The sequence below is a fragment of the Triticum urartu genome, chromosome 6 (genome assembly GCF_003073215.2).
Source record: "Triticum urartu cultivar G1812 chromosome 6, Tu2.1, whole genome shotgun sequence".
Taxonomy (NCBI): domain Eukaryota; kingdom Viridiplantae; phylum Streptophyta; class Magnoliopsida; order Poales; family Poaceae; genus Triticum; species Triticum urartu.
This window is the reverse complement of record NC_053027.1, coordinates 221,977,471-222,121,649: the sequence shown is the minus strand read 5'-3', so window position 1 is coordinate 222,121,649 and position 144,179 is coordinate 221,977,471. Positions and strand designations below refer to the sequence as shown.

General features: G+C 44.6%; 1 protein-coding gene across 1 annotated transcript; it reads right to left on the bottom strand.

Moving 5' to 3' along the window:
- Window positions 1-46,390: 46,390 nt before the first annotated feature.
- Window positions 46,391-127,611, bottom strand: LOC125512571. The gene is made up of 65 exons (XM_048677665.1): window positions 127,338-127,611; window positions 126,148-126,229; window positions 123,148-123,251; window positions 121,670-121,765; window positions 121,521-121,568; window positions 120,154-120,207; window positions 113,951-114,054; window positions 113,745-113,862; window positions 112,799-112,900; window positions 112,531-112,719; window positions 112,288-112,445; window positions 111,685-111,843; window positions 111,501-111,593; window positions 110,065-110,413; window positions 109,413-109,526; window positions 105,386-105,481; window positions 105,193-105,260; window positions 104,101-104,203; window positions 103,813-104,025; window positions 102,639-102,866; window positions 102,430-102,539; window positions 101,410-101,506; window positions 99,053-99,151; window positions 98,822-98,962; window positions 98,115-98,180; window positions 95,982-96,458; window positions 95,081-95,401; window positions 94,721-94,852; window positions 90,076-90,189; window positions 89,814-89,998; window positions 85,105-85,213; window positions 84,881-85,024; window positions 84,178-84,453; window positions 83,369-83,986; window positions 83,013-83,231; window positions 80,741-80,844; window positions 80,338-80,633; window positions 80,134-80,218; window positions 62,328-62,636; window positions 61,791-62,177; window positions 61,388-61,706; window positions 61,148-61,306; window positions 60,893-61,056; window positions 60,603-60,783; window positions 60,244-60,513; window positions 59,963-60,163; window positions 57,980-58,034; window positions 57,551-57,681; window positions 56,888-57,397; window positions 55,918-56,730; window positions 55,586-55,662; window positions 54,092-54,572; window positions 53,923-54,009; window positions 51,129-51,284; window positions 50,843-51,027; window positions 50,238-50,771; window positions 49,953-50,130; window positions 49,578-49,720; window positions 49,373-49,499; window positions 48,999-49,220; window positions 48,544-48,900; window positions 48,279-48,437; window positions 47,922-48,203; window positions 47,556-47,734; window positions 46,391-46,845 (listed from the first exon to the last, which is right to left on the bottom strand). Exons 1-64 carry the CDS (start codon window positions 127,350-127,352, stop codon window positions 47,651-47,653), a joined length of 12,657 nt encoding a protein of 4,218 aa, XP_048533622.1. The 5' UTR covers window positions 127,353-127,611; the 3' UTR covers window positions 46,391-46,845; window positions 47,556-47,650.
- Window positions 127,612-144,179: the final 16,568 nt, after the last annotated feature.

Genomic DNA, 144,179 nt, shown 5'->3' with positions numbered 1-144,179 from the left:
TGATATTATATGTAGATGACATATTGTTGATTGGAAATGATATAGAATTTTTGGAAAGCATAAAAGGATACTTGAATAAGAGTTTTTCAATGAAAGACCTCAGTGAAGCTGCTTATATATTGGGCATCAAGATCTATAGAGATAGATAAGACGCTTAATAGGACTTTCACAAAGCACATACCTTGACAAAGTTTTGAAGAAGTTCAAAATGGATCAGTCAAAGAAAGGGTTCTTGCCTGTGTTACAAGGTGTGAAGTTGAGTAAGACTCAAATCCCGACCACGGCAAAAGATAGAGAGAGAATGAAAAGTCATTCCCTATGCCTCGGCCATAGGTTCTATAAAGTATGCCATGTTGTGTACCAAACCTATTGTGTACATTGTCGTGAATTAGACAAGGAGGTACAATAGTGATCCAGGAGTAGATCACTGGACAGCGGTCAAAATTATCCTTAGTTACCTAAAGAGGACTAAGGAAATATTTCTTGATTATGGAGGTAATAAAGAGTTCATCGTAAAGGGTTATGTCGATGCAAGATTTGACACTGATTCAGATAACTCTGAGTCTCAATCTGAATACATATTTAAAGTGGGAACAATTAGCTAGAGTAGCTTCATGTAGAGCATTGTAGACATAGAAATTTGCAAAATACATACGGATCAGAATGTGGCAGACCCATTGACTAAACTTCTCTCACAAGCAAAACATGATCACACCTTAGTACTCTTTGGATGATAATCACATGGTGATGTGAACTATATTATTGACTCTAGTAAACCCTTTGGGTGTTGGTCACATGACGATGTGAACTATGGGTGTTAATCACATAGTGATGTGAACTATTAGTGTTAATCACATGGCGATGTGAACTAGATTATTGACTCTAGTGCAAGTGGGAGACTAAAGGAAGTATGCCCTAGAGGCAATAATAAATTTGTTATTTCATATTTCCTTATTCATGATAATGGTTTATTATTCATGCTAGAATTGTATCGATCAGAAACTTAAATACATGCGTGAATACATAAACAAACACTGTGTCCTTAGTGAGCCTCTACTTGACTAGCTCGTTGATCAAAGATGGTTAAGGTTTCCTAACCATTGACATGAGTTGTCATGACAAGACCCATCTGTTAGCTTAGCATTATGATCGTTCAGTTTTATTGCTATTGTTTTCTTCATGTCAAATACATATTCCTTCGACTATGAGATTATACAACTCCCGGATACCGAAGGAATGCCTTATGTGCTATCAAACGTCACAATGTAACTGGGTGATTATAAAGATGCTCTACAGGTATCTATGAAGGTGTTTGTTGAGTTGGCATAGATCGAGATTAGGATTTGTCACTCCGAGTATCGGAGAGGTATCTCTGGGCCCTCTCAGTAATACACATCATTAGCTTGCAAGTAAACGACTAGAGAGTTAGTCACGAGGTGATGTATTATGGAACGAGTAAAGATAATTTCCGGTAACGTGATTGAACTAGGTATGAAGATACCGACGATCGAATCTCGGGCAAGTAACATACCGATGGACAAAGGGAATTACGTATGTTGTCATAACGGTTTGACAGATAAAGATCTTCATAGAATATGTAGGAGCCAATATGGGCATCCAGGTTCCGCTATTGCTTATTAACTGGAGAGGTGTCTCGGTCATGTCTACATAGTTCTCGAACCCGTAGGGTCCGCGTGCTTAACATTCGATGATGATATAGTATTCTATGAGTTATGTGATTTGCTGACCGAATGTTGTTTGGAGTCCTAGATGAGACCACATACATGATGAGGAGTCTCTAAGTGGTCGAGACGTAAAGATTGATATATAGGACGATAGTATTCGGACACCGGAAGTGTTTCGGGTGGTACCGGGTACTTATCGGGTCACCGGAAGGGGTTCCAGACACCCCCAGCAAAAGATATGGGCCTTATGGGCCAAGAGAGGAAACACACCAGACACAAGGGGCTGGTGCGCCCCCCATATGGGCCGGCCTAAGCAGGAGAAGAAAAGGGGATAAGGGAAAGGTAAGAGTGGATTAGGATTCCCACTTCCTTCCCTCTCCCCCCTCTTTCCTTCCCCCTCCGACAAACATGGCAGGGGAGGGCGTGGCCTGTTGAGGAATGCAGTATTCAAAAAAAATCTATGATCACACAAGATCTATCTAGGAGATGGATAGAAACAAGAGGGGAGAGTGTGTCTATGTACCCTCGTAGACCAAAAGCGGAAGCCTTTAGTAATGCGGTTGATGTAGTCGAACGTCTTCGCGATCCAAGTACCGAACGTACGACACCTCCGCGTTCAGCACACGTTCAGCTCGATGACATCCCTCGGGCTCTTGATCCAGTTGAGCCCGAAGGAGAGCTCCGCCAGCACGACGGCGTGGCGACGGTGATGATGAAGTTACCGGCGCAGGGCTTCGCCTAAGCACTACGACGATATGACCAAGGTGTGTAACTGTGGAAGGGGGCACCGCACACGGCTAAGACAAATCTTGGAGTGCCTTTGGGGTGCCCCCTGCCCACGTATATAAAGGAGGGAGGAGGAGGAGGCCGGCCTAGGAGGGGCGTGCCTATAGGGGGAGTCCAACTAGGAACCCATTCCTAGTTGGAGTCCCCTTCCTTTTTCCAAGATGGGAGAGAGGGAAGGAGTAGGAGAGGTAGAAGGAAAGAGAGGGGGGCGCCGCCCACTCCCTAGTCCAATTCGGACATGCCACGGGGGGCGCGCGGCCAACCCTTGAGGCCCTTCTCTCCTTTCCTGTATGGCCCATTAAGGCCCACTACTTCCCCCGCCGAATTCTCGTAACTCTTATACTCCAAAAAATACCCGAATCACTTGGAACCTTTACGATGTCCGAATGTAGCCTTCCAATATATTGATCTTTACGTCTCGACCATTTCAAGACTCCTTGTCATGTCTGTGATCTCATCCGGGGCTCCGAACAACCTTCTGTACATCAAATCACATAACTCATAATACAAATCGTCATCGAACGTTAAGCGTGCGGACCCTACGGGTCGAGAACTATGTATATATGACTGAGACACATCTCCGGTCATATTGGCTCCTACATATTCTACGAAGATCTTTATCGGTCAAACCGCATAACAACATACGTTGTTCCCTTTGTCATCGGTATGTTACTTGCCCGAGATTCGATCGTCGGTATCATCATACCTTGTTCAATCTCGTTACCAACAAGTCTCTTTACTCGTTCCGTAATGCAACATCCCGCAACTAACTCATTAGTCACATTGCTTGCAAGGCTTATAGTGATGTGCATTACCGAGAGGGCCCAGAGATACCTCTCCGACAATCAGAGTGACAAATCCTAATCTCGATCTATGCCAACTCAACAAACACCATCGGAGACACCTGCAGAGCATCTTTATACTCACCCAGTTACGTTGTGACGTTTGATAGCACACAAGGTGTTCCTCCGGTATTCGGGAGTTGCCTAATCTCATAGTCAGAGGAACATGTATAAGTCATGATGAAAGCAATAGCAATAAAACTAAACGATCATTTATGCTAAGCTAACGGATGGGTCTTGTCCATCACATCATTCTCTAATGATGTGATCCCGTTCATCAGATGACAACACATGTCTATGGTCAAGAAACTTAACCATCTTTGATTAACGAGCTAGTCAAGTAGAGGCATACTAGGGACACTCTGTTTTGTCTATGTATTCACACATGTACTAAGTTTCCGGTTAATACAGTTCTAGCATGAATAATAAACATTTATCATGATATAAGGAAATATAAATAACAACTTTATTATTGCCTCTAGGGCATATTTCCTTCAGTCTCCCACTTGCACTAGAGTCAATAATCTAGTTCACATCGCCATGTGATTTAACACCAATAGTTCACATCTTTATGTGATTAGTTCACATCTCCATGTTACTAATACCCAAAGGGTTTACTAGAGTCAATAATCTAGTTCACATCGCTATGTGATTAACACCCAAAGAGTGATCATGTTTTTCTTGTGAGAGAAGTTTAGTCAACAGGTCTACCACATTCAGAGCCGTATGTATTTTGCAAACTTTCTATGTCTACAATGCTCTGCACATAGCTACTGTAGCTAATCGCTCCCACTTTCAATATGTATCTATATCGAGACTTAGAGTCATCCAGATCGGTGTCAAAGCTTGCATCGACGTAACTCCTTACGACGAACTCTTTGTCACCTCCATAACCGAGAAACATTTCCTTATTCCACTAAGGATAATTTTGACCGTTGTTCGGTGAACCACTCTTGGATCACTATTATACCCTCTTGCCAAACTCATGGTGAGGTACACAATAGGTCTTGTACGCAGCATAGCATACTTTATAGAACCTATGACTGAGGCAAAGGGAATGACTTTTCATTCTCTTTCTATTTTCTGTCATGGTCGGGTTTTGAGTCTTTACTCAACTTCACACCTTGCAACACAGGCAAGAACTCCTTCTTTGACTATTCCATTTTGAACTACTTCAAAAACTTGTCAAGGTATGTACTCATTGAATTTTTTTATCAAGCGTCTTTTTCTATCTCTATAGATCTTGATGCTCAATATGTAAGCAGCTTCACCAAGGTCTTTCTTTGAAAAACTCCTTTCAAACACTCCTTTATGCTTTCTAGAAAATTTTACATAATTTCCGATCAACAATATGTCATTCACATATATTTATCAGAAATGTTGTAGTGCTCCCACTCACTTTCTTGTAAATACAGGATTCACCGCAAGTCCGTATAAAACTATATGCTTTGATCTACTCATCAAAGCGTATATTCCAACTCCGAGATGTTTGCACCAGTCCATAGATGGATCGCTGGAGCTTGCACACTTTGTTAGCACCTTTAGGATTGACAAAACTTTCTTGTTGTATCATATACAACTCTTCTTTAAGAAATCCATTAAGGAATGTAGTTTTGACATCCATTTGCCAGATTACATAAAATGTGGCAATTGCTAACATGATTTGGATAGATTTAAGCATCGCTACGAGTGAGAAAATCTCATCGTAGTCAACACCTTGAACTTGTTGAAAACTTTTTTTGACAATTCGAGCTTTATAGATAGTAACACTACTACCATGTTCGTCTTCCTCTTGGAGATCCATTTATTCTCAATGTCTTGCCGATCAACGGGCAAGTCCACCAAAGTCCACACTTTGTTTTCATACATGGATTCTATCTCAGATTTCATGGCCTCAAGCCATTTTGCGGAATCTGGGCTCATCATCGCTTCCTCATAGTTCGTAGGTTCGTCATGGTCAAGTAACATGACCTCCAAAACAGGATTACTGTACCACTCTGGTGCGGATCTTACTCTGGTTGACCTACGATGTTCGGTAATAACTTGATCAGAAGTTTTCATGATCATCGTCATTAGCTTCCTCACTAATTGGTGTAGAGATCACTGGAACTGGTTTCTGTGATGAACTACTTTCCAATAAGTGAGCAGGTACAATTACCTCATCAAGTTCTTCTTTCCTGCCACTCACTTCTTTTGAGAGAAACTCCTTCTCTAGAAAGGATCCACTCTTAGCAACAAAGATCTTGCCTTCAGATCTATGATAGAAGGTGTACCCAACAGTTTCTTTTGGGTATCCTATGAAGACGCATTTCTTCGATTTAGGTTTGAGCTTATCAGGTTGAAACTTTTTCACATAAGCATCGCAACCCCAAACTTTAAGAAACAACAACTCAGGATTCTTGCTAAACCACAGTTCATACAGTGTTGTCTCAACGGATTTTTAGATGGTGCCCTATTTAACGTGAATGCAGATGTCTCTAATGCATAACCCCAAAACGATAGTGGTAATTCGGTAAGAGACATCATAGATTGCACCATATCTAATAAAGTACGATTATGATGTTCGAACACACCATTACATTGTGGTGTTCCAGGTGGCGTGAGTTGCGAAACTATTCCACATTGTTTCAAATGAAGACCAAACTCGTAACTCAAATATTTGTTTCCATGATCAGATTGTAGAAATTTTATTTTCTTGTTACGATGATTTTCCACTTCACTCTGAAATTCTTTGAACTTTTCAAATGTTTCAGACTTATGTTTCATCAAGTAGATATACCCATATCTGCTCAAATCATCTGTGAAGGGCAGAAAATAGCGATACCTATCGCGAGCCTCAACACTCATTGGACTGCACACATTAGTATGTATTGTTTCCAACAAGTCTGTCGCTCTCTCCATTGTTCCAGAACGGAGTCTTAGTCATCTTGCCCATGAGGCATGGTTCGCAAGCATGAAGTGATTCCTAATCAAGTGATTCCAAAAGTCCATCGACATGGAGTTTCTTCATGCGCTCTACACCAATATGACCTAAACGGCAGTGCCACATATAAGTTGCACTATCATTATTAACTGCATCTTTTGGCTTCAATATTATGAATATGTGTATCACTACGATCAAGATTCAATAAACCATTTATATTGAATGTATGACCATAGAAGGTTTTATTCATGTAAATAGAACAACAATTATTCCTTGACTTAAATGAATAACAGTACTGCAATAAACATGATCCAATCATATTTATGCTCAACGCAAACACCAAATAACATTTATGTTAGGTTCAACACTAATCCCAAAGGTAGGGAGTGTGCGATGGTGATCGTATCAACCTTGGAATCACTTCCAACTCACATCATCACCTCACCCTTAACTAGTCTCTGTTTATTTTGCAACTCTCGTTTCGAGTTACTACTCTTAGCAACTGAACCAGTATCAAATACTGAGGGGTTTCTATAAACACTAGTAAAGCACACATCAATAACATGTATATCAAATATACGTTTGTTCACTTTGCCATCCTTCTTATCCGCCAAGTATCTGGGGCAGTTCCACTTCCAGTGACCATTTCCTTTGCAGTAGAAGCACTCAGTTTCAGGCTTGGGTCTACCTTTGGGCTTCTTCATGGGAGTGGCAACTTGCTTGCCATTCTTCTTGAAGTTCCCTTTCTTTCCCTTGCCCTTTTACTTGAACTAGTTCTCTTGTCAACCATCAACACTTGATGCTTTTCTTTATTTCTACCTTCGCTAATTTCAGCATCGTGAAGAGCTCGGGAATCGTTTTCCTCATCCCTTACATATTATAGTTCATCACGAAGTTCCAGTAACTTGGCGATAGTGACTAGAGAACTCTGTCAATCACTATCTTATATGGAAGATTAACTCCCACTTGATTCAAGCGATTGTACTACTCAGACATTCTGAGCACATGCTCACTGGTTGAGCTATTCTCCTCCATCTTGTAGGCAAAGTACTTGTCAGAAGTCTCATACCTCTCGACTCGGGCATGAGTCTGAAATACCAATTTCAGTTCTTGGAACATCTGATATGCTTCGTGGCGTTCAAAACGTTTTTGAATTCCCGGTTCTAAGCCGTAAAGCATGGCGCACTAAACTATCAAGTAGTCATCATACCGAGCTTGCCAAAAGTTCATAACATTTGTATCTGCTACTGCAATAGGTTCGTCACCTAGCGGTACATCAAGGACATAATTCTTCTGTGCAGTAATGAGGATAATCCTTAGATCACGGAGCTAGTCCACATCATTGCTACTAACATCTTTCAACATAGTTTTCTCTAGGAACATATCATAAATAAAACGGGGAAGCTATACGCGAGCAATTGATTTACAACATAGATATGAAAATACTATCAAGACTAAGTTCATGATACATTTAAGTTCAATTAATCATATTACTTAAGAACTCCCACTTAGATAGACATCCCTCTAATGATCTAAGTGATCACGTGATCCATGTCAACTAAACCGTGTCCGATCATCACGTGAGATGGAGTAGCTTCCAATGGTGAACATCACTATGTTGATCATATCTACTATATGATTCACGCTCGACCTTTCGGTCTCAGTGTTCCAAGGCCATATCTGCATATGCTAGGCTCGTCAAGTTTAACCCGAGTATTCTTCATGTGCAAAATTGGCTTGCACCCGTTGTATGTGAACGTAGAGCTTATCACACTCGATCATCACGTGGTGTCTCGGCACGACGAATTGTCGCAACGGTGAATACTCAGGGAGAACACTTATACCTTGAAATTTTAGTAAGGGGTCATCTCATAATGCTACCGTCGTACTAAGCAAAATAGGATGCATAAAAGATAAACATCACATGCAATCAAAATATGTGACATGATATGGCCATCATCATCTTGTGCCTTTGATCTCCATCTCCAAAGTACCGTCATGATCTCCATCGTCACCGGCATGACACCATGATCTCCATCATCTTGATCTTATTAACGTGTCGTCACATGGTCGTCTCGCCAACTATTGCATTTGCAACTATTGCTATCCCATAGTGATAAAGTAAATCAATTATATGGCGCTTGCATCTTATGCAATAAAGAGACAACCATAAGGCTCCTGCCAGTTGCTGATAACTTTAACAAAACATGATCATCTTATACAATAATTTATATCTCATCACGTCTTGACCATATCACATCACAACATGCCCTGCAAAAACAAGTTAGACGTCCTCTACTTTGTTGTTGCAAGTTTTACGTGGCTGCTACGGGCTTAGCAAGAACCGTTCTTACCTACGGCATAAAAACCATAATGTGGTATAGTGATTGATTTTTGATCTTCAGAAAGAACCCTGTTCATTGAATCCGATTCAACTAAAGTTGGAGAAACTGACACCCGCCAGCCACCTGTGTGCAAAGCACGTCAGTAGAACCAGTCTCATGAATGCAGTCATGTAATGTCGGTCTAGGTCACTTCATCCAACAATACCGCCGAATCAAGAAACAACTAGCGACAGGAAGCAATATGTATATACCCACGCCCACAACTCCTTTGTGTTCTACTCGTGCATATAACATCTATGCATAGACCTGGCTCGGATGCCACTGTTGGGGAATGCAGTATTTCAAAAAAATTCCTACGATCATGCAAGATCTATCCAGGAGATGCATAGCAACGAGAGGGAAGAGTGTGTCTACGTACCCTCGTAGACCGAAAGTGGAAGCGTTCAGTCACGCGGTTGATGTAGTTGAACCTCTTCGCGATCCAACCGATCCAAGTACCGAACGTACGGCACCTCCGCGTTCAGCACACGTTCAGCTCGATGACGTCCCTCGGGCTCTTGATCCAGTTGAGGCCGAAGGAGATTTCCGTCAGCACGATGGCGTGGCGACGGTGATGATGAAGTTACCGGTGCAGGGCTTCGCCTAAGCACTACGGCAATATGACCGAGGTGTGTAACTGTGGAGGGGGGCACCGCACATGGCTAAGACAAATCTTAGAGTACCTTTGGGGTGCCCCTGCCCACGTATATAAAAGAGGGAGTAGGAGGAGGCCGGCCTAGGAGGGGCGCGCCTATAAGGGGAGTCCAACTAGGATTCCCAATCCTAGTTGGATTCCCCTTCCTTTTTCAAGAGGGGACAGAGGGAAGGAGTACCAGAGGGAGAAGGAAAGAGAGGGGGGCGCCGCCCCCTCCCTAGTCCAGTTCGGACATGCCATGGGGTGGGGGTGCGGCCAACCCTTGAGGCCCTTATCTCCTTTCCCGTATGGCCCATTAAGGCCCACTACTTCCCCCGGCGAATTCCCGTAACTCTCCGGTACTCCGAAAAACACCCGAATCACTCGGAACCTTTCCGATGTCCGAATATAGCCTTCCAATATATCAATCTTTACGTCTCGACCGTTTCGAGACTCCTTGTCATGTTTGTGATCTCATCCGGGACCCTGAACAACCTTCGGTACATCAAACCACATAACTCATTATACAAATCATCATCGAACGTTAAGCATGCGGACCCTACGTGTTCGAGAACTATCTAGAGATGACCGAGACACATCTCCGCTCAATAACCAATAGCGGAACTTGGATGCTCATATTGGCTCCTACATATTCTACGAAGATCTTTATCGGTCAAACCGCATAACAACATACGTTGTTCCCTTTGTCATCGGTATGTTACTTGCCCGAGATTCGATCGTCGGTATCATCATACCTAGTTCGATCTCGTTACCAGCAAGTCTCTTTACTCCTTCCGTAATGCAACATCCCGCAACTAACTCATTAGTCACATTGCTTGCAAGGCTCATAATGATGTGCATTACCGAGAGGGGCCAGAGATACCTCTCTGACAATCGGAGTGACAAATACTAATCTCGATCTATGCCAACTCAACAAACACAATCGGAGACACCTGTAGAGCATATTTATAATCATCCAATTACGTTGTGAAGTTTGATAACACACAAGGTGTTCCTTTGGTATTCGGGAGTTGCGTAATCTCATAGTCAGAGGAACATGTATAAGTCATGATGAAAGCAATAGCAATAAAACTAAACGATCATTTGTGCTAAGCTAACAGATGGGTCTTGTCCATCACATCATTCTCTAATGATGTGATCCCATTCATCAAATGATAGCACATGTCTATGGTCAGGAAACTTAACCATCTTTGATTAACGTGCTAGTCAAGTAGAGGCATACTAGGGACACTATGTTTTGTCTATGTATTCACACATGTACTAAGTTTCCGGTTAATACAATTCTAGCATGAATAATAAACATTTATCATGATATAAGGAAATATAAATAACAACTTTATTATTGCCTCTAGGGCATATTTCCTTCACGGCCAAGGGCAGGAGCCCAAGTAGGATTCAGACCTACTTGGGGTGCCCCTTGGCCTCTCCCCTCTCCCTCCCACCTATATATATGAGGAGGGGGCGCCTAGCACACCCCAGACAATTGCTAGCCGTGTGCGGCGCCCCCCCTCCACCGTTTACACCCTCGGTCATATTTTCGTAGTGCTTAGGCGAAGCCCTGCGAGGATCACTTCACCATCACCATCACCACGCCGTCATGCTGACAGAACTCATCTACTACATCGACATCTTGCTGGATCAAGAAGGCGAGGGACGTCACCGAGCTGAATGTGTCCAGAACGTGGAGGTGACGTGCGTTCGGTACTTGATCAGTTGAAGCGCTAAGAAGTTCGACTACATCAACCGCGTTGAGAAATGCTTCCGCTTATGGTCTACAAGGTACATAGACACACTCTCCCCCTCGTTGCTATGCATCTCCATGGATTGATCATTGCGTGTGCGTAGAATTTTTTTTGTTTTCCACGCAATGATTCCCAACATATTTCACACTTCGCTGAATCCGCTTCGCCATCATCTCCTTCAAGAAAACCATGTATTGCTTCTGCCATTGTTCTGCCTCAAGAGGGATGCGCATCGCCTTGGTACATCATGACACGCCGGACCGCATGACAGGGCATGCTCCCCCGCCCATCGCTCGGTAAAATCATGTAACACCCTCGATGCGGCTATATCTCCCACATGTCGGAGCACGACTTAGAGGCATAACCGCATTGAAGGCAATGTCGCAAGAGGGGTAACTTTACACATCCCATGTACTGAATAAGGAAAAGAGGTACATAGTTGGCTTACAATCGCCACGACACACAATAGCATGAATATATATCATTAAAATCATCCAGATACAATCAAGGTCCGACTACGAAACCAAAATAAGACAACCCCAAATGCATAATGTCCCCGATCGCCCCAATTGGGCTCCACTACTGATCGTCTGGAAAAGAAACGTAGTAACGTCGTGAGTCCTCATCGAACTCCCACTTAAGCTCAGTCGCATCTTCTAGAATGGTATCATCGGTCCCTGCATCTGGTTTTGAAGTAATCTGTGAGTCACAGGGACTCAGCAATCTCACACCCTCGCGATCAAGACTATTTAAGCTTATGGGTCGGGTAAAAGGTATGAGGTGGAGCTGCAGCAAGCACTAGCATATATGGTGGCTAACATACGCAAATGAGAGCGAGAAGAGAAGGCAAAGCACGTTCGAGAATATATGATCAAGAAGTGATCCTAGAACAACCTACGTTCAAGCATAACCCGAGACCGTGTTCTCTTCCCAGACTCCGTCAAAAAGAGACCATCATGGCTACACACGCTGTTGATCCATTTTAGTTAAGTTAAGTTTCAGGTTTTCTACAACCGGACATTAACAAATTCCCATCTGCCCATAACCGCGGGCACGGCTTTCGAAAGTTCAAATCCCTGCAGGGGAGTCCCAACTTAGCCTATCACAAGCTCTCACGGTCAACGAAGGATATTCCTTCTCCCAAGACAACCCGATCAGACTCGGAATCCCGGTTACAAGACATCTCGACAATGGTAAAACAAGTCCAGCAAGACCACCCGTTGTGCCGACAAATCCCAATAGGAGCTGCACATATCTCATTCTCAAGGCACACCGGATGAACACTACGTACAACTAAAACCAACCCTCAAGTTTCCCTGGGGTGGCGCTGCAAGTGGCTCTGTTTTGGACCAACACTCAGAGGAGCACTGGCCCGGGGGTTTAAAATAAAGATGACCCTTGAGTCCGCAGAACCCAAGGGAAAAAGAGGATAGGTGGCGAATTGTAAAACCAAGGTTGGGCCTTGCTGGAGGAGTTTTATTCAAGGCGAAATGTCAAGGGGTTCCCATTATAACCCAACCGTGTAAGGAACGCAAAATCAAGGAACATAACACCGGTATGACGGAAACTAGGACGGCAAGAGTGGAACAAAACACCAGGCATAAGACCGAGCCTTCCACCCTTTACCAAGTATATAGATACATTAAAATAGACAAGATATAATAGTGATATCCCAACCATAAACATGTTCCAATAAGGAACAAACTCCAATATTCACCTGCAACTAACAACGCTATAAGAGGGGCTGAGCAAAGCGGTAACATAGCCAAACAACAGTTTGCTAGGACAATGTGGGTTAGAGGTTTGACATGGAAATATGGGAGGCATGATAAAGTATGTGGTAGGTATCGTAGCATAGGCATAGCAAAAGAGCGAGCATCTAGCAAGCAAAGATAGAAGTGATTTCGAGGGTATGGTCATCTTGCCTGCAAAGTTCTCCGAGTTGACGTAAGCTTGATCCTCGTAAGTGTACTCAACGGGTTCCTCGTTCACGTACTCGTCTCCTGGCTCTACCCAAGCAAGAACACAAGCAAAGGGAGACACAATCAACCACGGTGCAATGCGCAAGCAACATGATGCAAAACATGGCATGATATGCGGGATGTGATATGCGATGCATATGCATGTTTCGGAAAGGAAAGATTGAACTTGGACTCAACTTAGAAAACCAAGAGTGCCGCTGGAAAGATGAGTTGATTTCGATCGAAATCGATATAAAGATCACCGGAATCGGATGCACGGTTTGCAAATGGCAAGCAAAACAAATATGGCACCGATCTCCGATTAACAGCACGAGGCCATCTAAATGCATCAAGAAAAGCAAGCTACTGCACTCTAACATAGCAACAAAACACATGGCAGTGATCCACTCAAGATGCTTGACAAAAGATGACCACTGAGCTACGGCTAATTCACACAATAGCAGGTTCAAACAAGCATGGCAAAAGTGCAAAAGATAACAGGTTACAGACTTAGTGAAAATATCAACATGGCAGGATTTAACATCAGGAAGCAATGTTTAGAGCAAGATATAAACATGCTACAGGAACATATCATGGCAAAGCAAGGCATGGCATGAAGCTACACAAAGCATATAACAAAAGTCCCTTACTGACCATAAGCCAAAAGGGATCAGAAAATACAATGGCAACCATGTGAACATAGCAAGTTTCGTTAACAGATTCAGACTTAGCAGAAAACTGGAACATGGCAAAACAGATCTACATAGGCATGTTTGCGAGCTCGATGCACTCACCACAAGGCATTGCATGACAAACTAAGCATACACCCAGCAAGAAGACATGGCATAGAAGCTAAACATGGCAAAAATCACCTCATAGAATGCATGGATAAACTACAACAACCTCGGCAAAGTTGCTTAACACGTAAACAATCTGCCAGGAACATTTTATAGCAAAAGTAGAGCTCGATTGAGTCATGCTAGGGTGCTCCATAATTGCAAACAAAGACATGGATGGATAGAGCACAACAATATCTCAAAATCATCCTTACTGAACATGCTCAAAAGAGGCATGGATCACTCTGTAGCAACATGATTACATGGTCTAAACATATTATCAGGGAAAAGATGAACTCAAATGAACATGGTGCAATGAGATGAAATGAAGTACTCATCGAGACAAACAATTTGACGTGCTACACGCCCAAAACGGAGCCACGGATGCAAAGTTATGACATGATGAAGAATGCAAATAAAATACTGGGACTTAGGGAAAAAGTCAACCGGCTAGGGTTTCATCCAGATCTGGATCGGGATCGGCACGGAAACCGGAGTTCGCCGGGGCTCGTCACCGGACTTGACGGGGAAGAAGAAGACAGCGGCCGGAGTGTGAGGGAGAGGGTGCCGGAGCTCGAGGAGGCGCAGGCGGCGGAGGAACTCGGTGACGCCGGCGTGCGGCGGAGCCAGCAAGGTGGCGGCGGTCAGTGCCGGCGGAGGGCGGCGGCCGGTGCCGGCGGAGGGCGGCGGTCGGTGCGGGCGATGGGCGGCGGGGCGCGGCCCGAGTCGGGGCGCGGAGAGGGCCAGCCACGGGCCAGGCGGGCCGGCGCGATGGATGGCTGGGCGGCGACACGTGGCGCCCCGTGGTTGGACACGAGCGGCGGCGCGGCGTGTCCGGCGGCGGACGGACACGTCCGGCGCGGAGAGGGGAAGGAGACTAGGGTTAGGGGTGGAATGATCCGGGATTTTCGGGGGAGATGCCTTTTTATACATAGGAGGAGCTAGGAGGATCCAAATTGAGCACGGTGTTCGGCCACGCGATCGTGATCGAACGACCGAGGTGATGGAGGGGGTTTAGCTGGGCTTTGGGCCACTTTGGAGAGGTGTTGGGCTACAACACAGACGAGGCCTTTATGGTTCCTCGGTTAACCGTTGGAGTATCAACGAAGTCCAAATGGCACGAAACTTGACAGGCGGTCTACCGGTAGTAAACCAAGGCCGCTTGGCAAGTCTCGGTCCAATCCGAGAACGTTTAAAACCCGCACACGAAAAAGAGACAAAAGGGGGCACCGGAGGACATAGGAGCGCCGGAATGTAAAACGGACACGGGGAAAATGCTCGGATGCATGAAACAAACACGTATGCAAATGCGATGCACATGATGGCATGATATGAGATGCATGACAAAGACAAAAGCAACACGGAGACAAAAACCCGACAACGAGGAAATATCATAACTTAGTGCCGGAAATGGCAAGAGTTGGAATACAAATATGGCAGGTTACATACGGGGCGTTACAAATCACCTCATTTTTACTACTTCCTCTGTCTCGGTTTACAGGGCATGCATGTCGTTCTAGGTTGAGAATTTAACTAGCTATATATGTATTATATGTGATGAACAATATGTGTTTAGAAACTACATCCGCTTAAGAATCCAATGATATACTTTTTGTGGCATAGTAACTCATATTTAGTTAGTCAATGGATGACCTAGAGCTACGTGCATGCCCTATAAACCGAGACAGAGGGAGTAGTATCTTTTTAGATCAATATAGTCGGGATTCACCAAGGAGCAAAAACAAGTGGTAGGCTGCTCCTATCGTGTTGGCGTAGCAACTCAAGCAGGGTCAGTCCGCACATGAAATGGCGACACACTTAATAGGACCCCTTTGGCCGACATGTGGCCCATCCACTGTCTTGTTCCACATGTGATGCACCAAATTACAGTTCAGAGTAGCGGTTGGACTTGGAGGCATCCCGGTCGTAGCATCGTGGTAGTAGTAAATGAGTGATGAGGGGTCAAATCATAAAGCCCCACCTTTCCCACATTAAGCTGGATAGACGAAGCAACCGTCATTTCACTCTAGGGCGGAAGAGCATAAAGAAAAGAGAAAACCAATGATGCGTGCGGCAGCTACCTATGGAACCCTAGGGTAGGAGCCTCCACTACAAATCTGCTTCTCCCTCGTCCTCTTGAAGAAAACTGATGATGCGTGCGGCGGGTGGGGTTTGTAGGAGTACTACAGCGTGTGGGGCCATGGTGTAGTAAACGGGAGAGGGATTGAGTTTGAGTCGACGCCTTAATACGGATGGGTCGCTTGGTTTTACGGGAATGAGGCAGCATTTTTAGTTCGGGGACTAGTGGAGATATACGTACAAAAAATTGTGTACGTAGGTTCGACCGAAAGGCAATGACGCATGGGCCCCGCATTTTGATATACCTGCGGCTGCGTGAAATTTGAAACTCAAAATAATGCATAAAAGTTCCTCCAAAAACATCTATAACTAATGGGAATTGAATGCATGCTTAAAATGAAAATGTAATACAAAGAGAAAAAATGAATTGCAGTTAAAAGAATGACATTTCTAACAAAAATGTGAATGTGAACTACATATGTGTGCACGTGACCAACACATACATTGTCAATACAAAATCTAATGCAAGAAATAACTTATGAGTAACATGCACGAATTGATGATGTGGTGCTTGCATGCATAGAGTGCAAAAACAATGTGATTTATGACTTGCATGCATGACGTGTTCATGTGCCATAGTTGCATGTCCAGGAAAAAAGCTACTAGTCGGTTGTACTAGCTATTAAGAATAGAAGATGTATATATGGAAGTTGTAGGGAAATATATGACATGTATCTCAATTCCTATAAGTAGGGATTGGAAAAGAGATGTCATTTGGTTCACATCATCGGAACCTTTCTATTGAATCTAGAGATGACATGCATCTCAATTCCTATGAGGGGGGCTTAGAAAAGAGATGTCATTTGGTTCACATCATATGAACTTTTTTATTGAATCTAGAGATGACATGTATCTCAATTCCTATGAGGAGGGATTAAAAAAGAGATGTAATTTGGTTCACATCATAGGAACTTTTCTATTGAATATACGCTAATGTTTATTTTCCTTTGAAATTGTGGGAGTATAGGAATCCATTCATATGAACCAAATGGCTCTAAAGCTATAAAAATGATATCATGTTTATTTTCCTTTGAAATGTGGAGTATATGAATACATTCCTATAAACCAATTGGCTCTAAAGGAAAAATCCTATAAAAATCATATCATATAGAGTTCCTATGATATTCCTCCACACCAAAGGATGGTTGAAATTGCTGCAGGTGATACGACGGTCTTTCTTTGTACACTCCTCCCCCATCTTTATAGTTACCTCTCGAAGATGAATGAAATGATATATACTATATGTGCGTTTTGGTATATGAAAACTCGATAAAAGTTTGCGAGGTTTGAATTTTCAATAAAGCTATATGCACTACATTTTGGAACAGAGGGAGGAGCATACGGCAGTTGCTAACACTCACGTGGAAGACTAATGTGTCGGGGGAGTGGCTGTTCAGTTAAATGCCATGGCAAAACTGACACAGTCGGATGCCGACCTAACGGTTCTTACGGGTTCGTCAGGAAATGGCTTGTGGTGAATGTTTGTCAGATATGATTTACGGACACATGCATTGCATTGATACGTGCCCCCTCTCTCTCACGCACACACGCAACCTCATGATTCACGACTCTCTCGAGTCCTCTCGCACCCACCGTCTATCTGTAGGTAGACGTCACACACATATGTGCTCTTCACACCCTGCCCTCAGAACTTCTAAAAAATAAAAGACGTCGCGCACCTTTTAGTTTAACTCAGACATCACACACTTATACTATTACACTTGTGGTGAACGTTCTTTGGGCGTAGTATATTGTACTCTCACGAAGAGAAGCGATGCACGCACACACTAGTTATCTCACACCCACTTGTGGGTACACTTAGGAGCACTTTTTTTGAAGCTAGGAACGCATTTGTTTACAAAGAGGCATCCCAATTGATATTTTGACTAGTCTAGTTTTCAACTTGATGGAGGGTCGGGGACCGCACGTGAATGATACAGTATAGTGCGTACTGGATGCGGTGGCACATTATTGATCGAATTTTATTTTTACTTGAACTTTAAATGAAAATAGTGGTTCACGCATATGCAATTTAATAACGTCTGGTACAACAAAATCACTCCACTATATACATAAGCAGGAGCCTCGGCGCTTGCTTTACTAAGGTTCCCCTCTTTCACTCTCTCGTGCTCTCCAGATCTAAGCAAGACATAGGTGGCCACTCTCTCTCTCTCTCTCTCTCACGGCTGGTCACAAATCCGGCCGGACCACCTCGACTAGGGCAGGAGTGTAGGTGCATCATTCACGCGGTCGTCGGCAGCGAGGAGACCAACAGCTGCCCGCGCGTCCTGATCGGCGGTCGTGCCATTCTCTCTGAGACAGCGCCGGCTCGGGAGGGCCTCCGACCCCTTCTTCCTCCCCACGGTATTGTGGCAAGATGCGGCCTCCCGACGCCGTCTTTGCCACATGCCGACGACCCTCAGGTATATATTCCTTCGAAACCCGCCTTGCTCTACTGCCCCAGATCCCCACGTGGCTACGTGTGGATCTTTTTCTACTTCTGTCGGGTGTTCCAAAGCCACCTAGACTTTTACTATTATTAGAGGTAAAGCTAGTTTATGCAGTAGAATCTAAGAGTTGGTTCAAACAAGGAAGTAAGTGGGAAAGCTGTAGCATGAATCTAGGACTTGGTTCTAATAGGAAACGGGGGAAATGGTAGATGCTGGCTACCCGACCGGTCTCTTGGTTGAAAAGGCAAAGAAAGCATGGTGGATGGTGAAGGGTGGGGGGTAGTGGACCTGTCTCTTGGTCGAAAAAGGAAAGAAAGTGAGGGGTGTTGGGGGACAACACAAATGAGAACGAGCAGGTCTAGATTTCCTATGCTCACATAGGAAAATGTCGCCAAGGAGATAAAAATGGGACAAATGCGGACATGCTGCCTGAGTGTTTGCCGCTCTCGGCAACCACATCTGCCTCACCACTTTATGCCCATGTTGTTCCTACACCCATATCGCTACCGTTAATGTAAAATCACATGAAGCATTAAGCAATGCCACCTAATGTCACTATTAAGTAATGGTCTAGTGTCGTCGATAATTGAAGCAATGCCACCTAATGTCACTATTAAGTAATGGTCTAGTGTCATCGATAAATTGAAGTAATGCCACCACCATTTTATGAAGTGCTTCTGTCTTGCTTTATTTCCCATGAATTGTGTTTTTGCAGTTACACTTAACTCTCACACCGCTAACATTGCTTCATCCCAGTGGAAATGCACAAATTTGATTGCGCATTTACTGGCCATGTGTTACTCTCATGAAAGTAATACTAATGCTATTGTTCTACATGTTATACTAATGCTATTGTTCTGCATGTTAATCTAGTGGCAGTGTTGATGTGATGTGATGCTACTTCTTACTTAAGGGCACTTTCATACTGTCAATGTAGTGCCAATTATAACACAATAGATGTTGTTAATCATATGCCACTGCAAATAACGGTCACTGTTTAAATAACCGTATTTCATATTTGCGCAAATAGGGATGTCTGTCTCCATATCGTTTCTATCTGCGCAATCAAAAGTACACACTTCAGTTTTAGTAGAACTGCACAAAATGAGATGGCTATTCCTAGCTGTCGTCGTCTAACCACCCATCTTCCAGGTATTCCTACATTGGTAGTAACTAGGTAGAATGACCAACACAATCTGAAAGAAGCTGATTTGTATGATTTACTTCCTGATTGCAGTGCAGGGACGAGCGAAAACAACTGCATCCTAGTCGAGAATGCACGTTCTCCCAGTTCATCCATGGACCGAGGACAAGCTGGCACGACTGCACAGAGGATTTTGGGACAGGTGCGCGGACAAGAGGCATTGCGGTCTGCTTATTTATGCAAATAGTGGTGCTTAAATTTAGTGGAACTGCACGAGAAGTTTAGATGGTCAGTACACTACATGGTTCAGTTCAGCATTCCAACTGAGAACACAATTATAATTGGTTATTTTGGAATGAGAGAACCTAACCCTGGATGGTGGCAACAAGAAAAACCAGAGTGAACTCCAGGAATTAAAGCCTGCCTAGGGAGGCCCTTTGCTCAGAGAAGCCTTGCTTGATTTTTCCTGATTTCTAAACCTTCTCACAACTTTGTCTTTTGCTGTGAACTAGTATATGTTTGTTATGTTCTATGAATCACTGAGATGTATAAATTTTCTTAACTTGTGCTTTTCAGGTATTTTATGAAGCCGATTTTAATGTGAATGTTCCACATGCATGCTGGACTGGCGTGTGAACGTTTGGAATTTACATTATGGCCTCAGTTAACTACATGAACCACTATAACAAGATACATATTTGCTTATATGTCAGACAACAGATTATTGATTGTTAGCTGGTCGATAGCCGACTTTTCTAGTGTTGAAGTGAGCTGAGCCAATGTGTCATGTCTTGCACAACTGCTTACAAGTGGGGTAGCACCAATAGTGTTTACAAGTACTTAACCAGCCTTACGTACCCTATGTATATGTCGGCGCACAGTTCTCGAACGAGTACTCTATTTCATCAAACACACACTGCTCGTATGATAAAGCGTGACAACTTATGTCTTACCATGCCATATTACATGAAAAAACTAGTGAGGACACATCTGTTTCGGCAACAATTAGGATGGTTCTCACATGATTCACGGGCACACAAAAGTAGCAGCAGTTCCCATAGACAGATTCAAACAGAGTACTAGTCCTAGAGGGCCCTATAATAGGCAAGATTTGGATAATTAGACACAATCCAAACTACTATTAAACACTAGCTAGGGCAACTATTTCATGCCTCGATCTAATTTGGGATGGACACAAGACGGACCTTGTTATGAACATCATCAAGGAGGTCCGGCAGCAGCTCAATCATGTGAACCTTCCTGAAGATAACCTTGTGGCCTTGCCACTCATAAACTTGTTTGTGAAGGCATGCTACGTCATCTTCCTGCGTAAGCTTGACAAGAATAGTATGCCTCACAAACGAAGGAATATCTTTGAACTTCTTGTGCTTCAGTACACCCTGGACAACATGCCTGACAACAGTGATGCTGGAATACATCTCGACATTGGTATAAGTGCAAATGGCTTCCAAGATCCAACAGCCTAAGAACTCTGTTTTCCCAGTGCGTATATTCAGGTCATCCGCCTCATAGCGAGTGACATGTACAACCACACAATTCATGTCTGCATCAGGACTCTAATTGAAACAGAAACAAATTTTGAATTACTTTCCAATATAAGAAACACAAGTTATAACCACTATGTAGAGTCAAAAGTATGCATGACAAGGAAGGTAGCATGGGATCGAAGCTAATAAAATTTTGCATTGTTTATCACCACATACTTAGATGGAAAACCACAATCGAGATCGGCAAAGAAGAAAATCACCTTGGGCAGCTCAGTGGGGGGGGCACATCCTCGAAGGGGGGAAAACTGCTCCTGCAGGGCCACAGGGGTTGTAACCTCAAACGGGGCGTTGACCATCTCAGTAGTGGTCGTGAGCGTATCTTGGGTTGGCTCAGTGGCTGCATCCATCTTCTTAGAGCTCTCTGTCTCATGGGGATCAGCCTCCCACGTCTACTCCAACATCGGCAGATCTTTTCCTGGTTCTCCTTGGTCCATCATGAAACTGACGAATACTAGGAGACAACTAAAAGGAAAACACAATCGCAATGACAATGAAACAAAAAATAGAGTGAGGATAGGTTACTGCTTTGCAAAAGTTCTTTTTTTTCTGGACGAAAATATACCAACATCATGGATCCACTTACCTTCCCTTCATTGGGAGAGAAGAACAATGGCAGATGCGAGTGTTGGCTTTCTTGAAGATGGTGAGGGAGAAGGGATCCAACGAAGAGTGAAATGATGGTTGCTTCGTCCGTCAAACTTAGACTGCGGGGAGGTGGGGTTTTGTGATATGACGGCTCGTTACTGCCGCGCTACGACCGGGGTGACTCTCCGCTTGCATACTGCCTTCTTATTTGGTGGATGGCATTTGGGCTCGCGTGCTGCATGGCCCGCATGTCGGTGAACCAAAGTAAAACGGCATTCAGTAGAGGGAGACATTTCGATGACCTCGAAGGAGCCAGAAGCGGTAGTGTATCCACTGTACTAGTAGTAATTGTTCTTCTGGGTAGCTGTAGAGTGTCTCCACTGTACTAGTAGTAATTGTTTCTCTGGGCCGAAGATAAAACAGCCCATCCACCCTAGAAAATCAATTCAAAAGCCCATATATTTACTTAATGAGAGGCGCTACCCACACCCAGCACACCGCCCCCCAAAAAACTTGGGTGCTCTTCTTCCTCCTCACTCCACCCACCTCACGTCAGCTCGCTTCACTCGTACCCCCAAATTCCTAACCTCACTCCTATAGAAAACCCCAGCTCCCCTTCTTCCTCACTACTAAAGAAAAACCCCAGCTCCCTTTCTTCTTCACTCGCACTACAATTAGGCTCGTCATTCGTTACTCTGCTCAAATTCGTGAGCTCGATGCGACGCCCTCGAGGAAAATGGAGTCTGCTGACCCCAGCGCCAAGAAGATGAGGCTCCCACTAGCGGTGACGCCTGTTGTAGATCCAGCACTCGGCGGCGCGGGAAGAAGCGCGAGCCCGCCCCCACCGGATCCCAGGAACCCATAGAATCTCGGGTGGACCGCATCAGCGATCTCCCGGACGCCATCCTTGGGGAGATAATCTCGCTTCTTCCCACCAAGGATTGCTGCCACACCCAATTCCTCTCAATTCGGTGGCGCCCTCTATGTCACGCCGTGCCCCTTAATATCGACTGTCGTCAGCTATCTCTCTTTAATGATTTTGGACTCCCTAGAGCCATCATCTCCTCCCACCAGGGCTCTGTTCAAAGTCTCTGCATCCCGTCATGCTACCTGAGCAAGCATACCATGCCTTGCACGGTGGACGCCTGGCTGAAATCCCTTGAATTCATAGAACTACAGCTACTTGAGTTCTACTATTCCCAGGAAAACACCTACCAGATACCGAACACCATGTACTTGTGCCCTGAGCACCGATGTCCATCTCGTGGTTTTCCTCCTCTCTCCACATCCCCACCTTTGCGTTGTGCTACCTACCAGACAATCTTGTACTAAACCTTCGACTCCCATTTCTCAAAAAACTTTCACTTGTGCGGGTTCGTATATTAGAGGCATCATTGCACAGCATCATCCACTCCAGTTGCCCTGCCCTGGAATGCTTGGTGCTTGTTTTCACAGTTTGAATCGGTTGTCTCCAAATAAAGTCGTCTAACCTTGTAAGAATTGGAATTTCTTTTGACGGAAGGTAGCTCATCATCCAAGATGCCCCTTCACTTCTAAGGTTGATCCTTGATTCTAGTTATTCACCGTCGCAAATAATCATCGTCTGTGAGCCTAAACTGGAGACCTTGGGTGTAATACACGATCTCTGTGCTCATTTCAAGATGGTGTTTGGCCCCATAGTTCTTCACGTACTGTATATTATCATCTACACTTGTAACCATAAGCTGCATTTTAAATTTCTGCGCATAAGTTATATATCATCTTGGAGTACACATTTTGTACTAATATTATGTTCTATGCTCAATGAAGAGTTTCTCCATGGATAGCCTATAAATGGTGCTGGATTCTATCAAGATCTTATATATACAAATGAATAGTTTTGATCTGAACAAGATTATTGGCTTTCTACAATGCTTTCCATATCTGGAGAAGTTGTATATAAAGGTATAATTTCACGCACATTGGAAGCCCGCATATAGTGTACTAGAATTAACCGTTCAGTTGTTGCTCTTTCGACACTCTTTTTTTAGACCTTAACTGTGTTCAATCTTCATGTCTATTTAGGCAACAAGACGGGGTAAGAAACATATAACCAATCAGTGGATTCGTAAGCACTAGGATTTTCTCACTTCTCATGACATTCGATTGAAGACAATAACGCTGGAACGATATGTAGTCAACCATGAAAACACTAGAATTGTCATATTCTTCCTGCTGAATGTGAGGTTACTATTGTCCATATGGTTCTAGCTCCAGTGACCGTACGATGTCCATCCAACGGCCGTAGTGCTTCTTCAACCTGTGGTCTTCTTGCTCCAGCCGCCCAAACCAGCACCAGTCGTGCTGCCTGCTCCAGCCTCCCGTGGCCGGCTCTCTTGTCGCGCAGGCCTCACCGCCCACCCTACTCCAACCTCTGGCCAGGCCATCCCTCTACTTACCCACAATCCCTATTATTCTGCGGCGATGACAGCCTCACACCATAGCCGAACCAGTCAACCCTCGTACTCCTCTCCACGGGGGCGTCCACCGCTGCGTCTTCCCCGTCTCCGTGTCGTCCCCTTCCTAGGCCTCGGCGTCGTCCACGGCCTTGGTGCTCTCGGTGCGGCGTGGTCAATGTGGTCAAGAAACGACTTCCATCAGAAGAGGACTGTACGTGGAGAGGCTGACAGCTGGGTCCACGGCCGCAACAAGGAAGTGCCTCCTTATTACGCGCAAAATAATGGTTCCTCCACCTGACAGCAGGGACCCACCGGACAGGCCATTGTATTTCGCGAAAAAAATGTTTCCCCCCTGACTGCTGGGATCGACCAGCTACATCTTCGCACGCAAGGAAGTGCGTCCATATTACGGGCAAAAAATAAGATTCTCCCCCTGACAGCTGGGACCAACCAGCTATATCTCCGCATGCAAGGAAGTGCCTCCTTACCACCCTGACAGCTGGGACCCACCCGGTCAAACCGTACGTAGGTTTGTCTGTCTGGTCGCGAACGTGTACGTACATACTTGTTGATCGGTCTGCCTGCAGGCTGCAGCGATGAACCATGGCCAAGTAAGGAAGCGCACGTGTTGTAGTAGAGGCGCGGACGTAGCATGTCACGTAGTCCCGTCTATATCGTGTACACGTACATACAACAGGGTGCAAGAAAGTAAATACGGCCACGTAAGTACATACGGGCGGGGTCTCGAACGCCTACTCATGCATATGTATGGCCAGGGCTCGTGTACATGGAGAGGCAGCGGAGGGCAGCAACGACGTCATATTCATAGGCAGCCAACCGGCTGGGTCGAAACAGAGAAAATGTGTCGTGTTCATCGGGAGGGAACAGAATGCATCTTGTTCATCGGGAACCAACCAGCTTGGACGGAACAGCCGAAACGAGGCCTAGCGTACCCCGGAACGAAGGAAATGGCCTTTTGTTCGATCGCCTACGGTCGAAATAGGATCCTGTTCATCGGGAGGGGTCTGGCATACCACAAAACGGAGGAAACGGACTTCTCTTTGACCTCCTACGGTCGAAACAGGGTCCTTTTCATTGGGAGGGGTGTGGCGTATCGCAAAACGGAGGAAACGAACTTCTCTTCGACCTACGGTCGAAACGGGGTCCTATTCATCGGGAGGGGTGTGGCGTACCACAAAATGGGACTCCACGAGCTACTGTTCATCCACCGTCTACTGCCTCGCTCCAGCCTCCACGGGCTATTGTTCATCCACCGTCGACATCCTCCAGCCTCCACCTATGACTGTTCATCCACAGCGTCTCCCTCCTGCCTCCACCAGCTACTGTTCATCCACAGGCTCATGTTCATCCAGCCTCCACTAGCTACTGTTCAACCAGCCCTCCACGGGGTCCTGTTCATCCAGCCTCCACCGGCTACTGTTCAACCAGCCCTCCACGGGGTCCTGTTCATCCACCCCAACCGGCTCGATCGGGGTCCTGTTCATCCAGCAGCAACCGCCTCTACTATCACGGGGCCATGTTCATCCAACCCCCACCGGGAACTATCCATCCAACCCACAACAATGCTTACTATTCATCAAGAGGCAGTAGGTTCGATCGGCTTCAGTTAGTAGTAGTAGAGAAGGAATCGCTCGATCGGGTTCAGTTAACAGCCAGGGATCGATCGATCGCTCGGGTTCAGTAACGTGTAGCCAGTGTAATCGCTCGGGTTCAGTAAGCGAATGCCTCGCTCCGGTTCAGTTAGAGCCCAACGCCTCGCACACATGCACATACTTGTACGAGAGAAATGTGCAAACCTCCGTGCATTGCTCGGCCCCGACCACCCACCGCAACCGGGAACTCCCCGATATTTTCCTCGTCCTCGCTTTTACCACGGTTTTTTCCGTCATGGATGGCCCAAAGAATTTCATGCAGCTAAGTCTCTGACCCGCCCAGGAAGAAAATCCCATTTTCTGTCATGATTTTTTGTCATAGAAGTAGGAGCCCACCACATCTATGATGATACCGGGTTTTATCACAATTATCGTCATAGAAGTGTCATAGGCATGATAGAAAAAATTATGTTCGGCCCAAAGTGTCATGGATGTGTCCTTTTTTGTAGTGTGGGCTCCTCGTTACATCGGTCCTTTCTGCATTCTCGCTAAACAAGGAGAGGTTTCCTACCAATTGGAACTACCCCCACATCTTTCCTGAGCCCGTGATGTCTTCCATGTCTCTCAACTCAGGCGTTGCTTCACGGATCCCATCCGCAGAGTGGACCATGAAACGCTTAATCTACAAGATAACCTCACATATCGAGAGTAACCTGTTCATATTCTTGATCAGGCATAACGTATCGCTTGACGTCGGAACATCAAGTTTCTCAAGGTTCGATGGTCTCATCATTCTGAGAGAGAGATTGATGAGGGCATCCCAGTACCTCGTGTTGTTCCATTGAAGGAGGAGGTGAAGCCCAACTTCAGGAGCCCTCCAAGTTAGAGGTATGCCAAAGGGGGTGACGGAACCATGTACTTGGTCGGTTCCAGTTTTATCTATTTTTATTTCCACGTCATGTTATGGGCCACTTAGGATTTTTATTTTGTGTGTTTCGGTGTGGGCCGGTCCAACCGACTAGTTTTCTAGATGCCTATATAAGGAGCCGGTGGCTAGGTTTAGAGGGGGTAAAATTTTTAGATTGAGTTTTGAACATTGTGTCCACCTGGTGAATCATCCCTCCGGGGACGACGTTGGTGTTTATCGAATAATGTGATGATTGTTGTTGTTTATCGAATAATGTGATGATTGCATGAAGGTTCTTGTGTGATCAAGGATTATCGTGCCAAGGTTAGAGGCGTGTTGTTCATCTTCACGTTGCTTGCTGGATTCCTTTCCTCATCTTCAGGTTGTGTGGATTGGTCCCATGATTAGAAGGTTTGCTATCTAATTGTCTTGCAGTGAAAGATCAGAAAAACTGTAGGATCATCACGTTGATCCTTTATCAAGTGGTATTAGATTACTAGGTTTCTCACCGCGAGTTCATCCTGTTGAGATTGCATCGTTGCTGCCATGTTCTACAGAGAGTTCTTGTCGATCACAATGCAAATTGTCGTTTGGCGAGGAGATTAGTGGCGGCAAATTCACGAGGGTCGAGTGCGCTTGGATCTGCGTCTCGGCGGGGAGTTTGTCTTCTAGTCAGATCAAATTGAGGGCGTCGGTGCCATTAATTTTCCTTGCGATCTCGGCGAGGTTTGGTCGCTCGGATAGGAAGGACACTTTGTTTTTGTCTGACTCCGGATTTTTAGGAAGCAGAGCGATTTGGTTGGTATGTTATGGAGTACTAGTTAGTTTTGGAGTTTTGTGATCAGCTTGCCGGATTTTTAAATTCGTTAAATCCTAATTAGTTATGGCAAGAGAGAGAAAGTCCCCTTGTCCGTTTGGAAACCAACTCACGGTAGAGTCAGGCTCGTGGTAACAAAAAGGAAACTGCGATTTTATTTTCTGTTGGCCGGATCGGGAAGATGCCTTCGACATGGTTTTCTCAGCTGGATGAGAAGCCTAAGGAACATGCTCGGACTGAGATAGCTGATATACAAAAGATCATTAAAGAGATGCAGGCGGAATTAAAAAATCCTACTATAGTTTTTCCCGCACATACTATGCAGCATTCCATGAAGGTAATTTCCAAGGACACATGCGTGGTGAAGATAGGTGATGTTAACGATGAAAATGAGGCAACGACAACACATACTGGTTCTAAGAAAGACAAGGCTAATGTTGGCACGATCTCAGTGGATGATATCGTGCCATTGATTGGGCTAAATGTGCAACTCAAGTGGGTACATGGTGATGCCTGCATGACAGTTGATAAAGGCCATCATTGGAATTTATTTCAGACGCAGTGCATGATCAAGGGAAAGGCGTGCAAGTTGATGATTGACGGTGGTAGTTGTACCAATGGCATAAGCAAGACAATGGTGGCATCTTTGCGGTTGTCCACTTGGCGTATTCCTGAACCTAAGCATCTAGAGTGGTTGGATAGTTGTGGTATGCTGAAGGTTACACATAAGGCACGTGTGCCATTTAAACTTGGTGAGTATGCTGATGAGGTGGAATGTGATGTATTGCCATTGGAGGTGTGTGGATTGTTACTTGGGCGTCCATGTTAGTATGATCACAATGTTATCCATGAGAGGTGAATGTGATGTATTGCCATTGGAGGTGTGTGGATTGTTACTTGGGCATCCATGGCAGTATGATCACAATGTTATCCATGCTGGGAGAGAAAATACATATACATTTTCGCAAGATGGCAAACAACGAACGTTGAAAGCCTATGACAGATGATCATATCAAGTCTGATGTGGTGTTGGTGGTGCTCAAGGAGAAAGTGCATAAGGCCAAGCCACAACAAAGGATGGTTCAGCTTCCGAAGGAGGAGCATGATGGGAGGAGTGTCAGTACTGATATGGTTTCAGCCATGCCTGTCAATGACAAGCCAATTGTGCATGTTGGTGACAAGTCGTTGATGCCAAGCCTCTTAGTGGTGAGATGACAAAGATTGCAGCTAGTCCTACACTTCCAATTTGTGTCTGCCAAGGTGTTCAGATAGATGATAGTTGTGCTGCTCGTGTCTCGACGCATATGAAGGGGCGGGTAGTAGACCGCATGTTTGTCGGACCAGTTAGGCGGATATTTGTTGGAGCAGCTATGCGTATGCACATAGGCAAATATGGATGTGTTCGTCAATTGTGTGGCCCAGGCATTGCTCCTATTTTTCAGGGTTGTACAAAGAAGTTCCATGTTCAGCGACAGCGAGCTCTATCGACATGGGAGAAAAAGAAGGTGGTGGTGCCTAAGTCCAAGCTTATGTGGCGACGGAAGGTGGTGCCACCTGCTGTGACAAGTACAGCTAGCCGAGAGGGAGGAGGTGGTGTGGCAGGTCAGCGAGACTTGCAGATGGCAACGAAGCGTGCCATTGTTGCTGATTTGAGGCCACTCATTAGAGAAGACCCTCCAGCGTTCAGAACAACGCATTTTCAAGGGGGCGAGGATGATGAGGGCATCCCAGTACCTCATGTTGTTCCGTTGAAGGAGGAGGTGAAGCCCATATTCAGGACTCCTCCAAGTTAGAGGTGTGCCAAAGGGGGTGACCGAACCATGTACTTGGTCAGTTTCAGTTTTATCTATTTTTATTTCCAGGTCATGTTATGGGCCACTTAGAATTATTTTTTTGTGTGTTTCGGTGTGGTCCGGTCCAACAAACTAGTTTTCTAGATGCCTATATAAGGAGGCCGGTGGCTAGGTTTAGAGGGGGTCAAATTTTTAGATTGAGTTTTGAACATTGTGTCCACCTGGTGAATCATCCCTCCAGGGACGACACTACTGTTTATTGAATAATGTGATGATTGCATGAAGGTTCTTGTGTGATCAATGATTATCGTGCCAAGGTTAGAGGCGTGTTGTTCATCTTCACGTTTCTTGCTGGATTCGTTTCCTCATCTTCAGGTTGCGTGGATCCATCCCGTGATTAGAAGGTTTGCTATCTAATTGTCTTGCGGTGAAAGATCGGGAAAAATTGTAGGATCATCACGTTGATCCTTATCAGAAATACTTGGGAACGAGAGGATCATCTTCGACTGGAGTACCCCACTCTTTTTCCTACGCCTTCTGAATCTCGGCATGAGATTCTTTCTGAGTGGGGGCGAGTTGTCACATCCCTAGTCTAGTATGCACCTAGACTACCTAGTCATGCTTGCATCATGTTTAAATTTCATTTAAATTTGAATTGGGGAATGATCCAAACCATGGCACCAAAAAAATTCAAATAGGTTCAACTTAAAATATTTTTCAATGAACCCAAAATGCCCTTCAAAAATGTTCATTTTTCATGGAAAAGGTGAAAACCCTAACCACAGATGATGCACATTTTTTCATGACATTTATGATCAATGAATTAAATCACAAATGTATTTGAGTTGGACTTTAAAATTTACCATTAAATTTGGTTGCTCCAAATATTCTGGAATTTGTTGTGTGGTTTGAAAATAATTCAAATATTCCCCACAAAAATTAACAAAATTAACCAAAGTGTTTTGGTTTGAAAATGAGGAAATGTGGTTGAAATCATGTATTGTAGTTGATGATTCTTTTGCAAGGATTGTATAGGGTTGCCAATGTTTTGTCGAAACGTTGATTAGTTTCTGTTTCATCAAATTTCTGGCAACCAATATGTCCTATTTTTAGCAAAGGTCATGCCAAAATTTTGTATTTTGTATACGAATTAAGTATATGTCCTATTTGTTTGTAGATGTCCGACGTGGGCTCTTCTTTGACACATATGAACACGAGTGAAGCAACATTTACGGGCACGCAAGGAAATGACGATTATGATGAAGATCTTCAGCAAGAGGAGATAAATTTGGATGACCACTATGTGAGAGGCAGTGGCTACAAAGATATTCCTGGTGAGGATAGTAATCCTGATAAGGGCGCTGGTACTGCTAAAGATGATATGAATGTCGGTGGAAGGTATGGAATTTCTCGGTTGAAGGTCAGAAAGAACGCTATTGTGCAGAGCCATTGCTCTCGGTTCCAGCAACGAGTCTTTTCTCAAAGAATTAAGGAAAACAAACTAACCTTGTTTGTCTATGTTCACCTTGACATGAAAGACTCTTTTCCTAACCTGACTGCTCTACCTGGCTAGTTCACTTCACTTTTCGAGGGATCCTGGATTGGAGTTCACTTTTCTATAAGTGTCCGAACAGCTTCAGATCCTTCCAAGGCACGGGAGTATTGTGTTGAGGATGAGGTGGAGGTGGAGGTGGAGGATGCTCCAAAAACCAAGAAGTAGTGGAAACCTAGAGCCAAAATGTTATTTGCACTGACAAGCTTGTGGTCACTCGAGTTAACTCCACTAGTGAGCCGATTTGTTCGCTGAAGGTTGCATCTCACTACGGCAACACCCTAGGTGTCATCCTTCGAGAAGTCTGCTACATCAATGAGTCCAATATAAGTGATTGAGGCAAACATAATCTGCGAAAACTCCTCATAGGAAGGGTGCATGCTAGATTTAAGTTTCCTGGCAAGTACGACAACCTATCGTACACAAAGAATCAGGTGAACAACCATGCAATCCATAAGTTATCAAATAATTGGAGTTCTTGGAAATTAGCCACAAGAAAAGAGGTTCACGAAGATTACTCCATGATCAAGAAGAAGTGGCCTACCATTAGTGAAGACGACCAGAACATTTTCAAGATGCAAAAATACGGAGAACCCTGTGGTGCAGAGCCAGTCGACATGGGTGAAGGACATGAGATCAAACACATTAAGTAACCACACCCTCGGAAGTCGCGGTTTTGTTGGGAAGAAGCCCGTGTGGGACAAGCAGGATGCTATACTTGCAACAAAGGGCATCCCAAACCACTTCGAGCAATTCAAAGACCCCTCAAATATAACTATGTCAGGGGCCGGTGCCATTATGATTATAAGTCAGTGAATTTTCCGCCGATCACCAAACTAGAAGACTTGAAGAAGAACTAGCAAGGCAGCATGCGGAACCTCAAAGCGCTCAAGGGTCCACAGCCAGGTGGAACACTCCTCTTAACCGGTCGATCAATGTGACCTCAGCAAGGACCCGTTGCATCCACCAGCGGGTGGCCGTGTGAACGGCGCAAGATGTGGAGCCAAATGGGAGCATCATTATGTCGAAGACCGCGAGCAGCAACGGCAAAGAAGGAGAGCCAACAAGTAGACCATCAAACAGAAAATAATTGTGGCCACAGCCGCAGCAACTGCCGGCATTGAAGCACGCATCAACACGCAAAGCCAATCCCATGCCGAAGCCATGTTGCCTTCAATAATCGAGTGCGTCAAGCAATGGATCAAAAATGGCGAACTAGTAAACATTGCCATCGAAGCATCGCCCAAGGATAGTAGCCCTTCTGTCTCTTTCATTAGCAACCCATCGCCATGGCTACTCTTGATGCTCTTACGGAAGACACTTCGTGCAATCTCTTAACCCATGTGAATGGTGAGTTGAGTAAAGTTGCAATCGGCTCGATCATTTGCCTCAAAGATGCAATCATGCACGAAGTGCAGATGTCTGAGGGGGCCTTCAAAGTTGAGTTGTATGTTGTCTTAAATGGTTACAATGATATTGCTCCTCCGATACAACCTTCGGGTGTGGATAGCCAACTTACCTTTGGACAGTGCTTATGTTGGCCAATGATGTGGCTGGAGAATCAAATTCGGCTAGGAAACGTCCAATCCGAACAAGCTCGCAACAGATGAACAATGGCAAGACGTGTCAAGGACCATCTCCTTTGGGTCAGCAGAGTCAACCTGAAGTCCATAACAACAATGTGAATGTCATTTAGGACCAAGTAAATAATGATGAACTACTTGTCAATCGATTCTTCTTGGTTGACGAATACCAGAAGAGATCCCGTCCAAGCATTCTCTGTGCCTCCTACTGTCCAAGCTGATCAACATGTTGTTCTTTTCCATAAGAGTCTGTTCAACGATCAAGGACTTCACGCCACCAAACACACAAGTGCCACCATCCATGGGACCGTTGTTGAGTCCAAACACACTCAATGCGACGCTAGCAAATGCACTCTCAGCGATCTTCCGCAGACAGAATTGAGGGTTCTGCATGACACAATTCTCTGTAGGGAGAAGGCATTTTCTCATGCAGGTGAACATCGCCCTGTTTTCACAGTGATGGTGCCACCTAATATTGGTTTGTGCGACATTTTCCCCGCGGTCAAGTTCTATATGCCATTCGAAGACATCTTCAACCTATTCCACCTATACAAGCTTGGTCCTTCCTTAATACGCCAATGGCAATCAATAGCGCCTACATTGCCAAATGTGAGCTCAACAAGGTTGTCACGGTAAGGGACCCCTACCTCATGCACAAGACCAATGTCAATCTCCCTGGTTGCCGTCAAGCTATGAGGAACTACCTAACAGACCTCATGCTTGCCAACATGGAAAAAGATTGTCTTCTACTTCCCTACTATCCGAAGTAAGTCATTTGATTCTCGGTACACACTATTCTTTCGTACAATCTCGTTCTGCTTCCACATCAAAACATTATATACTCGAGAATAATTGGTTTTTCTCTACTTTTTACGCAAAGAACATTGTGTCCTCATCGTTAGTACCCAAAGTTTACCGAAACTTATTTCTTGGATTCGACAAGGAAAGTGAAGAAAGACTACAGAGGCATCAAGAAGGTTCTCGATGAAGCACTCGTCGATTATACTAGCCGGGGAGGATTGATCAGAGACAGATATCATAAGTTCCACAAATTTAAAGCGGTACGCTTCAACCACAAAATTGACTTTTGTACAAACGAGAGGCTGGATGTGACGTCCGGATAATTAAGCTACAGTAATTCCCTCCTAATGATGCCACATCACCATGATTACTGTTGTTAAACTCACGTTGGTTCGAAACCGGTTCAAAATTCAAATTCAAATCAAAGTCCAAAATTCAAATTGACAAACATGAAAACTAAAATGTTCAAAGTGTGGCAAATAATCCCTGGATATTTGTCATGTTGGAACCAACCTCATTTCAGTTCCCAAAATGCCCCTAGAATTTTATCTTGTGGTCCAACAATAATTAAATTGGCCTTTCTAATTTCTAAAAATGGTTAGCCAACTCCTTCTGACCCCAAACTTTTTTTGCAACTTCACTTTGTTCCTATCTATTTTTGTGCGAAGTGCCACATTTAACAAAAATAATTCAGTAGCTCTTTTAAATAGGAAACGAAGGCAAATCAAAAAAATAAAAGAAAAGAAAAGGCCACCCCCCCTAGTGGGCCTCGTGGCCCAGCTGACCATCCAGCTGGTCGGCTAGGCCGGCCCACTCGAACCACCCACGCCGCCAAGGGGATAGGTCTCCCCCTCGGCCTCGGCCTCGTCATCCCCAGATATCCCCTCCCCCCTCGCTCGGCTCTCTCCCTCTCAGTTCTCTCTGCCGGAGCGCCGTCGGCGCCGTTGCTGCGGCCTCGACCCCTCCCTCACCACGCGGACGCGTCCAGCGGCTCCACCAGCCTCCTCCACGTCGGCTACAAGCCCCGGATGGAGCTCGGAGTTGGCGCATCAAGCGGATCGACGCCTCCCCGACTCGTCTCCCTTCTCGAACGCCGCTGCCCTCGTCGTCGTCTCCGGCCACCTCGACCCTCCGCGAGCCCGCTGCCGACCCCTACAACACCGATGTGAGGCCCCGCTCGTTTTTCCCATCCCCTCACTGTCGAATCCATTGTCGTAGATGTCGTAGCCGCCGCGGTCGACTTCGCACTCGTCACCCACCGACCGCGCGTGAACCTCCGCCGCCAACGACCGCACGGTCCCGCCTCGCCTCGCCGTACGGCATGCTGATGCGCCGACCAATCCCCGCAACCGCCTTGCGTCGTCCTCTCGCACCCGTCGGAGACCGCCCGTCCCCACGCGCCTCCTTCCCCCGTGCTAACTCCCTGCGCCCGTGGCCGCGCCCTCGGCCGCCTCCTGCTGCTTCGCTGCCGCCGCTCGCCTTGCTGCCCCACGCGCGCCCCTATCGCCCTACCCCCGCCGCGGCCTCATCCTGCAGCTCCCCACTCCAGTCGTCGCCGCCTCGGCCTGGCCACGCCCCTCCCCGGACGGTGTCGTGGCCTCGTCGGTGCCCCTGATGCCCCGTGCCCTCGCACGGGCGCTCGCCCGTCGCCCGCTTAACCCCTCCCCCCCCAGGGCCACTGACGTTGGGGCCCACGCCCCAAAATGTTATTAAAAAAGAAAAAATAATAATAATAATAATAATAATTAAAAATAATTAAAATATTAATTAACTTAATTAATCTAGTTTAATTAAACCTAATTAACCTGCTAATAAAACTAACTACTGTTAATTGGTTAACAGCCTATGACGAGTGGGGCCCACATGTCAGATTAACCGGTCAATGGTCAGAGTTGACCGCTTACGTCATGCCGACATCATGCTAACGTCATAATTGTATTTTCTAATTTAATTAATTCTGCTAATCCTAAAAATGATTTAAATCTTTAAAAAATAATATAAAATAATCTGTAACTCGGATGAAAATACTTTGTACATGAAAGTTGCTCGGAACGACGAGACGAATTCGGATACGCAGCCCGTTCGTCCACCACACAACCCTAGCATAGCGAACACGCAACTTTCCCCCTCCGATTCATTTGTCCGAAAACGCGAAACACCGGGGATATTTTGCCGGATGTTTCCCCCCTTCACCGGTATCACCTCATACCGCGTTAGGGCACCCCTAGCACCGCTACTTGTCATGTCATGCATCGCTATGCATCTGTTTGCATTGTATTCATTGTTTCTTCTCCCTCTTCTCTCCGGTAGACTACGAGACTGACGCCGCTGCTGGTGCCCCGATCGACTACGTTGTTGATGACCCTTACTTGCCAAGCAACCAGGCAAGCCCCCCCCTTTGATCACCATATATCGCCTACTCTTCTCTCTACTTCTTGCATTAGAGTAGTGTAGCATGTTACTACTTTCCGTTAATCCTATCCTGATGCATAGCCTGTCCTTGCTACTATGATACCTTTACCTGCAATCCTAATGCTTAGTATAGGATGCTAGTTTATCATCAGTGGCCCTACATTCTTTTCCGTCTGCCATGCTATACTATCGGGCCGTGATCACTCGGGAGGTGATCACAGGTATACACTATATACTTATACATGATACATGTGGTGACTAAAGTCGGGTCGGCTCGTAGAGTACCCGCGAGTGATTCACGGATTGGGGGCTGAAAGGACCTTTGTCCTGACGGCCCTCTGAGTGGATCTTTGTGGCGGAGCGACAGGATAGATTGAGACCATCTAGGAGAGAGGTGGGCCTGGCCCTCGTCGGTGTCCGTGGTTATTTCAACATAACATGCTTAACGAGATCTTGGTATTTGATCTGAGTCTGGCCACTTGCCTATACGCACTAACCAACTACGCGGGAACAGTTATGGGCACTCGACGTCGTGGTATCAGCCGAAGCCTTCATGACGTCAGCGACTGAGCGGCGCGCGCCGGGTTGGAGTGGAACGGTTGTTCTTGCATAAGGGAGGCTAGGTCTGCTCGCCGGCCGCGTACGCAACATGCAGGCGTGCAATGGGCGATGGGCCTAGACCCCTGTGCCATAGGATTTAGACCGGCGTGCTGACCTCTCTGTTGTGCCTAGGTAGGGCTGCGACGTGTTCATCTTCCGAGGCCGGGCATGACCCAAAAAAGTGTGTCCGGACAAAGGGGATCGAGCGTGTTGGGAAATGTGGTGCATCCGTGCAGGGAAGTTTATCTATTCGAATAGCTGTGTCCCTCAGTAAAAGGATGACCCGAAGTTGTACCTTGACCTTATGAAAACTAGAACTGGATACTTAATAAAAACACACCCTTCCAAGTGCCAGATACAACCGATGATCGCTCTCTCATAGGGCGACGAGGGGAGGATCACGGGGTAGGGTTATGCTATGCGATTTTACTTGGTGAACTTACCATCTACTCTCTTCTACATGTTGCAAGATGGAGGCGGCCAGAAGCGTAGTCTTCGACAGGACTAGCTATCCCCCTCTTATTCCGGCATTCTGCAGTTCAGTCCACATATACTACCCCCTTTCATTGATACCAATGCATATGTAGTGCAGTTCCTTGCTTGCGAGTACTTTGGATGAGTACTCACGGTTGCTTTGCTCCCCCCTTTCCCCCTTTCTATACCCGATTGTTGCGACCAAACGACGGAGTCCAGGAGCCAGACGCCACCGTCGACGACGACTCCTACTACACTGGAGGTGCCTACTACTACGTGCAGGCCGCTGGCGACGACCAGGAGTAGTTTAGGAGGATCCCAGGTAGGAGGCATGTGCCTCTTTCGATATGTATCCCAGTTTTTGCTAGCCTTCTTAAGGCAAACTTGTTTAACTTATGTCTGTACTTAGATATTGTTGCTTCCGTTGACTCATCTATAATCGAGCTCTTGTATTCGAGCCCTCGAGGCCCCTGGCTTGTAATATGATGCTTGTATGACTTATTTTATTTGTAGAGTTGTGTTGTGATATCTTCTCGTGAGTCCCAGATCTTCATCGTACATGTTTGCGTGTATGATTAGTGTATGATTTGAATCCGTCACAAGTTGGTATCAGAGCCGACTGCCTCTAGGAATCCCTCTGCCACACTCCTTGGCCGAAGTTGAGTCTAGACATTGCAAAACTTTTACTAACATGGTTGTGTGTCTTATGGGCCCACGTCGCCATTTGGGTGGTATTGGGATCTTTTATTCCTCATCTATACTCTGGGACTCTGATCTCTCTTCTATTCGGGTTAAAAGATTTTGCTAACTCTAACTCTAGGTTCTCGTAATTACTTCCTTCCGGAGAGCCCCTTATTACAGATGATCGCCTACTGCAACAGAAGATTCTGACAATACTCTCAGATGTTCTCCCGTGACTTTGTGCCATCGCTTTTGCAATTCCATTCCATCGATAAACCCTATGGATAACCACGTACACTTTCCATTCATTCAATCATCCCATGTTGATCTTGTTATTACAAGATACCCTGAAATACTTGATGTTGTTCCAAGAATCCTTGTGCCTACTGCCTTGCAGTTTCTTGTCACCTGAATACACCTATAAATTAATTCTCAGACACAGCGAGGATTTTTTTCTCCCAATTGTTCATGTGTTTCACCAAAGTCTTCGAAATACTATTTGATCTTCCGAAAATCCTCAACATCTTATTGCTCTTGAAATTCTTGCTTGCTTGCATTATGGTTAATCCCATAAGTATAGTAATCTTATTGGCATCCCTTGCCACTATCATTTTGATCCCATTGATACAATATGTTGCGAATGCACGGAATCCTCAATCAGATCCTAGAATTCATCCTGCTGGCTCAGACGCATTTTAAACATGAGTTGGATCTCGACCAATCAAATTGCCATCGATTGTATCCCTAAGGCTATTCAACTTATCCATCCTTAATCAGAGTGTTTGCTTCTGATCCCTTGATTTTGAAATCATAATTCCTTTGCATTTGAGCTTTGAGTTAGTCAGTTGTTTCCATAATCTGATCTCCTTGCATTCTTCTTCCTCTAGTTGAGTACCGATGCTCACGTCAGATCCCTTGTCGACCACCAGATCCTTTGTTGGATTTTATCTGATAACATCCTTCATATTCAATAAGCATGTGAGCCTTTCCTCGGATATATAATGCCTTTGGTAAATTGTATCCTCTGCTTTGTCAACCATGCTCTACTTTCGAGCTTGTGTTATTTAATCCTGAAGTTTGTGGTATATGTTTCTACAATGCCCCGATGGGGTTAACCTATGCCTTCCTTAATCTGTGTGAACCCGAAAGATTTCACGGGTCATACTTATCTGGTATTGCACCAGGTAAAACTTTCAACAACTATTGTCATTTCCGAAAAAGCGAGAGGTGAATGGAAGGTTGTACATTGAGGTTGTACACCATCACACTATGGTGTTCCAGGCTGTATTAGTTGTGAAGCAATTTCCACAATGTCTCAATTCTGTGCCAAACTCGTAATTCAGATATTCATCTCTATGATCATATCATAGATATTTTATCCTCTTGTCACGACGATCTTTCAACTTCACCATGAAATTACTTGAACCTTTCAATAATTCAGACTCGTGATTCATCAAGTAAATGTACTCAATATCTACTCAAATCATCTGTGAAGTAAGAACATAACGATATCCACTACATGCCTCAGCACTCATTGGACTGCACACATCAAAATGTATTACTTCCAACAAGTTGCTTTCTAGTTCCATTTTACTAAAAACGAGGCTTTCAGTCATCTTACCCATGTGGTATGATTTGCATGTCTCAAGTGATTCAAAATCAAGTGAGTCCAAACGGTCCATTTGCATGGAGTTTCTTCATGCATATACACCAATAGACATGGTTCGCATGTCTCAAACCTTTCAAAAACGAGTGAGCCCAAAGATCCATCAACATGGAGCTTCTTCATGCGTTTTATACCGATATGACTTACGTGGCAGTGCCACAAGTAGGTGGTACTATCATTACTATCTTTTATCTTTTGGCATGAACATGTGTATCACTACGATCGAGATTCAACAAAACCATTCATTTTAGGTGTAAGACCATTGAAGGTATTATTCAAATAAACAGAGTAACCATTATTTTCCTTAAATGAATAACCGTATTGCGATAGACATAATCCAATCATGTCTATGCTCAACGCAAACACCAATCTCGATGGTAGAGGGAGCGTACGATATTTGATCAACCTTGGAAATACTTCCAACACATATCGTCATCTCACCTTTAGCTGGTCTCCGTTTATTCCGTAGCTTTTATTTTGAGTTACTAATACTTAGCAACCGAACCGGTATCAAATACCCTGGTGCTACTAGGAGTACTAGTAAAGTACACATTAACACAATGTATATCCAATATACTTCTATCGACCTTGCCAGCCTTCTCATCTACCAAGTATCTAGGGTAATTCTGCTCCAGTGGCTGTTCCCCTTATTACAGAAGCACTCAGTCTCGGGTTTGGGTTCAACCTTGGGTTTCTTCACTAGAGCAGCAGCTGAATTGCCGTTTCAAGAAGTATCCCTTTGTTCCCTTGCCCTTCTTGAAACTAGTGGTTTCACCAACCATCAACAATTGATGCTCCTTCTTGATTTCTACTTTCGCGGTGTCAAACATCGCGAATATCTCAAGGATCATCATATATGTCCCTGATATATTATAGTTCATCACGAAGCTCTAGCAGCTTGGTGGTAATGACTTCGGAGAAACATCACTATCTTATTTGGAAGATCAACTCCCACTTGATTCAAATGATTGTTGTACTCAGACAATCTAAGCACAAGCACAACAATTGAGCTTTTCTCCTTAGTTTGCAGGCTAAGAAAATCGTCGGAGGTCTTATACCTCTTGACGTGGGCACGAGCCTGAAATCCCAATTTCAGCCCTCGAAACATCTCATATGTTCCGCGACGTTTCGAAAAACGTCTTTGGTGCCTCAACTCTAAACCGTTTAACTGAACTATCATGTAGTTATCTAAATGTGTATGTCAAATGTTCGCAACATCCACAGACAACGTTCGAGGTTCAGCACACTGAGCGGTGCATTAAGGACATAAGCCTTCTATGAAGCAATGAGGACAATCCTCAGTTTATGGACCTAGTCCGCATAATTGCTACTATCAACTTTTAACTAAATTTTCTCTAGGAACATAACTAAACAGTAGAACTAAAGCGCGAGCTATGACATAATTTGCGAAGACCTTTTGACTATGTTCAGGATAATTAAGTTCATCTTATGAACTCCCACTCAGATAGACATCCCTCTAGTCATCTGAGTGATTACATGATCCGAGTCAACTAGGCCGTGTCCGATCATCACGTGAGACGGACTAGTCAACATCGGTGAACATCTTCATGTTGATCGTATCTTCTATACGACTCATGCTCGACCTTTCGGTCTCTTGTGTTCCGAGGCCATGTCTGTACATGCTAGGCTCGTCAAGTTAACCCTAAGTGTTTTGCATGTGTAAAACTGTCTTACACCCGTTGTATGTGAACGTAAGGATCTATCACACCCGATCATCACGTGGTGCTTTGAAACGACGAACTTTAGCAACGGTGCACATTAGGGGAGAACACTTCTTGAAATTGTTGTAAGGGATCATCTTATTTACTACCGTCGTTCTAAGTAAACAAGATGCATAAACATGATAAACATCACATGCAATCAAATAGTGACATGATATGGCCAATATCATATTGCTCCTTTTGATCTCCATCTTCGGGGCTCCATGATCATCATCGTCACCGGCATGACACCATGATCTCCATCATCATGATCTCCATCATCGTGTCTTCTTGAAGTTGTCTCGTCAACTATTACTTCTACTACTACAGCTAACGGTTAGCAATAAAGTAAAGTAATTACATGACGTTTATGTTGACACGCAGGTCATAAATAAATTACGACAACTCCTATGGCTCCTGCCGGTTGTCATACTCATCGACATGCAAGTCGTGATTCCTATTACAAGAACATGATCAATCTCATACATCACATATATCATTCATCACATCCTTTTGGCCATATCACATCACATAGCATACCCTGCAAAAACAAATTAGACGTCCTCTAATTGTTGTTTGCATGTTTTACGTGGCTGCTATGGGTTTCTAGCAAGAACGTTTCTTACCTACGCAAAGACCACAACGTGATATGCCAATTGCTATTTACCCTTCATAAGGACCCTTTTCATCGAATCCGATCCGACTAAAGTGGGAGAGACAGACACCCGCTAGCCACCTTATGCAACTAGTGCATGTCAGTCGGTGGAACCAGTCTCACGTAAGAGTACGTGTAAGGTCGGTCCGGACCGCTTCATCCCACGATGCCGCCGAATCAAGATAAGACTAGTAACGGCAAGCATATTGAACAAAATCAACGCCCACAACTACTTTGTGTTCTACTCGTGCATAGAAACTACGCATAGACCTAGCTCATGATGCCACTGTTGGGGAACGTAGCATAAATTCAAAATTTTCCTACGTGTCACCAAGATCTATCTATGGAGTCATCTAGCAACGAGGGAGGAGTGGATCTACATACCCTTGTAGATCGCGCGCGGAAGCGTTCAAGAGAACGGGGTTGATGGAGTCGTACTCGCCGTGATCCAAATCACCGATGATCCTAGCGTCGAACGGACGGCACCTCCGCGTTCAACACACGTACGGAGCAGCGACGTCTCCTCCTTCTTGATCCAGCAAGGGGGAAGGAGAGGTTTATGGAGATCCAACAGCACGACGGCGTGGTGGTGGAAGTAGCGGGATTCCAACAGGGCTTCGCTAAGCGCTGCGGGAGGAGGGAGATGTGTCACGGGAGGGAGAGGGAGGCGCCAGGCCTTAGATTGGATTGCCCTCTCTTTCCCCCACTATATATAGGGCCAAGGGAGAGGGGGAGGGCGCAGCCTTGCCCCTTCCTCCAAGGAAGGGTGCGGCCATGGGGGGGAGGAGTCCATCCTCCCCAAGGCACCTCGGAGGTGCCTTCCCCCTTTAGGACTCTCCCCTTTCCCTCTCTCTTGGCGCATGGGCCTCTTGGGGCTGGTGCCCTTGGCCCATATAGGCCAAGGCGCACCCCCTACAGCCCATGTGGCCCCCCGGGGCAGGTGGCCCCACCCGGTGGACCCCCGGGACCCTTCCGGTGGTCCCGGTACAATACCGATGACCCCGAAACTTGTCCCGATGGCCGAAATAGCACTTCCTATATATAATTCTTTACCTCCGGACCATTCCGGAACTCCTCGTGACGTCCGGGATCTCATCCGGGATTCCGAACAACTTTCAGGTTACCGCATACTAATATCTCTATAACCCTAGCGTCACCGAACCTTAAGTGTGTAGACCCTACGGGTTCGGGAGACATGCAGACATGACCGAGATGACTCTCCGGTCAATAACCAACAGCGGGATCTGGATACCCATGTTGGCTCCCACATGTTCCACGATGATCTCATCGGATGAACCACGATGTCAAGGACTTAATCAATCCCGTATACAATTCCCTTTGTCTAGCGGTACGATACTTGCCCGAGATTCGATCGTCGGTATCCCGATACCTTGTTCAATCTCGTTACCGGCAAGTCTCTTTTACTCGTTCTGTAACACATCATCCCGTGATCAACTCCTTGATCACATTGTGCACATTATGATGATGTCCTACCGAGTGGGCCCAGAGATACCTCTCCGTTTACACGGAGTGACAAATCCCAGTCTCGATTCGTGCCAACCCAACAGACACTTTCGGAGATACCTGTAGTGTACCTTTATAGCCACCCAGTTACGTTGTGACGTTTGGCACACCCAAAGCACTCCTACGGTATCCGGGAGTTGCACAATCTCATGGTCTAAGGAAATGATACTTGACATTAGAAAAGCTTTAGCATACGAACTACACGATCTTTGTGCTAGGCTTAGGATTGGGTCTTGTCCATCACATCATTCTCCTAATGATGTGATCCCGTTATCAATGACATCCAATGTCCATGGTCAGGAAACCGTAACCATCTATTGATCAACGAGCTAGTCAACTAGAGGCTTACTAGGGACATGGTGTTGTCTATGTATCCACGCATGTATCTGAGTTTCCTATCAATACAATTCTAGCATGGATAATAAACGATTATCATGAACAAGGAAATATAATAATAATCAATTTATTATTGCCTCTAGGGCATATTTCCAACAGATACAACCGGTGATCACTCTCTCACAGGGCGACGAGGGGAGGATCACCGAGTAGGGTTATGCTATGCGATGTTACTTGGTGAACTTACCATCTACTCTCTTCTACATGCTGCAAGATGGAGGCGGCCATCGTCGACGATGACTCCTACTACACTGGAGGTGCCTACTACTACGTGCAGGCCGTTGGCGACGACCAGGAGTAGTTTAGGAGGATCCCAGGCAGGAGGCATGTGCCTCTTTCGATATGTATCCCAGTTTGTGCTAGCCTTATTAAGGCAAACTTGTTTAACTTATGTCTGTACTCAGATATTGTTGCTTCCGCTGACTCGTCTATGATCGAGCTCTTGTATTTGAGCCCTCGAGGCCCCTGGCTTGTAATATGATGCTTGTATGACTTATTTTATTTGTAGAGTTGTGTTGTGATATCTTTCCGTGAGTCTCTGATCTTCATCGTACACGTTTACGTGTATGATTAGTGTACGGTTGAATCGGGGGCGTCACACTGGACGCCTTAAAAGAACTCTGACGTCATCGCATGGGGAAAGAAAATGGAGGAAATTAGCCCAAGAGATAGTAGAGATGAGTTTAGACGCATCCAGCTCAAGTTTGTTACCATCCTCAACAAGAATGTCATTGACCGTGCCGGCGTTTTCAACGTCGGCGCACCCATCAACTTAAAGGAGATAAAAGCTCGCCTTAATCAGCAGGGGCACGATGCTGACGAAACGGTGTCTTGCGAATCCGACGAAGAAATACATTAAGGATCCTTATTATCGATGGAATAGGATAGTGACGACTTCCCCTCCCTTTCGGCCCCTGCGTCGCCTGCCTGGGCAACTCGCGCGACGGCTAGGGTTCCCGAGCGCTGCCTCCCCCACTCCTCCTCCCCCTCCTCGTCGCCACCTAAGGTGGTCGCCGGGCAAGCCCGCGCGACCGCCAGTGACAGTGGCGGTGAGGCCCTCGTCGCTCCGGCTTTGGAGGATCTGGATCCTAGGGGCGGCGACCCATGCCCGCGCGACGGCGCCGTTCTAGCCCTGAACAGTGCTCGCGGAGGGCTCTGGCCGACATCCTCGACTGCGGGGGCGGTGGGGCGTCGGCGCCTGGTGGCTAAGTGTGGAGGCCTCCTTCCTCGCCAAATCTGGAGGTTTGCCGCCCCCACTTCGCTCCCTCCCCCCTGTGCGCCTGTTATCCTGCAGTTGGGCGCTGGATCCGGTGAAGTTTGGGGCTGGTGGTGCAGATCGGGACCGGGGGAAACCCCTGGCCGCCTGGCTCGGCCCGACAACGACGTCGGCCTTGGGTGACGTTTCCTTCTTGGAGGCGGTGTCGTGGTCTCCTTCTCCCCACCTCCATTTCCTTTCCCGGGTGAAAACACAAAATCCGACCAGATTGGGCAGCGGCGATGTTGTGTGGGTCGTTCCCTCCATGGAGGCGTTGCCTTGTCGTTGCCGGCGACAGTGGGCCCCCTGTGTCTTCTTGCTCGGGTGGTGTTAGCACAGGCCGGTGTCCCGGGCCAGAACATGGCGCTGCGACTGGGCTCCACGGTGGCACGGCGGGCAGCGCTGCCTCCCCGCGATGAACGGCCAGGTGGCATGCGCGCTGGGGTGCCAGAGACAACGACGGCATGGTCCGGCACGGCTAGATCTAGTGCGAGCGGCAATGGGTGGTGGTAGTGCGGGCCGAGGTTGGGGACGGCAGTCGCGATGGCTCGTCCAGATTTAACCTCGCGGTGCCGCAGGCAGCTGCCCTGACCGAGGCCCTCTTGATTGGTCAGGGTAGCGCCCCCCTCCTCATGATTCATGAGGCATTCAGCTCTACGGTTAATGGTGCGTCTGACGGTGGAACATGGCGGCTCAGCGCTTCTCGCCTTTGGCTAGCCTTGGTGGCAGGGGCGCTCTGGATCTTGCTGTTGCCAAGGGTGGCTGGCCTCGGTTCAAGAAATGGCACGACGGATGCGGCGTGGCTAGCAGCTGCTGGTGGCCTCCCCCTGCCCTGGTACAGCTAGCGAGGCTCCAGATATACCAAAATGGACTGATTTTCCGGCCTCAACGTAAGTGGTCCATGTTGATGGGGGTGGGGTGGTCTTGGAGGCCGGGACGGAGGCTCTGGTGGTAGGAGCGCGGGGTCATGGGAGGAGCTCGTGCTTAGGTGCTACCCGATGGCCATGGCTATGTGCTCGCGGTGGCGGCCAGGGCATGTGACGATCGATGGCGGTGGTGTGGCAGTCACACATATGCCAAGGGCGATGAGTGTTGGGTCAAGGTGAAAATCTGTTGTCTTCAAGCAGGTCAGCGACAACGATGTTCATTCCCTTCTTGAAGGCGTCGCTGCAGTCCTCATTGCCCATCGTGTTGCTCTAGGAAAAACCCTGATCCTTAGTTCGAGCGTTGACAGCACTCTAGCGTCATATCCTTCCCCGAAGGCACCACTTTGAAGCCCATGAGTTATCGTCGGTAGCTTCATCTCTTTACAATGGCATGTTCATGATTAAGGACCCCAATAGCTCTTGTAGTGGTAGGGGTGGGGTTGTTGCTACGCTCAGCGCCAGTGTATCCACCTTGGGTGTGTGCATGTGTTGGAATGGCATAAGTTTGTACTGAGTTGTTGATGATTGCTGGTTGGGTGTGTGCATGTGTTGGAATGGCATAAGTTTGTATTGAGTTGTTGATGGTTGCTGGTTTATATATAAAGTGGGGCAAAAGCCTTTTTAACAAAACATATTTCATGTATCCTATTACATGACGGGCTCACATGCACCAGCCAAATGAATGAACCATATTTCATGTATGAGCGTTCGAGTTTGCTAAGAAATTCATTGTAATGGTTTGCTTACCTTTTAAATAAACTACGTCTGTTAAAATTTATTTCATATAAATTATGCTAGTTGAAATTTATTTCATATAGTTTGCTCGGCTTCTTTGTTGCTTATTCATAGTCATGTAGGGAACCAAACACCTCCATGGGTCATTCGTAAAACATAACTGTTCATAGGTTATAGGTTACTTGTCTTCACGGCTACAACTGATTTTTGCGCAAAGGGCATAAAGGGTCATCTAGTTCTGCTTAAAGAAAATGCTCTGGCTTCACATCACAAAAAGGCTATGTACATGTAATCAATAAGAGCCACCACCAGCTATCCTGACATCCTAACATATACCTGTAAACAAGTTGTTTTTTCCAATTTTCTTCTTGAGCCTCGAGCATCCAATGGAGTAGAAATCAAACTAGTAAGAAAAAGGCTTTCCGTTTTTCTAGCCGGAGTGGACAGGTTCTCCTTTGCCAGTAGTACCCACCTGTAGGTAAGAGCCGTAGCTGTGGAAGGAAATCACCACTTAAATCGAGCAAGAAATGATATCTTATTTTACTTTAGCGACTTCAATCCATTAGCAACTACGCGGGCTGCAAGCCAACTAATACCTGCAAAACATAAGCTCAATATGAATCATACTACATCATCTGATGCCAACACCAATCGAAACAAACGATTCCTCAAAGAAAAAATGTCACAGCTACATTCTAGATTTTGAGGAGCCTTCAAACTTAATTATGTGGCAGTGCTGTCAGGAAGATGATACCAGACAAAGAATTATAGTCGTCTGGATTAACATTACACCACAAGAAAAGGAAATACGGAGATGCTCCCAAGTTGGACTAAAGCTGCGACGATTAATACGGATCGGAGGGAGTAGTATATTTAAGACTAAAACTTCTATGATTTCTCAGTGCTTGCAGGCACATATATACCATATGATAGATCTGTTAGGGAAATAGCAACTTGTATTTCCTGGGGGCAATGGCCAAAGACTATATACCCCCAGGACATATACATGTACAGGTGGTAAATATGCAGGAAACCCCTCATACTACGGGGAACTATACAGGCTATACATGGAACATAATATAACTCTAGCAAGATCCACTTATACCAGTTGTCAGGGAAGTTTTCAGAACTCAAGCTGAATATGCCTTTTAGCTCCAGTTTTAAAATTATAACACTCAAAGCTCATGATAGAGAAACAACGGGGCTACAAGGTCAATTAATCATTTAGCAATCCAAATTTTACTCAAACAAGCTTGATTTTACTCAAATGATGGTGTGCAACACAAGAGCAGTTAAGTGTCAATACCTTTGCTTTAGCAGGTATGGGTACTCAAACGCAGCCCATCTGGAACATCACAAGTGTATATAATGTTTCTTGACCTTTTGCATGATCAATATCATCTATGCAAATGATAAATCTTGAACAGTGTGACGGTTGGTATTGCGAGGGGCATATGGCTTTGGTACCTTCCATCTCAGTAATTCCTAAAGAAAGTTGACAGAAATCGTTCAGCTTTGGTCCAAATTTAACTAAATTAAATCGGGCAATGTTAAGCACACTCCACAGAAAGTTTGGTATTAACATGAAGTTTAACCATTTTCTATTTAGTCTGGAACTAGGCATGCTGTGTGATTACGTGTACATGTCATTTGTATTTAAGATTTTGTGTACCTTGATTGCATTTGGGCCATAGGTTCTATAGACTTTATCAATTGCTGAGTAAATGATAGTCGCTTGATCAGAACCACGATTACACTTGATCAAATGAACAGCTTCCCTCGAATTCGCAGGCTTAGCCTTCAAATACAAAATAAGCTTTGAAGGCAAGGATCCAGGAGCATCTTTTTTCCCATGAGTAGTCTCCAATGTGACAAGATCATCCCATAATACATCCCAGATTACCGAGCATGGATCCTTTGCAGGATTGAACTTTCTCTGGGTCATCATCGGTACCTGAAACCAAACATATAATGATTTTGACTGAATAATTGTTAAACATAGTGTAACTGGAGTGTAAACCCGTCTCACCTGAAGTAACAATACTCTTCTGTGCGTAACTAAGAGAATTTTCCCCTTGGGAAGTATGAAATGGTCCTCATAAGCATCAGTAGATGCAAACTTTCCTCGCACTTTAAAAAGGTCAACTTGGCCAAGAAACGTACCAGATTCAGCTAACTGCAAGACAGCCTTCATAATCCCACACACACACACACAAACAAAAAAAAGGAAAATATATCATTCAGAAAATGCTATTCAAATACATCAAGGCCTGTATAGAGAGACAACTAATTACCTGGCCAGCTGCTTTATACTCGTCATAAGGATAGATCAAGCTATCACCACCAATTGCTCGGGGGAGACGTCTACGCAGCAACTGCTCCTCAGCCATTATAGCTGATGATATTTTCAATTTTACAGCATTTGCACCTTCAGTGGTTTTCGACAGAAGATCAAGAACTCCACTCACTGGCTGAGCAGCTGCACCAATTAAGCCTTTTCCAACTCCCTGTACAAAGCCCTCAACACCAGAAGATTTTGCACCCTCGATGGGCTTTGTCAATATGCCCGTGACACCTCTGAAGATTCCCTTCGCGAGAGCCCCACCTCCATCTCGTATGACATCACCAAAATCTTCGACGCCTTTGCTATCCTGGAGAAAACACAGCAGCAGCATTGCAATTTGTTTTAGGTACAACTCGCACCAGTTTTGTCACACGCATATGAACATAGGAACAATCATTGATGTACCTGTCTCATCCGGCCCTGAATGAATTTCTTGTCCATGGACAGTGCTGCTATACCCTTGCTCATGTTACTCAAAGCACTACTGGCATTGCCAAGAATATCAACACCAGAAAGCAGTTGAAGAGGTTGGCTAAGAAGATCTTTTTGGATGTTAGATATAGCAGAGTTCATTAGTGCACTTTGTCGCATGCACAACTCCTCACGGTACCTTTGAGCTATACGGACCTTGTACATTTAAGAAAAAAGATTAGCAATAGAAAATAATTAACTACAGAAGCATAAACATTGCCAGTTTGTAGAACTAGAGAAAAGTTAATGAATTATGAGTATTGCATGAAAGATGAAGATACAGATAAAAAATTAAAACCCTGCCCTACCGGCATGTGTTCCATGTTCCCCAATGCAGTCATCAAGGATGACCAGAACCCAAGAACTCCTCTTGGCCTTTGGGTTGGGGACATTGCCATTGATACTCTAAAGCGGACTTCAGAGATATTCAGAAGCCTATAAAAGAAGATTCAGTATTAACAGCAGGGAAGAAAAAAAAAAGGAAAAACTATTAAGATGCGGCAAATTGCATACCCTATTCTCAGAATAGGATCAATTGAAACAGCTGAAGGCTGAGAGGTAGATATCCTATCAATTTTAAGGTGTTGAACCATCTCGTGGAGGCGCCAAATAATCGGCTCATGGATGTTAACAAAAAACACACAATTCTCAGGAACCTGAAAACATACACAGCTGTTACTGGAAAAGAATATTGACGACATCATAATATCTACATGATCACTCGGGTATAGCACAATAACTATCCAGAATGCAGCAGTCAAGATTACAGGGGAAAAAAACTAAATCTCTACTAGATAGTACAAGCTATGACGTAAAATTATAACTAAAATAGCTGTGGGAATCCAAAGACCATTTCCTGATAAACCATGTTAAAACAAATCAGCTCACCTGCACACCAATATATGGATAAACACAAAAATCTAGAGAATTATTGGTCTGCATCGTCATAGAGAACTTGAGCACATGGTCTGATTGATTGTCCATCTTCTGAGGACAAAAGAGGACAGGCATTGAAACAAAAGGCAATTGATTGTCCACTTGAATCCAGTGCATTCGCACTTTAAACCTACCATTGAAAGAGTACTTAAAACATCTAATCATAGAGGAATGTGAGAAAACGAGAAAAATAGCAGTGAGAAAGTAATAAAGCAAAAGGCCGACAGTAGATCATACCTATTGATTCCAGAACCCATTCCAGATGAGTAAGCAAGTAATAATTGCTGCACTGAGAGGTAAAGAACTTCCTCAGGCATATGGTCAATTATGGATATGCCCAGCTCTGTTAGTTCCAAAGTAACATGAAATTCACTATCAAGATCTTGAGATGACTGCCCACAGTCAACCTCTGATGGCTGAAAGATTGGTGATAATAGTCTTTCAGTTATCTGTCCTCGAGTTCTATTCTCTGGCAACCAATCACTAATTTGTGTAACATGCAATTTGCCTTCCTTGACAACAGTGATACGTAAGGCCTTCTTAAGCCCACTTGAGGTAGCTAGTGGCTGGTGATCCATGATGGCATCAATATCATATGTCATAGAGCTCGTAGCATCAGTTCCATCTACCAATACCTCCAACAGACGCCTTCTGCCAAGATCCTCCCAGAAGAAGGAAGCTGATGAATTTGGAGGTAGACTACGCCAAGCATAATCATCACCACCAACTTGACGAAATCGTACAGGCAAGAACATGGAGCGATTCTCCACCCTGTGTACGTGATTTTTAATTTGTTTATCAAGTGTAAGAGATATTGACATAAATATGACAAGTAGCTGTACCTGTACGGGCTGGACCAGCAAGCAAGTTGAAATACAACTTCATAACGTGAACTTTTTGTTCCACTTCTAACATTTACCCTCACAAAAACTTGATCATTTCCTGTAACACTGTTCATGAGCACACACATAACTCCATTAGCATCAATGCTAAATGGTGTACTCCATTTGTATCCCTCCATCCGCAACTGCAAGAATACAAAATGGAGAAAGGTAAAGAAAACAAATAACTTAAGAAACTAAACATTAGCACGAAGTATGTAAAAGGTACCAGTTCAAAGATAATAACCTTTAAAAATTCGTTTCCAAATTCTGAACGCCATTGGAACACTTTTGGAGAATCAGTTGGATGTAAATGCTCCTCAACCTCACTATGATACTCTGATAAAATAATACTTCTCCCAGTTCTATTAATAAAAAGTGCACGCGGAAGAAAATTCACTACCTGCATTAGTAGAACATTTTTCTAAATTCTTTACTTAAATCATACTGTGAGATATTATTCAAGAGAAAAAGAAAAGGCATACAGTGGCATACATACATAGCATTGCCTCAAAAGATTCCTTTTAATGTTAAAGCACAATTGACCGAACATAGAAATAAAATTGGATAATTAACAGGAATGCCAATACTGCAGGCATGTGTAACACTCAAACACTGGTCATGGAAGGCAAAGGTCATCCAAGTAGCATGTTTTCAGGCCGGAGTATACACTTGCCATGCAGGACGAAAGTATCTTGATAATGATGGTATCTGAACCAAAAAACATGCACCAGCACAAGTCTCCCGGCCTAAACTACATGATCCAGAGTTAAGCTCTGTGTAAGCAGTAGCACTTCATCATAGAGAAGGGGCAGCTGATTCCATATCACAATAACATTCTATTAGAAACAAGTACTAACAATCTCACACAGAATAACTTGAGTCAAGGTTCACAGTTCGAAGGCAGTTAACAAAACCAACAAAAATAATCTGAAAAGGGTAAAAGAAATAGCTAAAGAGTGAATGCCCACAGTGGATCCAGCAAAAATAACCTTAAAGCAGCTCGAGAAGATCCAGCGTGGGTTCCTATGGGCCGGCCGTGTGGATGCCCACGGTGGTCACTGCCACGTGAACTGGCGCCGGGTTTGCCGACCGCTTGAGTATGGCGGGTTGGGCGTCCGGGACCTGGAGCGCACAGGGCTCTCGCTACGGTTGCGCTGGCTATGGCTTGCGCGCACAGACACGGACAGAGCATGGCAAGGGCTGGACCTGCAATTCACCTCGGAGGAGCGCGCGCTCTTTTACGCCTCGACGACCATGGCCCTCGGGGATGGAAGGACCGCACTTTTTGGGGAAGATCGCTGGCTTGGTGGCCAGGGCGTTCGTGAGCTCGTGCCCGTGCTCTTTCAGTGCATCCCAAAGCAGCGCCGGAAGACAAGAACGGTGGCGGAGGCCATGACCAACAATGGCTGGGCGCGTGACATCCAAGATCTGCTCGGCCTTCCTGAGATCGGTCAGTATCTCAAGCTTTGGCACTTGGTGCAGCACATCCAGCTGTCCAACGAGCCGGACAAGCTACTTTGGAGCTGGACCACCAGTGGCACATACATGGCCCAGTCATGCTACCGGGCAACATTCCATGGAGCGATGGGCTGCCACTCCTGGAAGCTCATTTGGAGGACCTGGGCGCCGCCTAGAGTGAAGTTCTTCCATTGGCTGGCTTGCCAAGACCGCCGCTGGACTGCTGAGCGGCTCGCGCGCCGCGGCCTGCAGCACCACCCGCGGTGCCTGCTGTGCCACCAGGAACCGGAGACGATCAGGCACTTAATGCTCACATGCCCATTCACCAGGCAGACATGGCACGAGGTCCTATCTTGGCTACGCTTGCCGGCGCCGACGCCCGAGCACGATGATTCGCTTATGGACTGATGGCTGCGTGCGAAGGAGTTCACACCGCCCACTCTACGCAAGGCGCTGAAATCCGCAGCGCTCTTGGTGTCGTGGATGATCTGGAAACATAGGAACGCGTGCGTTTTTGACCATGTTAGCCCCTCGCTCAATGAGCTTCTAGACACGATCAAGGACGAGGCCCGATGTTGGGCAAAGGCCGGAGCTCAAGGGCTCAGGGTCATTTTGCCATCATCCTGGGATGTCCACTGAGCCCCTGACGGCTGTGTAAAACTGCCTCCTAGGAGGATGTAAATTCCCTCTCCTTCCAATGCAATGAAACGCAAAAGCCATTTGCGTTTTCTCGAAAAAGAGTGAAGATATGAAGTGTAATTGTAACAGATATAAATAGACTCTGCGGTTAAATATGAACACATTCTTACCAATACAGTGAGCTTTATATCCTAGAAACCCTTGCATACTGATTTTGTTTGAGATTTTTTTTTCTCAAACACGCAGGAGAGCTGCGTATTATTTCATCAAGAAGAAAGAAATATGTACAAGGGTGAGGGCAGAAACTCCCTCAACCCAAACACACCTCAAGGCGGACCCCTAAGGAACAAACTAAGAACTCACACCACACAGAAAACAATACGAACAAAACTCAGACCAAGGACGAGCCTATTGTCCGAGGTAAGTAACCCATATAAAAAGTTCCCGAAGCGCCAAAGCTCCGGCTGAACACCAGATGGCGAATTCGCTAGCAACACCATGGAAACATTTGTCCTAGCGCATTTTGTTTGAGATAAAGCATAGCTACTAAAAGAACTGTTCTTTACTTTTTTATGGTCCCAGCATGCATCAGGATATCAATTTATTGTCTCCAACTTATATATTTACTGATATACTGAGCTAAACCTTCTTTGACTACATATCACTATCCAATGCTGCCCGAGGCAAGGGAATAGATGAATGAGAGGCAACTATGACAATTACTTACCATGGGAGTGTCTGCATTTTAATCTTGTAAATTAAAATAGGTCTTTGTTCCTAGTTCCAAATTCCGTACGGCAATAGTATAAATCAGAACAGAACTAAAAATATGGCAAGTGAACTTGGCACCCAATAAATTCTACAGGCCAATATACGACCACGGACTCAAATTTACATAAATGAACTACAACATGGAGAAAATAACACATGAATATTCAAACCTTAGTCCTATCTGAAGCCATCTTCAGTTGAACTGAGAACCAATAATATGATCCATCAGAACCAAATGCTTTAACATCGACATTCTCCTGCACCAGATAAATGGCACTGAATCAGCAAAGTGTAGTGCATAAAAGCATAATCAAATGTGTGTAATATAGCATTGTCAACCTTGTTCTCGAGCTCAAATAGGGACACTCCAATACTGTACTGTTTACATCTTCCAACAGCCACACAAATCGCAACCTGTGCCGGGCGGAAGGTGTTATCCCGAGACTCGCGCGTATGTGTCGAGCTGTTCACATAATCCTGTGGTGAAAGCATTATATAGTTCATAGCACAATCTTCGATAACTTCTAATATTTGTGTGTTTTTCTGTGATACGCTGCCTCTTCTGACAAGGGACTTTGAAGAATATCTGAGGGAAAATTTTGAAGATTTAGCCACTCTGCTCAATGAGTCTGGTCTACTGAGTGAGTCCGGTCTGCACAGTGAGTCTGCATCTGCATTTACTGCTTGTTCAATTTCCACAACACGATAAGCTAGTGGAATGGAAGAATTGTTTTTTATCCAATATGGAACAAATAATCTTATCGTCTTTGGTGCAGCATCACTTGCTCCCAGATCATGTTCAACGCTAACACGCAATTTCCTAATTTGATACACAAGCGAAAAACATTAGAAATACTAAACAATTGAGTCCATAATCATAGTTAACATTAAAAAAATATAGAACACTCAGTCAAGTATTATCAATCTAGCGCGCCTATCAATAAATATGTACTGTTTTTACTCAAAATATATGGTGTTTGGATATTTGTTGATAAATACTCCCTCCATCCGGAAATACTTGTCATCAAAATGGATCAAAGGGGATGTATCTAGATGTATTTTAGTTCTAGATACATCTCTTTTTATCCATTTTGATGACAAGTATTTTCGGACGGAGGGAGTATAGGCTATTTTGAACGCAATATATATGTTACTGATGTAGTACAAAGTTGAGTCACTTATTTTGGGACGGAGGGAGTAGTTAGGAAAGTGATTGACTACAAACTAAATCCAAAAGGTCACCTATTTTTCTTTCAAAAGAAGAAACAGGTCACATACTCCCTCCGTCCAGAATTACTTGTCGCATAAATGGATGTATCTAGACGTATTTTTAATTCTATAATACATCCATTTCTACGACAAGTAATTCGGGGCGGAGGGAGTATTTTGACCAGATCATGTAGGTTTTTTCTATACTGAAAATAAGTTTTTATGCAAGAAAACGCAAGAGTGGATGCTAGATTGCTAGATCAAACTGTTATGGAGAATTTTAAATGGATCCCAAAAGAACAATACAAGCTAATGCACCTTCACAACCAGCCGGTGTGGCATATATTGATATGAATATCATGTAATCAGAGAGTAGAGGGCTTCAGTAAACCAAACGTTATGAATGGGCTCAAATTCAAGTTGTACAGAATTGTGTAACATATGGCAACAAATGTGATGCGGCATTTCCCAAAACAAAATGCAAAAAATACTGTGGCTACATAGGTTGTTTGTTTGGACACCATCGGAAGAAAAGATGAAATGCAAAAACTACATCTTGGTTGTACTCAAATTACTGTTCGTGAAATTCTACTAGGAAAAGCTGAAAGAATAAAAGCTTCAAACCTCTGGGTTCGTTTCTGAACCATCCAGAAAGAAGAAACGTGTTCCAGGGACAGCAAGTCCATTATCAGTTCAGCATCCTAAAAGGAATGAGAAATGGAAAAATTACTTTAATCCCTCAAGTAAGTATACATGCAAGGCAGGTAACATAAATTAGTGATCTGTCTGGTAAGAAGAAAAAGAGATGGGAACAGCAGGATAGTACAAAGCGTATTCCAGAAACCAGCGGATTTATCACACCTATGTGCTATAGATCTCTAACTACACTATCATAAGAAGAACCATGATCCATTAGTTTGGTTTGGAAATGTTCTACACAGACACAAATGCATTACCTTTTCTAAAATCCAGTCATTTTGAACAAACAGTGTGAGATAAATGGATTTCCGAATATCTGCTGAATAAATGAATGCGCTTCCACCTGACGATACAATACCATGCTGCCTTTCAACCATATTACCTTCAGCTGACTTCTCCCAAATAGAATACTCAGCTTCATATGGAAGCTTATTTTCAAGTCTAAGAATTGAATTGAAAGAGAACTTCCAGTCGTAAACAGGCATATTTAAGTCCGTATGAACAATGGAAGCATCAACTCCAACACTAAGCCAGAAATATTGTTTGATACCAACAAGAGGGGAGCAGTATGAAAGAACATCTTTTTTCTCGAGCTCAGCAAGCCTAAGAACAGAATTCTTTGATGGAACAGATGATTGTTTCATGGTGCTTTGCCTAGAAAGTGAAGACTGCTGCTGCTTAGGTAGGCTGTCACAACCTAGTGAAAGAACCTGACTCCAATTGTATGATTCGTCTGATTTTACAGAAAAAGGCCGAACTTGCAAGCACAAATCCATATCTTTGATCATGGCTGTCCAAGGCAACGCTGTAGATGAATATGGATCCACAATAGCAACTACATTCCTAGCTATTTCCACACTTTGTTCTTGCAATAGCTGCCTCGTACGTACCCAACACCTTCGTCTAACATAGTCATGTGGTGATTTAGAAGATCTCCAGGATGACGGCCAGTTTAAGTTTTGAATATCAGCAGCATACGCCCATCCATCACAATCTACAGAAGTAGATTTTTCGATTTTCCATGGTGAAGTCCACTTCCAATCAGGTGGAAGACGAGGTTCAAAGAATGCCTTCATAATAAGTTGCATAGTTTTGTTAGATTAGAAGCTAATAACTTTTGTTATAATATATGTCATTTTTTGCATAACCTAAAACCAAATATAATGTATATTTCCTCAAATAAAGGAAAGATTGATTTCCTTGATCAACAGGCCCAAAAGAAATTACCTTGGATGAGTAAGAGCAGTCCTTGGTGCTCCATTGGCCCAACTCAATTCCATGATCACTAGAATGGTTACTTGTCCATCCTGAAATGGGTTGGTACCACTGGTTTTCAAATACTTCATCAACGTTGTTGGTGGAACTGGTTGATTTATCATTTATCATGGAGCTATTAAGGTTGTTTATGGGACATACAGAAACTTCAAGTTTTATGTCAGAATCATTAGCAATAACAGCAAGGGACCTCAAAGTTGCATGTTTCTTTCCATTTTTCATGGTGATCTCAAACGCAAAGTGATTACTATTAAGTGATTTTGGGATGATTGACAGTGGTAAAACTGCAGTAAAACTTTCCCATGGACCATCTGGGGTAAGCCCTACACAGAAACCAGTCTCTGCATTGCTTATGCTATCTTTCCAGCTCTGGAAGTCTGTTTGAGTAGATCGTTCTATGTAACAACATGAAAGTACTAAAGCACCACAGCCTTTCCTGTCTCCCTCATCGAGTCCTGTGGCCTACAAAATGTTAAATATGCTTAAGTTGATGTAATATAAATTAAACAAGTAATTAAGGATGCTAACTGATGAGCAAATTTAATATAAATTAAAAAAAGTTTTTTTTAACATTGTCAAAATAGCTCAGCAAGTTCTACAAAACAAAAGAACTACCTTCCCAGTAAGAGGACATGTCATTACTCGCTTGACATCAGCAGCTTGCTGAAGGATTCTGATAGAAGCAGCTCGTTTCAATGTTGTTGTTCCCCTTCCAATAGGGATTGACAAAGAACCAAGTACTTCACCTTACAAATGAATGAAGGGTGTTATTCAAATCCTAAACATTACTCTCTAGTAGCCAAATTTCCCATGCAAGTGTAAGATTTAGTTCACATATAACAGATAGTAGGCAAACGGGTAGTTCCGAAGGAAAGAGGCAAAGAAAAAATTGGAAGTTAGAAAAATGGAATCAGTATTTTGCTGTTAAGAAGAAACAACCAATAAGAAATACATAATGATCTTATAAATGGATTTGACAGGAAATATGAACAAAAAATCAAGAGGAAGCTGCTAAATGCCATACAGTTTTTATTATAAAATTACCTTTGCCAGCCTTTGATGCCAAATTTGTTACCTCAATCTCTAAATTAGCTGATGCCTGCAAAGCCCAGGAAATAACAATTAATGCAATCCTACTAATACACTCATACAAGAAGATGCGAAATATTTCACGAATGAGATATAATAAGGTCCGGCCAGGCCTACTAGGCTATGAGAAGTTATTACACTATGATCTGGCCACGGTACTACAAGACAGGCATAAAAAGAATGACTGTGCTATGTGGGGGGACGTGCCCATGGTGTCTTATGTGAGGACTACACTAGAAAACTTTTATTTCTCAAACCATTAATCCGATTGATGATCCGCTTTCCCTGTTGGTTTCACCGTGGCGAGATCTTCGAAACTAGATCCAATATCGATATGTTTTGACAACTTTTTTCACCAGCAGTTACCAGATTAGTTTCACTTACCAGATTTAAATACACTTAGTTATCAGATGATGGGATGCCATTCTCTATTAGTCTAAGACTTGCACCATACTACTTTTATGACATATTATCATTTTATACTTGTAATATTTGAAAAACTCACTTTGTAGCTGTACAAAAGGAATGGAATGCCTAATAACACATGTAAATTATTGCCTGGTGACCATTCATGTTATTGTGGAAACTGTGTGTTGCTAAATATGGTAACCACGCACTATAATCTGGTAACTGGTGGCGACAAAAAATCATCTAAACATGCCAATAAGGATCTTATTTTGAAGCCCTCGTGATGCGGAGCATCCCACGTTCATCCCCATGTACACTCCGACTACTCTCCAAGCCCCAAGAGGACATATGACGAGACCTCGAACATACGCCATTGGACACAAGGTGAACTCGCTCCTCTCCGAACTTCCACTTTCTACATGTGAGACATGGCTACTACCTCCAACGTGTGTGCTATGCATGATCAGGTACTTAGAGGAAAGCCACGGAGCCACCACATCCAACGGAAGAGCTAGCAAGGACGCCAAGTACAAGGACCAAGAGAAGAAGCTGCCCGAAGTCTTCAGCCACCGGACGACCGGGCAACGCCGGACGTCCGACGCCTGGGCACTCATCCAGCAAGAAGGGCCAGCCAACGGAAGCTACAGCGGCCAGACATCCGACAAGTACCGGACGTCCGACACACTCCAGCGACCGGACGCCCGATCGTCTCCGGAAATCCGGCGCCACCTCAACCGAGCCAAAACGCCGGACGTCCGACAAGTATCGGACGACCGGACCCTCGCGAGCCACCAGACGTCTGGTACCTGTCGGGCCCGAGGCCCATGTATCCCCCACTTACCCCTTCGTGTCCCTAGACTATATATACTCCTCCACCTCCTCCTCGTTAGGGTTAGCGTTGTGATAGCTCATTTGAGAGATAGAGCTTCGCTCATCCATACGCATCTACTCCTTGAGAGAGACCGCGGCCCCTCTTCGGAGAAGATCCACCTTGGATTCAAGACCCCCTCTTGGGCGGCCCCATCAAGACCTCACGGAGAAGAACCGGTTATCCTATGTATCGTCCTTTCTTGGATTCGGATCTTGCATCTCTTTGTGTTTCGAGGTTCTAGCACATGTGTGATCATACTTGTTGGTTTGAGTGTTCTCTTGTGTTCCCCTCGTGATTCTCCCCTCGTGTTTCCCCTCGTGTTCTTCGCGGGATCCGCTCCTTTCGTGAAAGATCGGCCATCTAGGGTTCCACCCTACATCACCTCGTCAACACGAACTCGCCAGTGAAGACATATCACTAATCTGATTAACAGTTTGTGAGATAAATCATTTCAATAAATCAAATTTAGCAATTATTGTTGATGATGTCAAAGCGAGGTGTAAGATTATGCATGCATGCATATCTCTCTCCCTTATAGGGACTGCTCTATTAACAACATGTCGCTCTCTAAAGCAATGTGGGGCTCGTCCCACCATAGATTTCCATTAAAAGGGTGAATCATCAAATAAATTTCACTGAAACCACTACTGAAAAATTACCTGTTCTGGAACTTCAAATATAAAATGTTCATTCCACTTAGCATGATGTGTCTGTAACTCAGCTGTTTTCACAGGATTTACGCATCTTGTCCTGGCACTCTGTGGGAATACCTTGTACTGATCAGAAGTCTGACTTCCTATGAGCAAGCGCAGAGCACAGAAGTAGCTATGATCATTGCCATCATCTACGATAGGCAAGCCCTGTCATGTAGAAAAAACATACTGTGAGTGCCATACTGAGAAGTTGCCTGCGCAAAGCATAACATAAGTATAAGTATGACCTTGGACTCAAAGATCTGTATGACAACATAATATCTTGCTTCCGTAGAATTTGACAATACATTTAGCTTATCGGAAAACCTCGCAGGCGGCATCAACAGTGAAATTTGATTGTCATGCTGTAATAGCTGAATGGTGTTTTCAGTATCTTCTTGTTTCTTAAGATAAACATCACATCCTAATTTGTTCTCGAAAACTACCCTCTGGAAATCATCTTCATCCAACGCAGAACTGGACAAATTGTCAGCTATTTTTAAATTTTCCAAAGAATCCTGAAAAACAGGTGGAGAGAGAATATAAATCATTACAGGAAGTTTACAAAAAGCAGCAATAGTCAAGTAGTTGAAATGATAGATGAAACCTCATTTCTGATTGATGATCTATTTTCAAGATCAATTTGTCTTCGCCATGAAATTAAAGTTTCGATAAGCAAATCAAGATTTGCAGAACTCAGGTTGACATTTAGAGGACTTGTTGCAGAAACACGAATCCTCTTACCAACTTTGGAAGGAGGGTGCTCACTGGTATCATATGTTTCCAACCTAAAATAAAGATTGAACAAATATAATGTAGTGCAGAAACAGTGAATTTGTCAGAACAGTATAATTTTGTCAGGTGGATGGAAACAAGAAACAGTCAAGTAGAACTTACTTGAATATTCCATCAAATGGCTCAACCAAAGGTTCCCATGCTTCCAAGTGTCTATTGAATGTGGATGCAGCAATTGAACAGATCAACACGACATTAATTGTCTCAAATCTCCCATGTGTTGCAAGATTTATACTCGAGATTGTAGTGTCGAAAATTGGTGTGACCTAAATATTCAGAAATTATGTAACTAGAAAATACAAATATTTCAACAATTTCTTTCCATTTCAAGAAACATAATTTAGCATGCCTACGCACCATTCCACACGAGCTGTCTAGGATGCTGATTGACAAAGATCCCAGCTTCAACTCAGCAGTAACATTGTCAGGTGCCTTTGGCTTAGCATGATCTGCAATACTGTATGCCAATCGAGCTGATGGTTTTTTCAGATCAGGCCGTGCAAGGAAAGTACATCCCTAAAACATCACAGAGTGTTGGATTCATACAACCATGAGCTAATAATGTATAAAGAAATTGATTCAAACATAACAGATAACCTGATTTCCAACTTTCCAGATGCTCCAGCAGTTAGGTCCCTTTGAGCTGGAAGACCTTGAGATAGGGTCCTCTGAGATATTTGCTTGATTCACCAAACCCAACTTAGGGCAGCAAATGGAATCCTTGCTTGGCATCTCATCTGTTTTTGTCACAACACATCCAAGAGAAGCATATCCAGGAGGCGCCACTGGATACCACAAGAATATGTCATCAATGCCCTTTTTGTCAATTTGTGCTACTTTCATGAATCGTACAGGCTTTTCAGAAACTATCTTGTCGTCACACTTGAAAAGAATGCCAAGAGTAGGTGGTTCAAGCCTGAAAGAATCATGAAATATGTGAACAAGTATCAGAAAGCACGGAGTATTTGAAAACTATATATCTATATTAAGAAATCATTACCCTTCAGTTATACAGTCGCCAACTGGAGCGAAGCCGAAACGAGGTAATGGCCGCCATATTGAAAATGGCCTCCTTGAGTCGCCACCTTTATCCCACCATATTCTTTCAAAATGTGGAGTAGACGTGCAATAGCTACTTGGTCTTGACAAAGTTCTAACAACATCCCACCCAGAAGTACTCTTAGGATTACTTAATTGATCAGTTGGCTGGTCACTCCGAACAGGAGAATCTGCAGCCAGATCTTTAATGATATAGCAATTTGGATTCCTTAGCAGAACATGATGCAAATCAAGAGCTTCTGTTCTACTGGGTTGGTTTGCAGAACTGTGTGCATGGAATGTGCCAATCACATTGTCCACACGCCAGATGCTAAATCCAGAAAGTATTCTGCAGAAAAAGGATAAAAGGTGAATCCATGATACCACTGTTGGTGTTTTCATTCAAACTCTAGGTAGGTTCTAGAAACTCTTTTCATGAGGTGAAACAATCAAACAACACAATGGCAGGCCAAATAACAAAGAATGATGGTGTCATTACCCAGGAGCAGACGAGAGTGTGTGTATGCAGTCTGAAAATGTCGCAGAAGTCACTAGATCAGAACGAAGGCAGTACACAACATTATTGGAAGGTGGCTGATTTCCACTATTTACCACACATCCTAGAGCTAAGTATCCACGCGGCGGCACAGGAACCCAGATTGAACAGTCATTTTGCTCATTTGACTTCTTGGAATCCACTAAGTCTAGAGATCCAGGTAATGTATGTACAAGCCTAAAGCCAAGAGGTTTCCGCACACGGCCATAGGTGTTGCTTAAAGCAACCACAACCTGAGAAGGTGGCACAGACCTGAAAAGGCAAAGTCAAACATTATATTAGCATTAGCAGGAGAAAGATGAAAGGTTAAAGGGGAAAGATAGCAACCAGATCAGCGAACTGTCTAAAAAATGTACATATTACTTTGTGATGACCTTACTAGGTAAGGATCACAATCACTAGATAAACCACTCTGAATTTGAATTTTATTACAGAGATGGAGTTTACGTGAGGTAGAAGAAAGAAATGGGGAATGGGGAATTAGACTGGGCGACTATCCTGTTACAGATTCGCTGTCTTGCTCGACTGAACCCTGGTCTATAAGTACACACCGCTCGCGCGGCCACGGCCCGCTGACCATTACACCGCACACGGCCCAAGGCCCAGAACTAGAATACTAAAGCTAGCCTGCTGTGATTACAGCCCCTATTCCTTCGTTGTTCCCTCCTGACGGTCACGGTTGCTGACAGTGCCTCCCTCTGAAGATCCAGCATGGTATCTCCTCTTCAAAACCTCATAGTCCTCCCATGTTGCCGTTTCTTCGGACAGTCCCGACCATTGCATGAGTACTTGCACATGCACTGCATTGCCTTTCTTGACCATTTTCCTGTCCAACACCTTCTCAGGGACTACATTGGCCACTGATAAATCCACTGGCGTTGGCAAATCTGAAAACACAGGAGTGTGGTCTGGCCGGTGCTCCTTTAGTTGAGACACATGAAACACAGGATGAATGAGAGCCTTTTCTGGTAATTGTAGTTTATATGCTGATGGTCCAATTCGTTCCAGAATTTCAAAAGGGCCATAGTATTTGTAAGCAAGTTTGGGACAAGGACGATTGACCACTGTGTGTTGGGCGTATGGCTGCAGTTTCAGATACACCACCTCCCGCACTGAGAATGATCTGTCCGATCTGTGCCTGTCAGCAAAATGCTTCATCTTTGCTTGTGCTTTCATCAAATTGGCTTTTAGCAAAGCAAAATGAGCTTGGTGTTCTCTCAACCATTGTTCCACTTCCACATTGTCAGACTGGAGGAGAGAAGAGAAAAACCCATAGGTAGGACTGTACCCATATAAGGCCTTGAACGGTGAGCATCCCAAGGCAGTATGGAAGTTGGTGTCATACCAAAACTCAGCCAGAGGCAGCCAATTGTGCCATTTATGAGGAGTGTCATGCACTGCACATCTTAAATACATCTCCAAACACTGGTTGACCCTTTCACTCTGACCATCGGTCTGTGGGTGATACGCTGTTGTCATGTGCAGCTTGGTGTCCCACAGCTTAAACAAGTCTTTCCAGAAATGACTTGTAAATTTTTTATCCCTATCAGAAACTATTGTGTGAGAAAGTCCATGCAGCTTCACAATAGTTTCTAAAAAAACTTTTGCTACCACCGGAGCAGAAAATGGATGTCTGAGAGGAATAAAGTGGGCATACTTGGTATATCTGTCCACCACCACTAGTATCACGCTGTAGCCAGCGGACTTGGGAAGCCCTTCAACGAAATCCATAGCTACATGTTGCCAGGGTCCTTCAGGAACTGGTAGAGGGTTCAGCAACCCGGGATATTTGCAGTGTTCATGCTTAGCTTTTTGACAAACATCACATTGTTGCACAAACTCAGTGACATCAGCTTTTAACCCAAACCAAGCAAACAACTTGTGCAATCTCTGGAAGGTGGCCTATATACCCGAGTGGCCCCCAAGAGCACTTGCATGGAAGGCCGAAATGAGCTTTGTTTTAAGAGCAGAATTTGCCCCTATCCAAATTCGGTCTTGCATCTTAATAATCCCTTGTTGCAAGGAAAATCCTTCCACATTGTCATTAGCTATTGCCAGCTGCTGCAACAGTTGTTGGGCTTGAGGGTCCACTTCATATGAGTTCAATACCTCTTGCAACCATACTGGCTGACTCCGTGAAGTTGTGGTGATAGCCAACAAGTGACCCACTCTAGACAAGGCATCAGCCACGTATTTTCACTACCCTTTTTGTATTGGAATTGGAATTGCAGCCCCACCAGTTTGGTCATTGCTTTCCCCTGCAAGTCAGAAGTCAACACTTGATCTCCCAGTTGACACAAACTCTGATGATCTGTCTTAATAATGAAGGGTCCTCTCTGGACATATGCTCTCCATTTTTCTACTGCCATCATGATCGCCAAAAACTCCTTCTCATAAATTGATAGCTGCTGATTTTTGATGCCCAGAGCTTTGCTGTAGAAGGCCACAGGGTGAGCATCTTGTATGAGAACTGCTCCTATCCCAGTGGAGCAAGCATCAGTTTCAATTGTAAATTGTTTGTTGAAATCGGGCAAACCAAGCACTGGAGTGGTGGACATGGCCAATTTCAACTTGTCGAATGCCAGATGGGCCTCATCGGACCAAGCAAAGCTGTTTTTCTGCAGTAACTGAGTTAGTGGTTTTGCAATAATGCCATAGTGCCTGACAAACTTCCTATAGTATCCGGTTAGACCTAGAAACCCACTCAGTTCCGTTACATTTTGGGGTACAGGCCAATCCATCATCACTTTAGTTTTCTCATGGTCTGTAGCTACCCCCTCATCAGAGATAATATGCCCCAGATATTCCAGTTTCTGCTGGGCAAAGGTGCACTTACTGAGTTTGGCATAGAACTGATTTTCTCTCAACACTTGGAACACCTCTCTCAAGTGGTTGACATGTTCCTCCAAGGACTCACTGAACACCAGTATGTCATCCATGAAAATGACCACACACTTCCTGTTTCCTTTGGAAAAACACCAGTTCATTACTCCTTGAAAAGTTTCAGGTGCAGTGGCTAAACCAAATTCTGATCTGGTGGTAGCCAGCTTTTAAATCCAACTTGGTAAACCATTTAGCGCCTGCAAGTTCATCCAGTAGTTCATCCATAATTGGCATTGGAAACCTACTTTTGACAGTAATGGAATTTAACTTTCTGTAATCCACACAAAACCTCCAAGTGCCATCCTTCTTCTTGACTAGCAACACAGGAGAGGCAAAAGGACTGACACTAGGTGTAATCAAGCCAGCTTCTAACATTTCTGCCACTTGTTTCTCAATTTCATCCTTTTGCAAGGGAGAGTACCTATATGGCCTGACATTCACTGGTACTGCTCCAGGTATGAGATGGATAGCGTGATCCAGGGGTCTAGTGGGAGGCAAAGACTTTGGATCATTAAACACATCAGCAAACTCATCAATGACAACTTGAACTTCTGGATGGATTGTGTTGCTTTTAGTGTTATGAACAGGGACCAGCAAGGCAGTGGCCCAAATGTCATTCCCTCTATGCCATCTCATGGCCTGTTCCACTGACAATTCTTGTAAACCGGGTTTGTCGCTTTTAGTAATTCCTTGCAGAGTAATGAGTTGATCCTGATAGTTAAATCTGACCCATTTTTCCTTCCACTGACAAGTCATTTCTCCCCATTGCTCCAACCAGTCCATACCAAGTATCATATCATACCCTCCCAGGTCCAATACCTTCAGAGGATAACTGAAGGTATGCCCCTGTACCCACCAATGCATTTCCGGCACAAACGCAGAACACTGCAGCCTCTCTCCATTTGCTACTTTTACTGGCCATGGTGATTGCAACTTCTGAGGAGTGACTTGAACTCTAGATAATATTTGAGAATCAATGAAACTATGATTGCTCCCAGAATCAAGTAAAATTATCAAGTAAAATTAACACCACCTGATTGCCAATCAGGGCTCTCAACCTAACAGTCTGGGGATAATCAGCTTCTGACAGTGCATTGACTGAAATCTGCATGTCTGCCAGAGAAGTTTCTTGTTCCACAATAGCATCTAGTAACTCATCCGATAGGATGTCAGGATCTGCCCCTTGCATTGCTTGAACAGCCCCTTGAGGTGCAGTTTTAGTGCACAAATGGCCCGGCATGTATTTGTCCCCACAACTGAAACACAACCCATTGGCCCTTCTGAATTCTTTGAGCTGTCTAGCTTTCCATAGATCTCCTACCACCACTGGTTGAGCCTTGTAATCAGTTTTTTTGGACCCATTGCTTTGTGGTTTGTCCATTTAAGATGTTTGCTTCTGGCCAAGACCTCTTCCTGAATACCAGCATACATCGCAGCTTCGCTGATTGTAGCTGGTATTTGCATCTCCACCGCAGCTCTCAACTCCTCTCTCAGACCCAACACAAACCTAATTACCAGGAATGTGTCACTAACTGTGTTTTCATACAGCAGCAACTGGTAAGTTAATTGCGTAAACTCTCTTTTGTACTCAGCCACTGACCCAGACTGTTTAAGCATCATCAACTCTTTCATTTTGTGTCTATGCACGTTGACATCAAACTCTGACATCACAGCAGAGCGAAACTCATGCCAATTAGGCCACTGATGAGTCAGTTTATACGCATGAAACCAATTGGCCGCATCACCATACAAATGCAGGGAAGCTGATGTGACTCTGAAGAACTCCGGAATTTCATACAGTGAGAAATAAGCTTCGCATCCATCGAGCCAAATTCGCACGTCAGTGCCATCAAAACGAGGGAAGTCCATTTTGGGCATCCACGGTCTACGCGGATGCTGATCCTGACAATCAGACACAAACGCCTCCTTCTGCTTATCCAAATTGGGCTGGGACTTGTTCTGAACTGGCGGCGCATTGGGTATCGGTGCTTGGTTCCTCAGTTGCGATGTTATTTGCGGGGGTGACCCCAATATGCCTTCGTTCCCCGCTGGTGAAACTGTGGGTGACGCCTGTTTGTGTAACTGATCACGGGCTGCTGCCATCTAGTCCTGCCTTACCTCTCCAATGGATTTCAAAGTCAAATTGACATTGCTCTGAATCACATCGATGCGTTCCACCTGCGTGTTGAACTTCTGATCCAATTCTTCTATCCTGGTGAACAATTCATCGATGCGGCCGATTTTGTCTCCCAAACCTGATAGCACCTCCAGCCTCTGCATCACCCTTGTCTCAAATGCCTCCATGGAGCCTAGGACCAACTCTGTCTGCACACTGGCCTTGGGAGGAGCCGTGGTGCCCCCTGGATCTACCGCCGCCCAGGTCAGCGAGTACCGGGGCGCCGCTGACCGTCTCCGCACGCGCCCTGTCCTCTGCAACCGATCTCCCACGCCTCCACTGCAGCGCCAATTTGGTTGCCGCCTCGGAATTTTACACCCAGCTGAAAATCACCGGGAAACCGAGCGCGTACCTGGATCCGCTGCCGAATGATCTCCGCCGCCCTGATTGCTCTCCACCGCCGGTGCTGGAACGAAGCACCAGACCCACCGCCTCCGCAAACTCCGTCGACGAGCCGGGATTTTACGGGAGAGCCCAACCGAAGCGCCGACGAGCCCAATTCGCCTCCCCGCCGCCGATCGCCCGAATCTGATACCAACTGTGATGACCTTACTAGGTAAGGATCACAATCACTAGATAAACCACTCTGAATTTGAATTTTATTACAGAGATGGAGTTTACGTGAGGTAGAAGAAAGAAATGGGGAATGGGGAATTAGACTGGGCGACTATCCTGTTACAGATTCGCTGTCTTGCTCGACTGAACCCTGGTCTATAAGTACACACCGCTCGCGCGGCCACGGCCCGCTGACCATTACACCGCACACGGCCCAAGGCCCAGAACTAGAATACTAAAGCTAGCCTGCTGTGATTACAGCCCCTATTCCTTCGCTGTTCCCTCCTGACGGTCACGGTTGCTGACATACTTCTCACAGAACTGAAATACTATTGCATATTTTATACTCAACATTTTTTATGTCTTAGAACACAGTAGAAACTAATGCATTTTTCTTTAGCTTCTCTGCCAAACAGAATAGGGATAGAACTAACAAAAAAAAGGTGAAATAGGTCAATGGGCATTGTTATTATGAACCTTATTGTAACTGCTAGTTGAGACAATGGATTATGGAAATAACAAAGTAGAATTTATAACTACATGTCCCTCATTTATGATAATCTTAAGGTGTAGGCAAGTCTTGCATGTAGTTACTGCCAGGTTTTGAAACCCCACTTATATTAAGTGGCTTCCTGGACTGAAAAAGCTGTTCTTAACATAGCTTGGTTATCAGACCATGCTGGATCTGATTTTCTAAAACCTGGCCTGGTATATCACTAAACTCCTCCATTTCACACAACTATTAAGAGGAGCAACTTGTTTGTATTACATCCCATGGCCAAGGCCTCCTGAGCAGCCTCGCTGAACCTTAGACGTCCTAGGATCACGCTCGCAAGACTTGGCGAACCTTGATGCCCCCTTTATGGAGGTATGGGAGGTGGTGCGTCGGATGCCGCTAGGGATGGCGCCGAGACCGGACAAATTCACGGCGGAGTTCCTTCAGGCCTGTTGGGGGACCGTTGATGCGGAGCATCCTACGGTCATCCCTATGGACCTACCATCGTCTCACGAAGTGCCAAGAGGACCTATGACTCGAGCTAGAGCTAGAGCTCTCGAGACCGAGGTGACTTCTCTCCTTAGTGATATTACATATGATCCTCTCGAGACATGGCTACTACCTAAGTCCGAGATGTTGTGCATGATTAGGTACCAAGAGGACCCTCCCGAAGATGCACGTGAAGACGGACAAGCCGCCAAGTCCACGGATGAAGAGAACCAACGAAAGAAGAAGAAGGCAGCTCCAGGGCCTGGACATCCGGCCCCGCTCCAGCCCGGACATCCGGCCACTGCCCGGAAATCCGGCGCCCGTCACAGAACATACCCGAAGCTGAACCACTTCAGCATGGACATCCGGCCACTCGTGAAAGCCCGGACATCCGGCCACTCGTGAAAGCCCGGACATCCAGCCCGATGCCCGGACGTCCAGCCTCCCCTGTCTGCGCACAGTGAAAGGGCCCGAGGCGCGTGTACCCTTCGCCCACCTTGACTATATACACTCTTCTCCTACCTACATTTTAGGGTTAGCAAAGTAGTAGCTCATTAGAGAAAGAGCTTTGCTCATCCTGCTCAACCGCTCTTCTTTCACTTCATCCTCATCAAGACGGAGCCGCTCAAGTCGACACTCCGACTACACCATCTTCGGCTCAAGTACACCGACATCCACAGCGCCCGAACGAACCACTACATCTTCAAGATGAAAGGAAAGGAGTACGTACTTCGCCCTATGTCTCCAAGCCAAATGATCGCCGACAAGCAAGCCACCCATCGTGGAGAGAATAGTGAGATAGCGAACCACCAAAAAGAGAGTGAGCGCCACAAGCCCAAATTGAGTGACTCCACAATGAGCGAAAAGATGAACCTAGTTCTATTTGCCATCAAACGTGAGATAAGAGAAGTGTGTGAGAACCCATCTAGTGTGCTACACTATATCCTTTTGTACAAGGACGAGGCACCAAAAGCTAACACCTCTCACACTCTACCTTTAGTGTTGTCTTCTCTTTTGCAGAATTTCAAGATGTTTTCCCCGACGAGCTATCTCTGGGTCTACCTCCACTACGAGGCATCGAGCACCGCATCGACCTCATCCCCGGAGCACCACTTCCAAACAAAGCTCCCTACCGCATCAACCCCAAAGAAACCAAAGAAATACAAAGGCAAGTCAAACATCTCATAGACCATGGACATGTATGGGAAAGTTTGAGTCCTTGTGCCGTTCCGGTCATTCTTGTGCCAAAAAGAGACGGTAGCTTTCGCATGTGTTCCGATTGTAAACTTATCAATGCTATCACCGTTCGATATAGGTACCCCATTCCACGCCTTGATGATATGCTTGATGAACTTAGTGGTGCCACTATTTTTTCCGTTCTTGTGCCAAAAAAGACGGTAGCTTTCGCATGTGTTTCAATTGTAAACCTATCAATGCTATCACCGTTCGATATAGGTACCCCATTCCACGCCTTGATGATATGCTTGATGAACTTAGTGGTGCCACTATTTTTTCCGCATACAAGAGGGTGATGAATGGAAAATCGCTTTCAAAAAAAAGTTTGGTTTGTATGAGTGTTTAGTCATGCCTATGGGTTTATCGGAAGCACCGGGTACTTTCATGCGTCTTATGAATTATGTGTTTCATCCTTACATTGGTGAGTTTGTTGTGGTCTACTTCAACGATATCCTTGTTTATAGCAAATCTCTCAAAGATCATGTCACCCATGTTCAAACCGTTTTGCAAACTCTTCAAAAAGAGCGTCTCTATGCTAACACGGAAAAATGCCTTTTTGGCGTTGATAAGCTCGTTTTCTTGGGTTTTGTTGTATCCCCTAAGGGTGTTCATATTGATGACTCTAAGATCAATGCTATTAAAACTTGGCCACAACCAACCAACTTGCATCAAGTGCGTAGCTTCCTTGGTTTAGCCGGTTTCTACCGCAGATTTGTGAAGGACTTTAGTACCATCGCTTCACCTTTGCATGCTTTGAGCAAGAAGAATGCACCCTTTGTTTGGGGACCATCCCAAGGTACCGCATTCAATGAGCTTAAAAATTTGCTTACTCATGCTCCTGTGCTTGCATTACCCAACTTTGACAAACCCTTTGAAATTCATTGCGATGCTAGTGATAATGGCATAGGAGGTGTGTTAACGCAAGAGAAGCGCCTCATAGCTTATTTTAGTGAGAAACTTCCCAGAACGCAACTCCATTACCCCATCTATGACAAAGAGTTATATGCTTTAGTGTGAGTTTTGCATGAATGGGAACATTATCTTCGCCCTCATGAATTTGTCATTCATACCAATTATGAAACGCTTAAATACCTTAAGGGTCAAACTAAGTTGAACAAGCGTCATGCTAAATGGAGTGAATTCATTGAGTCTTTTCCTTATGTCATCAAGTACATTAAAGGTAAGGAAAATGTTGTGGTGGACGCTCTTTCCCGCATATGCATGCTTGTTACTCAACTTGAATTGGATGTCATTGGCTTTGAGCACATAAAAGACTTGTATGCGCATGATCCTACTTTTGCTATTCCTTATGCCAAGTGTTCGACGCATACCTCTTGGGATCGTTATTACATCAAAGATGGATATCTTATGAGAGCTAACAAACTTTGCATCCCCGAGTCTTCTCTTCGTTTGTTGCTTTTGCAGAAATCTCATGGAGGGGGACTAATGGAACATTTTGGACGCGACAAGACATTCGCTACGCTCTCCAAGAACTATTATTGGCCCAAGATGTTCCGCGACGTCAACCGCTTCACCAACCAATGCTCTACATGTCGCAAAGCTAAGTCTAAAGCTCAATCCCATGGCCTTTAAATGCCTCTCCCAATTCCATATCAACCATGGGAAGATATTAGCATGGATTTTGTACTTGGATTGCCTAGAACTAGAAATGGAAAGGATGCGGTATTTGGTGTTGTGGACCGATTCTCTAAGATGGCACATGTTGCCAATCTCTTTTGTAGAGAAATCTTACGACTACATGGAGTGCCAAAGGCGATTGTCTCGGACCGCGACGTCGAGTTCTTGAGTTACTTTTGGAAGACCCTATGCACCCAGCTCGGAATCAAGCTACTCTTCTCCACGGCGTACCATCCACAAACCGACGGCCAAACGGAGGTGAACAACCGCACACTCTCCGCTCTACTTCGCGTGCTAATCAAGAAGAACATCAAGGAGTGGGAGGAGTGTCTACTATCGCCGAGTACGCCTACAACCACACAAGACACTCAACTACCGGCGAGTCCCCCTTTGAGGTTGTTTACGGTTTCAACCCATTGTCACCATTGGACATTCTCCCTCTACCACTACAAGAGCGCACGAATATGGACGCGAGTGCCCGAGTCAACTATCTTAAGAAGATGCATGAAGGTACAAGGCACACCATTGAGCGCCAAGTACAACGACTTGCGACCAAGCTCAACATCAACAAGCACCCCATGGTGTTCAACATTGGAGGTCTTGTGTGGCTACACCTCTGCAAGGACTGCTTCCCCCACGAACGCAAGTCCAAACTTCGACCACGAGCGGATAGACCCTTCAAGGTGCTTGAACGCTACAACAACAACGCCTACAAGATCGACATTCCACGCGACAAGTACTCCGTGAGCGACATCTTCAACGTCAAAGATCTCTCTCCCTACCATGATGATGAAGATTTTGATCCGAGGTCGGATCTTTCCCAAGGGAGGGGAGATGATGCGAAGCATCCTACGGTCATCCCCATGGACCTACCATCGTCTCACGAAGTGCCAAGAGGACCTATGACTCGAGCTAGAGCTAGAGCTCTCGAGACCGAGGTGACTTCTCTCCTTAGTGATATTACATATGATCCTCTCGAGACATGGCTAGTACCTAAGTCCGAGATGTTGTGCATGATTAGGTACCAAGAGGACCCTCCCGAAGATGCACGTGAAGATAGACAAGCCGCCAAGTCCACGGATGAAGAGAACCAACGAAAGGAGAAGGCAGCTCCAGGGCCCGGACATCCAGCCCCAGCCCCGGACATCCAACCACTGGAGACTACAACAACGGTCCAGCGGCCGAAGCTACAAGACCCGGACATCCGGCCCCGGCCAAGGACATCCGGCCACTGCCCGGAAATCCGACGCCCGTCATAGAACATAACCGAAGCTGAACCACTTCAGCCCGGACAACTGGCCACCCCAACCCGGACATCCGGCCCCTCGTGAAAGCCCGGACATCCGGCCCGACGCCCGGACGTCCGACCTCCCCTATCTGCGCACAGTGAAAGGGCCCGAGGCCCGTGTACCCCTTCGCCCACCTTGACTATATATACTCTTCTCCTACCTACGTTTTAGGGTTAGCAAAGTAGTATATCATTAGAGAAAGAGCTTTGCTCATCCATTACGGATCTACTCCATGAGAGAGACCGCGGCCCCTCTTTGGAGAAGATCCCCTTGGATTCAAGACCCCCTTTTGGGTGGCCCCATCAAGACCTCCTTTGGAGAAGAACCGGTTACCGTGTATCGTCCCTTGTTGACTTTGGATCTGGTATCTCCCTTTGTGTTCATGGATCTAGCACATGTGTGAACTAATCTCGTTGGTCTGAGTATTTCTTTTGTGTTCCCTTCATGTTTTCCCCTTTGTGTTCTTCGTGTTCATCACGGGATCCACTTCTTCCATGAAAGATCGGCTGTATAGGGTTCCACCCTACATCAACCGTGAAGGACGATGTCATGGATGCTTTCGCCAAGTTGCACTCTTATGTGGGCGCGGGTGTTTGAGGCTCTGAATCAGGCCCTCCTAATCCTGCTGCCCAAGAGGCCAGACGGCTCGGCCGGTCGGCCCGACGGATTAGCCTAATTCACATCTTCGTGAAGCTCGTAGCCAAAATCCTGGCCACCAAGTTGTCGCCGAGATTGGGGGCGTTGGTCGAGGGGAACCAGTGCACATTCATCTCGAAACGTTGCATCAATGATAACTTCATGTTGATACTTGCACCAGTTGGGGGAGCCTCGCGCGACTAGCTGTCTTGGGCGTTTCTCTACGAGGTACTGCTAAGGTTGGCTTTGGCCCGCACTTCCATGAGTGGATTGCCATCAATGGTGAGCCAGGGCCGCCGGTTTGGCACCACAAGGGCCTCCGGCAAGGCGACCCGCTTTTCGTGATATTGTTTGTGTTGCTGATTGACACACTCAACATGTTGTTGGCCAAGGCCACGGAATGTATCATTTATACAATCTTTTGAAGTTTATTTATACAAACTTTACAATCAAAAGGTTTTAAGCTTAGTAGAACTAAGACTGAGTACATGAGGTGCAGTTTCAGTACTACTAAGCACGAGGAGGTTAGCCTTGATGGGCAGGTGGTAACTCAGAAGGACACCTTTCAACATTTAGGGTCTATGTTGCAGAAGGATGGTGATATTGATGAAGATGTGAGCCATGAATCGAGGCCATATGGATAAACTAGCATCAAGCTTTGGCGTCCTCTGTGACAAGAGAGTGTCACAAAAGCTAAAAGGCAGGCTCTATAGGAGGCGATTCGACCTGTGATGTGCGACACATAATGCACATGCTGAGATGGATATGCGGCCACACAAGAAAGGAAAGGGTCCAGAATGATGATATAATAGAGTTGAGGTAGCATCAATTGAAAAGAAGCTTGTCTAACATCATCTGAGATGGTTTGGACATATACAACGGAAGGCTTCATAGTGGAAGATTAAGGCATGCTGATAATGTCAAGAGAAGCCTGGGGTAGGCCAAACTTGATATGGGAGGGTTCCATAAAGAGAGACTTGAAGGACTGAAATATCATCAAAGAACTAGCCATGGCCTTCTCACGTGCCCATTGTTAGAGTACTATATATATAGCCATGTAGCCTTTTGTATTTACCCCATTGTATAAGGGGGTTTCTGCATATTTCCTGCAACTGTACATGTATATATACTTGCCTATGGCCCCATGGGAATACAAGTTGCATATTTCCTAACATGGTATTAGAGCTAGGTTAATTTTTTGCACGCTGTAACTCATGCTATTGATCCAACCCGCGTCGCCACTCTCCTCTGTAGCCACCGTTGTTTATCTCTTGCCGCCAACTCTCCACGTCCGCTCCAATCTCCTGTAGGTCAACGCTCAGCCTGCTCCTTCCAAGGATCGATCCATCCGCCCATCCCGATCGCGAAGACCGTTGCCGTCCCGCTCGGATCGCGCAGACAGCTACCCTCCCGCCGTTCTTTCGATCGAGCCAAGCACGAATGCAGGAGCATTTCCATCCGCGTGCGTGCTCGTCCTGTCCTGGTCAAACGGGCTTGCCCCGATCTGTTGGTGTCTCCCGAGTGCGTGCTGCTTTTCATCGCCGCTACCGCCGGTTTTCTGCAGCCGTCTCCTGTTGCTAGCGCCGGCTCTCTGCGGTTCTCGTTGGGATCCTTTGGTACTCGCGTCAGTGCTTGTTGGTGCTTTAAAAAAAGGAAGGGCACAATGTCTACATCGCCAGGCTACGTTGCAGTTCCTCGTCGTTCGGTGATCTTTGATGGTACCAACTACATCGAGTTCGTCGGCTTCATGCGCATTCATATGCGTGGCATTCGTCTCTGGGGCGTTCTTTCTCGCGAGGTCGCCTGTCCACGACGCCCAGTTCCTCTTGTGGCCCCTACTCCGCCGACGCCATCGGTTCTTGCTGCAGATGCTAATCAGGCTGCGAAGGATGCGGCTAAGCTTGCTGATGACGCTGTTGTTCGTGCTTATGATGAGCAGGGTTTGGTTTATGAGGACGCTCTTCACACTTATCATGAGGCTCTGTCTACTTACACTCGGTGGCTTGATGATGATGCTCATGCCGCCGCTGTTCTCAGTGCTAGTGTTCTGCCTTAGTTTGCCTCTGAGCTCCTGGGCCTCCCTACTGTATTTGAGATGTGGACCCAGCGTTATCAGCCTTCTGGTGATGCCTTATACTTGTCTATGGTTCGCCAGGAGCATGCTCTTCAGCAGAGTGACTCCACTGTTGATGATTTCTATGCACAGAGTTCTGCTCTCTGGCGTTAGCTTGATTCTCTCCGCACTGCTCGTTGTCGTACTTGCCAGTGTTGCCAGGCTGTGCAGGCTGATTTGGAGTTCCATCGTGTCTACGAGTTCTTGTCTCGGCTCCGCAAGGAGTTTGAGCCCCGGCGCGCTCAGTTGTTTGCTCGTGGCCGTATTTCTCTCATGGAGGCGCTTTCTGAGATTCGTGCTGAGGAGACTCGCTTACGTGGTGCTGGTTTACTCGAGGTTCCCTATGTGCTTGCTACTCGAGCTTCTACTGTACCGCATGCTGCACCGACTACTCCCCACTCCAGTGCTCCGTCGCTCTTGCCCACTCCTACTAGCAGTCAAGGTCGCTCTCGTCCTCACTGTGACTACTGTAAACAGGATGGTCATGTTGAGTATCAGTGCTTCCAGAAGAAGCGACACATGCGTAAGGCGCGGAGATCAGCTTCGGGGACTTCTACTTCGACATCTTCAGCCTCCACCTTGACTGAGCAGGATATTCTGATACTTAAGCGTCTGCTTGCCGCTTCAGGCTCTTCTTCGACGGGTACAGCTGGTTCTGTAACTGATACTTCCCGCATTGAGCAACCACCCTCCACACAGTCAGGGTACATCCTTATGGGTTCTGGACTCCAGAGCTTCTTTTCACATGTCTTCTCATTCATCCAATTTGTCCTCTCTTAGATCACTTGATTTTCCTGTCCATGTACTCACTGTTGATGGTACTCCTCTTTCTGTTGCTAGTCGAGAATCTTACCACTTCTTACTATGTTCCTGATGGGAATACAAGTTGCATATTTCCTAACACCCATGACTAGGTTTCGAGATCTTACGGCTTTGTTGTTGTTGTTATGGATGCAACTTATCTCTATTGCATAGCCCATGGGGCGTAATATTTACATAAGACTTGGGCATGTGGGAAGCTATCAGTCGAAAACCCAAGAGTACTCAACGCCCAAAATAGTAGCCGAAGCCCAAAAAGAAAAAGAACAAAGGCGCCAATCTACAACCATTCCACACCAAGTCAATGCCCAGAGCAGCGGCACGCGGCCCTGACACCAGATCGTGGAGGCGGTTGGCTAAGAAGAAGGGCGGGCGAGCAGTGGCCTAGCGGTGCCGGAGCTGGCGGGGCGGGGCGGCAAGCTGACGGACGAGGCAGAGCAACACGAGTGAAGCACGCTAAGCCTACGGGCGGAGCGACCAGGGAGAGCAACGAGACTGTTCATGTGTTGACTTCCCATGTCACATGTGAGAGGGGGTGTTGAAGTGTATATGCACTTGCCCCAAGACCACTTAATTATATGTTGGAATGTTGCCGTTTGTGTGATGCATTTATTCTAATTAATTATATGTTGTAATGTTGCACTTGGATGATGCGATTGTTTTGTATTCATTCATCGCTGATGATATGCTGAAATTCTTTTTTTTATTTGTCAACATTGTCTTCCTTTGCCGCTTTGTCTTTCAGGTTGTTGGCGCCATTGCTTCGTGGGGACGTGAAGGCCAAGGCCACTTGCTGTAAGGGGTAAATGGTCATGTATGGCAGCAGGTATTGTTATATTAGTGTCTACTCCCTCCGTTGCTAAATATTTGTCTTTCTAGAGATTTCAACAAGTGACTACATACGGAGCAAAATGAGTGAATTTACACTCTAAAATATGTCTATATACATCCGTATGTGGTAGTCCATTTGAAATATCTAAAAAGACAAATATTTAGGAACAGAGGAAGTAGTATAGTATTTATAACACATTGTAGTCAACCATTAGCTAACAATCAGTCGCAACCAATCCTAACTAATCTTGGTTAATCCACAAGTTAATACCCCGACAGCTCGACTCGCAATATTTATCACGGAACTACCAAAAGAAGTTGAAAATTTGAATATCTTTGTTGCACTGAGAACTAATGTTCTAAACACTCTTATATTTCTTTACAGAGGAAGTACATAGCATTCCTACCAGGAACTACCGGATTACAAATTTGGAATTTGATAAAGCACGGAAATTCAAATCTAAAACTCATATCAAGAACTACCGGATTACGAATGTGATAAAGCACGGAATTCGAATCTAAAACTCCTATCTCACTGGGTGACGTCAGCCCTAGAAGTGCCCAACGACTCAGTGAAATTTTCGCCAAGTCTTTGCCTAGTACTTCAGCACTGAAGTTACTTGGTGCTACCGGACATAGCGTGAACTAAACTCATTTAGCTACCCGTACACTAGTTTAGGGTTTAATCCCACACTCCTTCATGCCCATACTGCTCAAGCTCTTTCGCCCCTGTCGTAGATTTCGACCCTCTCCATGCTCCTTTCTGGCCCATCGCCTCGTTGGAATCCTCGCTGGAACCGGCATTCTTCTCCATCGGTCGCCCCCGTCACAATTGGTCCGCCAAGTTAGGGCGAGCAAGGAAACTGACCTCCTCCATTCAATTCCTCTGGTCAATGAGTAATCCATCTATCCAATTTCACATTTATTCGTACAAATCTTCAAGAACTGCACTTCAAAGCCCATATTTGGTTTCAAAATTGCGTGATTAGTCACTACAAGCCTAGAACTTTCAGATAGGGCACGCTTGTACTACAAAAGGTCATGTGGTAGGGGCTACGCCAGCTTGTGGTGAGCATAAGACTTGGCTCGGATCTAACAGAGATGAAGGGCGCTAGTAGTGCCAATCCATTGAGGAATTCACTTCATGTGGATTGCTACATGGTTGGAATTATCACCTCATGAGCATATGCAACAAGACTGGAATGATTAACTCATCCATCAATTCGTTGCCACACTCAGCTTGAGGACAATCTTTGAAGACATTATCTTGGATGACCAACATGAACTAATACACTTAAAAAAAAAGAGTTAGCAAATGTGCTCAAGTTGCCAAGTGCAAGTGATCCTAAGAAGCAATGTGTTCATAAGAGGCCCCCTCACAGGAATCTAGTCTGGAGTAGCTCGATGACAAGAATAACTTCAAGATGGAAATTTGATGCGGAGCACCCCATGGGTACCGCCATGGATCCAAAGCCCTCAAGCTCCAAGTGGACCAGTTACAAGATCTCGCGCACGTTTGTCACAACCCTGAGTCGGGACGTAACAAATTGATACCGAACAGCACAAATAGGTTGATACAAGTGTCCCGGGTGTATGAATCAAATTCATCAAACCTAGGATCACTGAGGGGATATAATCCAGAGAAGATAACTAAAGGATGGGAGAAGCATAGATCAAGGATAGAAGAGCAAGAGAGGATACATGGGGGAGATATACTCGTCTGGCCACGAGGGGTAGGAGTGAGCCGAGGAAGAAGAAGTGGGCCTGTTCTGTTCTGATTGATGCCTCCCTTCTGGTGTCGCTGATTCTTTTATCATCTCCAGCGCCAGCACACGCCCAAGACCAATTGAGCCACAGCCCATGACAACTAAGCCTGGTGCAGCTACATGCACGGGTATGACAACATGCCATTGAAACCGAGGTGACTTCACTCCTACTTGAACTCCTGATTCATTTGGATGAGACATGGCTACTACCTCAAGCCGAAATGATATGCATGGTTAGGTACGAAGGCATGCACCATGGAGAAGAAAGGAAGGCAGGCCAAGTCCCAAGCGAGGAGCAGAGATTCAAAGAAGAGAAGGAGGAGGAGCAGGGCAAAATTTGCACTACCGAACAGTCCCGTGAGTGCCTGTATGTCGGCCTCGACCTTCTGGGCCGACAAGACTATCTGGTCCGACCGACCAGACTGGCTGATCGGCGCCTGTGCCTCGAACGAAACCTTCTGGACCAACCAGACTTGTCTGTTCTTGCGCCAAAGAATGCACTGCCGGACTGTGCGGTGGCTCTATTTCAGACCAATGGCATGATACTCTGCATCAGACCTACATTTCACAGCGGAAGAATGATCTGAATGGCACTGATTCTGGATGTGCTACCAATCCAGATATAGCCGATTGTTGGAGAAGCAAGAACTCTAGAAAGTAGCTGCATTCAGTCGCATGCCAATCCTAGTGTTTATCTGGGTCACTGAGCACACAGACTGATATGACTATCAAAGTTGCTGGTACAGTGCTACTAATACCCAGCGCACACTTCACAACAGAAAAATATTGTCACCAGGTGGCAGTTCTCAGAGGGAAAATTACCTTGAGGACACACAATCACCCAAAATAACATAATTCGAAGGAGCTTGTGGCCTCCAGAAGGTGAGATTGTAACCAGGTAGATCACCTACAATATATGATTGATCAATTAAATTAACAGGGGGTGTAACCAGTTGAACAAAAAGAAACAAAAAAAAACACTAATGTGTCTTGCAACAAAAACTAAATGAACTAACACACAAGTACCTTCTGGTGACGCCCAAACTCGCTTAAAGTTGGTGCAAGAGACCAGTGGGTTAATATTGCCAAACTGCAAAGCTGCAAGGGTCTGATTTTGCAGTTTGAGCATGAGAGAAGCAACACCGAGAGAAAGATGGATGCATATTTCTGAAGATGTCAATATTATGTTTGTCTTTTCACTGACTGAAGTATATTTCCAGGAAAAATCTACTGGCTCAAGAACAAGAAGACCGGAACCAGCTTCTATTGTCAGGTCTTTAACGACCGATCGAGCCCATATGTCTTTTTCTTTTGAAGCATACCTGTTTACATGTAAGAGTTTATATCAGTAAGGAGACAAACTAGTAGGTCTACAGTGACATAAACGAAAAAAATGGTTTAGTAGTGGAACTAGAGAGAAAAGACAAACATGAAACTGAAATCCATCTTGGCACGAAGAAGCTTCTCGATGTGCAAGGAATCATCCATTGTTAACTTTGAACTGTCATAAAAAGTAAATTCTGGCGAGACAACCTGCACATTCCCAAATAAAAATGTGCACCATCAAGAAATCATACCACAAGGAATCTGTATGCCCCCAACTCAATAGATCACTGGCAAACTACCACTGTTATGAGTTAAAGAAAATGTGCACACACTGAATCCTGGACCTCTGGTCGAAGATGCATCTCCTGAACATGACAGTTGGTGGACGTTAGATATATATTAGGCTTATTATACCATTTCGTATTACCATGTTGGATGAGGGGTTTCATGCATATATGTACCATGTACCATGTTGAGTGTGTTTTCTTACGGCGGGCCACTGATTCTATTTTCAAATTTCTAGCCTTTCTGCAGCACTGGCACCCACTCTCTAGACAGTGGGACCGGGACCGGCTTGGCGGCATGTTGGACGCAATGACTGAGAGGACAACTTCTTCCTATGCCTCATAGTCACTGATCTACCGGACACTTGGTGGGTTTTTTCCTCTTTTCTTTTAGGGCATGTTTGTGCTGTTGCCCCAGCAGTTATCTTTACTTTTCCTGCACTTGGACCTGTAATCTATAAAGCGGGGTGAAGCCTGTTTCAAGATAGGAATACATGTTGTTATTCCTGTTAATGGTTTAAGGAAAAAAAATTGATGATTAGGAAGCTTGAGAGCTTTATGAAGCAAATATGTAAATGTGAAAGATTAAGTGCTTGGTGGAGAACAGGTGGATTCAGGAGAGCGTAGTGACCTGAGCATGATATAATCTCAAGTCCAATGTACACGGAGGTTCGACGCATGGATGAACCCAAGGTGGTGAAGAATATTCGTCAAGGTGGAGTTTGTTAAAATTGTGTTGAATATTTGTACAAGGTAGGTTACAATTGGATTTGAATTTGGACTTTGTGTACATAGGGTACAAAGACATGTTCGAATAGGACACCTGTATCTTAGGACTCTTATATAATGAGAAGGTAGACACAAGATGTAACCTATGCCAACATAATAGCACACACACGCAGGGGAGCCGGCGTCGTGTGCTGGGGCCCGGGCGGCCGGGGTGCGGTATTGTAGCGGTGTCATGGAGAGGAGCGCCCATAGTCAGGACCCGGGGATGTAGCCACCATGGTGAACCTCGTTAACAAATCTCGGTGTCGTGCTCGTGTGATTGCTTGGTCCTCGGATGATCTACTATGCGCCTCGGATTAATACTAACACAATTTGATCATGATGGGTACTTGGATGATGTGGTAACATAGGAATGATTGTGTACTCAATGGAGACTAACCTAATGTGCAGCTGATCCTTAAGCAAATACTGGAGGAAGGACATCTCTGGATTTTGGCAGCAGCTAGGAGATTAGCGCGCTTGAGGCTACTGTCTACCAAGGCTGTCTAGTAGTTTATTTGCTTTGGTCGAAGTCTCACCTTGCTGTCGCTGGTGTGTATGGTTGTAGTTTTAAACTGTCAGTAATGCAATGATACACAGATCTCATGTGTATTCAAGAGGGAATAAAAGATTAAGTACAGATAGCACTTCAAATTGTAATTAAGATTTTGCAGTGCCATCCATGGCCACCAACATTCACTTGATGACCAGCATCCTGCAACGTCCTGCACAGGAAGCCTCAGCATGCGCCAAGTCTGGGGCTAGTAGCCAAGGAATTCACGGTCAAGACTGGTCACGTGTGCCTGCCATGCCTAGAAACCCTGCCTTCACCTCATGCTCTATTACCAAATAGCAGTGCTCCAATTTCTTCCACACTCATTCTCTGGAGGAAGCAACCTGCCATCTAGCAAGATCCAGATGGAAGACGAGTTCCCTGGGAGCGAACATCCGGCAAACAAAACTAATGTACCTGTTGCTCCAGGACGAGAAGCACTGTTGCTCCAGGATCGGCCTCTAGCGTGGGCCATTACCAAACCTCTTAAACCATCTAACTGTAACCAGAACTTCTAGAAATGGGACTGCTTTTAGCATGCAGCTCTTCAGACTGCCACTGATACACGTACGTCTATCACTTTTGAGATACCAGCATATGGATTGCTAAAGAGTGTCAGTGGTATGCACAAAAACGGCTAACGGTTAATAGCAAATCCAAAAGTATAAGACTTAAAGTAGCATTTAACTAACAGACGGACCCAATTGAATGCACAATGGTGCATGTTTGCCAGGGAATTGATATAACTTCTAAAGTCAGTGTACTCATACCTGCGCTTCAAATGTAAAATTCAACATTTGGTTTGAAGGTGAACCGGCAGCAGGCTGAAGTGCATTGAATTGTCTATTGTATTCTTCACTTTGGAAACGATTGTCTTCATCGTTATTAAAAGAAGTTTCCAACACTGAAACCTCGACACCATCTTCAGCAGAGATTGAATAGCTGCTTCCAGTGTTCAAGTAAACACACTTCCTCAGTAATGCACCATTCTTGTATACATACAAAAAAGTATGAAGTTAGGGTACATAGCAATGGTATGAGTCAAAAATTAGGACATCATTCAAAACCATAAGAGTTATGTTAAAGGAAGAAAATTAAGCAAATCACAAGTTCACTGAGCATGCACCTCAATTTTGACATTTTTGAATCTTAGCTTTTTACCCCGCCCAACAATGATTATAGTCTCAGAGTGTAACTGCCCCTTCTTGTCAAGCTCTTCACATAATGATACGGTGCCTCCACAGCCATCATAAGTAAACTCATCAATATCGCAACCATCAACTATTAGTTGCCTCTCAGGAGAGAGTTGAATAACATTCTCTCTCTGTAAGAAAACAGGCCCACAAAGTACAATGTCATTTGAGGTCATAAGAGGGTCATTTTTTGGGTCCAGACTTTCCTCTCTGCCTGTTATTGTACCTATGGAAGGCACAAAATACTCAACTACTGGAAGCAGAAAATCCAGGACAACAAGTATGCGAGGCTGTTGGACTCTTATAACAAACGATTTGAAGGAAGAACGCCATCGATAATCTAGTATCAGCATGGTTAGGTTAGAAACCCCCCCATCTGATGAAGGGTCTGGTGTGTTCAGCTTAGAAGTCTCTGAATAAGATCCAAGCATCAAGCGCATCTCAGACTTTGTATCTGGGCGGATATCACGAATCGAAAGTTTAAGTATAGACAAATATAGATCCATCTCAAACAGTGAAGTTGTCCTGTAAGAAACCCATAAACCTTCTAGCTGCAGAAAAAGAAATGTATGACAGTAACCAACATGCTATCAGGGTTAAAAAATACATTGCATAAAAGCTTGAACAGGCATTAAAAATGTGCGGGACACATAATATGAAATATTTACAGGACCAGTGATAAACAATCTCATTGATTCTTTCCCCTACAAGACAAGTCGCGTAACTCTTAAAGGATACTCACAGCAAGTTCCGCGAGGGGTGACTCGGCATCTGGACCATTGCAAAGTTCTAGCAAAGCATAGTGGACATTCACAGTCATGATGACAACAGTACGTGAAAGCATCAAATGGTTATTAAGGTTAACTTTATCCGCAAGTAGGCGTATTGACTCTTTTGTCCGGTTTACGTTTTCACGGAAACTGGGGGGAAGATTGGGTGTCTCCGATAGATTTGTCGAAATACAACTTGTGATGACGTTGTATTCTTTATCCGACATAACAGCATGCAGTAATCCTATCTGCAGAAAAAAGAACATAGAATTACAAAAACATATTGGATTTCAGCTATAACCACATAGGGGTGGACAGTTCATAAAATATTCTCCATTGATGCATCTGCCAACATAAAGCTGAGCAAGTAACCATTGCTGCCGGTACCTTCTGGTACCTTCTTTATCATTGTCACTTTGGCATCCAACAGATAACAAAAGTATTCTGGAGATGGAAACTCAGCATCTGAACTATCTTTGAGCTTTAGTTTAACTTTTCAAGTATTGAGTGAAGAGCACAAATAAATAGAGCAAGAGCATGCATACAGTGTCAAATAGGATTGCACTATAAAAATCAGGCCAGAAAACAAGATGTCAGATCTAAAGTACAAAACTATGGCGATCAAATAAGCAAGAGATAACAAGCCAAACTTTATACGAAAAACAAATTAATCACCTGAACTTTCATGGAGAGCATTGGGACCTTTCGGAAAACATCCCTCAGACTACGCCGCACTCCTACATTGATGCCATGACCCTCTCGAATCATACACTTCCCGAGAGTGCCATTGACTCCAACCGCCATGTTGATTCCATTTATCTATTTGCATGTTATTGAAGCAGGAGAATAAATAACCCAGGTGAGGAAACTAAACAATTTAGTTTGAGTCCAATAAATACCTCAGCATGGAGAACATCAAGACGCACAGCAGATGGGTCACTCTCTTCACCTCCGTGCCAACTAAAATCATTTTTAACTTTCAGTTGCCCCAAATCCAGTTGTATATAGCTACAGAAAGATGTGAAGATAAATGTTATGCTTTCTTGTATCATAATGCCGTTATTGTTATTAAGGAGTACTTCAAGTCTCTTGTACTATATATTTGCCCCGTTGTGCTATTCAAAACAGTAAAATTGCTCCTTACAGTGGAGATAAATAGCATGCTTTCTTGCATCATAATGCCGTTAACGCTGTTAAGGAGTATCCGTAAGTATTCGTATTAGTCTAGATTTCCTTACTTGTACTCCAAGTCTCTTGTCCTATATATTTGCCCCTTGGGCTGTGCAATACAGTGAAGTTGCTCTAGTATGGTATCATGAGCCAAGGTTTCGGAGGATCTGGATCCTTGCGATTTTTTCCTACAGTGCCTGTTTGATTCACAGGATTGGAACCCTTAGGAATTTTTCCATAGGATTCACTTGTACTACATTTTGGAGGAAAATTTCCATCCACTCAAACCTCATGGTAGAATTCCTTTGTTTTTCCTGTGCTATCAAACACTCTTCCAGCCAAATTCCTGTAGTTTTGTAATCCTGTAGGATCTGGATCCTTACGATTTTTTCCTACAGTACCTGTTTGATTCACAGGATTGGAACCCTTAGGAATTTTTCCATAGGATTCATTTGTACAAAATTTTGGAGGAAATTTTCCATCCACTCAAACCTCATGGTAGAATTCCTTTGTTTTTCCTGTGCTATCAAACACTCTTCCAGCCAAATTCCTGTAGTTTTGTAATCCTGTAGGATACAAGAGGAATATGACACTCTATTCCTGCATTTTGAGAATCCTGTGAATCAAAGAGGCCCTTAGGGGATTTTTCCCATGGCGGAAATTTTCCAGTCTCACCTCTCTCGATCGACCTCGGTTTCGTTTTGTCTATTTTGCCTGATTTTCTGCTTTCCCAACCCCTGATTGCAACCTCCTCGCTTGGACTGAGCTGATCTCCACATCCGCCCACAGCGCGACCTCATCAAACTCGAAGCCCGTGTCCAGATTGAAGTTCCCGTCACAATCCCATCTGGGCACCGTGCTCCTAGTCCAAGCCTCTTAGATCGAAGCCACCTCTCCTCCTCGAAGCTCCACCATCTCAGGCCGCCGTTGCCGCCTCCTAGGGTGTGTCGCCGCCGCCGCCAGCAGATCGATGCCTAGGCTACCTCCAGGTCACACCACCGCCGCTCCGCCTGCCTCCAGGTATGTTGGAGGTGCCCTCAGTGATCATTGCCCGTTCACCTGCTACACCGTTGTCGCACCGGATGGTTCCCGCTTTAGTGCTCCGTCTCTTCTACTGGCTTCCACAAGGTGCAAGCCGCCCTCGTCCTCATTGCACCTAATGCGGCAAGGACAGTCACATTGAGCCGACCTCTTCAGCTGCAGGACTTCAGCATCTGCTTGCGGCTACTAGATCTTCCATGAGGTTCTGCAGGTCGTGTTACTGACTCTTCTGGAACAGATTGGTGCAGGGCTCCTCATATTTTCGGGACCCCTTGTGCTGCCCACTGCTTGGATCTCATGCTGGTGGATGTTAGGAAGATACCGGAGTTTCAGTGAAGAATTCTTGATTTGATGAGGAAGAAGACCAATGGTGGTGATCTTATGAGGCTTGCAGTTGCTCGTTTTGCAACATCGTTGCTTACTTTGAAGCTGTCTTTGTTAACAGATTCAAGCCAACTCCATCGGGGAAGAGTGAAAAAACTGTGCTTTCCCTGCCCTTTTAGACTTTAGTGGAGAATTGCATGAGAGCTTCACAACCACTATTTATTGCTCTAAGGATTGCTCATGGTAAAGAAGATTTGCAAGGGAAACCTGCTTTACAAAAAGAGGTGCTAAATACTGTTGAAAAGAGATGGGACCAACAGATGGAGCAGATGTTGTATGGGGCATCATCGATCTTGAATCCAAGCAAAAGAAAAAATCACATCAAAGAGACAAACAGAAAAGCTTGCTGCAACACTTGCGGTCAATCTTCAATGATGTGGTACAGAAGATGGTAGGAATGAACACCAGAGCAAGATAAGCATTGCGACAATGAGAGAGTTGAAGGCTGCTTCTCAAAGAAAATGGCAATCAAAGACCGAGATAAAAGGAACAATAGAAGCCCAAAGAGGTGCATATGGTACCCAAATAAGAATAGGATAGATATGTCAAAAGCAGGTCTGATTACACCTATTCCTAATCCTAAATAGAATGTAAGGACGTAGGGATTTCTATGTAAACAGAGTATCCTATTTCCATAGGCTCGAATGACCCCTTCTCATAATAAGAATGTGCTCCCCTTCCAAGCAAACTAAACTAACCTTGCTAAGTGCTAGCCAGGTGAAAGTGCTTTTCGCTAGTAGTTTTGGTGTTCTCCCGATTTCTCGAAGGGTAAGAAGAAAATAAGAAGTCTCTTCAGCAGTGAGGAGCACAACGATTTATATAAGCATAATTAATTTATTTTTTATCAGTTTGAGCAATGTCTAAACTTTGATTTCATATGCATGATATTTTTGTAATTTCTTGGTGGGATGCATATGGTGGACTTGCTTTCGAGCTCCAATCGTTGGCAAAGAGAATCATAACTCTTTGTTGTTCGTCATCGGGTGGCTGCGAGCGCAATTGGAGTACATTTCATATGTTAATTGCAGCTGCCATTTCATTGCTTAATGAAACTTGTGCTTGCAGATCCATACCACAAATCATTTGGAGCACAAGAAACTGAATAAGCATGTATATTCCATACAAAGAGAGAATGAAAACAAGATTTCAGGAGCTACTAATCCTTGAGGAATTTCAGTGGGAAAATGAATGGGTTTGCTCATGCCGAACCTGTTCACCTAGACGATGATGGTGATGAATTAACTTGGCGTGATGTTTATTCAGAAATGGGTGCTACGGAAACACTAAGGCTTTGTTTGGTTGCGAGGGGAGGACTACCCAGGGTAACAAATCCCTGTGGGGGATTTTCACGGACACAGGGGATCCCCTTCTCCCATGGGGATGATCTCCTTTCCATTTGGTTCTTTGGCAACACCCAGGGGAGGGGAGGCCGCTGCTCGTGATTGGAAGAAGACGAAGCGGGTGCTGTTGTTGAGGAGACTGCCAACAGGAAGGCCAAGGCAGAGGAGGTCGGGCCATAGCCTACGGATTTCGTAAGTGGGAGGCGAAGAGAACGCGAACGGCGGCTGGGGACAATTCTCCTGATGTGGGGAGACGTGGGAGGGAAACCAGGAGATATTGGATCGATCGGGGCATGAACGAATGCTACGGCAGGAAAATCGAGACTAACTTTCCATGTGGGGTTCTTAACCAGGGAAATAGCGGGCAGGATCCCGTGAAACCAAATGACGCCTAAGAGGGCGGAACTTCCCAAGGACTGCTCGTGGTGATACTAGTAGACCCATAGGCCCTCATATCACTTGTTTTAGGAAGAGGATGGAGACAGTTGTTGAAGAAGAGGTTGAGTAGTAGCAAAATCTTCTAATTCACTATGTTTGGATCCCTCCCATTCAATTGAGGTGTTCAATTTTGGATTTAGTTCACCATTAATTAAGGTGTTCAATTTTGGATTTGATTAACGATTTTGACCAGGTAAACGATTTGTTGAAGTAATCGGCAGAGGCAGCCTATAAAAAACATATCAATCCTGTGCACCCTCGCACTACCATGAGAAAAGGCGCCAACATGTGACAATGCAGCACCAATATGATACATGCGGCCACCAGCGTAAAGAAACTTCACCGCACAAGTATGGGTTGGTTAGCAGATAACACATAATCACACTGCCAAGAAAGCCCACCAAGACACCGCATTATAAAAAAAAACACCATCATCTTCCCAACGCGCCAAACCAAATAACAAACAAAAACTATGAAATCACAACAACACCAACAGTGCAGCGAAGCGCGCCTAACCCTTCTAGTAAGATATCATGGGTGAGGGCAAAGATGAGATGGACAACTGGGACATTGATAGCGACGACGACAAAGGAGGAGAAACACAAAATGATGCTGGACAAAGCCATGAAGCCGGTGAATTTTGATTGGATGAGCAACCAGATGTTTGACTCGAGGCCGAAGGATGTGATGCGAAATAATGGGGACTGGAGAAAACTTCTGGATTGTGCAGCCTTTTGTTGCTTTTGATAATGTCCTTAGGAACTTTTCTTAGGGAATAATGCCGTCAGGAACTTATTTGTTATGCACTTAGGCTGATGCCACTTAACTATTTGTTGTAACATTGTGTGACACATGATGTGTTGACTTGTTCAGTATTCATTCATGGCTAATGGGCATGGCTGATGGTTCATATGTTTAAACTCCTTTGTTTTATTTGTCAACATTGCCTTACTCATGGTACATGCGTCCCCTTGACGCATTTTGTGTGTGCTATATTCGTATCTAGGATAATATTTGTAACGCATGGTACATGATGGTAGTCAACGATTAACCACGACTAATCCTAGCTAGTCTAGACTAATTCACAGGTCGCTATCTCGACGACTCATCATTTCTGTTTGCCAAAATTTTGTCCCACAAGTGTGGTATGCCATAGTTATTTTAGACTATTAGATTAATTAATGGAAACAGTCCTAATGAATTATTAAACTGAAGAACGTAAAGCATGGACATACTCTTCACTCTGGGAATTCTTCGGGACAATGATAATGGGTGTATCAAGTGAAAGATCCAGCTTTATGGCAGAAGAACCATCCATTTCATATTTCTGAATCAACCACTCAAAACCTCCAACTTTATCCATAAACTTAATTGCTTCTTCAGTGTGAGGGGTAGCAAGCTCCATGAAGTAAGAAGTAAACTGCAAAACAAAAAAGCACTTCAAAAAATACATATCATGGAAGATCAGATAATCCAACTTGGCTTAGTGATGTATACCTCCTGGACAAACCGATAAAGAAAGACAATACGGACGGCAGAAAGCTGCCCAGTCAGACTGTAATTATGACCTTCATAGTCATCATCGTCGGCACTATAAGACTGGAAGGCAAACTGCAAAAGAATGGAAAGAAAAATTACTCTACTGCTTCAGCTGCCAGAAACAAATGTATTATCGAACTTCAAGTATATGTGGCAATCATAACCATTTCAAAGTTGCACATTTGATTAAAAGGTAATTCGAGCCACATAACAGAGAACTATTTACCATACTGTTATTAACAGATGTCACAACACCACCACCAACAACAACAACAACAACAATGAAGCCTTTTGTCCCAAGCAAGTTGGGTTAGGCTAGGTGTTAGGATCGTGGGTTGGAGCGCATAGCCATGGCCTGAAGGTGCCTGAGGACCGATGAAAATCCACCGGGCAGGTGTCTTGCCGGTGTTGAGGGGGTAACAGAGGAGGAAAAGAATAGCTTGGGGAAAAAGACTTGACTTTATTGATTGCTTGGGTTCCTCGTACAGGCCTCCTCTCAGAGTCCAACTTCTATTTCTCTTCCTAAAGACCTTCCTACTACAAATTGATACCTCCCATCAGGGAATCAATCCTGCAAGGAAGTAACCCGTACTGCTGCTCCTACTTGGCCGTAGCCTATCCTGCTACAGGCTGGGGCTTACGCCTGCTATAGTGGATACCCCACGTAACCCTAGAGATGAAACCCAACAGAAAACTGTGAGAACCCAAAAAGAAGAGAGTACAGGTAAACTGATGAGGAACAATAGATGAGGAACATAAAAATATAATCATATGTCAAATCTGTTTGGCTACTTCTAGATACTTCTGCTGTGGTCTAGTATTTCTTTTCTTTTCTTTATCCTACCTACTGTTTTCTAGAGTCTTCTAGTTGTGAGTAGCTATGAGTAGAATGGTGAACCTTAAATAATGTTTCTAGAGTATTCCAGCTATAAGTAGAAGTATGTGAAGGCTTCCCAAAGCCCTATAAATAGAGGTCCTCACCTCTACTTTGTACCCAGACTATGTACCCCTACCTATAATAGAACTTGTTGTTCTTATCTAAGATCTTGGAGTAGATCTTGTGCCCTAGGAGTTCTGGATTGAACTCTTGCTGCCCTATCAGCCTACATTCGCCTCTAGAGCGATATCTAGCGCAGCACGTTGAAGCTGTTCCTTCAACACTTGTGCTGTACACATTGTAGCAGCAAGGTGGAGTTGCTCCTCCACAACCTTTGTGCTGCTTGAGAGGTTTGTGAGGATGAGAAAGACAACTAAGAGCATCTCCACCCGCGCCCCCAACAGCCCCCCCCCAGGCCACTTTTTCGGCGCCGGCGCCAAAAAAACGCCCCAGTCGCGCCCCCAGGACGCCGAAAAACGCCGGTTCGGCCCTTTTTTCCGCCCGGCGGTCACAGGCCGAACCCGGCGCACTGGGGGGCAGTTGGGGGCTCCGGCGCAAGGGAAAAGCGCGGCTGGCCAACGCCGTCAGGGGAAAAGTCAAGGTTTTCTTCCCCGACTCGCCTCCCACCCCCGCGCCCTCGGCCGCCAGTAGCTATATCCCAGCGCCGCCCGCCGCCTTTCACCACTAGATAGCCATTCCATGCCGGAAAAATAGCAAAGCTTCGCCGCGGCAGCCCCTCCAACAGCAGCTGGGCGTTTCCGGCCGCCGTTTCCGACCACAGAGGGGCAGTTTAGCAGCGGGTACACGCCCACCGGGCGCAAGGTGTTCGGCGATTTGCCTGCCTCGGCGATGGACTCCGATGACGAGGAAGCGCTCGCCGCACTGCTGGAGGAGGAAGCCGAGGCCGACGTCCAGGAAGAAGAGCATCTCATGGTGCTCGCCGCCCTCGCCCAGCTGCTGGCGAGCAATGAAAAGCCGCGGCGAGGTGGCTTGGCGCCGGGGCGGGTGAAAGCAAAGAACCGGCATCGTCTCGAAGGCTACTGCATGCTCTACTCCGACTACTTCGCCGATGCTCCACTTCACGGCGAGAAAACATTTCGGCGCCGTTATCGGATGAGCCGAAAGCTCTTCCTCAGGATTGTGAATTCCATCCGGGAGTTCGACAACTACTTCAAGTGCAAGATGGATTGCACCGGCGCCCTTGGATTCACCTCCATCCAGAAGTGCACGACAGCGATGAGGATGCTTGCATACGGAGCTCCCGGTGATTCACTCGACGACTATGGGCGCATGGTCGAGTCCACCAGCATAGAGTGTTTCTACAAGTTCTGTCAGGCAGTGGTGGCAGTGTTTGGACCGCAATACTTGAGAACACCCAATGCGGAAGACACTGCTCGGATACTAGCACAGAATGCAGCAAGAGGATTTCCTGGGATGCTTGGAAGCATCGACTACATGCATTGGAAATGGAAGAATTGCCCATTTGCTTGGCAGGGGATGTACAAAGGCGCCAAAGGCGGTTGCAGTGTGGTACTTGAGGCAGTGGCCACACAGGACCTCTGGATTTGGCACTCCTTCTTTGGTATGCCAGGAACTCACAATGACATCAACGTGCTGCAGTGCTCTCCTGTCTTTGCCAAGCTTGTTGAAGGTCATTCTCCTCCGATGAACTTCGAGATCAATGGGCGGCACTACAACAAGGGGTACTATCTAGCTGATGGCATCTATCCGAGATGGTCGACATTTGTGAAGACGATCTCAAACCCTGTGCCAGGAGGCAAGAACGCCTGGTTTGCGAAGGTTCAGGAGGCTTGCAGGAAGGATGTCGAGTGGGCATTTGGTGTGCTCCAATCTCGATTTGCTGTTGTCCGGTACCCCGCTCAGACCTGGTCGAAAGATCAAATGTGGGAGATTATGACTTGTTGTGTCATCTTACACAACATGATCATCGAGAGCGAGCAAGAAGACCCAGTGTTTGACACTGAACCATACTACAGGCAGGGTCCTCTAGCCGAAGTTGATCACCAGCTACCGGCAACCTGGATTGCCTATCTCAGTATGCATCAGGAGATCCGAGACCCACAGGTGCATCATCAACTGCAGCAAGATCTGATAGAGCATCTATGGAGGCTCAAGGGCGACGCCGGGCGCGACGTGTGATGAAATATGAGTTTTTATTTGTTGAACTATATAATTTGTATTGAACTATTTGTTGTTGTACTACTTTGTTAAAGTATTTGATATTTCTGTGATGAAATATGTGATAAAAAAATTGATGTGCATAATTGAACGCCGAACAACGGCGAACCACGCCGAATATGGGCCTATTGTCGCCCATATGGGCCCTTTATTCGCCGAAATGGGGCTGAAAAGTGGGCCAATATCGGCACCTGGGGGCGACGACTAGGCGCGAAACCGCCCCCAGCGCCGATTGTATCGCCGGCTCGCCCCCAGGGGCGATTTTTATGCGTCCTGGGGGGACGAACGGCTGGAGATGCTCTAAGGCTCCATATCCTCATACCGAAGGCTCATCTAGGAACCAACCTAATAGAGTGGAAGAAAAGGCCACTCCACCAAAGACAAAACAGCCCATCCCGAAACAAACTAGAGGCAAGGGTAAGGCAAATGAAGGCCCAAAGTGCTATAAATGTGGTAAAGAGGGACACATATCCAGCGGTTGCCCACTAAGGAAATTTGTTAACACGACTATCCATGATGGTGAAAGCGATGAGGAAGAATACGAATGTGAAGATGTAGACGGACAAGAGGTTTGTCAAGAAGAAGGTGAAGAAGTGGTATGTGTGATCCAGCGTCTCCTATGTTCCACACCACAACTCGATGACACAGAATGGAAGAAAATATTTGAGAGCAAATGCATGGTGAATGGCAAGGTATGCAAACTAGTGATTGATAGTTGCAGCTGCGAGAATCTTATCTCCCAGAAGTTGGTGGACCATTTAAAGCTTGAAACCCATGATCATCCAAATCCCTACACTATTGGATGGATCAAGAAAGGAGTTAATATGAGGATCACCAAACAATGCAACCTGCCACTTTCTTTGGGTAAGCATTATCGCTCAAATGTGTTGTGTGATGTGGTTGACATGGATGCCAGCCATGTTCTTCTTGGGAGGCCTTGGCAATTTGATGTGGATACTACACACAAGGGCAAGGAAAATTCTTACTCTTTCATTCGGAACAAGAGAAAGATCATTATCTTACCAAACAAAACCGAAGGTAATACCTCTAAGGAGGAGGGGAAAACTATGTTATCTTACCAAACAAAACCGAAGGTAATTCCATCTTTTATAAGCTTGCAGATGAAAATGACAAATGATCTTAGCATTTGGGTTGCATCTCAGTGAAAATGCAGGAAATAGAGTGCTAACCTAACTATGCTTAACATAAACCTAGGCGCTTCCATAATCTAATAGAAACTATGACTCGAGTTTTTCAGGCGGCGAACACAACATATTGAGCTTTGATACTGGCAACCATGCTAGAATCTTGTTTGTAAGTAAAATATGTAACACATGGCCACACTGTACTTCAGGATTGAAGAGAAGACTGTTACTCTGCTAATCTGGTACTCCCACTGTTCCATATTAACTGTCGCCGATTTAGTACAAAGTCAGAAAATTAATATGGAAGGAGTACCCCATTCAGGGATGAACATTTATCGCCAAGCCATGAAAATGACTGGACATGTACATCAATATATATTACCTTTATAAGCGACTCAACACCTGGTTTCCGTATATCACAAAGCCAACCCCACCGATGATCTGGCCCGAGGGACATGTCACAAAATCTCATATTACCAAGCATACCATCAATAGAAAATGAGCCCGGGTGAACCTGACAATTAAAGAAATGTGTAAATGAAATAACAGTCAAGTATGAAATCTAAGAATGTCCCCTGTTCCTGTTCTCGTGGATGGTCATCTCAAGGAATATTTTTGGTTTTTGTATTAATCTAGCATCCTATAAACAGCACCAGCCATCGAAAACATTCTAAATAGCATGCCGAGATATATAGAAGATAAATAAATAATATCCTTCGGCCCTATACTACCTTCAACTCACCTTCAGGTCAAACAGAAATTTCTCCTGCACAAACATCGCAAGCTGAGAACCATCTTCCTTGTTAAGAAACATAGATACCCGATCCACATCCATTTTGATGTTGAAAATAGTTCGACGTTTTCCATAACCTAACAGTCCTTTAACAACAGTACGGCCAGTGTGTTCCTTCCCAGTGGGTATTGCACTGTGTGTTGCACCTGCCATGTCAGGGTCACTCTTTGGCACAGAATTAACCATGCTGACATCAACTCCAAACTCGATAAGAGCAACAAGTGTGGGTCTGTTACAGTAGAACTCCAGTGCAGACATACGGATACTCATCTGTAATGAGCAAAACATGTAAACAACAAGCTTTAGTGGAAGGGAAGGTACTGACAGCCAAGGATTAAACAGAAAGAGGATACCCAAGCATACGTCCCAGACCCTGCCTGTTACTAGTTACCAACTGGCAACCTGTTTAAAGTCTCCCAAATATAGCTAGCATATATATTTTCTGTGCTCTACAATCTATTTACCATGGTGAAAAGGTAATCTATTACCATAGTGAAAAGGTAATTCACTTTACACAATACAACCTGCCCTTATTAGCTTCGCAATCATTGTCTAAAAATAAATTAGCTTGGCAATATTCCTGCCATTAGCTTGAACATATATTGAACAGTAACTATATTCTCAGAATTTCAACTTGAAAATTCAAAATTGAATTAAGAATTGTTTAGACCGATAATCTTTTCTGGGGCAAGACGATTAATCTGACTGAAAAGTCAAATTAAAATTGGAACTTTATGGACCAATATTCTTTTACCAGGCAAAACTGGTACCCTGCTTACAGCACCATTGGAATAATAAGAAGACAAATACACGAAGATGTCTTTTGTAAAGCACAGAAATAACCAATTACCTGTGAATCTATACCATCATAAAGGCAAGAGTCTGGAGTCCTACTCAAAAATGTAAGAACAACAAAATCAGTGACATTGTTGTCTTGTGCCTCATAGAAAATTTCAGTAGGTTTCAAATTTTGCTGATCGCCATCAAAGCATAAAGTGTACTCATTCAGATCAGACATTGAGTTTGATGGAATGTCATGATCAGGGAGATTGAAACTTTGGTCAGAAGTAAAATCTGTCAATGCATCCATGAATGAATCTTCCTCCACAGAGAAGGATTTGGGGTGATCCTCCATGTCAGGTTTAAAAGAACCTTCAGGCGGCAAATCTTCATTTTTCTTAGGAAAGGACTCCAAATCTTCATTGATAACAGAACATACTAAATACTTTGTAGACATTGAAAGACGACCATGTAGCTCATCTTTTATCTTCAATGAATGCAGCTTTGTTTTCACACTTAGACCACGAGAAGATTGAACAACATTAACCTACAAAAGTAACTAAACAATAAGTATTGGAGCTGGGGACAAAATGAAGATGGAAACTTGTAAATCATAATGTGCAACAATTGCTGAACCATAAAAATATGAAGCACAAACAGATCAGCAATGCCAAGATGAGTGGACAGAAAACAGGTGTACACTTTCGGGTACTGTGTTTTGCAGTGGTATATTTTAGATGTCTCCCGTCTCAAAAAGTTCACCTGGAACAGGTTTATAACTTCAATATCACTTCCTCTCTGAACTGAAAGGGGAGTACTGCAATGTTTCAAAACAATGGATACAGCGACAGTACTCCAGTTTTTCTACCAGACACTATTAAGTGCTATTGTGTTCTCTAACCTTTGACAATAGGAAATATATTTTTGCCAACACAAACAACGTATAGTTTTTCTAGTAATGGTTCCATTTTACTCCCTTGAACATTCATCAAAGTGCAATTAACCGATTTCTTGTAAGCAGCGGTCCCAACCAGCATAATAAGAAGAGGCTGGTAAAGTATGAGAGATTAACTCATAGTTACCGGACTCGCCGGGAGAGGCCTCGAACTCCGATCTAGATCGAACAAATCAGATCGGAGTTCGAATTCGCTCTGTTTGATCTGGATTCGCTGCCCGATTCGTCGAACTCTAATCGAACCAGAAAATGGATTTGGTGGCTAGAGGTGGTGGCTGGCGAGCGGCGACTGGATGGCAGAATAAACGCGGTGGGTGGCGCGACAGATGGTCGCAAAAACCAGGCAGCAGGCTGGTTGTTGTCGCGCAACAGCAGCCCCTCCTTGCTGCAGATGCACGTATGGAGGATGAGCAGGAGAAAGAACGACCAAGGATATGCTAAAGCCCATGAGGCTGCAGCTCTGGATTATTAGGTTAGAAGGAGGTCATCAGAGGCAGCTGAAGCAGCAGGTCATGGCCTCGTACGCCTGTTTGGGCTGGACCAACCAACATTTTTATCTACTTTCCATTTATTATCGATCTAGGATCTTCGATGGCTATTTGCATGCGAACCTTACAGTAAGCTATGCAAAACCGGAGAGAGCAAGTTCATGAACCAGATCTCCAATTCGTGAATCAGAGATGTATATACCCCATATCGAACCCGATTCGTATGACGTAGAGAATTCAAACCGCAAACTCGAATTGTGAACCGAACGAATCGCAGATCAGGTAACTATGGATTAACTTCGACAAAAATGGCTGTTTCTCAGCGATAGATACATCGACTCTGATATCCAAGAATATATAAAAAGAATGCACAATCTACACCTTGCTGGCCAATAGCAATAACAAAATATGTTTTATGCACGTGATTGACATAAAATTTACACATCAAAGTAAGAATGCTGCATACTACTCCCTCTGTCCCAAAATATAAGAATGTTTTTAACACTACACTAGTGTCAAAAACGTTCTTATATTATGGGACGGAGGAAGTAACTCTTTGTTTCGCAATATAGGTTGATTTTAAAAGGAACTGTTGCTTTACAATGTGTGTCTGAAAATCAACAATATTGTTACAACATTTCCCTAGTTATCGTTTGTCAGTGTTGTTAAGCTTGGACAGAACAGACGGAGTAGATTAAAGATGCACAGTTCTAGTTTTGCCTTTGTTTCTTAATGCAAGACTAAGACTGAAGCAAAATACCTTTCCCCCATTCCCAAGGAGCTCTAACATTAGAAGCTCTTCTGGATCTCTGTTCTTTCTGTTCAACTGCAAGAATGGCATTTATCAAATTAACCCTAAATAGTAACTACATCAGTGCACCAGAACAAACACAGCTGAATTAACACGATGTGAATCTGCAGTCGTGGCCATTAGTGGCGCACATATAAAGTCAAAAATAGCAGCTACACATAGACGTGAATAGTCAGCATTTTTTACTCCCTCCCTATCTTCTTGGTCTTCTCATCTACGAACTGGTGTCTCTATAGAGACCCAACTATCCTTCTCCCATCCACATAATGATCTGAGCACTAACCACACCCATAACACAAAAATCTTCAACATGCCTAATCTAGACTCTTGGCTTTTCCTTTTTAATATATACCTCTTTCTGAGAATGGACACTTGCGGGCTTGTGGCACCACTCTGGTTCTGGCTTCACTCCTTTATACAGCTCTATCTAGAGCCTCGTACCCCCCCCCCCCCCCCCCTTTCTCCCCCCCCCCCCCCCCCCCCCCCCCCTCCTTTTCCTCCACGGTACAGCCTCAGCCTCAGCTGTGTGCTGCCCTCTGAGTAAATATATTCCCTTTCACAACAAAATTTTACTTGTTGGAGCCTCCACCAGAGTTGTTTCCACTAAAAAACGACACCCATTTCACATTAAGGTGGCAAAAGGATGAAAAGTTTACCTTTCCATAGAGTGAAAGCTTTGTTTCAATTACAGAGCCATTCACAAGGAGATCCACTGACCCCAAACTGCTAAGCCTTGGAGTGCTTGTTTCTGGAGCAGAACTGAAAGGATCTCCTAATATGTTCAGCTCAGGAGGTGCCTACAACAAGCAAAGAGGAGGAATAACATAAGATAAACCAAGTACAAACCTCATGTTATGTCAAAATTTATTAAGTAATGAAAGGCCTACGGAAGCTCGATATGTTGCTTGGACAAGCACTTTCATCCAATTGGCCTTCTCTATTTCATTATGAAATTCAACTATCAGTGTGCTGGTTGATTCTAGTGCCTGCAAATGGAATAATGCTCAGATGAAAAGAGAACAGGAACTGGAAAAATACATTAAGGCAACAGTCTTAACAAATAATGGAATATCTATACCAATACAAAAAGACCCAAAGTGGCAGATCCAACAAATCTCAGCCATGAAACAGTGTCAATTCAACGACCTATATTGCTCCAATGGCGACGCTCAACATGTTCAGCGTGCAATTAATAACATACGAAATATAGACTATCCAAGTAATTAACACGTAAATTGATATCCTGCCTAATATTAACATGCAATTGATTTTCTGTCCAATATCAATGTGCAGTTAATTTTCTAACTGATATCAAGGTGCATTGCACGTACGCTTTTACTAGTAGGGTAGTAAAAGCACTTAGAGCATCTACAGCCAGACCCCTCAAACCCTCCCTAAACGTCCGGGCAAACAGCCCAATCACCGATCGGTCACAAAATGGCCACCCAACCGGATCGCCCATACCCAGCCCAAACGTCCAGGCCCCCCCCCCCCCCCTCCCCAAACCCAGCCCATATGTGAAACGAATATGGGGACGCCCAGGCACGTCAGGCTGATGGGCAGGCCCGCGAAAAAACCCGTCGGTCCGCCACTTCTCTAGCTTCCTCCGATTTTGTGAGAACGCATTCATGTCGCCACCCCGGCTCACCGCCCGAGAGCCCAAGGGTCAGTTCTTTTGGGCGGCTTAAAAAATCTGTCTCTCCGCAGCTTAAAAAATAAGCCGCCTCCTAAATTTGTGGAGACTTCTAAATTAGTTATTCGTAACTAGTTTAGAAGCTCCAATAAATAAAAGAGGCAGCTTATGAAAAAAAACTGGGGAGGATGCGGCTTATTTTTTAAGCTGCCAAAAGAAGTGGCCGAAATCCGGCTATTTAAGCCGGACTGCGAGGGAAACCCTAGCCGCCCCCATTTCGCTCCTCCCTTTCGTCTATACCAACACCACTCCCCCCGTCTGCTTCCCCTTCCACTCTGACCTCGTCGTCGCCATGGTCCAGAAGAAAATAACCTACTCCAAGATGCTCACGCCCGAGCACCAGCAGAGATCGCCGCCAAGATGCACTTAAATTGCGCTGGAGCAGGAGGATGTACCGGAGGATGAGGAAATGATGGGAGGAGGCGAAGGAGGAGTCGGACGACATGGAGGAGGCAGAGTACGCGCCGGGCATGGAGGTTGAGCCCGGTGGCTTTGCCATGGAGGAGGCATCCACCAGCGCTATCCGCGGGCACGTGGTCAGATCTGCCCAGTCCTGTTGTAGATGCTCTTAGTAACTAATATTAAACATGTTCTGAAACTACTGTCTTCATCACTTAAAACGCAAATGCTTAAGCTATAGATACCAGTTGCTTAATCTGTCAAATACTCTCTCCAATCCAAATTAATTTTAGTTCTAAATTCGTCCTAAGTCAAACTTATCTATGATTGACCAAGTCTATAGAAAAATGTGCTAATATCTATAACATCAAATACGTATAGTATGAAAACATATTTTATGGTGAATCTAGTGAAACTTATTTGGTGTTGTAGATGTTGATAGGTGTTCTTTGGACCTGGTCAATATGATTCAAACTCATTAGAACAGAATTCCATCCCTATTCCAATTTTATTCACCTATGAAGCTAGATACCTACTAGAATGAAGATTGGAAAGTCATGGAAGTCATCAATGCAAGCGAAAGAAGGAAAGAGGTAAAGGCCGAAGATTGGAAGAAGGGAGGATTTATGTCATGATACCATAAATAAATATTTGGGCTATCCGTCGTTCATCGGATTGAGACGAGAAAGCAAATGCAAGGCATTCAATAAGGTAAGCTAGGGTAGGCAGAGAGGCTTCAATAAGGTAAGCTAGGGCTGGCATAGAAGGATAGAAAAGAAATAGAAAGAATCGAATACAAAACCATTGATTTCATGTCATCTTATTAGTGAATATGTGCTAATGTCCTGTTTATGATTAAAAAATACAAAATTCTATAAGATTCTTACTGATGGCTCTACTCTTGTTTTGTTAGGACAAGCCTTTGACCTAACCGGCTGTTATAGAACATATTACAATATCAAAGCAAATTATAGAGTATTTTGTTTTGTTACAGAGCCTTAAACATTTGCTCTTTTTCTGTTGCAACTACAAGCTGTTTCTTAGTCAAGAAAATACAAGCTGTTTCAGAATTCCCATGATAGTCTAACAATCATATGTAGTAACAGAAAAGTCCGCAAAGTTAAAGAACGGCGAGAAGGCTAAATAGATTACCTTCTGTATATCTGCACCTCTAGAACACACAGCAATACTGTAGAGAGACCCACCAACACTAGCTGATGGCACGTCAAATACTTGCCGGCTTGCCATGCTGCAATATCAAATATTTTACCCATGTAAATAATAAAAAGGTGAAAATGTTCCTGAAAAAATAATAAGGGTGCTATTTTGAGCAACAATGCCATTATAGGACCAAAAGCTTACATTTATAATATTATCTTCTAACTTTACCAAAACAAAATTGGAGAAAAATACTAAAATCGAGGAAATACAATCCTGCCTGCCTCTACAATTCCTTCGGAACTTCTCTTAAAATCTCATTCCACTTAAGAAGTACTCCCTCCGCTCGTAAATATAAGTCTTTCTAGACATTTCAAATGGACTACAACATACGGATGTATGTAGACATATTTTAGAGTGTAGATTCAATCATTTTGCTCCGTATATAGTCCCTTGTTGAAATCTCTAAAAATACTTATATTTGGGAACGGAGGGAGTACAACAACAATACAATATTTGCTACTCATTTATCGGAAAGGCCAACACCAACAAATACACATCCATTCTACTATGCTAAAAATATACGGAATATCATGCATTTGTTTGTCAGTGTGAGGACAAACTAGGAAAAGATATTACGCAGCTACAACACCTTTGGTAATTTTGGGATAATTCTGACTCCAAGATATACAGATACATCCCAGATAATACAACATGACATATTTTAGAGTGTAGACATATTTTAGAGTGTACATACAACATACGGATGTATGTAGACATATTTTAGAGTGTAGATTCACTCATTTTGCTCCGTATGTAGTCCCTTGTTGAAATCTCTAAAAATACTTATATTTGGGAATGGAGGGAGTACAACAACAATACAATATTTGCTACTCATTTATCGGAAAGGCCAACACCAACAAATACACATCCATTCTACTATGCTAAAAATATACGGAATATCATGCATTTGTTTGTCAGTGTGAGGACAAACTAGGAAAAGATATTACGCACCTACAACACCTTTGGTAATTTTGGGATAATTCTGACTCCAAGATATACAGATACATCCCAGATAATACAACATGACAGGTATGCCACTCAGCTAGTGAATAGCCAAGACCCTTTTCATCACCAAAAAATAAACAAAAGCCATGTTAATTGAGTGAATAAATCCATTGTAGCAGAACACTGAACTAAAACAGAAAGGGGTAACTTCATACCCTCCAAACCAAAGTTCTAGCATCACCAGTTAGATCAGCAGGATGCCAAGGCGCCAGATTACCATTTTCATAGCTGCTCGATTCTTCATTATTGTTCCCCTTCAACTGGTAAACCACACCAAGCAGCTCGACAATTTTGCAGTACCTTTTTGGTGAGAAGTGGATATCCAGATTGGGTACTTGAAAAGAAACACGGGTCGATGGATAACTCGGATGTGGAACTTTGATCTTCATGCATACAGAATTCATCAGGGAATGCATTTATATTAGCTTCATAGAAAATTAGTGAATGACTAAAGACTGCATTAATATTGGAACAGCCATGTACACCTAAATATCAAGAAAGTCTCTACACGTGTCACAAGAAAACGAATGAATGAGGTAGAAATTGGTAATGGGACAAAGGACACACTCCTTAGCTGCATCACGCCCAAATCCAGGGAAGGTGCGGTAGGACTTGTAAGGTCTTGTGGGGACGGATCTTCTCTTTTATAATAGTTTATTTCTTGCCAAGGAAATATAGATGTTCCTAGTCCCACATATAGAGCTGCCCCTAGCAAACTCAATCTAAACTAACATAATTTTAGCAAACCACCTAATTTATTTATTGCGAACAAATCAACTAACTTCTGAAAAGCGAGCTAAGATAACTTTGCTTATCTAAGCCATAGCCCAATGTTGGTGCGCAAGGTTTCCTGTACCCCCATTTGAGTGCATGATACCTGTTGTCTAGCAGCGCTTCTTGGCAAATATCTTTTTAAGTACCCAAAGAATTCATTGCCGCCATCTTCAATTTGAAAAGCAAGTAATAGGTTTAGTCCGGCAATTACTCGCATTACTCATGTAACCACCACTTAACGAGGGCAAATGGGTGTTTACAAAGTTATGTCATCTCTAATGTACCACCTAAACAAACTTCATAAACTCAGTTGTCAGTTTCAATAAACTCATCTACAAATTCTAAGACAATCTGATGAAAGAACCGCAGTGCGTTAACAAAAGATAGCTCCATTTAAATAGAATAAAGAAATCATGTCATTCGCCACCTACATTGGTTCCCACATTTCAAGTCAACAGATCATTAATTGGGACAGCGTAAGATTGAAAAAACTGGAATTATTGGGTCTACCAAATTGTTAACTACTCAAAACAAAAGGACTGACATCTATGTTACCTGGTCAATTATCACTGACATTCCGCAGCGATCAAGAAGAGAACAGAACTGATTAGCATCAGCAGTAGGACCTGGGAGCACACTGTGAGACAGATTTTCTGGTGCGGAATATATGCCTTCAGCTACATCACAAACAAGAAAAGCAGCCATATCCCTGCCGGCAATATAAAAGCGTGAATACAAACTCTGTCTTTCTTCATCCCGTGTTCCATCCTACAATTCAACATAACAGTTCATAAAAACCAGCAGAAGAGTGTGCTATATTCAAGTACTGAAGCTCAAACTTACTCTTGTATGCAATGTAAAATGACCAAGATCCAGGACAAATTGCTCACTGCCGATTAAGGGAATCCTGACTTTCGGTGCATCCAAATCGATCTCAAGTCCAAATCTAGAAATATCACAGGAAATGATGAGCAAAAGATAAAAAAGAATAACAAATTTAGGTGCCCCCTCCTTTCCCTCGCAAGCCACACAAGTCGTCGCCCTCACATCGCCCCATGCACCTAGACCAAACCACATACTCCGCTCGGTGGCTCTCGCATGGCCCATGCACTCTGATGGATTATGGTAATTACTATGATTGATCCATCCTTGGCCACGCTTGACCAATCTGAGAGCTGGGAGCTGTTCATCTATTGGAGAGACCAAACTGCAGGGTCAATTCCCCCCTTCTGCTCTCTTCTCCTCACCGAATTGACGCGAGAACTGAGTTCTATATTAAAATTCCGTCCTCGTACAAGTATTTGCCACCTCCATGGACTGCCGAGCTCCGCCAGCTCGGGCGCGTCCTCGGTGCCGATGTCCACGGCATCGTTTTTAAGGCGTCCCGCCTTGGACGCTTAGGCTGCAAAGCGCTCTGGCAGCGCCTTGCAATTATGCCCGCTTTAGGCACTGAGGTGCCGCCTAGGCGTCAAGGCGCTTGGGCGTCGCTTAGGCGTCAGGGCGGTGGATGCTTGCTTTCGGTCGCCTTACCGCCTTAAAAACATTGGCCTCGCCACCGAGCTACGCCACCTCCTCGCCCTGCCTCATCAATGGACCGGAGGGTGGACAATGAGCCCTGCCTCACTGTACTGTCCAAAGATGCCCCTACCGCGCTCAATTTTTCACCTCCAACCACACTCGGGAACATGCGAGAACTCCAGGGATTTCTAGGAAGACGACGGGAAAAGATATGTTGCATGCATGCAGTTACTCGTACGCGAGGATAGAGAGATGAGCGAAAAGATTTGGGGTAGTTTGGGGAGAAAGGGTGGTAAACCGCAGCATGCGCCCTTATCCAACGGAAGTAACACAAAAAAGATAAACCTTAAGCATAGGAACGGAGGGAGTATTATAATGTAATTACGACTGAGCACGGCAACAAGGCAACACATGTACCTGCTCTGCTCTTCCAGTACCATCTGAAGCTGCTCCTGAGCCCTACGTGTAACCTGCTCTAATTTAATCTGCAGTTCAAAAGGTTGAAGCAATCGTTACAACTTCACCTACCACTATATCCAAATAGTAAGGAGAAAACATCTAACAAAATATTACTACTGCATAACTGGGTCACAAGGACATATGAACTTACTTGCAGAGCGGTGGCTGTCTCCATTGCCACTGTTGGGCTGACAGCATTGCTCCGTTTGATGAACTCCAGAAACCGTTCGTAACTCCCCTTCAAAACCTACCAAACAATTGAAATTCGATCGGGTTACAAATCAAAGGCAAATCAACAGCCAGAAAGAAAGCAGGGCTTTCAAACAACTACCAGCCACAAAGTCCAGAAATAACTTTTTTTTTCTCCAAAACACAAGAGAGCTCCATATCATTGCATTAAGAATAACTGTAGAAGAACAACCCCACACACTAACACAGACAGCACCAAATTACATATGAGCCAGCAACAACAACGACAACCAAAGCTACTAAACTAAGACAGTTGACAGTAGGGATGTAAACGGCGTCCCGTTTAAGCCTGTTTAAGTCCAATTATCGGTCTAACAGTTCAAAAAAGATTTTTTTTTCTGAGGAAAATGAACAATCGAGCTAACCAAACGGTCCTGCGGTGCCTTTTATTGCGCCATTTACATCCCTAGTTGACAGCAACCTCAGCCTGCACCAACTTCTGGGCTCTCCCTGGAGAAGACAGCTGCTCAAGACATGTTCAATGAACTCCTCCTTGTCGATCGCATAGTAGACAAGAGCTCGGGTGAGATAAACCCCTACGAGCAAGTCTGTCCACAGTCCAAGTGCCTATTAGTCCTATGCCACCTATTATGTCCTCAAATACCTACGTACAATCATTTCGGTGCTGCCATTCTACCACATGTTACCACTTGATATCCCTCTTTGACTCATCACGGCATCGGCAAATGCGGCAAAGCATATTTCTTGTAACGCACAACAACAATCTATGGCGGGCACTGTCAGGAACCGAGTCGGTCTACTGAACTAAACGCAAGAATTGCAGAGTTTAAGAGTAAATCGAAGCAAACTTGCTAGAGTTTCGAGATGAGAAGTGCTGTAGCACGCCACGGCGGCTAGGGTTACAACCCAATTAACAAAACATTAGCCCAAATGAAAGAGGAAAGGGGCTTTATAGCCATTACAGCAAAGGAGCATGTGAAAAGCAAAACAGAAAAGGAAGAGTGGTTGCCGGACGTTGAACAGCGAGGCGGCAACTTCCGAGAGGCGTCCGATGCGAGATCAAGGGCTGAGAGCGAATCACACTTGGCGAACCGGTAAATTGACAGGAAAGCCGTTGGATTCGAGATGAACGACCAGCACTGGATCTGAAACGCAGAAACAGGTGTACTGTCAACTTCTTCAGGTAAATTCAGCTTATGGCCTGACAGGCACTGCCTGGTCACTTGGGCCAAAAGGGGGTCTTGGCATCCTAGGGTTGCATTTGTTTGACCTTAGCTTATGTTTTTGCCCCTAGAAATAGAAGCACCAACAAACACCCAAAAGCTGATAGTCGCTACCAAACTGGAAGCACTGGATGCACCCCCTATCAGCAGACCACCCCTGTTGTTGGAAATATAATTACAGGGAAACTAACACTGGATATATATATAAATCCCAAACCACAAATCTCTCCTCTCCCCAGCCTCACTCCTCACTCTCCATTCTCCATCCATCGGACAACACAAGGAGACGGGAACTAGGGTTTCCACACACAGCTAGTAAATAACACATAATTTCGTGAGCATTCAAATAAAATTTCAGCTCTTTTCGACAAGGCACGAAGGAAGGCGAAAGGGACATCTATAATATGGCCAAGATCCGAGAGAGGAAGACGAGGGATATTAGGCAAGTCAAATGCATCAAGGACAGAGAAGACCAACTCCTAGTGAAGGACGAGGAGATTAAGCATAGATGGCGGGAGTACTTCGACAAGCTGTTCAATGGGGAGAATGAGAGTTCTACCATTGAACTGGACGACTCCTTTGATGAGACCAACATGCGTTTTGTGCGGCGAATCCAGGAGTCTGAAGTCAAGGAGGCTTTAAAAAGGATGAAAGGACGCAAGGCGATGGGCCCTGATTGTATCCCCATTGAGGTGTGGAAAGGCCTCGGGGACATAGCGATAGTATGGCTAACCAAGATTTTCAACCTCATTTTTCGGGCAAACAAGATGCCAAAAGAATGGAGACGGAGCATATTAGTACCAATCTTCAAGAACAAGGGGGATGTGCAGAGTTGTACTGATTACCGTGGAATTAAGCTGATGAGCCATACAATGAAGCTATGGGAGAGAGTCATTGAGCACCGCTTAAGAAGAATGACAAGCGTGACCAAAAATCAGTTTGGTTTCATGCCTGGGAGGTCGACCATGGAAGCCATTTTCTTAGTACGACAACTTATGGAAAGATATAGGGAGCAAAAGGACTTGCATATGGTGTTCATTGACTTGGAGAAGGCCTATGATAAGATACCGCGGAATATCATGTGGTGGGCCTTGGAGAAACACAAAGTCCCAGCAAAGTACATTACCCTCATCAAGGACATGTACGATAATGTTGTGACAAGTGTTCGAACAAGTGATGTTGATCAGGGGTCAGGTTTGAGCCCTTATCTTTTTGCCTTGGTGATGGATGAGGTCACAAGGGATATACAAGGAGATACCCCATGGTGTATGCTCTTTGCGGATGATGTGGTGCTAGTTGACGACAGTTGGACGGGGGTAAATAGGAAGTTCGAGTTATGGAGACAAACCTTGGAATCGAAAGGGTTTAGGCTTAGTAGAACTAAAACCGAGTACATGATGTGTTCAGTACTACTAGGTGTGAGGAGGAGGTTAGCCTTGATGGGCAGGTGGTGCCTCAGAAGGACACCTTACGATATTTGGGGTCAATACTGCAGGAGGATGGGGATATTGATGAAGATGTGAACCATCGAATCAAAGCCGGATGGATGAAGTGGCACCAAGCTTCTAGCATTCTCTGTGACAAGAGACTGCCACAAAAGCTAAGGCCTCCTTTGGTTCGGAGGAATTTCATAGGAATCCTAGAGGATAGGATTCTTATAGGATTTTTTCCTTTAGAGCCCTTTGGTTCATAGGAATAGATTCCTATTCCTACATAGGATTGGTTCCTATCCTCCACATTTCATAGGAAAATAAAAATGAGCCTAGACTCAATGGAAAAATTCCTTTGGTATCAACCAAATGACATCTCGTTTCCTATTCCTACTCATAGGATTTGAGATACATGCCATCTCATTTCCTACAAAATTCCTATTCCTACGATAATCCTATCCTATGAACCAAAAGAGGCCTAAAAGGCAAGTTCTACAGGACGGCAGTTCGACCCCCAATGTTGTATGGCGCTGAGTGTGGCCCACTAAAAGGCGATATGTTCAACAGTTAGGTGTGGCGGAGATGCGTAGTTGAGATGGATGTGTGGCCACACGAGGAAGGATCGAGTCCAGAATGATGATATACGAGATAGAGTTGGGGTAGCACCAATTGAAGAGATGCTTGTCCAACATCGTCTGAGATGGTTTGGGCATATTCAGCGCACCTCCAGAAGCTCCAGTACATAGCGGACGGCTAAAGCGTGCGGAGAATGTCAAGAGAGGTCGGGGTAGACCTAATTTGACATGGGAGGAGTCCGTTAAGAGAGACCTGGAGGATTGGAGTATCACCAAAGAACTAGCTAAGGACAGGGGTGCGTGGAAGCTTGCTATCCATGTGCCAGAGACATGAGTTGGTCGCGAGATCTTATGGGTTTCACCTATAGCCTACCCCAACTTGTTTGGGACTAAAGGCTTTGTTGTTGTTGTTGTTGTTGTTGTTGTTGTTGTTGTTGCAGAAAAATGGAAAATGACATTCTATTGGGTTGAAGCTGGCTATAACCGCTGAGTTTCAGTTTTCGAGTCAAGACAGTCCAAGGGTTCGTGCCTACCAAGAACTTTTGTACCTTATATTAGGCTAGCTAAATGTATACAATGTGGATGCTCTCCCCTGAAAGGAAGCACATGGTAATAGGTGCACCTGCACAAAGCTGAGATCTAGAGCTTACTCAAAACCTTACCATGACTTCACAAGGGACGATGATAAAGAGGTGGGTCTACTTTCAGAAATATTCAAAAACATAAGTTCATATATGTACCGTAACATAGCATGGAGATATCTTTGCCACAAACTGCCAATCCAAATCCATGCCAATAGGTGCGCGCACAAAACTGACATCTAGAGCATTAGTCTTCCCCTCACAGACGACGCTCTGCAAAAAGTAACCAACAAGGTGTCACTGCAGGGCATATATCATAGATGTTCGAATAAAGAGGTTCATCCAACATAATAAGGACTATGTGATGTCATGCAAAGTAAAAGCATATATCATTAATGAAAGCCAATGACGTACAAGCTGATGAGTAAATGAGTAAAATTAAGAACCACAAAAGCCTGTGATGTGACAAGAATTTGCAATTGTCTGACAGATAGCAGCCCAGCACCTCACATGAGATAGAGCATTGTGTCAAATTGTAGTTTGCACTTAAACAGGCTGTTACATGGGGAGCCACATATGGTCTGCAGGCCCCCGCCTGGCAGCACCACTCCCTGATCTGGCCCAAAATGGCTAGGATTCCTTTATTACTAAACTGCCTCATTAGGTTCGAATTCCTATTAGGTGCGGCCGTGCAGAGTCCATATTAGAATCAGTTTGAGAGTCCATACGGTATCTCCTTTGAGTCGGCTTGTCAGCCAAGATACCCCTCCTATATAAGGCCTAGGGTAGTTAGAGTTTGATATGCACTGACCTCAGCAAGAGAACCTTCAGGGGATGACAGACCACAATATCTTAAAGTTACATCACATCGAGTACTCTTCGGATACAAACTGGTGACCACTTGAAGCTGCTCAAATCTACCACACATAACCTCTGTGTGACCAATATTGATGATCCTTGCAGCAGCTTGGCCAATAGACACATCCACCAAGAAGCGGATTGTGTTTGGTGAGACCTTTTCAACAGGAAATGATAGTTCATCATCCGGTTGGTAACTTAGCAATTTATTTATAGCCTGCCACTCTTCTTTAGTTAGCTGCTCCTCATCCAACTGTGGTTCTAATCCGCCGCCTTCTTCAGAAGGCAACCCAGCCGAGTTCCTAGAACAAGAAAAAAGGCATACTTGAGATGTGAGGACGATATTGATTATTATTTTTGCATTCAATAGTACAGATCTGAATTAACTCATGCTAACAATAGGAATATTGATCCTCTATATCATCCAGCTGTTTTGATTTCATCTTCCAACAAAAGTAGGTTGCAACTAGGCCTTGATACCAAGCACAAACTAAAGAAAGGCAATGCCAGCCAATAACACAAGCTCCAACGAGTTTAAAACTAGTTTATATATATATGGATATTCTTCTGTTCACAGAGTTGGAAGAGCAAGATTGTCAGATGAACAGTGGTTGAGGAACAAGATATGCTTGGGTGTGTGATTAACTTTATTCCTACCAACACAATTAAACAAGACGCAATGCTTTTGCGTTTTCTTGGAAAAATGTGAATGCGATGAAAGGATATAAAAAAATAGCAGCAACGGCACAGCATCTCCTCCGCCTTGTTGTAAACAGCCCTTAGGGGTAAGTAATACTCCCTCCGTTTCTAAATATAAGCCTTTTTAGAGATTTCAATACGGACTACTTACGGATGTATATAGACATATTTTAGAGTGTAGATTCACTCATTTTGCTCTGTACGTAGTCCATATTGAAATTTCTAAAAAGGCTTGTATTTAGGAACGGAGGGAGTATTATTTAATAGTAAAGGACTCAAGGACATGCCCAAACCCTAGACCAATAGGAGAAGACCATTATTTTCACCCTTAAGATAAGAAAAACAAACACTTTTTATATTAAAAGAAAGGGGAGCGACGGTTGGAGAGATGATGCAGAAGACCTGCAAACCATTACAGAAGAAAAAATACAAGATGCCATAAAAAAGATGTGTTTGTTAGTACTTGGTAGTGACTACTAGCTAGCGTGGTTTTTAAGGTGTTCATAAAGCCACACTTAAGCGGTAAGGCACACCCCTGGCACTTTTTCTGCCTCAAGCGCTTAAGCGCACTGGGGGTTGACCACCTTTAGACGGCTTACCACCTTAAAAACCTTGCTACCTAGCATCTCAAAATCAGAAGCAACGAATATTAATGGATTTGATTAACTAGTGTCAATTTGTTTTACGGACCATCCAAAAGGCCACCATCTTCTCTTTGAGGAGCCCTTCTTATGCAATGTTTCCTTAGATTTCACGGTTTCAACTTTAGCATGACCCAGCAACCTGAAAATACATAATATTATAACCAAGTGAACATCAATTCAAACTAAGGACAAACTAACATAGAACCTCAGTAGATACTGCACTAGCACACCTCCAAAGTATAATAACTTTTGAGTCTAGAATTTTCTCAATCTGCCGAATTTCATAAATATCAACACTAGGTGCTTGCTGCAGTAGGGTGGCATAAAGTTGAACATAACGACGACGAAGCTGGCACAGATATCTAGTTCTCTCCCATGAGAACCAATAGCTGGGAACAGAAGAGAAATAAACTTCAGAATGACAATTCAACTTTATAGAAAGCTTAAACAAAAATTGCATCAAAACATATTAACATCCGAGTTATTGTGCATAATAGATGTATTGCCTTGATGTCCATGACCAAAACATATGCATTTATCACATAATATGCGCATTGCATAAAGGAAGTGATCTATGTATTGTGTTGAGTCATCTGTGTGTATCTCATTTGATAGTCCACACAGCTAAGTACTTCATTGTGCAGAATAGAGGAATTGATCTTCTGTAATAATAAAATGCAAATCCATCTCAATTTGTGAAAAATCCAATCCATATCTCAAGAGTTTAGTGGCATAAGAGATATAGGCTCTGTTTTTTCACTTCTTCCTTTGCACATACAAAATCTCATGGTATCAGGGAAAATGTATGTAGAACTTATAAGAGTAACATATACCATAATTTCTTTTGTCGCAGACCAGCCAGCACAGCATAACGCCACCAAGCACGACAATCCTCTTTAACAGGCATAATAGGCCGTAAGTGAGAAACATCAACACGTGTCCTGAATCTTGAAAATGTTTCCAACAGTTTAATGCAATCATAATACTGGGCCTGGTACAGTAACAGATTACAAGTGATAAGTAACTTGCCAACACCATAGTTGAAACATATCAATGAAGCATAAATGAAGGGTTACCTCAGTAACTGTTAAAGAAACATCACTTAGGACAAGTGATGCTTTCTCTAGAGGATTGTTCAGGTCCCCTCTTTCCCGCTGTCCAAGTCGATTATATTTAAGGGTTCCATTTATAGGGGAAACCAAATATCTCCGATTCATCGCCCAAATAGAATTGCCAGGACGATCATCGATGCCATCTTGAAATACCTGTGAAGGATCATTAGAGAAAAGACGAAACAAATAGGAACCGAGGAAAGGTTGTGCTCTAATATAAAAAAGGAACAACCTCGCTCCATTCACCAGGATTAAGATCCTCCCATTTCTTGGGGAGCTTCCAAGGATTGCTGTCAGAATCGTGGTAGATGGCTAACATATGCAGTTCGACCGACTAAAAGATGGACCAAATAGAGTGAAAATTAATGTCACAAGAATATAATTGTCTGAACTACTAAGACAATAATAAAATAAAAGCAACCAACCAAATAGGTAATAACTTTGTAGGATGTCACGTTATCTTATACTAGTGTCAAAAACGTTCTTATATTATGGGACGGAGGGAGTATAAATCAACTGATTAAATCATTCCTAAATAGTTGCAACCTACTACCTATATTTCCTAGCCATGCAGCTATGCCACACAGCAAGTCTTGCATGTCAGTGATAAGTTACATCTTTTGCATTAATCTATCCATGCAACCATGCCACATCAGCAAGTCATGCATGTTAGTCATAAGTTTTTTTTTTGTTATCATGGACGGTATATGTGTTGGACGCTTGGAGCATACCTTCAGTCCAGAAGTATCTTTTTAAACACCATTTCGTTACATACTTCGTATGTTTTACTGTTTTTATTTAAATATAAATTGAGAACACTCCTGTGTTTGCTTTTTGCAGTAGTTTCAATTGTTTTTAACACACCAATTTATACATTTCTATTAACAAGTTCCTGCAGGAACGCGCAGCGTATCATCTAGTTGTGTGAAAAAGTATGTCAAAATAAGCGCACAGAAATGACAGCCACCTGTTAGCTGTAGAAGTACCACAGTGATGACACACTCGTAACAACAAAAAATTGTGCGCGAGCACCATAACAATGATAATGAATTAAAGCTCGTGAAGGACAATCCAGATCTAGTCTCAACAATCACCATACTATAGACCTTGCAACACAGTGTATAACGAGATTCCAAGATTTAAAGAAGATAAACTCTCCGATGTAAATTTGTTCTAACCTTCCGCAGCTTATCTAATGCTACACCTGCATCAAACGTCTCATTACCATCCTCATCAACTGTAACAGCTGCAAGTTTTGATAAAGTGAAACCAGAAGCAAATGGATGCCCAGCATTGCTGAAGGAAGAAACACATAAACTATTAATAAAAAAAGAATACATCCAGAACAACAAAAACTAAAATAATTGTCACTGATTTAGCAAACCTGACAGAATCTTCATATCTGATGTGTACGTTGCTGATGGTGACTTTAAGATTTCCAATTATTGTAGATATTAAATTGTATAGCCATGAATTTCCACCTGGTATCTGCAGCATGCAAGGACAACTATCAAAAATCAAGCAACAAAGATATACGGAATCTGTACAAAACAATAGGACAGATAAATGTCAGTAATCGCATTTCATGTTCAAGAGAAAAATGTAACAAACAAATCGGCAACACTTCTATTCTCTAAAATGGCGTCCTTTCATGATCTAAATGTTATTAGGTGGTCGTGCAGTCGCCTGCCGGCAAGTCATTGACAGACTTAGCACATAGTCCATTGAGATAAGATGCTCCGACCGATGCAACACCTCCAGAGAAAGAACTATTATATAAAGTCCTCATACCGATCATACACTCTGATGCAACGTTCCAACTGTGAGAAGGAAAAAAAACATCCATCCTCGACATCTAAAACTGGGGTGACAATATGCTTCAAGATGTTACACTAATATGATTTATTGCAAATTGTTGTAACCGTTCGCTATTAGAGAACATCTCTTGTGTAACATTGTTGAACCGGTATGGGCCCTAGCCCATCAAGATCTGTCTCTTGGGCCCAAGCCCATGAGAGGTGCTGACCTAGAAGAGGAGCCCCTCTTCCCTTCTCCCGTGTGAGCCGCTACATCTGAGACACACACTCACGCAGGAAACAAGACAGGAAGCGAGGCTGCTGTCTGTAGGTACCCATCTCCCGATTCAACATGGTATCGAGCCAGGCGACGACGGTGACGGCGTAGTCCCTCGCCGGAGAGGCGGCGGTGGGGCCCAGCGGGGTCAGGCGAGAAAGGAGGCTGCGTGCGTGCGCGGGGCGGCGGGTCTGCTGTGGTGCGTGCGGCGGCGGCGCGGCTGGGCTCGAGGAGCTGCGACGCGGCCGGGAAGGTGCTGCTTCCTCTTGTCCTGCTTCGCGTCCCTGGGGTGGCTAGCTGCAGAGGGGGCGGCCGAGGAAGGCTGCTGCGGGCTGTGCAGGCGGCTGCGGCAAGAAGAGGAGGAGGAAGAAGGCAGCGGCGGATTTGGGCTGTGTGCGAGTCAGGCTGCGGTGGGGAGCTGCTGCTGTTGGTGCTGCTGAACAGAAGAGGAACTGCAGCTGCTGCTGCTGCCTTGTGTTGTTCCTGGAAGCTTGCTGAGCTGCTGGTGCTTGTGCGGCTGGTTCTTGGTGCTGCGGCAGAGGAAGAAAGAAGTGCAGCCTGCTGGACTGCTCGTTCTGGAACAGGAAGAGGCTGGGCTGGACCGCTTGTGTGCTTTACAGAGATTTTTTTTTCTCTGTGGACTTGCTGTTGTGAGCTTGGTGTTGTGGTGGTGGTGGTGGTGCTGCTTGGGAAAGAAGACTCTCTGAGGCTGAGTTTTGCTGTTGCTGCTTATCCTGTCAAACGATGGCTGAACCAACTGGTCTTGCCGAGGCTTTGGAGAAGCTCGCTAAGATCCTCGCGGAGTCCAACTCTGGGGCCATCGTTCCTCGACAGGAAGTGGCTCAAAAGCTTGAAATGTCGCTCCTGGACATGAAGCTAGAGGGGGCAACAAATTATTTGAGCTGGTCCAGGAGGGCTTTGTGGGCTGTGGAGCAGAAGGAGCTTGATGGATATTTGTTGGGCACCGTTGTAGAACCAGGGGACAAGCGTAGTGCAGAGGGCAAGAGGTGGAAGGTCATCCACTCTGTACTTATGGTGTGGTTGTTGAACTCTGTGATGCCCTCCATTGGACGCTCTGTGGAGGGGCTATCCTCACCTGCTGAGATATGGAAGATTCTGTCCACTCAATACTCTGGCAAGGGCAATGTCATGCTCATTGCTCAGATTGAGGACAAGATTAGGTTGCTGCGCCAAGATGATGGCATGTCAGTGATGACATACGTGGCAGAACTGCAGGCTCTGTGGGCTGACCAGGATAACTGTGATCCCCTGGAACTCTATGACGCGGCTTCAATCGAGTCAGGGCATAAGTGGATGGCACGCAGGCGTGTGCTGAAATTTTTGGCTGGCCTCAAAGGTTGTTTTGATGGCAGGAAGGCTTCCTTGTTGCACCAACCTAGTCTGCCTACCATTCCCGAGGCTATTGCAGCGATGACTCAAGAGGAGGTGCGCCTATCCCTTGAGCATGCAGACATGAAGGTTGTGCCAGCTTCGACATTTGCAGTCACTGAGCGCATGGAGTGGGGAGATCCCACCAAATGTCATATCTGTGGGGAGGTAGGTCACTGGAAGAGAGAATGTCCAACTCGTGGCAGAGGCAGGGGATATAACAGAGGGGGAACAGGCAGAGGTAGAAGTGCTAGAGGCAGAGGTGGATACTCAGAGACCTCATGGGGCCAGGCTTCTAGAGGCAGAGGTGGCTACTCAGGACACTCAGGGGGTCAGAGGGCTCACATGGCCGTTGCAGGAGACACTGGGACGTCCAAAGGCAAAGATGTAGATGATGTTGTCTATGGAGACTTTGCTCACTGGGCCTCCACTGATGAAGGTAATCCGGAAAGAGCATCTCTTGCTACTAATGAGAGTGCTCCAGAGTGGGTTCTTGACTCTGGAGCATCTAAGCATGTTGCTAGTAACTCCTGTGTGTTCGAGTCTTACACTAAGCATCCTCCCTCTCACACGGGCACTATACAAACGGCTGATGGCACAAAACAACCAGTCATAGGGGTTGGTACAGTCAAGTGTACTCCGACCATTAACCTATCGTCAGTTTTACATGTGCCAGCCTTTCCTGTCAATTTGGTCTCTTTCAGTGCACTCATTGATCAAATGGACTGTCGTGTGATCCTTGACAAGTTTGGTTGCTTGATTCAGGTGCGACAGACGAGCCAGACGGTTGGGACTGGCACCAGGCGTAGGGGGCTCTGGTACATGGACCAGGAGGTGCAGCCGGACTTGGTGTGTGCTGCGACCATGGAGGATAAGGAGAAGCAGGCGATGATCCATCACTGTAGGATGGGGCATGTATCTTTTGATAAGATGAGTAGAATATTTCCGGATGTTATGTGTGGAATAGGCAAAGGCAAGCTGACATGTGATGCTTGTGAATATGCAAAACACACACGGGCCTCATATGTGAGTAAGGGGCTCAGGAGCATATCTCCTTTATGCTTATTCATTCGGATGTATGGACTAGCCCAGTGGTGTCAATGAATGGGAAGAAGTATTTTGCTACCTTTATTGACTGCTATTCTCGCATGACTTGGATTTACTTGATGCGTCACAAGGATGAGGTGTTTAGCTGTTTTCAGAACTTCCATGCTCTTGTAAAGAACCAGTTTCAGGTACAGGTCAAGGTGCTCAGGACGGACAATGGAACGGAGTATGTGAACAACATTTTTGGGGCTTTCATGGCTGACCATGGGATTCTTCATCAAACTTCATGTCCGGACACCCCCCCTCAGAATGGAGTGGCCGAACGAAAGAATCGTCATGTTCTTGAGGTTGCTCGGTCGTTGATGTTTACCATGAATGTGCCTAAGTTCTTGTGGGATGATGCAGTTATGACAGCCACATACTTGATCAACCGGACACCTTCCAGGATACTTGGCATGAAATCTCCGTCTGAGTTGATCGTTGGAGATAATAAGTTTGTTGTTCCGCCAAAGTTGTTTGGCAGTACCTGCTTTGTTCGTGATCACCGACCATCTGTTGGCAAGCTTGATCCTCGGGCAGTGAAGTGTGTTTTTTTTGGGATACTCGTCTAGTCAGCAGGGGTATAAATGTTGGTGTCCCTCTGAAAAACGCAGGTTTGGAAGTATGGACGTTACGTTCAGGGAGTCTGAGCCATTCTATGGTGAGCCGACTGATCTCAGTCTGCTGTTTGCAGAGCTTGACCACCTACACCCTGTGCATGATGGTCAAGAGGGGGAGAAGGATGTGTCTCATACTCACGGGGATTCTGTGGACATTAACGCTGATAATGATGTGCACGCTCAAGTTCAACCAATAGTGGGTACAATTCCGGTTAGTACCATCACTGATGATGATGTGCAGGCTCATGTCGAGCCAACTGTCGATACACTTAAGATTGGTGCTCTCCAGGTTCCTGTTCGGGATCGATGGCAGACGAATACCCTGGTGTACTCTCAACGGCAACCACAAGTGCAGGGGGAGCAGCAAGGCAGGGAGGCAAGAGTGCAGGGGGAGCAGCAAGGCAGTGAGGCAAGAGTGCAGGGGGAGCAGCAAGGCAGTGAGGCAAGCTCATCTGACACAGTGGAGCTGCCCATTGCGTTGCGAAAACCTACACGTGAAGCGGCAAGGAAGGGTGAGGTAGCAAGGAAGGCTCTGCCAAAGGATGATGCTTGTGATGACCTTGATATTGGCAATTTTGTGTCTTACAAGGCTTTGTCACCTTCATATAAGGCGTTTGTTGCCTCTCTGCAAACTGTGTCTATCCCTAAGGATTGGAAGGCTGCAAAGCAAGATCCGAAGTGGCATGAATCGATGATAGAGGAGTTAGAAGCATTGAAAAAAAACAAGACATGGGTGCTGACCACATTGCCGGCAGGAAAGAAAGCAGTGAGTTGCAAGTGGATTTTTACTGTGAAGCAGAATCCTGAGGGCAAGGTGGAACGGTATAAGGCTAGATTGGTCGCCAGAGGATATAGTCAAACTTATGGAATTGACTATGATGAGACATTTGCTCCAGTTGCAAAGATGAACACAGTACGGGTATTGGTCTCGTGTGCTGCAAACTTTGGGTGGAAGTTGCACCAGTTAGATGTCAAGAATGCCTTCTTACATGGTGACTTGAAAGAAGAGGTATACATGGAGATACCGCCTGGTTTTGGCACAGAACAGACTACGTGGAAGGTATGCAGGCTGAAGAAATCCTTGTATGGTCTGAAGCAATCGCCGAGGGCATGGTTTGATAGGTTCAGACGAGCTGTTTGGAATATGGGGTATGGCCAATGTAATGGTGATCACACGGTGTTTTATAGACACATTGATAAGAAGATCACCATTGTTGCAGTGTATGTTGATGATATCATCATCACCGGAGATGATGAGGAGGAAATAAAGAGAGTGAAGGGGTGTCTGAGCAAGGAGTTTGAGGTAAAAGACTTGGGAAATCTAAAGTACTTCCTTGGCATAGAAGTGGCTCGGACAGAGAAGGGAATATCTTTGTGCCAACAAAAATACACCTTGGATCTTTTGAGTGACATGGGCATGATGGGATGTCATGCAGCCCCTACTCCGATTGAACAAAATCATCAAATAACAGCACAATCAGGTGAGCTAGTGAATAAGGAAGATTATCAGAAGCTGGTTGGAAGGTTATTGTACTTGTGTCATACCAGGCCTGACATTACGTATGCCGTGGGGGTGGTGAGCAGATACATGCATGAACCAAGGAGTGGGCATCTTAATATTGTTCACAGAATCCTGAGATACTTGAAGGGGACTCCGGGTAAAGGGTTGTGGTTTGCGAAGAGTGGACATCTTGAGGTGGATGGCTATAGTGACTCTGATTGGGCTAGCTGTCAAGATGATAGACGATCAACTTCAGGCTACTGTGTGTTTGTGGGAGGAAATTTGGTGTCATGGAGAAGCAAGAAACAGACTGTTGTGTCTAGATCAACAGCAGAAGCTGAATATAGAGCATTATCTCAAGGGTTGTGTGATATGCTCTGGGTGAAGCACCTACTATGCGAGTTGAAACTTTTGAGGAAGGGACCCCTAAGAGTGTGGTGTGACAATCAGTCAGCTATAGCCATTGCTAATAACCCAGTTCAACATGATAGGACGAAGCATGTGGAAATTGATCGCTTCTTCATTAAAGAGAAACTAGATGCTGGGATCATCAGCTTTACTCATGTCAGCTCTGGGCAGCAGTTTGCAGATTGCTTGACAAAGGGACTGGGAACAAAGGACTGTAACTTGGCGTGTGACAAGATGGGGATGATAGATATCTACCACCCATCTTGAGGGGGAGTGTTGAACCGGTATGGGCCCTAGCCCATCAAGATCTGTCTCTTGGGCCCAAGCCCATGAGAGGTGCTGACCTAGAAGAGGAGCCCCTCTTCCCTTCTCCCGTGTGAGCCGCTACATCTGAGACACACACTCACGCAGGAAACAAGACAGGAAGCGAGGCTGCTGTCTGTAGGTACCCATCTCCCGATTCAACAAACATAAAAGTAACAGACATGTTAAAAGCACAAGAGATCTTACAGGTCCTCCTTTTGAGCTCCTACTTGTCGCTTCAAGAGTTGCTGTCTCTGCAGCCTGCGGATAAATCCATTAGAATTTGAATTGCTCGCATGAAGCTTATTATGCTATAATCTTTAGGAATGCAAGAAACCAGCAGAAAAATTGTCCAAAAAATGCGTGAATGCAAGAAACCAGCAGAGAAAATGAAAGAAAAACATCAATAAGTTCACATAATGTATGTTGCTTCAAAACCAATTTTTTCGATCCGGAACAGTTCCCATTATCTCATCACTGGGTAAGTACCATAGTTGATAGTTGGCTCATGGTTGTCAGCTCGCGGACCTCGATTCACCATAACCTGGGATTAGTTTCAATAGGCCACAACTTAAAGGATTATGGTGTGCTTTCAAGGGGATTGGCGGGGGACCAAGTTTCCTTAGGCCCTGTACAACGGCAGGTGCTTAGACAGCTGCCTGAGAAAAAAACCTGGTTTTTTTCCTTGAGACTGGATTACACGGGTGCTTAGAAAGGAGGCGGAAGCAAACTTTTGCTTCGGTGCCAGCCCGGTGCTTGCATAATAACTGCTCCCTTCAAATCAGTGCATCCATCGGCGGAGGGAAAAGAAGAGCACAGCTAGCACCCCACACCAAGCACTCTACGTTGTGGAGCAACAAAATTACCGAGAAGCAGCACAACTAGCACCGGCGGACTGGCATCTGCATTGTACAAGGCCTTAGAAGCTTGGGTGCATCCATGCTCAAAAAAAGGTGATCCGACAAACATATAGCAACTCCCAAAAACAAAACACAACTAAAAGCAAGTATTGCAACATCCACAACCACACAGATACACTATATCCGTGCAATTTGTTTCCTCCATCTATGTTGATTACATGAGATTGCATTTATTAACATATTCTTGTTTGTCTAAAACTATGATCTCCAAATATTGACCCTATAATTCTGGTCTCAATAATATGTACTTCACAGCTAATTCTGGTTCTCCTGTTCTACAACTACGGACGGGTGCTCGTTATGGCATTTTTTCCTCAGGAGCATTATGGTCTTATTGAATGGAATAAAATCGAAAGTAACATACACATGGAACTGAAGATGGCAAAGACATACCCTACAACTTAATAAAGACATAAATTAGAAACTAGGAGCGTATCACCATGACCAAATCCTACAGATAGGCAACCTAAATCAGATGAGAGGCCTGGTAGCACACATTCTTACTTAGGCAAAAAATTCAAATCTTAACTAAGAGAAACTGGAGCATGTCTTGAACTGCCTTGTTAACTTTATATGAGTACAGGTGTATAATTGACAGATAATTGTCTTGAGTGTCGGGAGAAGAGAACTAGCAAGTTGAAAAATGAAACAAACCTCAATCTGCTGAAGCTTGGCTTCAAAAAGCTTTTCTCTGTCTTCTTCCTAATGAAAGAAAGAGAACCACCACAAATATATACTCAGATAAAGGAACAATGAGAAAATGACATGCATAAAAAGGTTGCAGCCAATATAATTTAAAATACCTTCAGAGTTTGCCCATCAGGAGCAGGATGAGCAAGAATGAATAGACGATCAATAAGAACAATAACTGGTTCTTTACCCAAGCTTTTCCATGGAACCTATCAGAAATCACATTTTGCATGAACAACTGAGACATATGACATAAAGCAAAGGCAGGCCCGGAAGGAGATGCTCCATAGTTGGGCAACAAGAGCTATGATTGAAGATCAGACGATACACACAACACATGGAACACAAACACCCTAGCACAGCGGTTTGCACAACTGATAAGTTGAAAGCCTGTAGCAACCACTCAGCCACTGCACCTTCATGCCAAAGAAATATACTCCCTCTGTCCCGTTTTTCTTGTCGCGGAGGAAGAACTACGGTAGTACAAATCAGGTATACAAATGGCAATAACAAAAACAGAACAGAGGGAGTACTTATTTTATTAAGATTCATGCACCAACCAGTAGAACCAAAAGTCCAACTAATGGAGAAGGTTGGACAATCTGCATATAATTCAACACTCCATCTCACATGTGGCTAGATAAGGCCTAAACATGGACAAAAAGAGGGCAAGCAATTTCTTTATATTATTTGCGAAAGCCAAGACTTGAACCCAAGACCTCTTGGCTCTGATACATATTTAGTTTCATGCACCAGCAGTAGAACCAAAAGTCTAAACTAATGGAGAAGGTTGAGCAATCCACATATACTTCATCAAGTTCTTGGACACATTTCAACTATGCACTCCCTCCACCCAGGTGCATAGGGTGCCCTACGAAAATCAAATATTCCAGATATATTAGTCGCCTTTTGTTTGTTAGCACTAATTGCTCACATGCATTCCTCACCACACGAAGCGTTTTCAGTTTCCCTCTCCCCCCTTTCCACGTACAAGACAATCATCTGCCTCTAGCATTTAATTCTTGTTGCATGCATGCATAGAGGATTGGAAGAATAGGGAGAAACGGGTGGTGAGCCAGTACATAGGTGTCCAACCATCACAGCAATTAATATGAGATTAACTATAGGGAGAGAATCGCGTGATGATTGGCTTTCTTCATGGAGAATTTCACGGCGTCCAATCTACACGCACCTAGATTGCGCTGCCCTTCCTTAGGCGCCCTATGCACCTGGACGGAGTACAAAAAGTTGCTGACTGTAGAACTAGTCAAACACTAAGCAACTAGCTAGGTGTGATGCATTCGAGAGAATGAGCAGGGAGATTGCTATAATACATTCTGACCTTAGACAGACACGGAAGATAATTTTACATTTCATAAACATATTTTTTGCGGGGAGTAAAAACGGTTTTGTTGAAGAGCCAAGTTATCCAATATATATAAGGTGCTAAAATATATGATACGCTCGAGTAACAATACTGTGACACAATAGCTTAAGAAAACATTAGATGTGTAATGTAATGTACGAATGTGCTACAACATTCTACCCAAAAATAATCAAGTTCATAAACAAAAAGGAACAAGAGACATACCTTCAATGTTATGGTGCCAACAAACCCAGCTTTCACTGTTACTGGAAGCTGAAGAGAATTGAGTGCTTCAGCCTTCAGTTTCAAGTCTTTAAGGACGACATCGCCTATTCAAAGAGAAATCCAAGCAGAGTAAATACAGCAATGCATAGAGCAGTAGTGCAACGGCACAGTTATGTGCTGAAATTTCCAACACAAATGATAGCATAATGAACTACAAGATAACTTATATGTCATGTGTCCATAGTAGAAAGCTACAGGCAACTGTGCATTTCTGAAGCAGGATACCATGCACCGTGGATCATGTACACCACAAATATTGTCATTAAATGGTGATTGCACCCCCTACAGATTCTGATGTGCCAAACTGTTGCAGCTTGATCACATTGTGTCAGCATAAACTGCATGCAACACCTCTCAAAGGCCAGCTACACTAGACTGAAAAGCAAAGGGCTCACACGGGTGCTGCTTTGCAACACCTACGAGCTACCAATGGTTGGTCGCACTGCCTCAGCGACTGTTTACATCCAGATGCCAAAAGCAAAGCTTTGGAAGGCATATCTCTACTTCTTAAAAAGAATGTAAGGTTCCCATTTCACCTTTCTTCCCACCACCTCCTCGTCCAACCTTCCCCATATGATAATCAATCACCTTAATTTACTTGCCTTCTGAACCAATTCCACTTTAATTTACTTATCAAACTTCTCATCAAAACATAAGGTAAATCACGGACAGGATTTGATAAACATTTATTTACGCAATCACATTAATATAGGCAGGTAATCGCAAGTTAAGGTACTAGAATATGTATATCCCATTGCAACACACGGGCATTGTCCTATTATTTCTCTACTACTTAAAGAGAATGTAAGGTTCCCGTTTCACCTTTATTCCCACCACTTCTTCATCCAACCTTGCCCATATGACAATCAATCACCTTAATGTACTTACCTTCTGAACCAATTCCACTTTAATTTAGTTACCAAACTTCTCACCAGAACATGAGGTAAATCACGGGTAGGATTTGATAAACAGTTATTTACACAATCACATTAATATGGGCAGGTAAATCACAAGCTAACTTACTATAATATTTATATCCCTTTGCAACACATGGGCATTGTTTTATTATTAAATTAAAAAAAGAATAGTGTTCCTTTTCCTGCCAGGCGGGGTGCTTCGTCCAACATTCCATATTTTTTCTGATGATCATTCCTTGAAAACCGCTTTAATTGTCTCATCTTTTATTGACTTACCAAATAAACTATATTTTCTTTGGCAAGTCAATAAGTGATTAAAAAACATGACAGAATTTGATAAATATTGATTTACACAATCATATAATACAGAATTATGGGCTAATGGACTAGAATATTTATACCCCGTAGCAACGCACTGGCAAATACCTAGTTCACAGAAAGTTGTGTTTGTGGGGTGTTCTTTGAACAGAGTAGGGAAGCATCAGCCTCTTGACTTTATCAACTGTTTTGTTCAATTAGACTTAGGCTGTAATTTTGGCATTGCAATGGCTTCCCAAAAACACTTGCACATGCTATTTTAGTATTTTTCATGCTAAATGATTGTCAGCTTTCCACTTGGGAGATGTAAGAGATATACTTTACAAGAAGTCGGCTTTCTCTATGATTACTGAGCCCTAGCACTGCAATAACAAACTACTCCTTAGGATGATGTGCTAGGATATCACATACAACTGGCATTACAAGAATAGGTGTTATTTTAAGCATTAGCACAACTGCAACGGTTATAAGTACAATGTAAGAATCATAGTTGCAAGATCTGCTGTTCATTCAGTTCGCGATTCACCACTTGTGAATCAAGTTTGATGGGGGGTATACATCTCTGGTTCGTTAATCTGATGACTGATTCATGTCAATGAATCTGATTCGCAAACTCCGAGTAGCAATCATTGTTCCCAATTTGTAAATCTATGTTTGTGTATTTAGTTGATTAAATTTTCCATCATTTCTGTTGCTAATTGCCAAAGGGGACCCTTGGAGCAGCGGTCAAGCTGTTGCCTTGTGACCATGAGGTCACGGGTTCGAGTCCGGGAAGGCTGCATACAGAAGACCCCAAAGTGGTCGGACCCTTCCTCAGACCCTGGGAAGCGGGAGCTACGTGCACCGGGCTGCCCTTTTTTCTGCTGCTAATTGCCCCAATGCAAAGAAGGTTTACTTTTTATGGACTGGACAGGTAAAATGCAAAGCACATGACCCATCATGTTCTGCAGATTGATTACAGGAACAAATTCCAAAATGATTAGGAAGGAAATAGCCACTGAAACATCACAAATTCCAAACTGATGCTCAAAAGTCCAAATGTGTGCCTCACACATCCACGAAAGCTTAATGCTGCCTCCAAAACCCATTGCTCACAGCTTCCCAGGAGGCCATCTTTTCCATGAGCTGCTCATCTTTCTCTCATATTCCTCAAAGAGCTACTCGTATTGCTCCAAAATCTCCCCAGATCCACCATGGCAGAGCTCTCCGAACACGTATCCACTTGTGCACCTGGTGTAGGATAGCCCACGGGCACACAGAGGGGAGGAGACTGTCCTCCAAGCATGCAGCCAGGTCGCACCAGCTGACCCTGTAAGGTTCCCATCATGACATGGCAGGCGTTGGACGCCAGTGTCAAGCTACTGTTAGCTTTCCCTCACGATAGGCCCTCATCATAGGTACAACCGTAGAACTCTGTTAGACGTCACTTCTCTCCCAATTTGTGTGTAGACTGGCCAGTGGCTGTGCTCTGATCAGGTTTGTTTGAGTTCGTAATTCGGCGAACAAACTGAGCGAATTCAAGCCCCAATCTAGCTCAAACAATCTAGATCTGAATACGAAGCCACTACCAGAGAATTCGGTAAGTAAGGTAAAACTAACATCATACGTAAGATTCTAAGAAATAGTCAAAAGACATCAGAACTGCAGTTCATTCAAGCAAGTGATGATGGTAAAGACAACAAAAAAGATGGTCAGAAAAATATACCTTTCCACACACTTATTCTAAGCGCTTCAACAGAAAGTCCTTCAACATATTCACCCAAATATTTGCGAAGCAAAAACAGCACCTGCAATTAAAAATATATAATTCCTTCATGCCTCAGAATTTTAAGTACTAATATAAGGATGAAACTCAGTGAATAAGAAAATAGTAATGGTTTAGAAATTCAGGATTGATATGGTTGTGCTAATCTGCTACTTTGCATATTTGTCATACGTCAAAAGGGCAGATAAAAACTTGGAATGTTACAAAATTATGCAAGGACTTAATAAGATTGTATTCATCAATATATCTCATTAATTACGACATATGCCAGGTGGGCTTCAAATAGCTGTGGACTATTTCCAGAATCAGCAGGACGTCCTGACACTCATCAATGTGACAGGTTAAAATTGCTGGTATGTTATTTTTCTCTCCCTTATTGAATATTATCCATTGTCTGTAACCATTTAGCCTGGTTCGCAGAACTGATGATCATGACAAGAACTGGTTGTAGCACCGCATAACTTTCTTACTGGCACTGCTAATGTTTATTAGTTTACTACTATATATCATAGTGTTGCAGAAGTCAAGACACTGAGCAACCTTGGAGAATGAATGGTTGCAGACTTAGAATATGATTGCCCAGAACATAGCTTTGACCACAAAAGTACTGGTGCTCAAGTGACACTCGTGACTATACTTATTACAGACAGGCTAAGCATATGTAACACCCTGTTGTACGATCAATCCATAACTATAAACTCTTCATCCATAACTTGAGATACAATGCGCCAGGCAAACTGACAATCCGATCGATTTGTTCAACATAAGTGCAATGCATCTCCACCATGGGAACTTAAGCAGACAAAAACTACGAAATATTTTTTGGAAAAATATGGCCCCCCTGCCCCGTCACCGCAAACTCTGTCCCGATCACCAAGGACACAACGTGCAACCCATCAAGACCAACCCGAAATCCCCATAGTTCCGCACCAACTGCGCAGCGTCCGACTACTCGAAACCTGCAGCGCGATCGCACATGACCACCGCTGCAGTGGGAATCCACACACACACACGCACGCACACGCACGCACCCAATTGCCGCTCGATCATGCATGGTGCGTAACCTCGTCCTAATCGAAGACGGAAGAGAAACGAGGGAAGCGGGACAGGGAGAGAGATCGAGATCATACGTGGCCCTCGAACATCGCCGAAGTCGAGGGGCGGCCGACGACCGGGTCCGGGGCGCGAGGTGGGGTGGGGGCACTAAGGCGACAGCACGCGCGCGAACCCGTTGCCTCCGCACGCCCGGCGGGGAAAATCTCATGGACGGGACCGAAGGGGCTAGGGTTCCGGGAAAGCCAGACGAGGCGCGCCGTGGCGAGGAGGACGACGATGCGAGGAGGTGACGCGGGGCGGAGAAAATGGTGGGAGTGGTGGGGGTGGAAGTGGGGACGAGATGGGGTCAGAACGGGGCGCTGGCCGGTGGGGTCCTTTTGGCTGGGTTCAAAGCCAAAAACGGGTCCGTCCCGAGCTCTGTTTTGTAACCTATAAAAGCATCTCCACGCCTCCAATATGCCTTCCAAATGTTTGACCTTTTTACGTATAAAATCGGGATCTGACCCTGGTCTGGAGAAATTTCGAGATTTAACTCTTTTACTACCGCTGGAGGACCTGGCGGTAGCGTTCTACATGCTACCATCGCCCTTCCTGGCGATAGGTTCCTTGACGTCGTTTGCCAGGCAACGGCCGTGGACACGTGATGAAGGGACCTACCGCCAGGCTATTGCAATATACCGTCGAGATGTCTGGCGGTAGGGTCCTGGATAAGGTTGTGAGGACTGGGGTTGTGTTGCTTCCCCACTCACTCATTCACCCATTCGTCTTTCAAGCTCAAGCTCTCTCCCCTCTTCTCCCCCACCCAAGCACCCACTAGATCCCCCTCCATTGCTTGAGATTCGTCCGGTGGATCGCGGGCATTTGCATCACTCAAGGTACCTCTCCCATCCCCCCTTCATTTGGTTGGTTCAAATCATGCATTTTGCTCATTTTGTTGGAAACCCTAGTCCATGATTTTGTTGTGGTGAAATCAATGTATATTAGCATTTAGGGTAATGTTTGTGCTTTGGCAATGTATTGTGTCACTAGCATTGTTTGGGTAGTAAAAAATATCATTTAGGGTTTTGTTAGGGTTAGGTTTAAGGATATGGTTAGGGTTAAGGTTAGGGTTAAGGTTATGCTTCAGTAAATGGCTATATCACGAACGTTATAGTAGTTACCTCTTGAATTGTAGCTCGATCTAATCCTAGGGTTATAGTTTTTGGCAAGAGACGGTTAGGATTTTTGCCTTGGATGACCGTTATAGTAATCCCTCGACTTGTAGGATGGGATCGGTCATCTTTGTTGAGACTTCTGCGGAGGCGGCGGTGAAGCGTGAACGTGCAATCATTGAGGAAAAGATGGACTTGTGGGTCAAAGTCGTCGATACATTGAATGCGACTTGTAGAGATTTTTCAAATATTATGTGTCAAAGTGCGACGATGACAAAGTTAAGTTATACCAAGCTAAAGAGAAAAACATAAGCAATCTCAAGAAGGAAGAGAAAATTCATAGACGCACTTTTGCAAGGCAAATTGCATTGTGTGGCACAAGGGATGAAGTGAATGAGATGGACTTTAACAACTCTGGCCAAATCATTGACTGGCTAGTTAGGCAACCATCATCAGCGATACCTAGTCGGGCATCTCGTTGGGCTTGGGTCCGTGAAAGAAATGATGTCATTTGTTGCAACCCGGGGCCATACGACAAAGATGTGTTGTTGATAGAGGGGGTTGAAACACATGGTGATGTAGTGTCATTTGGACTGTAATGGCATGTACCCTTATCATTTATGTATCCTATGTCATTTGAACCAATGAAAACATTATGTAACCTAGGTCATTATAAATAAGTTATGCTTTGTGTTTGTATTGAGTTTTGGTTTGAGTTGAGTTTTGGTTTGTTCCATTTCATGTAGCATGGAAAACGGGACCCCGAAGATGATGAAGAAAGCATATGAGAAGTGTTGTGACATTGCATCTATGAGTTTGGCGGTACATCATGAGAACATTGTAGCGGAGCGACAACTTGGTATCAAGAAAATAATAGAGAATTAAAAATTGTAACTTAAAACAAGAACTACAAATTTAAAGCAATAATAAAGAGCCGCCCGGGTTAATAAAACTGAGAAAATTAACTCGGAAAGAAATTTTTTGGAAGCTCCGTTGCGGGATAAAAATTGCTGCATGTGCAGCAGCACCGACTATTAGAAATCCGCCAATCCACGTGCATTTCAGTCAAATTCAGATCCATTTTTCGAGTCCATGATATAATATAACCAAATTGGATAGATTTTCCACCTGTTTAGCTAAGAAAGAATAGAATTTTGCCAATTCGGCAGTTCGATCTATGATTTCACATTCATGGACGAAACAATTAATCACAGAACTCATATTATATTATAATTATAATATAGGTTCTTTATCTTTTTTAAAAATGAAATGGAAAGATACGGTCTAGTTCTATACGAATACTGATGGAGGATAGGGTCAAAATTGAAGTAAGTCGTTATGATTCAAGCAAGGGACGTATAATTTATAGTTATCCATCTTTGAAACAGGTATTAAGGTCGTCGATCTTTTAGCTCCTTATCGACGTGGAGGAAAAATAGGACTATTTGGGGGGGGGGGGCTGGAGTCGACTAATCAAAGACTTTTAGGATCTTCTTTACATCAGGTAAATCTGTCGGCCCTGTCCGTTTTTTTCTTTAAGTTACGACTCTTTGCTGCTTACTTCTATCAAGCCATAGGGAAAGTCTATGATGAATTTGGAAAACTCATCTCACTCTTACTCTATGGCTCGGACTTAATGGGGGAAGAAAACATCTTCCATAATTTTTTTTTGTTCAATTCTGGACAAAAAAGAAAAGGAAAAAAGGAATTTATAGGGTCAGATTTATAAGTAAGTATCTCTTGTAAAATATGAGCAACACCAAATCCTTCTAAAGCCCAAACTTCCATTTCTCCTACTCGTTGTCCCCCTTGCTTGGCTCTTCCTCTAACCGGTTGTTGTGTAACAAGTGAGTAGGGCCCAGTAGAACGCCCATGAATTTTCGCCGTGCAGTTGTATGGTCTGGAGAAGCTTACTTGTCTTATAGTTTAGCTGCTTTATCTGTCTTTGGTTTTATCGCTTGTTGTTTTGTATGGTTCAATAATACAGCTTATCCGAGTGAGTTTTATGGACCCACCGGGCCAGAAGCTTCTCAAGCTCAAGCATTTACTTTTCTAGTTAGAGACCAGCGTCTTGGAGCTAATGTGGGCAGGAATATTGACCTGTTGTCCATCGACTACGCCTTTCGGCCTGATCTTAGGCCCTGACTCACCCTCCGTGGACGAACCTTGCGGAGGAAACCTTGGGTTTTCGGGGCATTGGATTCTCACCAATGTTTTCGTTACTCAAGCCGACATTCTCGCTTCCGCTTCGTCGACCCCCGCTTTCGCGGTTGCTTCCCTCTAAGGCGGAACGCTCCCCTACCGATGCATTTTGACATCCCACAGCTTCGGCAGATCGCTTAGCCCCGTTCATCTTCAGCGCAAGGGCGCTCGATCAGTGAGCTATTACGCACTCTTTAAAGGGTGGCTGCTTCCCACTACTTGATAAAAGTATCTTATGACTATCAGTAGAAATGATCTTTCCCTCGCGTTCGGCTATAATGGAAACCCTCGAATCTAGAGCTGTTTGGCGTTCCAATCCAGTTCCAACAATGCATTTCTCGAACCGAGAAAGCGGAAATAGAAATCCCTACGTCCTTACATTCTATTTAGGATTAGGAATAGGTGTAATCAGACCTGCTTTTGACATATCTATCCTATTCTTATTTGGGGACATATCATAGAAAAATGAAATCGAAAATATTCCGAGATGGCAAATATTCGGAGATGACTATGAAAACACCTCTCTGGATCCTCGAATTGAAAGAGAGATTGAGAGGGATCAAGAATCCTAATTCTCGCTATTTGGAATGGATCCAATTCTATTGAGCTTGAAGCATGGTTCAAGAGCAATTGTGAGGCAAATACTGCCATGATGGATTTCAACAAGTATCCTTTCATGGAGGAACCTTCTGATCTTAAGGAGAAAAAAGTTTTCCGAAGGTTTGTGAAAGAAAAATAGAAGAACTTAATGAGCTGCATGAGATGGAATGTGCTTGCAGACATTTTTTGGCAATGGAGATCTTTTTCTTTATGAGCAAAGAAGAATTCCCGAGCTAAACTTGAGAAGACCCGGACAGGTTATTGGATGGGCAATCACACAAGGCAAGTTAGAAATTCTGGAACTCCATGGTTGATGGGCATTGGTTCGGCGAAACGAAAGGTGTGTTGGAGAATTAGGTCGGATCGTCGGATTTTCAACTGAAACCAATTCCTGATCTGTTGGGGAACGTAATAATTTCAAAAAAAAATCCTACGCACACGCAAGATCATGGTGATGCATAGCAACGAGAGGGAAGAGTGAAAGATCGTGGATGTCGCCTAGAGGGGGGGTGAATAGGCGCTTTAAAATAATTACGATTTAGGCTTGAACAAATGCGGAATAAACCTAGCGGTTAATTTGCCAAGCATAAAACCTAAAACAACTAGGCTCACCTATGTGCACCAACAACTTATGCTAAGCAAGATAAACTACTTAGGTGATAGCAAGATATATGACAAGAAACAATATGGCTATTACAAAGTAAAGTGCATAAGTAAAGGGCTCGGGTAAGAGATAACCGAGGCACGCGGAGACGATGATGTATCCCGAAGTTCACACCCTTGCGGATGCTAATCTTCGTTTGGAGCGGTGTGGAGGCACAATGCTCCACAAGAAGCCACTAGGGCCACCGTAATCTCCTCACGCTCTCGCATAATGCAAGATGCCGTGATTCCACTAAGGGACCCTTGAGGGCGGTCACCGAACCCGTACAAATGGCAACCCTTGGGGGCGGTCACCGAACCCGTACACTTTGGCAACCCTTGGGGGCGGTCACCGGTACCCGTCAAATTGCTCGGGGCGATCTCCACAACCTAATTGGAGACCCCGAAGCTTGCCCGGAGCTTTACACCATAATGATTGAGCTCCGAACACCACCAACCGTCTAGGGCGCCCAAGCACCCAAGAGGAACAAGCTCAAGGATACCAAGCACCCAAGAGTAATAAGCTTCTCAACTTGAAACTTCCACGTATCACCGTGGAGAACTCAAACCGATGCACCAAATGCAATGGCAAGGGCACACAGAGTGCCCAAGTCCTTCTCGCTCAAATCCCACGGAAGCAACTAGTGCTAGGGAGGAAAATGAGAGGAAGAACAAGAAGGAGAACACCAAGAACTCCAAGATCTAGATCCAAGGTGTTCCCCTCACAAAGAGGAGAAAGTGATTGGTGGAAACGTGGATCTAGATCTCCTCTCTCTTTTCCCTCAAGAACTAGCAAGAATCATTGGAGGGATTGAGAGTTAGAAAGCTCGAAGAAGGTCAACAATGGGGGAAGAACACGAGCTAAAAGGATAAGGTTCATTGGGGAAGAAGACCCCCTTTTATAGGTGGGAAAAAATCCAACCGTTACCCACCAACCAGCCCGCGGCCAGCGGTACTACCGCGCCTGGCCAGCGGTACTACTGCAAGGCCGCGCGGTACTACTGCTTGCATCCAAGCGGTACTACCGCACAGTTGTGCGGTACTACCGTACCGACCCATGGTACTGCCGCAACCCCAGCACAGAACCGATAAACAGATGCACAGGAGCTGGGGGCGGAACTTCCGCACGCGCGGTACTACCGCGCCCCCCATGCGGTACTACTGCGAGGCAAAAGTCCCAGCCAGGGGAAAAGGGAAACTTCCGTGCCTACTTCCGCAAAGAAACGGAAGTAGCAAAAACCCGACACAGTAGTACTGCCGAGGGGCGGTACTACTGCCTGACCACATAGCGCGGTACTACCGCACGGCGAAAGCGGTACTACCGCGGTAGGTGCGGATGTAAAAAATTACATACGCTCCTACTACCGCAAAGGGGCGGCACTAGCCTGGTGGGCAGCGGTAGTGCGGATCCAGGGGAGCGGTACTATCGTGGGCACCTGCGGTACTACCGTGCCACTGCACGGTACTACCGCTGATGCCTACGGTACTACCGCTTTCCTGGGAGCAGTACTACCGCAACCAACAGCGGCAGCCACACAAGGGAGGCAAGAAAACGGAGGAAGCTCCAAGAAAGGAGGGGAAAAGAAGGAGACGTGTACGTGATGAATCCACCCAAACCTTTACAACGCGGACCCTGACAAAACCACACTCAAGAGAACAAGAACTGCCATAACTTCTGCATATGAGCTCCGAATTGAGCAAACTCAAGCTTGTTGGAAATAAGACGACGAGTAGCATCAAAACAGCGACTGGTTATAGTAAGAAGAGGCAGGGGAGGTATGCCAACAAATAGAGGAGTGAAACCTCCAACCGAGAAGAACCGGCAAAACCTCCAACAACGAAAACATCATAAAGTATGCAAGCGAACTCCGTTTTCGATGAACTTAAGCTTGTCATCAAGATGACCAAAAGCTCTAAGACTCTCAAAGAGAACCAAACAAGAACCAAGAAAGATGATGCAAGGATGCAATGGTTTGAGCTCTCAGCGAACGATACGATCAAGCTACTCATCGAGAGCCCCCCTTGATAGTACGGCAATCGATCCTATAACCCAGTCTCCCAACTACCATCATGAGACCGGTAAAATAGAAAACCTATCAAGGGCAAACCTTTGCCTTGCACATGGTCCACTTGAGCTAGATGAAGACGATCTTGACTCCCTCAAGTTGGACCACCTTTCTTGATTGGGTTGACTTGATGAAGACTAGTTGATTGCTCCCCCATACTCCACTATGGGTGAGCCACTCTTCCGCACATCTTCACAAGTCCATTGTCACCACAAAGGACGGCAAGCTTCAAGCATTTGATCTCTTCGTGATGCTCCACTTGAACTTGCACACCGCAACCTAACCTCACAAAGAATCCTCATGAAGACCATGGGTTAGTACACGAAGCGTAATTGACAATGCTTACCATACCATGGGATCACTTGATCCCTCTCGGTACATCTTCTATGCTTTGTGGGTTGGTCAACTTGATTCACTCTTTGACTTAGTCTTGATCAACCTCTCACAAGACCAATCTTTAGGTAATTCCTTGAATAGCACCTTGGTCGACACAAACTCTCCTTGAAACCAACACATGTACTCCAAGAAAAGCCTATGGACAAAAACCTTCAAATATAACTCAAGGCAACCATTAGTCCATAGAGATTGTCATCAATTACCAAAACCAAACATGGGGGCACCGCATGTTCTTTCAATCTCCCCCATTTTGGTAATTGATGACAATCACTTTCAAGAGAGTTTAATACAAGGAATTATGCATCACCATGCAATGCAACAACCAATAAAGCATGTGTATGAGATGCAAATGCTTAGGAACAAAACCAAAGTAAGGAGAAAACTCTAAAGACTTCTCCACAAAACTCTCTAAAACCTCCACAAAACTCTCTGAAACTTCTCCCCCATTGGCATCGATTGCCAAAATGGGTGAAAAGCTAAGAAGACCAATATAAAAGGTGTTCCTCCAAAAGTTGTGTATTTCTCAACAAGAGAGTGGAATGTCATACACATATCCAAAGGTAATACTTGGAGGGAGACCAACTATATTGAGGCACCAAGATTGCTAAAGGAATGATATGCCACAAGGACATAACAAAGAGAGACACAAGCAATCAAGCAATCAAAAGGTACCAATTGAAGCAAGCAATCAACGGATATCAATTGAACCTACTAGACCAAAGATCCTACGAGCCACATGAATAAAGGATATTATGAAATGAGCAAAGGAGTGTTCTAAAGAAACTAGAGAAGCTCCCCATGATTTGTGCACACATAAGAATATTTGTATTTGGATACAAAGTGCACAAAATAGGATCATAGCTCCCCCAAAATCAATAGAAACTTACAACAAGTGCAAGTGAGCATATAGGAAACAAAGCCTAGTACTTGCAACACACACATGGTTGAGCAACAAGTAATAAAAGAGGCAACTAAAGAATGGGCCCAACCAAAATGATGTGTGTGAGTCAAGGCAATGCACTTGAGAAGACTAATATACGGATGAGCATTAGGCATCAATAAAGTCTTGAAAGAACAAGGCACACGGTGCAAGGCCTATCATTCCCACACACAACTAGCAAATGGGTTCACAAGCTTACTAATAAGCATATTAAGAACCTATGCTTGTGACAACCCATGGTGAAGATAGAAGATGAAAGCCTCATCAAGACGAGGGATACCAATTAAGATGGCAAAAGCCTCGTGAAGATAAGCATGAGAAAAATAATCTTCACCACACACAAGAGTGCATCAAGATGCAACGAGATAAGACACGCACTCAAGTCAAAAGCTTTCACGGAGCCACCAAAGAAATAACATAAGAAAGACAAGGTGGACATGAAAGAAAGGATATCAACTAGATATGCAACTTTTCTCAAGTTTATAAGATTCTAGGTAGACAAAATCATGAAGATATATATCTACAAAGAAGGATGTACACCCGAAATAGTTGCAACACGAGGAACAAGATATCCACAAGGAAATCATAAATATACCAATAAGATATTTGCTTGAAAGCATAGCACATGGCTAGATACAATCTTATTGTATACAAATGAATTCCTACTACACAACTATCAAAGACATCACAACTAGCAACATGAGATCATCGTTGAGATGCTTTGAGAAAGGAAACAAGTATCACAAGATGGAATGGATAACATGCCATGATACAACCTACGAAAGGTTGATGCAAGAAATGTGTGCATGAAGTAGATGATGATACTTGTTACCGAGATACTATTGGATGGATGTAGTAGATGCCAATTAAAGGTAGATAGTAGTTCATTAATCATCCTAGCTTGACTCCAATAAGCACATGGTGACACCACCTTCCTTGTGAGTGAGCCAAGCATCCAATGCATCTCCACTTGTTCCTAGAACAACAACACAAACAAAATGGTACCCAAACTCATTGGGACCAAAGAGTTTGTAACACCCTGGATGTAACTTTCCCAATTTGTACTCCAACTCTTGCCGTTTCCGGCGTTAAGTTAATTTATTTCCTCAGGTTCGGGTCTTTTTCTCCGTGTGTTGTTGTCTTTGTTATGCATCTCATATCATGTCATCATGTGCATTGCATTTGCATACGTGTTCGTCTCATGCATTCGAGCTTTTTCCCCGTTGTCCGTTTTGCATTCCGGCGCTTCGTTCTCCTCCGGCGGTCATTTCTACCTTTCTTTCATGTGTGGGGATTAAACATTTCCGGATTGGACCGAGACTTGCCAAGCGGCCTTGGTTTACTACCGTTAGACCGCCTGTCAAGTTTCGTATCATTTGGACTTCGTTTGATACTCCAACGGTTAACCGAGGGACCGAAAAGGCCTCGTGTGTGTTGCATCCCAACACCCCTCCAATTTGGCCCAAACCCACCTAAACCTGCTCCATCATCTAGATCGTTCGATCACGATCGCGTGGCTGAAAACCGCACCCCATTTGGACTCTCCTAGCTCCCTCTATGCCTATTTATACCCCCCCATTCCAAATCCGGACGAAACCCTAGCCTTCGCCGCCTCGCCGCGCCGCTGGCTCGCAGGCCCGCGCAGGGCCCTCCCCGGCCCGCGCGCCGCCGCCGCCGCCCTTCTCCATCCTCCCGGCTGCCACAGCCGCTCGCCCCGCCGCCCGACGCTCGCCGCCCGCCGACGTCGGCCGCCTCCTCCTCCGCCTCGCTCGCCGACGCCGGCCGCCGCCTCTCCGGGCCCGCGCCTCGTCGCCGGCGCCCCTCCCTAGCTTCGGCTTCTCCATCGCCGGCCGGTGACCGCCGGTGAACAGTGCCTCGACCCTGCCTCGATTTCTGCGCCGGGTCAAACCCTAGATCTCGGGGTGATTTTTTCGTCTAAGTCCCGAAATCACAGATCCATATGCTCCTGTTCTCGGCCCTGTAACTTTGCATCCGTAGCTCCGATTCATGCATATAGCATATCAAAATGTTCATCTCAGAGAGTACATCATTTCATTCCATTGCATCATTTTCATTTGAGTTCATCTTGATGCCCGAAATGCTGTGAGAAGAGGGCTACTTGAGATAATTGTCAGATCTGCTACTCCATTTAGCTTTTTGTCATTTTTGCCATGATTATTGTGTGCATGATATGCCCTGATGTTCTACATATGTTTTGTTAAGGGTTTTTTCATCTTTCCAGAGGTGAAACCCATGTATTTTTGTGATGTGTGTGGTGACTAGCACAATCTTGCAAAGTGGTGCACTTGTTAATTCTGTTTTCAGGGGCTTAGCAATTCCACTAAGTCCTTGAGCTGTTTATCTCATGATGCCATATGTTCATGTTGTTTCCTAGTGATCCGTGCCTCTTTTGAGGATGATCAGTAAGGATGTTTTGTTAATATTGTAGCGCTCTATCCATCCATGTCTTTGTTTGCATTTATGGAGCACCCTAGCTTGAGTCAATCGAGCTCTAATTTTGCTACTTTGTGAATTTGGGCAGATTGTCAACTTGTTTGCAACTTTGCCGATGATGTTGTAGTTGATCCGTGCATGCAATGCTATTGTTCTTGCCATGTCTAGCTTGCATTTTGTGCCTTCTTGATGGGTGTATGCTTAGTTTGCCATGACTTGCACCGTAGTGAGTGCATCGAGCTCGTAAACATGCCTACTTGAGTTATGTTTCAGCATGTGTCAGTTTTCACTAAGTCTGAAAACTGATTATGTTTTTGCTATGTTCACATGCTTGTAATTGTATTTTCTGATCCCTTTTGGCTCAAGGTCACTAAGGGACTTTTGTTAAGCTCTTTGATTAGCTCCATGCAATGCTTTACTTTGCCATGTTCAGATCCTATAGAATGTAGTTTTGTTGCTCCGAAGAGCGCAACCTGATCTGAAATTCCAGACAAGTGTTAATTTCACTAAGTCTGAGATCTGTTTGCCATATGCATTTTTGCCATGCTTGTTTGAACCTGTTAATGGATGAATTGGCCGTATCTCAGTGCTAGACTTTTGTTAAGCATCTTGCATGCATCCCTGCCCTGTATTTTGTTGTCATGTTTGGGTGCTGTAGCATGTTCATCTCATTGCATTTAGATGGCTACTTGCTGTAAATCGCAGACCGGTGTCATTTTTGAATCGCTTGCCATTTCCAAATCGTAACTCCGATTCCGGCGTTCTTTATATAATTTTCAAGCGATTTCATCTCATCTTTCCAGTGGCACACTTGGATTCCCAAGTTGAGGCCAGGTTCATGCATTTCCTGTCATATCTTGCATTTTGCATCCCGCATCGCATCCCGCATAGCATATCATCTTTGCATCATTTTGTTTGTTCCTTGCACGTGGTTGATTGTGTCCTTGTTGCTTGTTTGTCTTGTTTGGGTAGAGCCGGGAGACGAGTTCGCTAACGAGGAGCCCGTTGAGTTTGCTTTCGAGGATCCAGTCAACTCTGACAACTGTGCAGGTAAGATGATCATACCCTCGAAATCACTACTATCTTTGCTATGCTAGTTTGCTCGCTCTTTTGCTATGCCAATGCTATGATGCCTACCACTTGCTTTCAAGCCTCCCAAATTGCCATGTCAAACCTCTAACCCACCATGTCCTAGCAAACCGTTGATTGGCTATGTTAGCGCTTCGCTCAGCCCCTCTTATAGCGTTGCTAGTTGCAGGTGAAGATTGAAGGCCGTTCCTTGTTGGAACATTTATTTACTTGTTGGGATATCATTACATTATCTTATTATCTTAATACATCTATATACTTGGTAAAGGGTGGAAGGCTCGGCCTCTCGCCTAGTGTTTTGTTCCACTCTTGCCGCCCTAGTTTCCGTTATATCGGTGTTATGTTCCCTGATTTTGCGTTCCTTACGCGGTTGGGTTATAATGGGAACCCCTTGATAGTTCGCCTTGATTAAAGCTTTTCCAGCAATGCCCAACCTTGGTTTTACCATTTGCCACCTAGCCTTTTCTTTCCCTTGGGTTCTGCAGACTCAAGGGTCATCATTATTTTAACCCCCCGGGCCAGTGCTCCTCTGAGTGTTGGTCCAAACCGTCAGCCGCCGGTGGCTACTAGGGGCAACTCTGGGCTGGCCTACCGGAAGTTTGGACAATCTGAGTGTGCCCTGAGAAAGAGATATGTGCAGCTCCTATCGGGATTTGTCGGCACATTTGGGCGGTGTTGCTGGTCTTGTTTTAACCTGTCGAAGTGTCTTGAAGAACCGAGATACCGAGTCTGATCGGAACGTCTTGGGAGGAGGTCTATTCCTTCGTTGACCGTGAGAGCTTGTCATGGGATAAGTTGGGACTCCCCTGCAGGGATTTGAACTTTTGAAAGCCGTGCCCGCGGTTATGGGCAGATGGGAATTTGTTAATGTCCGGTTGTAGATAACTTGAACCTTAAATTAATTAAAATGAATCAACTGAGTGTGTTACCGTGATGGCCTCTTCTCGGCGGAGTCCGGGAAGTGGACACGGTGTTGGAGTAATGTTTGCGCAGGTTGTTCTCTAGTTTCTCGCTCGCGCTTTGCCTCCTCTTCTCGCTCTCTTTTGCGAATAAGTTAGCCACCATACTTGCTAGTCGCTTGCTGCAACTCCACATATTAACCTTGCCATACCTATAAGCTTAAATAGTCTTGATCGCGAGGGTGCGAGATTGCTGAGTCCCTGTGGCTCACAGATTACTATTACACCAGATGCAGGGCCTGATGATTCCGCTCCAGGAGACGCGCTTGAGCTCAAGTGGGAGTTCGACGAAGACTCTCAACGTTACTATGTTTCCTTTCCTGATGATCAGTAGTGGAGCCTAGTTGGGGGTGATCGGGACCGTGTCGCATGTTGGGTTATCTTTTATTTTGGCGCCGTAGTCGGGCCATGAGTGTTTGGTTGATGTAATGTTATTTATGTACTTGATTGACGTGGCGAGTGTAAGCCAACTATGTTATCTCCCCTTTATTATTTATATTACATGGGATGTTGTGAAGATTGCCTAACTTGCGACATATGCCTTCAATGCGATTATGCCTCTAAGTCGTGCCTCGACACATGGGAGATATAGTCGCATCGAGGGTGTTACAAAGTTAGAGAACCAACAACACATAGGACAAACTCCACATAAATATGTGCATATAGATATGAAAATGAATTTCATGCACATCTCATCCAATTTGAGACTTGGTGGAGTTCCCCCTATATATTGGGTCAAAGAAAGAAAACATGCCAAAGAAACTACAAGAAGTAAATATGCATGCTCAAGACTTTCAAGAACCGAGACCAAAAGACAAAGAAATACCAAGCGAAGAAAAGATACCAAATGAATAAATCATCACTTGGAGGATATCCATAAAAGATACATCAAGGAATGAGATATCCATTGATACACTCAAAAAGAAAGATGTCAAACTCCCAAAAGAGAGAATGGTTTCAAACAAACCAAGCCCTCTATAGAGTTTCATGATGGCACAAAGCACCAAAAAGAAACGGCTTGCCTTCCACAAACACACACTTGATAAGGATCACATGATGAGTGTTTTATAGAGAATAGGATGGCTCCCCCAAGACTAGTGCATTATAGAGAATTTGCATTTGAATACAAAATGCACGGGGTGGGATCACCACTTTCACTATATCTAGAAAACACTAGACAAGTTCAAGAAATCAACACTATCCATAAGTGGTATGGAATACAATGGGAGTTGACACAATCCTAGGCAAGAGAAAAAGCAAAGGCCAATGTAAAGATGATCAATAATTTCTACCACACATAAGTGAGTACCAATTGTCAAAAGAAGAAGTATTTGGAAATAATTCCCGGTGGTAGATAAAAAGGATATCCGACATCATCTTCACACCAAACAAAAAGCAAATTGCAACTTGTAGAGCTAACATGCCACCTAGGAACAAGATAATTTACAATATCAATTCTAGGTGACAATATCTCAAATGTACACATTTTCTAGGCTAGTAATATACACATAGCATATTACTCCCCCATAATGTGATACCAATTAAAGATAAACAAGAGGCAAAATAACGATCCAACACGAGATAATTAATGGACAATATAGAATTTGAATTTCTCATGAGAAGACATACCACATAGCGACTAGATAATCTTGAAATATCAATACTAGATGGTATTACTCATGTACACACATATATAGGATTGTGAGGTGCACAAAGCACATCACTCCCCCATAATGGGATATTCCATTAATCTCTCACAAGAGCCAACTAAGAAAAGAACAAGATGCAAAAGGCTCAATGCATGACACACACATACATGATGTGCAAACCAACACACACATACTTGATTGCACCAGATAATCAAGTTGGAAGCACAACATATACAAACTCAAGGCAACCATTAGTCCATAGAGATTGTCATCAATTACCAAAACCAAACATGGGGGCACCGCATGTTCTTTCAAAGAGTATCGTCCACGTACCCTCGTAGACCATAAGCGGAAGCGTTATGAGAACACGGTTCATGTAGTCGGACGTCTTCACGATCCGACCGACCCAAGTACCGCACGCACGACACCTCCGAGTTCAGCACACGTTCAGCTCGATGACGTCCCACGAACTCCGATCCAGCAGGGCTTCACGGAAGAGTTCCGTCAGCACGACGGCGTGTTGAACGGTGATGATGTTGCTATCGACGCAGGGCTTCGCCTAAGCACCGCTATGATATGATCGAGGTGGATTATGGTGGAGGGGGGCACCGCACACGGCTAAGGGATCAATGATCAACTTGTGTGTTTAGAGGTGCCCCCTGCCCCCGTATATAAAGAAGCAAGGGGGAGGCCGGTCGGCCCTCTATGGTGCGCCAGGAGTCCTCCTCCTAGTAGGAGTAGGACTCCTCTCTTTCCTACTCCTACTAGGAGGGGGAAAGGAAGGGGAGAGGGAGAAGGAAAGGGGGCACCGCCCCCCCTCTCCTAGTCCAATTCGGACCAGAGGGGGAGGGCGCGTGGCCTCCCTAGGCCATCCCCCTCTCTCTCTCCACTAAGGCCCATAAGGCCCATTATTTCTCCTCAGGGGTTCAGGTAACCCTCCGGCACTCCGGTTTTCTCCGAAATCACTCGGAACACTTCCGGTGTCCGAATATAGTCGTCCAATATATCGATCTTTACATCTCGACCATTTCGAGACTCCTCGTCATGTCCGTGATCATATCCGGGACTCTGAACTACATTCGGTACATCAAAACACAAAAACTCATAATACCGATCGTCACCGAACTTTAAGCGTGCGGACCCTACGGGTTCGAGAACTATGTAGACATGACCGAGACACGTCTCCGGTCAATAACCAATAGCGGAACCTAGATGTTCATATTGGCTCCCACATATTCTACGAAGATCTTTATCGGTCAAATTGCATAACAACATACGTTGTTCCCTTTGTCATCGGTCTGTTACTTGCCCGAGATTTGATCGTCGGTATCTCAATACCTAGTTTAATCCCTTACCGGCAAGTCTCTTTACTCATTCTGTAATGCATCATCCCGCAACTAACTCATTAGTTACAATGCTTGCAAGGCTTTATAGTGATGTGCATTACCGAGTGGGCCCAGAGATACCTCTCAGATAATCGGAGTGACAAATCCTAATCTTGATCTATGTCAACTCAACAAGTACCATCGGAGACACCTGTAGAGCACCTTTATAATCACCCAGTTACGTTGTGACGTTTGGTAGCACACAAAGTGTTCCTCCGGTAATCGGGAGTTACATAATCTCATAGTCATAGGAACATGTATAAGTCATGAAGAAAGCAATAGCAGTAAACTAAAACGATCAAGTGCTAAGCTGACGAAATGGGTCAAGTCAATCACATCATTATCCTAATGATGTGATCCCGTTTATCAAATGACAACTCCAGTATATGGTTAGGAAACATAACCATCTTTAATCAAAGAGCTAGTCAAGTAGAGGCATACTAGTGACAATCTGTTTATCCATGTATTCACACATGTATCATGTTTCCGGTTAATACAATTCTAGCATGAATAATAAACATTTATCATGATATAAGGAAATAAATAATAACTTTATTATTGCCTCTAGGGCATATTTACTTCAGTCTCCCACTTGCACTAGAGTTAATAATCTAGATTACATAGTAATGATTCTAACACCCATGGAGTCTTGGTGCTGATCATGTTTTGCTCATGAGCGAGGCTTAGTCAACGGGTATGCAACATTCAGATCCGTATGTATCTTGCAAATTTCTATGTCTCCCACTGGACTTGATTGCGGATGGAATTGAAGCATCTCTTGATGTGCTTGGTTCTCTTGTCAAATCTGGATTCCTTTGCCAAGGCAATTGCACCAGTATTGTCAAAAGATTTTCATTGGACCCGATGCACTAGGTATGACACCTAGATCGGATATGAACTCCTTCGTCCAGACTCCTTCATTTGTTGCTTCCGAAGCAGCAATGTACTCCGCTTCACACGTAGATCCCGCCACGACGCTTTGTTTAGAACTGCTCCAACTGATAGCTCCACCGTTCAATATAAACATGTGTCCGGTTTGCGATTTAGAATCGTCCGGATTAGTGTCAAAGCTTGCATCAACGTAACAATTTACGATGAGCTGTTTGTCACCTCCGTAAACGAGAAACATATCCTTAGTCCTTTTCAGGTATTTCAGGATGTTCTTGACCGCTGCCCAGTGATACAGTCATGGATTACTTTGTTACCTCCCTGCTAAACTAATAGCAAGGCACACATCAGGTATGGTACACAACATTGCATACATGATAGAGCCTATGGCTGAAGCATAGGGAACATCTTTCATTTTCTCTCTATCCTCTGCAGTGGTCGGGCATTGAGTCTTACTCAACTTCACACCTTGTAACACAGGCAAGAATCCTTTCT

Excerpts from the sequence above, each read along its gene's own strand:
- LOC125512571 (XM_048677665.1), bottom strand. Across the intron at positions 111,844-112,287 it reads CTGCGACAAAAGAAATTATG|CTATTGGTTCTCATGGGAGA; the intron begins GTATATGTTACT and ends TTCTGTTCCCAG. Across the intron at positions 61,707-61,790 it reads GGCGACTGTATAACTGAAGG|GCTTGAACCACCTACTCTTG; the intron begins GTAATGATTTCT and ends TGATTCTTTCAG.